The 139,936-nt window shown below is 54.7% G+C and overlaps 5 protein-coding genes across 5 annotated transcripts; 1 reads left to right on the forward strand and 4 right to left on the reverse strand.

Annotated features, from left to right (window-relative positions):
• Positions 1 to 30,798: 30,798 nt before the first annotated feature.
• ONECUT3 (one cut homeobox 3) lies at positions 30,799 to 49,014 on the forward strand (the record flags this gene model as incomplete). The annotated part of the gene is made up of 2 exons (XM_081135269.1): positions 30,799 to 31,969; positions 48,725 to 49,014. The coding sequence occupies 2 exons, from the start codon at positions 30,799 to 30,801 to the stop codon at positions 49,012 to 49,014; spliced, it is 1,461 nt and encodes a 486-aa protein (XP_080991395.1).
• A 4,853-nt stretch (positions 49,015 to 53,867) lies between these two features.
• Positions 53,868 to 72,740, reverse strand: ATP8B3 (ATPase phospholipid transporting 8B3; the record flags this gene model as incomplete). The annotated part of the gene is made up of 26 exons (XM_081135440.1): positions 53,868 to 54,575; positions 54,657 to 54,784; positions 54,976 to 55,114; positions 55,309 to 55,542; positions 56,120 to 56,203; positions 58,483 to 58,706; positions 58,789 to 59,173; positions 59,418 to 59,535; positions 59,752 to 59,827; positions 60,683 to 60,794; positions 60,924 to 61,088; positions 62,612 to 62,724; positions 62,802 to 62,990; positions 63,442 to 63,598; positions 65,039 to 65,273; positions 65,370 to 65,560; positions 66,403 to 66,491; positions 66,885 to 67,043; positions 68,569 to 68,651; positions 69,098 to 69,168; positions 69,300 to 69,372; positions 69,890 to 69,951; positions 70,329 to 70,427; positions 71,498 to 71,611; positions 72,123 to 72,214; positions 72,692 to 72,740. The coding sequence occupies 26 exons, from the start codon at positions 72,738 to 72,740 to the stop codon at positions 53,868 to 53,870; spliced, it is 4,149 nt and encodes a 1,382-aa protein (XP_080991566.1).
• A 3,732-nt stretch (positions 72,741 to 76,472) lies between these two features.
• REXO1 (RNA exonuclease 1 homolog) lies at positions 76,473 to 98,335 on the reverse strand. Its single transcript, XM_081137094.1, has 16 exons — positions 98,047 to 98,335; positions 86,475 to 88,240; positions 85,400 to 85,501; positions 84,350 to 84,560; positions 82,334 to 82,488; positions 81,371 to 81,502; positions 81,131 to 81,254; positions 80,340 to 80,453; positions 80,068 to 80,205; positions 79,810 to 79,923; positions 79,082 to 79,155; positions 78,720 to 78,830; positions 78,037 to 78,152; positions 77,746 to 77,884; positions 77,455 to 77,575; positions 76,473 to 77,379 (listed from the first exon to the last, which is right to left on the reverse strand). Exons 1-16 carry the CDS (start codon positions 98,201 to 98,203, stop codon positions 77,291 to 77,293), a joined length of 3,663 nt encoding a protein of 1,220 aa, XP_080993220.1. The 5' UTR covers positions 98,204 to 98,335; the 3' UTR covers positions 76,473 to 77,290.
• Positions 98,336 to 101,532: 3,197 nt separating this feature from the next.
• On the reverse strand, positions 101,533 to 111,054 carry KLF16 (KLF transcription factor 16). The gene is made up of 2 exons (XM_081137095.1): positions 110,442 to 111,054; positions 101,533 to 103,778 (listed from the first exon to the last, which is right to left on the reverse strand). Exons 1-2 carry the CDS (start codon positions 110,896 to 110,898, stop codon positions 103,477 to 103,479), a joined length of 759 nt encoding a protein of 252 aa, XP_080993221.1. The 5' UTR covers positions 110,899 to 111,054; the 3' UTR covers positions 101,533 to 103,476.
• A 10,886-nt stretch (positions 111,055 to 121,940) lies between these two features.
• ABHD17A (abhydrolase domain containing 17A, depalmitoylase) lies at positions 121,941 to 131,013 on the reverse strand. Its single transcript, XM_081134116.1, has 5 exons — positions 130,672 to 131,013; positions 126,594 to 127,129; positions 125,227 to 125,421; positions 122,506 to 122,685; positions 121,941 to 122,418 (listed from the first exon to the last, which is right to left on the reverse strand). The coding sequence occupies exons 2-5, from the start codon at positions 127,061 to 127,063 to the stop codon at positions 122,193 to 122,195; spliced, it is 1,071 nt and encodes a 356-aa protein (XP_080990242.1). The 5' UTR covers positions 127,064 to 127,129; positions 130,672 to 131,013; the 3' UTR covers positions 121,941 to 122,192.
• Positions 131,014 to 139,936: the final 8,923 nt, after the last annotated feature.

The following is a 139,936-nucleotide window of genomic DNA, read 5'->3' on the forward strand; positions in this document are numbered from 1 at the left end:
AACAATTTCACTCATTGTTACTTTTGGATGGTGTCATTATATCATGGAAACCTCAAGACAATGAATGAAGAACCATTAAGGTATTCAAGACAGCTACAATGTAAATATGCAAAGTCAACAATACCAGCGAGGACATACATTAAAAAAAATTAATTCACAATAACAATAAGAACAAAAACCTAAAAGGTTTCAGGAGGAAAAAAGACATAAGACACATGAAGGACTTTAAAAAATACAAAATTATTGAAGGACAAAAAATGACATGAAATAAATGGAGAATTGTCTCAATTGCTAGGTGAAAAGACCCAATAATGTAAAAATGTAAATTTCCTCTAGATGAATCCATACATTTTTATTTCAATACCAATCAATATTGCAATCAGATTTTTTTTCACAAGGTGAAGGAAAACTAAATAAAATTATTCTCAAGTTCATGTTACAGGATTTTAAGAGCAGAGTGGTGTGGAGGGCACTTGTTTTTGCCAGGGATTGAAATGTATTGTTGCATTTCAATATATTGCCACACTATTGTTATATTAAAATCTAATCAAAGTAATATTAGATTCAAGTATAATTGAGTTGTCATCTTTTCCGTTGGCACAGTACCCCAAGGATAGACATCTCCTTGAACTCCTCCTCCCGCCCTCTGCAATCTCCTGCAAGGGCTCCTCGTTGCCAAACCCAAATGGAAACCAGGGAACAAGAAGTCACGTGGGTCAGCCTCCCAGGCACAGAGCAGAGTAGTGAACAGAGGATGGAAGGTCTAGGGGAAAGACAGAATTTATCCAGCATGGTCCCTGTCAATACAAGAATGGTTACATCCTGAACACACACACACACACACACACACACACACACACACACACACACAATATTATGGAGCCACTAAAAAGAACGGGACTGCCTTACATATGTACAGACAGAAAGCATCCCAGCATCTGTTGCTATGGGGACAAGGCAAGACATGAAGCAGCATGCGCAATGGGCTCCAGTCAGTGTCAAGTCACACAAGCCCACCTCCTCCTGTTACCTGGGGAGTGGGAGTCAACAGGGGCTGACAGGGTACAGGGCACAGACCACCTGGGATCAAAACCTGGTTCATTAAGAATCAATTGTGTTATCTTGAGCAGTGTCTCGATCTCTCTGTGCCTCAGTTCCCACATCTGTAAAATAGTGAGTCCCCACCACATGATTAAATGAGATATATGAGAAAAGCACTTAGAACAGCACCTGACATCTAGTAGGCACCCAATAAGGATGAGTGTGATGCTTACTAAACACATTTCTATATCGTTTGCATTCTTTTATGGTCACCGTGCAAAAGACAATCAAATGGAGCTACATAAAGCCCAGGGGGAATAAAGTTTTAAACATAACTAATGAAAGTACACATGCTTTGGAAGGATGAACAATAATTGGAGGTTAGTTCAATGTATATAAATTCGAGGTGAGGAAGACTTTCTTAGCAAGAAACTGAAGGCAGATCTTATAAGTTGTTAAGAAAAAACATAGATAACTCAGATGAAAAATGGTCAAAACCTCAAAATAAGCAAAGCCAAAAAGCCAAAATAAGATGGGGTGGAAAAAATGTGTTACTATGTTCTACTTATTGGGTCGGCAAAACTAAAAAGCATACCAGTGCCAACTGCTGGAATGCACTTGGGTATCTCCTGCCCCTGGTGAGAGTATAAAGCGCACAGACTTTCAATAAGGTGATTTGGTGATAAGTCTCAGAAGCTTCTTTTCAAGTGACTATCCTTTAACTCACAAAACCTTTAGAGAAGAATTAGTACAAGGATGTTCATCCCAGCATTGCTCCCAAAAAGAGGAAATTATAAAGACTTAAATGATAGGTTGCTGGTTAAATAAACTTTGATATTCAAAAACTTAACCGTAGAATTACCACATGACTCAGCAATTCCACGCCTAAGTATATACAACAAATAAGCATACATCCATGTTCACAGCAGCATATTACCAACGGCCAAAGGTGGAAACAGCCTAAATGTCTATCAGTAAATGAATGGATAAACAAGAGTGGTCCATTCAGACAGTGGAATATTACTCAGCCATGAAAAGGAGGGAAGCACTGACGCTCTCTACCATATGGATGAACCTTGAAGACATGATGCTCAGTGAGAGAAGCCAGACACAAAAGGCCACACGGTGTGATTCCATTTATGTGAAATGTCCAGAACAGGCAAATCCAGAGACAGAAAGCAGTTGTTAGGCACTGGGGAGGGGGAGGGGGGTCATTACTAATGATGGACGGGGTGTCTGTTCAGGCATTTGATATTGAAGATGGTTGCACGACTCTGAATATGCTTTTCAAAAAACAACCATTGAGCCCGGCCGGGCGTGGCTCAGCGGTTGAGCATGGACCTAGGATCCAGGCGATCAGGGTTCGATTCCCGGTCAGGGCACATGCCGGCTTTGCGGGCTCGATCCCCAGTCGGGGACGTGCAGGAGGCAGCCGATCAATGACTCTCTCTCATCATCGATGTTTCTATCTCACTCTCTCCCTCTCCCTTCCTCTCTCTGAAATCAATAAAGATATATTTTAAAAAATATATTAAAAAACAACAACAACAATAAAACAACCATTGAATTGTACACTTTAAAATATGTAATTTTATACTATGTGAATTTACTTCAATCTTTAAAAGAAAGAAAAATAAATAAACTAAGTTATTTTGGCAAGCACAATACAGCTATCAAAAATTGTGGAAAAGGTGGATAGCTACTGGCTTAAAACTGTTCACAATATCACGAAGAGCATTTTGCTCCCCTCCTTATAAAGGAGGGTGCATTTGTATCCTCAAGTATCTCTGCATGAAAAAAGCCTGAATTATCATGAATCAAAATAAGAGAGGTCTAAACTCCTTCGTGTGTTCTAGAACAGGGAAACGATGTGAAAAACCTGGGGAAACCCAACTCAAGTCTACACCGTAGTGTTGGACTAGCCTTAATTTCTCAGTTGTGACAAACACCCCATGAAGAAAAGTTATAGGAGAAGTGAGGTGTCTGTGTAGCTTGTCTGTACATTTAAAATGATTGTAAATTAAGAAGTTTTGTGTGTTTTTTTAAAAAACAGAAATGCTATTTCTGTTCTAAGAAATGAAGTGACCAGTGATTACATTTTCCCCATTATATTTTCCAGTGTTTTCTAATTATTTCTGACCCTGGGAACATATTACTTTTTTCACTGGAAAGAACGGCTGATCTTAAACATATCAGCTCTGGCCGGTGTGGCTCAGTGGTTAGAGGGTTGGCTTGTGCACCAAAGGGTTGTGGGTTGGATTCCTGGCCAAGGGCACACCCCTCAATTGGGGGTTCCCTCCCTGCCCCCGGCTGGGAGTATGTGCGGGGAGGGGGGGGGCAAACAGTCGATGTGTCTCTCTCACATCGATATTTCTCTCCCTCCTCTCTCTCTCTCTCTTTCTCTTTCTCTCTCTCTCTCTCTCCCCCTTCCACCCTCTCTGAAAAGCAATGGAAAAAATATCCTCATGTGAGGATTAACAAAAAAATAATAAATAAAATATATAAAAATAAAAAGAACTGCTAACCTTTTGGTGCAGGTGGCAGAGAAGGTATGAAGCCATTTTTGTAAACTTCTCGAATATGTATGTACAATTGTTGTACATGAGTGTGCACACGGGCGTGCGAGAAACCACACAAGCTTTCTCTCTGGAGCAGTGAGACGGATATTTTTAGTTTCGGTCGCAGATGCACTTCATTTTACTATAATTTCACCACCATAGACATGCAGCCTTTGTGTAATAAAATAACGGTTTTATTCTTTCCAGCCGAAACACCCCCCATGGCCTACTTTGAATTTGCCCAATGACCTTTCCCGATACCCACAATACCTGATCCTTAATCAAATATTCAAATGGGGGCTTTAAAGAAAGACGCAGCAATTCGGCAATTTTGATGATAAATATGTCTTTGCTTTGCCCCCTAGCTTCTCTGGTTCCCCCCTTTTCGCAGCCCCGACATCACCCTCCTCAATGGAGTCTTGCAAATATCTTTTGGTTTTAAGAGTTCCCCGGGGAAGCCTTGTTCTAAACGAGGTGTAAAAATCTAAGCGGCACAAAAAAAAATATAGCGTGAGGTGGGAATCAATATTCTCTTCACAGCTCCATCGATTAACAACCATATTCTTCATTTATTAATTATGAAGGGGGTTTCAGAGCCGCAGCATCCTTCTTTCACTGTGACATGGTGGCTTCCCCCCCATCCCTGCCCCTCTGCTACCTCCCAGGTCTGGGGCCCAGGTGCCCTGCCCTCAGCATCCAGGGCCTGGGAGAAGGGGACACAAAACACCTGCCCCACCAGCCAGGAGCACAGTTTCGGAATCGACCTTGCAGCAAATTATTCTATTTCCTCGCTCCTTTGCTTTTTTCTTCCCTTCCTGTCTCCTCCAGTAGCACGTAAGCTCCATGCAGGACCCTGCCTGCTTTCTTCCTGCTGGGTTTCGAAGGCCAAGCACATGTGCTCAATAAAGATCTGCAAAGTGATGGAGCAGGTGGAGACAGAGAGGGGGCAGCCCGAGCTGGGGCTGTGGGGAGAAGAGTTGGAATGAGAGCACTAACCAGAGTAAATTCTTGTGGGTTGGCCCACAGCAGTCTTGCCAAGGCCACCACGGAAGTGACAGCTGGCTTTGGCTCCAGGCAGTCCTGGCATCACCCTCCCTAACTGTGCAGGCTTCTGTTTGCTTATCCCTAAAAAGGAGCCTTGTTCAGATGAGGTGCTTCCCTCATGTCAGCCCTTGTCTGGGCTGACTCTGGTTGTACATATGAGGGTGACATGCCCTTGGTCTGGGAACTCATAGGGCAGACTCATCTTATCCTCAGAGTGCAGCATCAGGGTAGCCAAGAAGTTGCCAGAAAATGCTTGTGGTGAATGTGAACGAATGGGTGGATTGCTAAATAGATGGGTGGGTGGAAGGGGGATGGAAGGAGGGTGAATGAATCAGTGAGTGGGTAGGAAGGTGGTTGGATGGGCAGATGAGTGGAAGGGTTAATAAATGGGTGATAGGTTGGTACATGAACGTGTGGATGGATGGAAAAGTAAATGGATCAGAGGAAGGAGGAGTGGATAGCTAAAAGGATAGATAAGTGGGTGCATGAAGGAAAGAATGAGCTATTGAATACATGGGTAGGTGGGTGAATGGTTTGGTGAATGGATGCATGGATGGATGGATGGATGCATGGATGCATGGATGCATGGATGGATGGATGCATGGATGGATGGATGCATGGATGGATGGATGCAAGGATGGATGGATGGGTGAGTGGATAGGCAGATGAGTAAATAGATAATGTAATGTGTGGGAGAATGGATAAATGGGTGAAGGATGAGTGGGTAAATGAATGGGTAGATAAATGGATGGATGGATGGATGGATGGATGGATGGATGGATGGATGGATGTGGATGGGTGGATGAGTCATTGGGTATCTTAGTGAATCGCTTGTTGACTGTCTGCATGAATTGCTAAAAGGATAAATAAGTGGGTGAATAGATAAATGGACAAGTTGGTGAATGCATGGATAGATGGGTGAATGGTTTAGTGAATGGATACATGTACAGATGAATGGCTATATGGGTGAGTGAATAGGTAGATAAATGAATAGGTATGTAATGTGTGGGAGAATGGAGAGACGGATGGATGGATGGATGGATGGATGGATGGATGGATGGATGGATGGAAGAATGAAAGGGTGAATCAGTGACTGGATGAGTGATTGAATGAATGGGTGGATGAGTCATTGGGTGCATTGGTGAATGTACAGTTTGTTGACTGTGCGGGTGAATGGCTGGATGGCTAACTGGACAAGTGTCTTGGTGAAAAGGCAGATGGATGAGTGGATTGGTGAGTGAATCAATAGGTACAAGTCTGTATGAATACACGGATGGGCATGTTGGTGAGCAGGCATCTAGGTGGATGAAAGAAAGGGCTTAACCTGCACATCCCCTAAGCTTTCTGGAACTCCATTTCCAAGTATTTACTGTACCTGTGCAGGTGCTGTGGGAGAAAACCTCAGCCAGCATTCTTTGCAGAGAATGGCACACGGGTCGGGGAGGAAGGGGAGACCTATAGGAGAGTGTCACAAGAAGCAGAAGTAGCCCCTGGACTTGAAGCTGGCACAGGCGCAGGCCTGGGGGGTAAACAGAGGGACTCCGGGCAAGGGGGCTTCTTACTGAGGGGTGGGAAGCCAGAAGGCCCAGTCGCTGCCCTCTCCTAGCCTGGCCTCCTTCCCGAGGGATGCCTCACACCTGCAGCTGCCCCCACCTTCCAGAGCCTTTGCCTTTCCTCCCTCACACACACAGGTTCTGTTCACTCTGAACCTCCCTCCCCCCCTTGTCCTGTCTGTGCCCCGCCCCCAGTCCTTCTCTCCCAGTGTTGCTGGAGAGAGGGAGCTGCTCTGTGTGGGGTGCTGGGGTACAGAGCCAGCAGCAAGAACTGTCAGCGCCAATCGCCAATCACCAGTCACAGGGAGGGTACCTCCGCCTGCCCGAGGTCGATGGGAGCGGGGGCTCAGGCTGCGGTTTACACTGAACCCACGAAAATCACCGAGGCTTGAAAAGTGCTCAATACACCATCGATCGCTCTCTGCTGATCGGTTCTGCAGCAGCAGGCTGGGAGCAAAGGCAGGCAGCTCCCCCCACCATGGGCCCCCGGCAGAACCAGGCTGCACACCTCACCCCACCTACCAAGGCTCCAGCCCTCCCCCACCTCCACCTCACGTGTCCCCTCTGTGCCCATGCAGACTTCAAAATCCTCCCCAACTGTTTTGGGTGACAATAGAATTAAGACAGAAAACCAGACTCCTCCATTGCTGGGCTGTGTGACCTTGAATGCATTTCTTAACCTGTCTGGGTCTCAGTTGTCTTCTCTGTAAAGTGGGTATTATAACAACTCCTGGTGCCTTCCTTTCCTTCTCAGCTGGGGGAAGGGTTTCAGGCAGAGGGGAACAGCATGTGCAAAGGCTCGAAGGCTGGACATCACATGCGGCATTCAGGTAATAACAAGGACAAGTGCAGGCTCGATCCCCAGTTAGGGGCATGCAGGAGGCAGCCAGTTAATGACTCTCTCTCATCATTGATGTTTCTATCTCTCTCTCACTCTCCCTTCTTCTCTCTGAAATCAATAAAGATATATTTAAAAAGAAAAAAAGAGGGGGGGGGAAGAAAAAGAGAGAAAGAAAGAAAGAAAGAAAGAAAGAAAGAAAGAAAGAAAGAAAGAAAGAAGGGAGGGAGGGAGGGAGGGAGGGAGGGAGGGAGGGAGGGAGGGAGGGAGGGAGGGAGGGAGGGAGGGAGGGAGGGAGGGAGGGAAGGAGGGAAGGAGGGAAGGAGGGAAGGAGGAGGGTGAGCAGAGAGAACTGAGATCTGTGTGCAATGTTTGGAGCAGCTTTGGTGTTTAATTCCAGAGGGAACAGAGTCTGCAGTGGCAGGAGTAGATTAGCATCTTTCCCCCAAGACCTATGCCTCCTCTGTCCCACCCCCAGGGCCCTTGAGCCACCACTTCCTGCCCTTCTCCCTCAGGGTTCCTCCCTGCCTGACCCCTCTCTGGCTCCCAGGGACCTTGCAAGTCCAGATCTAAACTCGCCCCTCTCCTGCTCTAAGCCATCCCATAGCTCCCACCCCACTGCCAGTCCAGAAGGCTTGGCCTGATGGGCCACGAAGCCTGTCCCACTGAGAGTCTAGCCACACATCTACCAGCCTTCCCTGCTCTGCCTCACACTCTAGCACAGCAGTCACCCCACCTGGATTTGTCCTCCTGCCTGAGTTCTGTCCCCACCCAACATGACTGCTAAACCCCTCCTCACCCCACCAAGTCCCTACCCCAGCCCCCCACCCCTGGCAGCATCTCTCCCACACCCTTAGCCCTGGGCTCTGTCTGGTTCTGTTTCCTCCAGCCCAGAACTGGGGGGCTTCCTGGGGAGCTTGGCATCACCCTCCTTGGGACTGGGCATGTGGGGACGTCAACTAGGAGCTCTGAAGGGTAAACAAGGAGAGGTCGAAGAATGGGCCCTTTGTAGCAGAGGCTGGGAGGGGGCATTGGGGACACAGAGCCTTCCTCCAACAGCCAGGGAAACTGAGGTCCAGCTGGGGAGTCCTGCTTCCCCCCCCCCCCCCCCCCGTTGCCTTTGAGCCCAGCCCCCAACCCACACCCAGCATGACTCTCCACCCCCCAGTGGTTCCCAAGAGGAAAAGAGAAAAGAAAAAAAAGGAGAGAAAAGGGAATGAAACCAGTGGCTTCCCCCCCTTTCTTTTCACTAGACCCCCCTTTCTGGGCTCTTCTGAAGGATTCCTCCCTTCACATGTCCAAACCCCATGACCCCCACCTGACCTCTGTGAGCAGGGGCTGCCCCACCCCACCCCACCCGCATGTCCTTCTCCCCAAAGGTCAGGGAGCTAATTTCATTCCTGTGTATCTCTCACACCTCAATGATTAATAATTGAAGAAAAATGTATTTCTTCAGGGGCCCAGGGTAAATCAGAAAAAACTACAGCATTCATATGAGTCTGTAGGGCTGGGAATGCGGTGAGGAAGGGAGAGCCAGGAGGCGGGTGTAGATCTGAGGGTCCAGCACCATTATAACAGTAAAAAATCATTTCAAAATCGCAGTAATGGCAGCAATGGCAAGAATCTTTACTAGGCACTTGCTCTGCTTCACAGGAGCACTGTGCTTGTGAAGTAAAGGATCCCGCTGCCCCCAATTTACAGATGAGGAAACAGGTATAAATCAGGGTAAGTGAGTTGCCCAAGTTTACACAGCTGGGATTCAGACTCAGGGGTTCTATCCCGAACGTGGGATTCTGTCCAGGACCTCTGGTGACATCTTCTCTTCAATTGGGATCTTGAGACACCGTCCTACGTGGGGTGGGATGGGGGATGTTTGATCCCACGTGGGGTCTGTTCGCTGCCCCAAACCTGCTTCATGGAAACTGAGGTCAGTCATTGAGGTACACCCATGTTCACAGCGGCATGATTCACAATGGCCAGAAGGTGGATCCAGTCCAAGTGTCCAATAAAGGATGAATGGATACACAAAGTGATCATGCCACACACTGGAATATTACTCGGCCATGAAAAGGAGTGAAGCTCTGACACATGCTACCATGTGGATGGTCCTTGAACAAATGATGCTCAGTTAGAAAAGCCGGACACAAAAGGATATAACAGTGGTACCTTGGTTTTCTAACGTCTCTGTTGACGAACATTTCTGTTTAGGAACATCATAAACCGAGAAGTAAATGCTTCGGTTTTCGAACGCGCCTCAGAAATTGAACATGCCACGAGGCTTCCGCTGAAGGCAAGATCCTGAGGCCTAGCTGTCAGTTTTTGAACATTTCAGAACTCGAATAGTCTCCCAGAACAGAGTACATTCGAAAACCGAGCGACCACTGTACTGTGTGATTATACTCATATGAGGTCCCTACAGGTGTCAGATTCACAGAGATAGAAAGTAGATGGTAGGTGTCAGGGGCTGGTGGAGGGAGATGGGGAGTGAGTGTTTTACAGGGACAGGGTATCAGTTTGGGAAGGTGAGAAAGTTCTGGAGATGGATGGTAGGAACGAGTATACACTATGTAGATTTACTTAATGTCACAGAACTGCACACTTAAAAATGATTATGATGGTCAATATTATATTATGTATATTTTACCACAATGTAAAAAAATAATTTTAAAAAGGAGTAAAGAATTGACACGCTACAACATGGATGAAACTTGAAAACATAATGCTCAGTGAGAGAAGTCAGATACAAAAGGCCACATAGTGTGTGATTCCATTTATGTGAAATGTCCAGAACAGGCACATGCACAGAGATACAAAGTGGAGGATTCATGGTTGCCAGGGAGTAGAGGAGGGTGGTGGTGGTGACTGCTATAGGATATGGGCTTTTATTTTGGGGGATAATGAAAATATTTAGAAACTAGATGATAGTAATGATTGTACAACACTGTGAGTGTACTAAATACCACTGAACTGCTGAATCTTTAAAATGGTGAATTTTATGTTAAATGAATTTCACCTCAGTTAGAAATAAAAATGTACAGTAAAAGTGAAGCAAACCATCCCCATCACTGGGCATCTGCCTGTGTTTTGGTGATTCTGGCTCCCTATGGGTAGGGTAACACACTTTAAATACTTTTTATCCAGTGTAGAGATGCAGCAATAGGGTCTATGTTACCTACATTCTCACCCCCAGTGGACTTCTGCCTGTTATGCTTACCCTTGCCATTTGCCAGAACAAAGTGCACTGGGCCTAGCCTTGCTGCCCAAGTAAAAAGGATTAATAAATAGTGGATTTCTCTTCCATTGGGGGCAGGGGATGTTGGGTGGCTATTAAAGGCGATGGAGGTGGAAAAATTGTAATAACATGGAAGGATGCCTGTGTGATTAAGTGGAAGACACAGACCACAGGACAACCAGGGATTACATGAGCCCAATTTGGTAAAACGCTGGGGTTCTGTCAGCATTTTCCTGGGGTCCTAGCCAGAGTCAGTTATACCCAGCAATTCCTGGAGCCCTGGAGAAGACCACCCTATGTCCCCCTCCCTCTATGTCCACCTATAGCAAGTGCCCTCCAAAAGTCATGTCCATCCAGAACCTCAGAATGTAGACGTATTTGGAAATACAGTCTTTGCAGATGTCATAAGTTAAAATGAGGTCATACTGAATCAGGGTGACCCCTAAATCCAATGACTGGTGTCCTTATAAAAAGAAGAGACACACACATGGACAGAGAGAGAAGGCCATGGGTCTACAGAGGCAGCGATAGAAGTGATGCAGGCACAAGCCAAGGAATACCACCAGAGGCTGGGACAGGCAGAAAGGACACCACCCTGCCCATGCCTTGGTCTCAGACTTCTGAACCGTGCAAGAATAAATCTATTGTTTAAGCCTCCTGGTGTGTGACACTTTGTTACAGCAGCCCCAGGAAAATCCTATGTACATCCCCAATCTTGGAAAAAGAAAGAGAAATGAAGGAAAGTGCAGGAGGGAGACCTATGGAAAATGTCTGGGCTTTACACCCAAACAACTCAGAGGAATGAGGGGAAGAGAGGGGAGATGGAGGGAGGAAGGGCAAAGTAGGAGGAAGAGTGAAGAGAAAACAGAAGACGGTGGAGGTGGGGGAGGTGCTGGGAAGGTGCTAGGAAGAGAGAGAAGGGCCCTTTGCTTTACCGATGCACTGGACTTTGCAGAACCAATGGGTTAACTATGTGCAAAGCACTTAGCGCAGTACCTGACTCACTGTAAATGCTCCATGAGTATTGTGCAGGTAAGTCGAGGCTGAGCAAAGTGAGGGGTAGCAGGAAGACTAGGGGCGGCCCTCTTCCGTGACAGCTGCGGACTTTGAGCCAGGTGACTTCCCCTCTGGGGCCTCAGCATCCCCACCTGAGAATAAAACATGGCTGAGGCCCCTGAGAAACAAAGCACGTTACCGGACAACTCACAGCGCCCTTCGGCAGGTGCTATCTTTACCCCACTTTACAGGTGAGAACCCTGAGGCCCAGAGAGACTAGCTCAGTTGCCCAAGGCCAGTGAGCTGGGGGTGGGGTGAGGATGCTGACTTGGGGAGCTGGCCCCTGCGTCCACCTCCGGGACGAAGCCGGACATTCAGTGACTCCCTTGGCTGGAACGTTGGGAGAATTTTAGGGCAATTGTGCCGCAGGCAGGAAGCGCTGCGTGAATGTGAGCTGCTGTCATTATTATTATTATGGAAGGGAGCAGCAGGGGAGGAGGTGGGCGGCGGGGGCGCCAGAGCCCCTCCCTCAAGCCCTTCTCCGAGCTTATTAAGCGCCTCTGGCCGCGGCGATCGATGGCCACTGGGCGCCGGCTGCAGCCTCCCTCCAGGCCTCGGGCCACGCATGCGCACGGCAGTCGGATTGATCGCTGCCAGCTCGGCTCCGTGGCTGCGCCGGCCCCGCCCCTTCTTCCCGGGCCCGCGTTGCCCGGCAACCACGGCCCGGCGCACTCCCATTGGCCCGCGGCCGGCGGGGCTCCGGGGCAGCGCGTGGTCAGTTGGTCAGCGCGGCCGCAGCGTGGCCGGGGGGCCTGGCTCCGGGCGCGGGTCGATGCCACCTCCCATCTGACCTTTCCCGGCGAGGGGAGGGAGCTACAGGCGGGAAGGGGGCCCGGGAGGATGAAGCAACCCGGCGGGTCTTGGAAAAAAGTTTATTGACCCGTTTCTTATCTCCGTGTCACACGGCTTCCGCGGCGGGGACGCCCGGATGGCCGGGTGGGGTGGGGGGCGAGCGCCCCTTCCCCGCTTTCCCGGGCCCCGCACGCACGGGGCTGCCCTGGGAGCTGCACCTGCCGCTTCCCACGCGTGCCCGAGTCACAGGATTTATAGGGGGGACGGGCCTGGTAGCCAGAAGCTGTGGCCCAGGGCCTTGGGATTCCCTCTGGCACACCAGGCTGGCCCCTAGGCCCCCTCCCCCAAAGGGGCCAAGACATTTATCCCGCGCACGCTGGGTCCCACACACCCGCTGCCTATGGCCCACGACTCTATAAATGATGGACAGTGATTTTTTTTGGTGTGTTTCTTCCATTGATTTTTAGAGAGAGTGGAAAGGAGGGAGGGGGAGGGAGAGAGAGAAAGAGAAACATCGATGTGTCTTCCCTCCCACTGATCCGAATGGCGGGCCTGGGGTGGCACCGGCAGCCCAGGTACGTGCCCTTGACCTGGAATCAAACTCTCGACCCTTCAGCGGGTGGACAGACGCTCTAACCACTGAACCACACCGGCCAAAGCAGGAAGGACAGTGATTTAAGTTAATAGGTAAGGTTGACATTAAAGGGCTTGGGAATGCTGTGGAACCTTCTTGCCTAAAGAGCACCTCCTCCCACGAAAGTCCAAGGAGGGGCAGGCCCCGACCCAAGGCAACTGACTTCAAAAAGGACACTTTATTTTGAAGGGATGGTTTGTGATGTCCTAAACTTTCCAGCTTAGTAAAAACACAAAATCCCAAAGGCCCCAGCAACCACTTGGGTTTATTAAAAGGAACAACTGGATTTTTGTCAAAGGAAGGTTTACTGTAAAAATTAAAATGCTGTTTATAATAACATGGTAGGTTTCCCTCTGTGGGGCCAAAAGTATTTTCTTCTTCAGGGGTGAAAAACAAGGTTGAATCATTTAATGCAAATGGGTGATTGTTTTAAAAATTTAGTGTACATGACAGTTTTACTATGCATTCTGTGCCAACTCCAGTGCTAGGAGACTTATTTAAATGATCTCAATTAATACACACACACCCAAACTCCCCCAAAATCAGCATGGTTTTACAGAGGAGGAAAGTCTCAGTGCAACTCTAAACCACTTTAAATTAAATAGGACAAATCCCTCCGCTACAGCCTCCACCACCTAAAATCAGCTGCGGTCATTTGTTCAGAGGTCCCTAGCCTCTGTGTCACCCACAGATATGCTTTACAGAGCTGTAGTCTTCACGTCCCCCCCCAAAATGTTTGCATTTATTTTACTTTATTTTTCACATAATACTGCACCTGATGAGTCTCCAGTCTCCCTCCGTGGCTTTTGCATTTCTAATTCTTAACAGCTGAAGAAGGCAGCACTGACCATTGGTTGGGGGTGGGGGTGAGGGTGGGGATATTTTTGAAAGCAGATGCTAGAATTCAATTTTCATTTTAACCTGGTTATTGAGTGGGGAGGAGGAGGGAGGTGGAGATGGGCCAATTCAAGTGCAAGATAAAAAAGCTGGATTTTATCAAAAGCTGAGCTATTTTGAACATGGCTGGTTGGGTTTGTAATGTATGAATGGTCCTATGAGTGTGAGTGAGCATTCAACTGTGCATTTTAGTGTGTGAGTAAATGTATGAGTGGGTGTGGGTGTGTACATGTGTATGAGTATGTGCTCGAGTGGGAGCACATGAGTGACTACATTTGTATGTGCACATGTGTGACAAGTACATGAGTATGGGTGTGTGTGAAATGAGGAGAGAGGCAGGCCAAGGCTGCTCAGTGTATGTAACTGTGTATTTACATGTGTATGTAAGAGTGCACATGCATGTGTGTGAATGTGTGTGCATACATATACATGAACATGTGAGGGTGTATTCGAGTGTGTTTGTACATGAGTATGTGTGAGTATATATATACATATGAGTACATATTTGTGTTTGTGTGTGTGTGTTTGTACCCATGTATGAGCATGTGAAGTGTGTCAGTGGTTACTGGTCACATGGATGTGTGAGCATGTACCTGTGTTTGTGCACACGTATGAAGGTATGTGGGGTACACATGGGTTTTGTGTTTGTGCACATGCATAGGTGTATAGAGGTGTGCACTTATGTTCCTGCATTTCCGCCCCTACAGCCCTTCTCTCTCACCCAAGCTCCCAACTTTCTGTGGACACTCTCCCTGCCTGGCCTCCTGCTGTTCCTGTCACAGGGACATGGTTATCTCTCTCACCTGCTGACCCTGCTCATCTCAGGTCCCCTTCAAGTACCACCATCTCAGGAGCCATCCCAGATCTGCCAGGCCCAGGTGCCCCACTTGGAGAACACTGGCAATTCTATATAAGCTTTCATTTCATAAATGTTGGCCATCCTTGGAGGCCCTCTGAGAGCAGGGGCCTGTGGTCTTGAGCATTACTTGGTCCCCAGAGCCGGAACAGGATGACTGGATGAGAGAATAACAATCATAGGTGGGCTGTGAGACAACTGGCTTGGGCTGTGCCTGGCACGAGGTGCCATTGCCAATGGATGTCCCCTTGCTACACGGAGAAGCTGAGGTCAAGACACCATGTACCCCTCCACCCCAGGATGTGTCCTCCTCCCAACCAAGTGCCTGCCCGGTGGGTGTCAGCTGCCCTGGAACGCTGCCCCAGGTGGATGTGGTCTGGCGCATGGATTTCCGAAGCCATCTCTCCATCTGGCAGCTTTATTAACCCAATTCGACTGATCAAGTGATTGACGTGTTTGTTTATCAGCTACTCCTGCCCCTCCAGGGACCTGTGTCAGGTGCCTGCCCCCTCCATCTTTATCGGCCCAGAAGGAGAGGGGCACCAGAAGCCCTCACAGCCCCATCTCACACACACACAATTATACACTTTTGATGATTGGGTCAATTTGTGTGGATCTTTCCAGGGGGCAATGTGCCAGTGTCTAACAAAATTTAAAAGCCAAATTTAAAATGAGAGCTTGGTGACTTTTATCTGTCACCTTCCCCACTCAGTCCTGAGCCCCTTAAAACCATGGTCAGCACATAGTAGGTGCTCAATAAATGGTAAACAAATTCTTCAGGCCCCTGTGTTCCCATTGCTGGACATTTATCCCATGGGTATGCATGCAGAAGTGTGGCAATATTTACACAGGAGCATGTTCCCAGAAGCATTAATTCTGGAAACAACCTAAATAGGCAACAATAGGATGCTGGTTACATGAGTTACAGACCATCCACGCCACAGAGCACTGAGCAGCTGCACCGGGTAGCGGCACTGAATATTCCTAATGTATATTTGATGAAAGGTTAGCTGCCCCAAAGGAGTTAGCAACCTCAGCCACACAAAAACCTGCACAAGGGTGTTTACAAATTTTAAACATAACTGCCTAAACCTGGGAGCCACGGAGATGCCCTTCAAAAGGTGAATGGATAAATCAACCCAGACAATGGAATGTCATTCAGCACTAAAAACAATGAACTATTGAACCACGAAAAGACAGGGAGGTACCTTAAATGCATATTACTGAGTGAAAGAAGCCAGCCTAAAAGACTACACACTGTATGGTTCCAACTCCAGGATATTCTGGAAAAGGCAGAACCATATTAAGAAAAAGATCCACAGGCACTGGGACCTCAAAATGAGTGGCTGAAATACAGAAATTTATCGTCTCCCAGTTCTAAAGGCCCACAAGTCTGAGATCAAGGTATCAGCAGAGCTGGTTCCTTCTGAGGCCACGATGGAGAACATGTTCCATGTTCTCTCCAACTTTTGGTGGCTACAGCTATCCTTGGTGTTCCTTGGCTTACAGACGCATTACCCCATCTCTGCCTCTGTTGTTACATGGCCTTCTCCTCCCTGTGCGCATATCTGTGTCCTAATGTCACCTTCTTATAAGGACACCAGTCATACTAGATTAGAACCACCCTAATGACTTCATCTTAACTTGATCATTTGTAAAGATCCTATTTCCAAGTAAGAGCCCATTCACAGGTCCTGGGGCGAGGACTTCATCTTTTGGGGGAGGGACATGATTCAACTCATAATACTTAATAATAATGTATTAATATTTGTTCATTAATTGTGACACATGCACCACACTAATGTTATAATAGAGGAAACTGTGTTTGTGTGCATGTTGTGGGAATATATATATAAATTCCCTATACATTACTCTATTTTTCTATAAATCTAAAAATATTCTAAAAAGCAGAGTATATTATTTAAAAAAAAGAAAAGCTAGGTGTCAGTGAGTAGGGGATGCTCACATGTGCATAAAGAAATGGGAGCATATCTATATGCGATGCTCACATTCTTTACACACCTAAGGGGACCCGGGAACAGAGGCTCTGCGCAGATGGTGACTGTGGAGCGGGACAGGTGAAATGGAAATGGAGGTTTATGGTTCCCTGTAGGGTTTTTGTTGCTTAAACAAAATTTCGTCCCTCATGCATATATTCCTTGCTCAAAAACACTTAGAAAATATAAGAGTACAGAGATTCCTATTTGTAACTCAGCTTTTCTGAAGTTAACTGTAGCAGGGGAGCACTGGCCCTCCCGCCGTCTCCTTTTCAGATGACTCTGCATGATGTTCTCTCTCCCCTGGGACCTGGGATCTGTCCCCCATCACCCCTGCCCGTGGCCTCCAATCCTCTCAGCTCATCAGCTCTGAGCAAGAAGGTGTCGGCGACTCACATCGATACAATGCAGTTTCCCTTCTCCACAGTGAAAATAACACCGCTAGCTTATCTTGAAAACGGTGTTTGTTTTCATTAAAATAATAATAACCATGCCCCTCCCACTTCACCCCCCCCCCATGGGCCCTGCCTTATCCAACCGCTCATAACCCCTCGGTCCCCTGACCACCAAGCCTTAGCATATTCTGTACCCACTGCCTGGAATGCTGTTCTCACTTCTCCTCAGTGAACTCCTGCTCCATCTACGGTTATCAGGGCAAATGTCATCTTCTCAGGGAAGCTACCAGTCCCTCTTTCAGCCCCTTTTGTCCGGGTCATACCTTAGGGTCTGCAACAACCCCCCTTCCCGCGCCCAGGTCTAGGCTTGGCACACAGTAGGCACAATAAACATCCTACGGGCAACTGCACAGAAGATGAAAATACATGGAGATTCCACAGCTTCATGCAGCAGGAACTCAGCAAATGGGGTCAGCAATTAAAGGGTTATTAGCAGCCCTCTGGAACCCCCCTCCCCAAGCCCCCCAAGATGGGTGGGGTGGGGAGAGGGGGCAGAGGTCCCTTTAAGTGTCCAGCACCACTTTCTTTTCTCAGCAGCCCGACACCCACCCACCTGAGTGAGGCTCAAGCTGCCCATTAAGCGATTTTTCCCCTCTACTTACAGCTAGTAGCATTGACAGGGATGCTCAATATCTGAAGGGCTGTTGGCCTTGGAAGAGAGATCGCAGCCGCCTGGCTAAAATATTCCTTCTTGCCCATGCCTCCCCCAACCCCGTAGAAGGTGCATGTCTGATCTCCTCCCCTAATGACCTCAGTTGTCTGCCCTCCAGGTGGGTGAGGCGCTGCCCACCTCCCTCAGCCTTTCAAGCTTAGCTCAAGGTTTGTGGGGGGAGGGAGGATTTGGATGGAGAACCATCCCACCTTCCACTTGTCTGGGCTTTGCTGGGGTCACCTCCCCCAGGAAGTCCTCCTAGACTACTTGAGCCCAGGCTCTGGATTCCTGCAGCCCTGATGATCTCATGCTTTGAGGTAGGGGGGGCTGGTGTACACAGAGGGACAGGAGCCCCTATGGAGTCACACCACAGTGTCCGGATGCCAAGATTCTTGTCTGTTCATTTGTTCCACACAGGAGGAGGCAGAGGGGGGCTCTTGTACTCCCAGCCCCGTGGGGCCAATGTGAGGGGATGGGTAGGATGGGGTGGAGGCGCGGGAGATGAAGGGCGGGGGAGGGGACGAGACAGTGTGCAGGGCTGGAGGGAGGCCCCTCAGGATGCAATAATGGCAAACTGGAGGAAAGACAGTCCCAAAGTGACTGGACTGGGCTTGTCCAGCCTGCCAGAGGGGGGAACATAGGATCTGACCACTGGGGCAGGGGAGGGGACTCAGATGGCTGGGTGAGGAGAGAAACCCCAGAGCCAACACCTCTGTTTCTAGCTTCAGCACCAAGAACAGCTCCTCACTCCACTGGAACTGGGGAGGGGTCCCCACTAGTCAGAGCGTCTAGAGCCTGGGACCTCACGAGAGATCCCCCAGATAGACCCAGGTGCCTCCTGGTGGGGCCTCAGTGTCCTCACTAAAATTAGAATAATGCCTCGGCCTCTGTTGGGGGAGGACCGAGAGCTGCAGACAAGGCTGCTTGCAAACTACGAGTTTCTAGTGCCCTCCAGGCATTTTCCTGAGCTTCTAGAACATCACAAACTTCATAAAGAAGGGGCTCAGTGTTGGGGGGTGAGTGAGAAAATAAATGATTCCACAATTTAAAATGTGATCCAAACTCCTTGTTTTATAAAAAGGGAAAGAAGCCTGAGAAGAATGTGGCTTTGCTTCTCCTCAGCCAGAATCCAGAACCTTCTCTCCAGGCCTAAGGGGAGGTGGGCGTGAGCCCAGTTCATTGTCCAAATACCAACCCACCCTGCAGGATGATGCTGAGGTCCTGGAGGGACCAGCTCTTACCCAGTCAGTTCTCAGGAGCCCCCTGGCTGTGGGTGAGACAGAAGGACATTGGGTGGGCCATAGAGAGAGACACCTAGAGCTGAGGAGCCCCTGGGGGGAGTGAGGGTTCTGTGGTTGGGGGATGGGGAAGGGCAGCAAGGGTTCTTTCTGGGAAGGGAGGGGAAATTGTATAAAGGAGGGGCATTGGAGCTGGGTTTTGCAGGTAGAGCAGGAGTTCTCTAGGGAGAGCAGAGGGGCAAAGGAAGAGCAGAAACAGGCAGGAAGTTGGGAGGACATGGCCCATTTGGGGAGAGTTGGAAGGGGCTCAGCTGGGGCGCATGCCCCCCTTCAGGGGAGGATAGAGGTGGATAGGGGGGCCACGCTTATGGCTGGAGGCCTGCTGGGGGCTCTGTGAAGATGGGGAACAGGTGGGAGTGAGTCAGAGGTAGGACAAGTGGGAGAGCTGCTCAGAGGGACTAAGGCACCCACTGGGAGCAAAGCAAAGCCTCTCCCTTTCCCCACTCACTACACATCAAACCCAGACTCCCCCTCCTCTTCCAGGTTATTAATTTTTCAGAGAAGAAAATGCTTTTTGTATTTTTTCCAGGCAAAATATTGATAATGGGCTTAATGTGCCTTTCCAGCTTTTGTGTGTTGAAAGGGCTTTTCTGTCCTGGTTGCCGCAGAGGCTGCACACTACACACAGGCACCCACGTGTACACACACACACACACACACACACACACACACACATCACAGCCCCTTACCACCAGATCACACTTGTCTGCAGAGACGTGGCTGGAAGTAGGGTGGGGGGTGTTTTGATTGCCGCCCAGCAGGTTAGTGCAGCCCCCTCCCTGTCTGGAGCCCCCACCTCTGCTCCACAAAGCCAGCCACTCATCAGCAAGGGAGCTGGCGTTTCTGGTGGCTTCAGGCTGAGATACAGCTTCGAGTTTAAAATTTGCCTTCCTTTCTCTTGGCAATGGGGAAACAGGAAGGTAGGGATAGACCTCTGTTTGTGCATTCGTCCATCCATCCATCCATCCATCCATCCACTCACTCACTCATATACCAGTTACTCATATACCAGTTACTATGCACCTATTGTGCACCAGCCCCTGCCTCCTTGAAGTTCACAGTCTGGTTGGAGAGAAGGGTACTAAGCAAAAAATCCTAGGGGGGAAAATATCACTATGAATCGTGATAAGACTTCTGTAAGAGACACGGAAATGTGAGGTAGTAAAACAGGGCGGGGCTGATGAGTCTGGGGGCTGGAGGGCTTCCCTGAGGTGGTGACACCAGCTAAGACCTGAAGGAGCAGGAGGAGTGACCTCTGCAAAGAGAGACAGCAAGGATCTTTGTCCTCCTCAGGAGGGAGCAGCCTGTGCAAGGGCCCAGAGGCATGAGACAGCAGAATTCACTCTCTCAGCCCAGCCGGAATGGCTCAGTGGTTGAGCATCGACCTACGATCCAGGAGATTGCAGTTCGATTCCCGGCCAGGGCACCTGCCTGGGTTACGGGCCTGATCCCCAGTCGAGGGCATGCAGGAGGCAGCCGATCAATGACTCTCTCATCATTGATGTTTCTCTCTCTCTCCCTCTCCCTTCCTCTCTCTGAAATCAATAAAGATACACTCTCTCAGTTGTCTCCAAATGTAGGCATGCATCAGGATTGCCTGGAAGGCTCATGGAAGCCCCACTAGATGGCCCCCCCACATCTGGAGGCTCCCCCACATATGAGGACACCAATTCAGCAGGTAGGATCCTCACTCTAAGAGCCACTGTGTCAGGGGAAGAGTCAGGAGGTTGGTGAGATGAAGAAATGGGACAAATCTCCAGGGACAATCAAAGGGGGACATAGGGGCCAGATACCCTCAAGCCCCCATTTACACCTATGTGCTCTGGGATTGCTCACTTAAATCTCCAAGCCTTAGTTTCCCCATCTGGAAAATGAGCACGATTTCCTGTGCCTGGAGAAAAGATGAATCAAGATGATCCAGATCAAATGCTTAGTGCACAGCCTGGCACATAGTAGGTGCACATCAATGCAAACATCAATGATGACCATGTGTGCAGTTGATTAAGGAGTAGGCGGCCTATACTGAGCCGGTGACAGGCAGAAAGCAAGATTGCGTCACCCCATGTATTAGCTAATTAGCTGTGAACAACCAACACGAATTTACCAGCCTTAAACAACATATGTTACCAGGCCCTCTGCTTGGGTCCCACAGGGCCTCAGTCACCTGTTGGCCAGGCTGAGTTCCTTTCTAGACTTCAAGGTCTTTTTCCAAGCTCTCCTGGTTGTTGGCAGAATTAAAGTCCTTGTGTTTGATGGACTAAAATCCTGTTTTACTTTTTGGCTGTCTGCTAGGGGTTGCTCTTAGGAACTAAAACATGTCAACTGTTCCCTAACAACGTGACCTCTCCAGGGACCCCCAAAAACATGGCAGCTCATTTCCTCAAGGCCATCAGGAGAATCTCTACTAGGACAGGGTCTTACATAACAAACCACAATCATGGAGGGACATCCATCATCTTTGCCATGTTTTATTGCCACATTTCGTTGTGACATGGGTGCAGAGATCACAAGGGCCATTTTAGAAGTCTGCCTACACACACACGTACCCATGACCATGCCTTCTGATGGTCACAGATGTGTGCATGGCCACAGATAGGTACATTTTTGTAAGTGTTTCTTTTTGCATTGCCTGCTGAGGAGCTCAGAGCCAAAATGGTAGCCCACCTGTGGCAAGGGTTTAGCACCACCTGAAGTAAGTTTTGTGGACTCACTTCTCAGCTAGAGCTTCTCTCCACCTCATTTCTATTTTCTTTTCTCTGGCTGCCTTGCCTCTGCAACCCCCTTCACCACAATTTTCTGGACCCCAAACAGGCTGAAAAGGACAGCAACTCCCACCTGGTCAGCCTTTAAAGGCTTTCGTAAATTCTCTCAGCCCAGCCAGGGTGGCTCAGTTGGTTGACTGTCGTCCTGTGCACCGAAACATTGCCGGTTCAGTTCTGGGTCAGAGCACATACTCAGATTGCAGGTTCCATCCCCAATCAGGGCACGTAGGGAAGGCACAGAAAGCAACCGATCGATGTTTCTCTCTGCCTTTCCCTTCCTCTCTCTAGGCATGTCCTCGGGTAAGGATTAAAAATAATAATATAGCCTTGGCTGGTGTGTTCAGTGGTTAGGGTATTGGCCCAGCTCTAACCACAAAGGGTCTTGGGTTCGATTCCCAGTCAAGGTCACATACCTGGGTTGCAAGTTCCATCCCCAGCCCCAGTCAGGCATGTGTGGGAGGCAACCAATTACTGTGTCTCTCTCACATCAATGTTTTTCTCTCCCCCCCCCTCTGTTTTCCCCCCTCCTTCCATCCCTCCCTTCCACTCTCTCTACAAAATCAATGGAAAAAATATATCTTTGGGTAAGGATTGACAAAAAAGGATAAGATAGCCAGGGAGCTGGAGCCTCAGTTTGCTCACCCATAAAATGGGTGACCACCCTGCCAGGATATGGGTGAGGTGAACTGAGGCTGATACACTCTGATGATGCCTAAGGATGCATAATCCAGGACCCCCTACCCCGGGCCAAGCTCCATCATATCTGCCACAGTGAAAGGAACCAGAAAACCAGCCCTGGTTAGGTCCAAGGAACAAAAAATCAGGGGGTTGGTGAGCAGAGGCTAACCCAAGGCTACCTAAATCCTCCCGTCATGGGCCCGTGCTGCCTCCTCCCAGAACCTCCTGTGAGGTGGGGCCCACTTTGTCCACCTCAGAGGGTCCCTGAAAGCAGCACATGTACCTGCAGAGCCTGCAGGGGAAGCAGAAGCCTCCCTCTGCCTCTGCCCACACTTCACCCTTCTTTCCTGCCTTCTCCCAGCCAGGGAGCTCCAGTTCCCTCAGGATCAATAGGAGAATCAATCCCAGGCTCCAGTCCTCTGAGCTCTGGCTCAGGGTCCCTCTGTCCACCCACAGCCACCTGTAGGCTCTCACTCAGTCTGGGTGAGGATAAGGCTTGATGGCTGTGCTCACCACAAGCACTTTCTAAGCATCTGTTGGACACCACGGAGTTTGCAGTGAGAGTGTTTATGCCCATTTCACAGATGAGCAAACTGAGGCTCTGAAATAATCAAGGAGGTGGATAAGGGGGCACTCGGGCTTGAATCCAGAACCCACTCTTAATCTTGTGGAGGTGAAGCCAGTGGCACCTAGGAGGTGCTCAGGGAATGATCCCCTTCAACACTGGGCACCTCAGAGGGATGTCAGCCCAGTGGGTGGATCAGCTGCTCCACTGAGCAGCCAGTACAGGCTCAGTCTCCCCACCCATAAAATGGGCAAATGAATTAGCCACAGTGACCCTGAGCCAGCCCCCTCCACCCCCCCACACCCACACCCACACCCACACCTCACCTTTTTTTCTGCTTCTGGGATCTAAGGGGCTTCCACTGTCCCAGGTAGCAGAGAGGTGGCTGCTCTGGGAGGCAGAACCCTTTGTTCCACCTCAGTTTCCTCCCCTGGAAAACAAGCAAGGAGTCACCAGACGGCACTCAACCCTCCCCAGCCCCTCCCCCTCCTGCTGGAGCTATGACCCCAGGAGCTCTGGCTTCCCAGGCCTGGCAGCCCACCCAGGGCCCTCCTGATGGGTCTGTGAAGGAAGGAAATGACCCTGGTTTCTCACTCCACCCGGGCCCCAGCCTTCTGTTTCTCTCCTCCTAGTGGGGGGCTGGCAGGGTGAGGAGGGGGCTGGAGGTGGTTCTCCCCACCCCATTCCCGGGAGGCAGTGCCTATGGGCGCCTGTCTTCTTACCTCCAGATGCACAGGAGTTCAGTAATAATAGAAATGTCATGCTGTGCTTGGTTTTTTTCCAGCAAGGAGGAGGAAGAGAGGGAACCCCAGCGGTTCCTACACAGCCAAAGTTTGGACCTTCATTATGAAACAATTACAGAGGGAAGCCATGGGGCGCTGCTTGGAGGGGTGGAGGGCTGCGGGTGCTCCTCAGGGGGGCTAACTAGCATGATAGCTTTTGGCACTGGAGGGGAGGGGAGGGGAGGAGTGAAGAGGGGAGCATCAATAACCCCCTTTCCACCCTGGCCGGGTGGCTCAGTTGGTTGGAGCATTGTCCCATGCACCAGAAGGTTGCAGGTTCGATTCCCGGGCAGGGCACATACCCAGGTTGCGGGTTTGATCCTGGGTCAGGGTGCATAAGGGAGGGAACCGATCAATGTTCCTCTCTCACATTGATGTTTCTCTCTCTCTCTCTAAAAATCAATTAAAAAGAAAAACATTTTTAAAAAAAGAACCCCCTTCTCCTTACCAGCAGGAGAAACAGGCTATCCTCACCCTGAGCCCCTACAAACCTCGCAGTGTGGGGGTGCCTGCACCAGGCTCTGCTTCCCCCACTCCCCATGCCTGGCCTGAGGGCTGCCCAAGAGGTCAAGTTCAAGAGCCTTTGGGGATGGGGACAGCAATGGTCTTCTTTAGGAGCCCAGTTGACTCTTCCCCTCTGGATTCCTTTAATGATTAACTGGCAGGGGTTGAGCCATGGCAGGCAGGCACCACAGACACTCTACACCTTTGTCCCCACCGCCTGGCTGCTGGTCACAGGCCCTGGAAAAGGAGATCCTCCTCAAGTGCAGGCTGGACTGTCCCTTCTGGACTCCTCACCATTGCCCCCCAATGCCACAATCTGGGAGATCCTGGGTTCCCTGGAATTGTTTGAAGGGCTGAATTAGAGAGAATGACCCTAGTTGAGGACGTTCTGTGTAGCTGGAACCGTTGTTCCACAAATTCAGCCAGGCCTTCATTCAGTGTTGCCTCCGAGACCAACTCTATTGCTGGCTGTCCACATAACTCACAACAACTAGAGGCACCTTGAGACTCAGCTCAAGGCCACCCAGTCCTGCAGATGTGAGGTCAGCTCACTTGCTGGGGGTTTGGGCAAGTCCTGGGACCTCTCCGTGCCTCAGTTTCCTCATCTGAAAAAAGGGGATAATTAGCCACTCCCTCAGTCTCAGCCCAACGAAGGCAGAGTTAGGGGACAAATAGAATGGGGTTCTGCTGGGAACATCATGCCCCCAGGTTAGGACGACCCCCATGCCCACCCCCTGGGAAGGGAGGAAGGAGGTGGCTGATGATTGAAGGAAAGAGAAAGCCTTTTCTTTCTGCACACAGTGACTCACCTACTGGGATCAAGAACAAAGAGCTCTCCCTGCACTATGGGAGGGGGGGTGTCAGTCATTCTACACTCACCATGTCTCTGATGACTCCATTTGTGCAGTCTGAGGCTGGAGGGAGTTGTCCTAAAGGCCACTTAAGACCCTCTCTTGCTGGCCTCCCTAACAACAAGAGAAAGTGCAACCTGTTAGCCTGGCATTCAAGGCCTGGCTTTGACACCTCCCCCTCCTGTCCTTCCCCAGCTTTATCTCATTGACTCATTCAACAAATGTATCCTTAATGAAGGCCAGCAACTGTGGGGCTAGTGCCAGCCATCTGCCCTGGCTCTACTTCCTTCCTTCCCAAATTATAAGGGGTCTTTTCACCCCTTCACTCACCTGCCTGACCCGAACATCTACACATCCTACAAAACCCAGCCTCAAGGCCCTCTCCCAGGAAGTCTTCTCTCCCTGCCCAGTCCTAACCTCAGGGGGATGAGTGATTGCATATGTTTTGCTTTCCCCTCCCCAAGCACTTAGAAGGCAGGGGCTGAGGCCGCAGCTCTAAGGAGAGGACTACACAGACAGGTTTGTTAAATCAAGTGATTGGCCCAGCTCCCTTCCTCCATTCTCGACTTGCAGATGCCTACAACCCCTTGCCCCAGCCTCAAATCCTCAGTGTCCCTCAGAGAGGTCTCTTAGGCCCCCTCGTCGCCAAGGGGTACCGGCAGAGGAGACAGACTGGAGGGCAGCGGGGAAAGGGAGGAGGGCAGCCTGGCCGCCTCGTGGGGCACGAGCCCTCTCTATCTCCCCACCCCCTCCCGGGCGGAGCGGAAAGGGCGCGGGTTTGTTCAGATAAATGGCGCGTTAATGGGGCGCCAAGCAGGGGCCGGGCTCCCAGCCAGAAGTCACCTGGGGCGGAGGCGACGGACGCTCAGAGGGCGGGGTCCTCACTCCCCGCTCGGCCTCGGCCTCCCGGCCTGGAAAGTGGGCGCTCGCCCCTGCGTGTCCGCGCTTCTGTCGTCGCGTCTGGGGCTCCCGGCCCAGAGCCCCGCACTCGGGCTGTGGAAGGCGGCGCGCTCGGGCTCCGCGGAGCAGGCTCCGGGACGCGGGGCAACGCGGTGCCTGGAGGGGCCCCGTGGCAGCCCTGCTTCGGCCTCGCCGGATCCCCAGCTTGGGGCCTCCGCAAACTGACCCCGGGCTCCAGGGTCCGCCGGCCGCCTCTCTGCGCGGGAGAGCGTTGCGGACGAAATACATCTATATTTACATTTTTAATTGTCAGAGCCTCCTTCCCAGGAAGGTCCAGAGGGCGCTCGGGCCGCGAGTGGGCAGGGGTCTCACTCAGCTGCGGGCTAGAGCTCCGCCGCGGGGCTGGTGCGTGGGCCCCTCCGGAGCGCTGCGCCGGACGCGGGTTTCGCTGCGCGCGGGAAGCCCGCGGCTCGGTGCCTGGACTGGCGCGGTCCGCGGAGTTGAGGAAGGGGGGTCCTCGAGCCCCGCGGCGCGCGCCGTCCTCCTCCCCCACGCTCCAGGGGGCCGCAGCCGCGCCCTGCCCGGCCTAGCCTCAGTTTCCCCGACTGCAAACTTCGGAACAGACTCCTTGTTTCCTCACTGCCTCAGCTGGGGGTGGTGATCTCGGCAAAGCCCAGAGAGAAGGGATCTGGGCCTGAGGTCGGGGGGCTCATTCGTGTCGCCAGCTCTTTCTGGTTGCGCCTCCAGCTGGATCTCGCCGTACTTTCCACCTTGGGGTCGGAGACTCGAGCCCCTAGCCCAGCCCCCGGAGAGGCCCTGAACCCGAGGCGCGCTGAGGAGGCCAGTGCAGGCAGAGGGGGCGAGCGGACCTCGCGCGTCCTGCGACCCCCGGCTCCTGCGTGTCTCCAGGCGGGGAAACTGAGGCCCAGGCCCTCGGAGTCTGCCCCGCCGGACTACAACCATCCACCCCCGAGTAATGAGGGGGGAGGGAGGGGGTGGAATTCCCTCCGCTGTGCCCCTCGAACTCCGGGCCCGCTCAGGCCCAGCAACTGGCGGAGAGACCCAAGACGCGCGGCCCCGGACACACACCCTGCCCGCCGCGGGCGCCCAGCCCCGGGGCCCCAGCGCAAACAAGCGCCGTGTTTGCCGAGAGCGCGGCGGGCGGCGCGGCCCCGGAGCAGAGAGGATTCGATGGAGCCGCGCGCGGCGGCAGAGGCAACGGAGCCCGGGCGGGCGCGGGGATCGATCCCGCGCAGCTGTCGCCGACATGCCCGCCGGAGCATCCAACCCGCGGGCCCTCGCGACCCGGCGCCCCCCGACCGCCCGCAGGAAGCTCGGGACGTCTGGCCCGCCAGGGGCGAAACCCCAACGTCGCTGAGCCTCAGGTTGGCCCGCTGGGAACGTCCCCGCGGCCCGATGTCCAGACGGTGAAACCTCGCGGCGTCAAGTGCGCAGCGTAGCCGGGACCCCCGCCAGGTCGGAAAATCCTAACACCCTTCCCCGCAAGTCTAAATAAATCCTCTGACCCCGCGCTAACGAAGGAGTCCGAGTTGGGCGGGAGGAGCGGCCCAGCCAGGTGCGCACCGGCCGGGATTTGGGGTGTCTGCAGGTTCGAGGGGCTGGAGCTGGGGCCGACGCGGATCTTGGGCTCTAGCGAGACTGGGGGAACATTAGTCTCGTCACTATTTATTAAAACCTCGCTCTAATAAAAGAAGGGGTGCGCAGCAGCCGGTGACTTCCACTTCCGTGGGAGACAGAGCGAATCAGAAATCAGCCGCCAGCCGCGGCGGGGCCTTGGAGAGGTGGAAACTTCAGTGTGTTCTCCCCCCTCGGTACCTTCAGCATAGCTGGAACTCGGGAACCAGAGCAACGCCGATCAGGGCCTGTCCTAGAAGGCGGGAGGTGGAGGGTAGGACTGAAGATTCCAGCCTGGAGGGTGGGTTATGAGGTTGAGGGGTGGAGATGGCTGCGCCCCCCAGGGCGAGGAGTAGACCCGAACCCCAGCAGGTCCTCCCACTTCTCCCCGGACACTTGGAGCCTCCGGGTCAGTGAACCCGAGCCTGTGCTTTTCAGTTCTCTCAGGGCTGGCTGGACACAGAGAGGGTGGGCATTGGCCAGGGGCAGGCCAGCACCTGAAGAGGCGCCCCGAAGCATAAGCACAGGCTCCAGGGATCAAATTCCAATTTTCCTGGAGGGGATACTGAGGTGGGAGATCTTCCCCCCCAGTGACTAAGGTCCCCACAGAGGCAAGAATGGGGGGCACCCTGCCTCCATCCAGCCCACCCCTCCCTGGCTGCAATTTGCCTAATGATTCAAAATCGATCAGGTTCCAGCCACCAGCCCGCCCCGTGGCAGGCTCAGTTCTATTTTACTAATTACTAAAAGGCGGATGGTGGGGGCAGCTGGTTCTGGGGCTCCCGGGGGCCATCTCCCTCTCTTTCTGGAGGTTGGAAAATTTTTCTCAGTCTCCCAGTGGGAGGATAGCCTCTTTGGGAGTGAGACCCTGTCCTGGCTGAAGCTGATTCTCTGCATCCAGGCAGCCTGTCCAAGACTTGGGAGCTTAGGGGGTCCTGAGGCAGCAGAAGGGAGGGAGCTCCTTCTCAAAGCCATTAGTCCCACCTCTTTTCTTTCAAAATGGTTGCTTTCCTTATTAAAACAGAAAATCCACAATGCTCGTTATAAAAATGAAAATGATCACGGAGCTGGAAGAATGTAAAAAGGGCACAAAAGACTGCATGGCCGTGGACCCCATGGAGCACCCTTTGGTTGACATTTGGGGGTTCATCTTTCCATTTTTTCTTTTCCACCCACAGAGACTCTGATGCCCAGTTCTGGGCCTGGGATGTGATCACATTATGAGGCTGATTGATTTTTAAATCCCACGATTACTTTAAATTATGTTATTTGTGATCGTTGGAGGGTGGGATGGGGGGGGCCCAGGCTGGGGCTCAGCACAGCCAGAATCTGCCCCCCTCAGACTCAGAATCTGCACAGGGAGGGGAGTAGTCAGTTCTCCAGACCCACCCCTCTCTCCCACCTGTTTTCCCCCCCGAGAGATGGGTGTAATGACATATAACCTGAAGTTGTATAAAAACTATGAACTTGAAATGCCCATGGACCTGGGACAGTGTCACACTTGGACAGAACAAGGGAACCAAGGGGAAGCCCATGCCGCTCTACCTGGGTCCTGAGGTAGATGGAGAATGTGATTGACTCCCCCTCCAGGATGAGTGAGGAGAGAGCGTGCCTTGGAAACAGTAGGCAGTCACTAAATGCTGAGTCCTCAGCACCAAGCAGGAGCAGGGATCCCCTTTAGCCCTATCCCACCCCAGGGCTTGGATCAGACTGCTCTACTGTCTGATTCCCCCCTCCCCAGCAGGGGGTCGGCTCACCCAGGCCCCTGGCACACAGAGAGGGTCATCTCCCACTCTGGTGCTCTGCACAGATGCCCTCTGCTCTCAGCTGGGGCAAGCAGGAAGGGGAAACTGAGACACAGAAAGGGCCCTGCACAGGTTTGCAGTGCAGACAAGTCCCCAAGGTGTAGCCACAACTACAGTGGTGGGGAATCCCACTGAAGGTAGGGTAGGGGTGCCTAAACGGTTTGCCTAGGGGACTCCAGCAGAGGCCTTAATAGCTTTACCCTCCCTTCCTTCTTCTGGAAAATGGACACAGGGCCCCCTGGGGTCAGATGTAATGGGGAAGTGGGGAGTGGGTTGATCTGAGGGTTCCCTCCCCACCCAAGACTCTGGCCTTGAGATGGAAACACCCTTTGGGGGCTGGTCTGGCCCCCTCCTGACCTGCATCTGGCCCCACTTGAGGGATCACCCTGGGGTCTCTTTGAGTGTGGGAGGCCCCAATTTATCCCAGTTCCTGGGGGCCCCTGGGCCTCACCTGTCTCCAAATGATGAGGAAAAGAAGGGCCTTTGCCCCCCCACCCAAAAGAGAAACCCTGGGGAAGGGGGTGTTTGAAGCAGGGGCTCTTTGGGAAGCAGAGAGGACAAGCGTTCTTTAGGGGTCAGCCCCAAGCCACTCCCACCCTGAGGTTGGAAGAAAGTAGAAGCACCTAGAATTGGGAGGGGCCTTTGGCACCCCTGAGGCCAGGTGCTCCATTATACAGCTTTGGAAACTGAGGACCAGGAGCAGACCCAGACATTCCAGCAAACAGGCCCTGAAACAACCTGAGGACCCTCCTTTCCTCACCCCTGCCTCCTAGAGAGGTCCTGTGAGAGGGCTGTGGCTCCCTGGTGTGTGGGTAGAGGGAGCTGAACTTGCGAGGGACCCACCTCCTGGGATCTGTGTGTGCGCTGCGGGGAACACGTGGACCGTAGGTACCTAGTCAGCCACAACCCCACCACACCGCCTTGAGAAGAACTCAGGAGTGCTTGGCGGGGAAGTACTCTTCCTGACCCTCTAGGGACGGACATGGAATGAGAGACCCTGAGAGAGGAGGCCCCAGCCCCAACTCGCTGGAGTCCGTCCCCAGAACCCCTGCGGTTGTCTCCGGTAAGTCCGGCCCCCAGGCGACCCGCGCAGAGGCAGGGGATCCCAGAAGGCCCTCTCTGGCCTGCCTGACGCTCGAGGGGACCCGGGAGGGCGGAGAGCAAGGTGGCGGGAGGCGGCGGCGAGGGGAGCGGGTGGGCGGGGGCGCTGACGTCAGACCCGGGCCCGGCTGCCAGCCGCCGATCCCCCGCCACATCCTGGTGGCCGCGCTCGCAGCCAGGCCGGGCCCTGCGCCGCGCAGCCAGGCAACCTCGCGCGCAGCCACCGGGGAGCGGGCGGGGGCCATGCAGAGGCCTTGAGCACACCGGGCCGGCGCCGAAGAGAGCGCGCGGCGGGCGGGCGGGCGGCCCGGCATGGAGCTGAGCCTGGAGAGCCTGGGGGGCCTGCACGGCGTGGCCCACGCGCAGGCTGGCGAGCTGCTGAGCCCGGGCCACGCGCGCTCGGCGGCGACGCAGCACCGCGGTCTGGTGGCACCTGGGCGCCCGGGCCTGGTAGCCGGCATGGCGAGCCTGCTGGACGGCGGCGGCGGCGGGGGCGCCGGGGGCGCGGGCGGCGCGGGCGGCGCGAGCGGCGGCGCCGACTTCCGCGGGGAGCTGGCTGGCCCGCTGCACCCGGCCATGGGCATGGCCTGCGAGGCTCCCGGCCTGGGCGGCACCTACACGACGCTCACGCCCCTGCAGCACCTGCCGCCTCTCGCGGCCGTGGCCGACAAGTTCCACCAGCACGCGGCGGCCGCGGCGGTGGCCGGGGCTCACGGCGGCCACCCGCACGCTCATCCTCACCCCGCGGCCGCGCCGCCCCCGCCGCCCCCGCCGCAGCGCCTGGCCGCCAGCGTGAGCGGCAGCTTCACCCTCATGCGCGACGAGCGCGCCGCGCTCGCCTCCGTGGGCCACCTCTACGGGCCCTACGGCAAAGAGCTGCCCGCCATGGGGTCGCCGCTGTCGCCGCTGCCCAACGCGCTGCCCCCTGCTCTGCACGGCGCCCCCCAGCCCCAGCCGCCGCCGCCGCCCCCGCCGCTGGCCGCTTACGGCGCTCCGGGCCACCTGGCCGGGGACAAGCTGCTGCCGCCCGCTGCCTTCGAACCTCACGCCGCGCTTCTGGGGCGCGCGGAGGACGCGCTGTCCCGCGGGCTGCCGGGAGGCGGCGGCGGCGGCGGCGCGGGCGGCGGGGGCTCCGCCGGGCTGCTGGCGCCGCTGGGCGGGCTGGCGGCGGCCGGGGCGCACGGTCCGCACGCGGGCGGCGGCGGCCCGGGCGGCGGCGGCGGCCCCGGGGCGGGCGCGGCGGCGGAGGAGATCAACACCAAGGAGGTGGCGCAGCGCATCACGGCGGAGCTGAAACGCTACAGCATCCCGCAGGCCATCTTCGCGCAGCGCATCCTGTGCCGCTCGCAGGGCACGCTCTCCGACCTGCTGCGCAACCCCAAGCCGTGGAGCAAGCTCAAGTCGGGCCGAGAGACCTTCCGCAGGATGTGGAAGTGGCTGCAGGAGCCCGAGTTCCAGCGTATGTCGGCGCTGCGCCTCGCAGGTAGGAGCGCGGCGCACACCGCCCGACCCCGGGACGCGGGCTCGGGGCCCCCCGGCACCAAGCAGCCCCGGCCGCCTCCCCACGCCCGCTGTGCGCCCCCGGCCGGCTCCGGGCTCCCCTGGAGGAGGTTAGAGCGTGACCCGCGCCCCTGCCCGTCCGTACCGTCTCCAAAAGGGAGACAGGGGTTATGCCGCCTCCGCCCCCTACCATAGCCGTCCGCCCAGCCTGTCCTGGAGCCGAGGATCCCCCAAGCAGCCTGAAGGGTCGATTATTGTGTGTGGTGTGTATGTGGGGGTGAGGGTGCTGTGCCCCAGACACGCCGTCTCTGCTAGCTCCGGGTGCCACCCTCTTCCCGAACAGCCCCTCGCTGTGCCTCCAGCCCCGGGGCAGAGAGCTCGGGCGGCGCGCTGGGCGAGGGCGCGCCGGCGGCCCGGCAGGCCGGTGCTCAGCCCCTGGCCCCAGCGCGCGCATCTTTGTGGTTCAGCCCGTGCGATCGATAGCCCCCTCCCCATCTCCGGCCGCTGGCAAAGGTCACAGGAGAACGGGCGGGGGAGGGGAGGCCCGGGGAACCCTCGTCCTTGCGATCCGATCCGGAGGCCTTCACACCCCTGCCTGTCGCCCGCCCGAGCCTTTGCTCTGGTCCTAGGTGCGCACTCCCCTGCCTGCCTCGCTTTTTTGTTTTTGTTCTGTGTTTCTGTCATTCGTGCCCCTCTCTGTCGGAGCAACCTGGTATCTATTTATTTTTTGCTTGCTCGCCGTTTTTCTCCTGTTCCTCCTCGTTCTTTCTCCTCTCAGTCACTCTTTTTGTCTCTCAGCCTCTGTGTCTGTCTCACTCAGCCCCCAGCCCCCCGGGGGACCCCACTCCCTCCTCCCTCCCAGCTGACAACAGCTGGGTCCACCCCTGCCCCCAGAGAGGTGGCCTGACCAAGCCTCCTACTCCTGGGTGCATGTGGGGGTACAGGAAAGCACCCCCACTGTCACCTCCTCGATGAGCCTGGCTTGTGAGGGGTGGTCTTTCCCTGGCCACACTGGGGAGGGGGCTGCAGATGCTCCAGCCACCAGGACAATAGCTGCCGCAGGCGCTGGATCGATGGCTTCTCTAAGCACAGGGGCGAGGGGCTGGATGGAATGGGCTGGGGCTTACACTAGGCACCCCTCAAGCAGGGAGGCAGGGAGGTCTTGGCTGTGCCCCTCCCAGACAGGGGGGGCTGGGGAAGAGGGGTCGCTGGTCTTCAGGTGGAGAGGGATCCTATATTCATTCCTCCCCTCCCCCCAGGTTTACTAGACAACTCAAAGCCTGCACCGTACTCTAGCCTCAGTTTCCCCCTCTGCAGAGTGAGGTGACTAGCTGAGCCGCCCATGGGCTTCCTCGATGCTCCACTTTGGGGAAAGTCTCCGTCGTATGTGGCAGGTGACTGAGTGTGTGAAGTCATTGTGACATGTTAGAAATGGTCTCAGGGACTCAGACAGTTTTGTGTAAAGGGAGCGCCGGCTCTGTCTTGCTCCCCATGACACACGCAATGACGGGTGCGCTCCAACGGGACACTCAGCCACGTCCACACAGCCACAGCCTGCTGTGTGCCGCGCAGGTGGCACTAGGTGGTGGAGAGCACCCCCCCATGCTCAGGCCGAAGGTGTCACCCAAACGCCTTAGATACTAAGTGGCCCTCCTTAAATGGGCAACACGTGGCCTTTCACATATTGCCATACGGGCCACCTTCCACCTCCTCCCCAGCGCATATATTTTGGGGACATTGTGTTCAATATAGTCGTATCCCAAAGAACACACGCCACTTCCCATTTTTCTCACCGTCACGCTTTGTAGCTAGCAGCCCATTAGTGGTATCTCAGTCTCACATTCCGGGCCACCCAAAAGACAGGCCGGGGCGTCAAAAGGACAAAGCGCGGGTGGGGGGTCCGGCGGAGGGCGCCGCTGCCGCGGGGGGCGCGGGGAAGCGCCGGCCTGGGCGGGGGCCTCCCTCGGAAGCCTGGGCTTCCCTCCGCGCTGCCCGTGGAGTCCCGGGCGGGCCTCCCGGGCAGGGCAGCTCCGCGGCAGCCTCACCTCTTTGAGCGTGGGTTCCTCCTTTGGGGAAGTAAGAGTCAGAATAGGGGTGCCCGAGAGAAGCGGAGAGGGCGAGCGCAGGGCCTGGCAGCGCTGGGGCGTCGGGGATAATGAACCGCCAGCCGGCGTGTCCCCCGCTCCTCCTGCCGAGGCCCACGCCGTGACCCCACCGACCCTCCGGGTCCGCGCGCGGGGCCCTGGGGACCTGCGGCACCTCTGGCGCGCTTGAGGCCACGTCTACACGGCGGCGCGGGCTGGGGCGTTAGAGGTGGCGGAGGGCTTCGGGCGGTTAGACACTGGCTGGCTTCGAGGCCTTTAGTTCCGGTCGCCGGGCAAAAGAAAAGCGGGGGAGTGGCGTCAAATCTCCGCAGTTAGGGGCAGGAGGTAGGGCGCATCCCCCTCCGAAATGTGCACCCCGGGGGGCGGCCTGAAGTGCCTCCAGGTGCCCCCGCCTGCTCCCCGTCTGCACGTTTCCAACCCTGGCCTGGGGGACTCCGCGCCCTTCCTCCTCCCGGCCCGGGTCCCGGGCCCAGCGAAAGCCGCCTCCTTCCCCGCGGCCGCCCTGCCCCCGAAGGTCCGGAGCTTTGCGCCCGGCCCGGCCCGCGCGCCCGCGCGCCTCGGGGCTGACCCTTCCGGACGTCCGGTCCCCACGCGGCGGCCGGGAGGAAAGGAGACACAGGCAGGGAAACAGACGCAGAGAGAGGCAGAGCTAGGGAGGAGAAACAGGGACAAACACAAAGGAAGAAATGAGGCCGGACTGGAGAGACCAAAATAAGAAAGACCGAGGAGAGAGAGGAGAAGGGGAGGGGGAGGGGAGGGGGAGACCCGGGGAGGGGGATGAGAGTCCCAGGGGCTGGAGCCCCTCGGTGTGGGGTCCGCAGGGCCTGAGTCTCTCCCCCACCCACCCTACCGGCTTCTTCCTCCTCTCTTTCTCCTTCAGGGGCCGAGGGGGGAAGGGTGGTTTCTTTGTTTCTGGAAGGCATCCGAGAAATCTGACCAGGTAGACCTCAAAGTACCCCCACCCGGCTGCACGCCCCACCCCCGCCTGCCTTTTCTGTGTGCCTCAGTTTACCCATCTGTGAAGTCTGTGCATTGGGGGAGCCAAGTTCCAGGTCTGACGTTCTTAGATTCTGAGACCCCCGTAGTCCTGGCAAGGCCAGTCCTACAGCACCCCGAAACCCACTGCCACGGGGGCCTCACCCAACCCCATCCCAGGCCCTCCAATTTCCCGCAGCTTCCCAGCCGCCTCCTCTTCGAAGCCCTCCCTGCTCCGTCTCAAACAGTAATTATGGGAGAGGGGCTGGGGGAGGGGCAGCAGGCTCCTCGGCAGGGGCGGGGCGGTCGATGAATTCGAATTACCGTCTCTAATTCATCACCGTTGCCCGGTCGATAGCTTCGGCGGGCTTCAAATATTGTTTAAATTGCAACTCCGGAGAAAAAATATTTTTTGTAACTAATCAGAAAAAATATGTGTAAAATAAAATATCAGATGGAGGCAATTGAAAGAAGGGCCCTCTCCTTCCCCTAGGCCCTCAGAATTCCTGAGGGATGAGGCAGGCCAGCGTGGGAGAAACTGATGTAGGGAGGGAACCATTTCTGGAACCAAGTTGCTGACGGGAGTGGGTGCAGTGATGGGGCCATCAGGATTGGCAGTGGGTGGCAGAGCAGTGGTCAGGGTCTGGAGGTCTGGAGGGGGTGGTAAAAACCTAACTTGAACTGCAAGGGGGCTGTGCCTCTCACAGAGCCTGTCCCACCCCTGCCCCTCTAGAAAAGTCATCCCAGCAGCTGCAACACTGACTGATCCTGGGCCAGGGTCTGAGCCTCAGTTTCCTCACCTGCGAAATGGACAGAATCAGATACCAGCTAGCAGGTGCTTGCTAAGGTTAATCTAGTCAACCCTTTTTCCCTCCTCCCATAGAGATCCTCAGGGTGCCTTCATAGACCCTGCACCCTGAGGCCATGTTGCTTAATCACCCCCTCACACCCACTTCTCATCTTGGTGTGGGGGGAGGTTCTGGTCACCTTTGGCAGCCTGGGCTCTGTTGGATCCATGGAGACTGGGCAGGAGCTGCTGGAAAGGGTCTGGGCTCTCAAGGGGACACTGTAGGACCTCACAGGGATGCACGGAGTAGGGGGAATCTGGGTCTGGGGCTGTTTGTGCCAGAGCCATATGAGGCTGTTCACTTGACCCTAGGTCCCCCCAAAACAAGTCCCCTTCTTCCACACCACAGACCTGGGTTGGGCCAGCTCCAGGACCCTGCCCAGGTTCGATGATTCTGCTTCACCCCACTCATGCAGAGGGGGAAGAAGAGGAGAGAAGCTGGCTGGGGTGCTGAAGCCCTCTCCCTGTCTCTCAGTGAGCCCACCCGGAATGAGAGATGGAATCATCCAGAATGACCTTTTAAGCCAAATGGGGTTATTGTGCCCACTTTATTGTGCCAAGGCTGAGAGGAAGGAAGGGACTTTCCAAAGGCACATACCCAGTTAGTGAGAAGTGACACCAGTTCCAGCAGGAGGGGGAATAGACCCAGCTCTCAGCAGTAAAGGGGGACAGGGGTTGCAGCCCCTGTGCAGCCCCAGAGTCTGGTAGAGCTGCAAGCCCAGTTTGAGATGCTCAGGCTCCCACCTCCTGCAAAGATAGAAACATTCCAGGCAGGGGGGCCAGTGGAGACAAAGGCTGGGGGTGATGCTCAGTGAACTGAGGTGAGGACAGTGGGTGACCCTTGGCTGAGTGGATAGTGGGGGCTGGGGAGGTCTGTGCTTCTCAGAGCTCTCCTCAGGGTGGCAGGATTGTGGGCCCCTGTGAGCTCCTCCCCCAGGGACCAGCCAGAGACCCTCAGGGAGCTTGTGTGGAGACCAGGTCCTAATTCCCTCCCTGCCCTCATCCAACTCCAAGTCGCTAGGATCCCTCCCACCCCCATGCTTTTCCTAGTGAACATCCCTTGCTTGATGCCACCCCCTCCTGGATGTCCGACCCTCAGGATGAGCCTGGGCCCAGGGTTGAAAGTCCAGCACTGTCCGAGCCCAGGACCAATGATAATCCCTTCCTACCTGAGAAAGAAATGGATGGTCACCCCCCAGTTCACAGTTAAGCACACAGATGAGTCTGGGGGAGTCATTTGCAGGGCAAGAGGCTGGAGCTGGCCTTTGGCTTCTTTACTCTGAAGTAATAAAGTTCTAGAACTAGCCAAGACCTGACCATTCTCGTCCTCCATCTGTCCCACTCCTGTGCTGCTTCCCTATCAACCACCACCACTCTAGTCTGAGTGGCCTGTCTCGTGCCGCGGCCTCCTCCTTGCTGGTCTCCTGGCTCTGCTCTCACTCCCGTTGTCCTCTCCCCCAGAGCGGCAAGGGACTTTTTATGATCACTTTGAAGCTCTTTCCTCCTCTGCTTTGCGTCCTGACAATGGCTCCCAGAGGCCTGAAGATGTGAAGGAAGCTCCTGCACATCCCTAATTTCCCACCCCATGTGAATTCGGGAGGGCACCGCCAGCTAGTGGAGCCTGGAAAACAGGCCGGGAGTGGGAAGTTGAGAGCAGCTGTAAGGGCTGAGCCTGGGCCCCTGCAGCTGGTGTCTTTGTATGCAGCCGCGAACCTGAGGAGCTCAGGCTGTTAGAATCAAGTTTTTAATTAAATATGGCCCTTGATCAATATGAAAGGCAGTGCTGGTGGGGGAGGGGAGAGACTGGCCTGGGAGATCCACCTGACCTCCGCCTGTCCCAGGACCCCTGCAGCCTCAGTTTCCCTTCTGCCTAGTAGGCGTAGTTGTGGGTGTAGCTAGGGAACCGGACCCTCCTGCCGCTGGATTCTTTTTTCTTTTAATCCTCACCGGAGGATATTTTCTCCATTGCTTTTCAGAGAGGGTGGGAGAGGGAGAGGGAGAGAGAGAGAAACAGCGATGTGAGAGAGACATGGATTGGTTGCCTCCTGCGTGAGCCCAACCGACCGGGGCTGGGATCGAGCCTGCAACGTAGGTATGTGCCCTTGGCCGGAATCAAACCCAGGACCCCTCAGTCCACCCACGGACTCTAACCTCTGCGCCAAACCTCTAGGGCCTGGTGCTGAATTTTTGCCCTGTGAGCAGATGTAGGGGAGGTGGGGGCGCCCGTCAGACCTACGGAGGCACATGCACAAGGCCACAGAATCACAGCAGATAGAAGCAGGGACAAAGAGAGGGGTCCATGACTGGCGCGGGGAGGGGGGAGGTGCAGGGAAGCAAATGTAGACGCCCACATTCACTGGAGGACCAGCGTTGGCAGACTCTGCCTCAGGACCCCCATGCACCCTCGGCCGGGTCTGGCATATTCGGGACCACACCGGGCTGGGGGCATCAGGAAGAATTCCCCAAGACCTGCGCTGGCGGCTGGGAGTCATCCACGCGCCCCCTTGGGTGGGTCCGCCCAACGACCTCTTGCCTGCGTCAGGGCAAATGCCGTCGGACCCTCCTGCCTAGCGCCGAGAGCCTGGGAGGGCGTCGCATCAGCCCACAGTGAGGGAGGTGGGTGAATAGACCTGGTTTGGGGACAGCAAGGTCCACGCGTCTCCAAGCGCCCTTGCGCAGTGGGATGGATGCCTGCGCCTGTTTCCCCCACCAGAATAATGGTACCTCGAATTGCCCGGGAAACCAGCCGTGGTCCAACCAGGCAGGGTCCTCCCCACTCCCACCTAAACCCGAAAGAATCGAGCGTGCACTGGCGCTCCGCAGGCTGGCAGGACCTGTGTGCACGCAGCCAGGCTAAAGGGACTCGGTCCCTTGCCTTGCGCGCGGCCTCGGGCCTCAGGTTAGCTGTGCCCGCTGCGCCGAGAGCGCAACTCGCCAGGGGCGCACGCAGCCGACCCCGGGGGAAACCGCAGCCTGCCAGGTGGGAGCGCCTTTGGGCCGCCTGCTCACGGGCTCACCTCCCCTGGGTGGCGGTGGTCTGGGTGCGCTGGGCTCTGCACGCCAAGCGTCGTCGTGGGCTTAGCGCCAGCTCCCCGAGGAGGGCTGGGTGGGGGGGAGGTCGGGGGGACTCCCGAAGGGATGGAGGGACGAAAGTGGACAAGTCTCCTCCCCCCCTCCCCTGCGCACGTGGTTCCCCCGAAGGAGCACTGGAATCCCCAGCCCACAGGGAGCAGGACGTGGGTAAAGAAAAAGTCTCCCCCACCTCCCTTCTGTCCCCACCCCTTTAAAAATGCTGTGGCCGGTTTTAAAGTGTGCACATTCGCCAGGCTCCAGGCTTAAATGGAACGAGAGGGCACCCTCCCTTCCCCTGCTTTCTGCCAACTAGTTTCTGTTTCTCCTGGAGGGAGATTGCACTGAATCTGCAACTGCAAGGGCACGGTCTTTTCCTTCTCCTTTTCTTGAAGACACACACACTCTGGAGAGTGTCCACTTCGGACCCCAGAACTTTCCGCATCAGGAAAGAGAGCGCCTCCGGGTAGCTCTTGCCAGCCAGGCTGCGTAGTGCTCTTCTCTCTGGCCATTTCCTTCTTTATTCCGCCACCTCCCTGCCCAGTGATCCTTTATCACCCTAGGGCCGTGGTGAATGCCTCTGAGGTGGACCATTTCGCATGTGAGTTGGTCTGTGCACTTGTTTCTCAGTTATTGAAATGCTGGGTCCCCCCACCCCCATTTCTGCGTTGACCTCTCTGTTCTTTTTCTTATCACTGGGTTCTTTCCTGTCATCTTTTTCAAATCCATTTCCAGCTGCCGGCTGCTGTGACTTCTCAACATTTTTTTTTAAAGTAAAAGGTGTGTGTGTGTGTGTGTGTGTGTGTGGTTTGCCCCCTTGTGACTGTGCCTGAATGGGGGGGGGGCGTCTTTGTGCCCCCTCACCCGGCAGTGCAACCTCCAGATGAAACCCCAGGAGGGGTGGCCCAGAGTCCAGTGGAAACACTTATTTTCCTGATAAGTCTTTGGAAGGCTCAGAACTAATTTGAAAATTCGGCTATTAAAATCTCATCACGGGGAGAGGAGGGAAGGAGGGAGGGAGGGAGGCGGGGCCTCTCCCCGGGGCCTGCACCTTGAAGGTCCCTGAAGAGGCGGGGCCCAGAGGTGTAGGCCAAGGGGCAGGGGAGGGGAACACAGAGTGGAGAGGCACCCCACGGCCAGAGTGGGGATGGAGGAGGGGCTGCGGAGGCCTCTCGGGGTCCTCATCTGAGGGGCGGGGCCTGGCTCAGACCAACTCTACGCCCCACCCATGGGAACCCCTTCCTTGGCTCCCTCAGGGGTTCAGGGTGTGGATAAAGGGGGTGGACGTGTGTTCTCCAGGCCCCCCTCAGAGTGGTCTCTAGTCACCTTGGACTAGTCACCCACCTTCTCTGGCCTGGGGAGGCTAGCAGAGGATACTCAGGGCAGCTCAGCCCAGTGGGGACAAGCCACCAGGGTGAAGGCATTAATGTTCCCCACATCTGGGGCTGGGCAGCTGGTGGCCAGGGGCGGGACGCGTCACCAAGGAAACCGGTCATCATCCCAGCCGGAGACTGGGCTCCGTATTGAATTGTCTGCTCCGTGAAGCCAGAGCTGAGCACTGGAGGTGGCGGGAGGGGAGGGGACAGCCAGCTCCAGCTCTTGCTCCTACACCCCCACTCTGTGTGCCCCAATTGACAGACACCGGGGCAGGAAGGCTGGGGGTGGGGCGGAGAGGAGAATGCTCAGTTGCTGCTTTGGGTGCTGCCCGGAGAGTAAGACACAGAGGCACCAGAACTATCCCTCAAGTGCCCCCATCACCAGATTCGGGGGCCACTCTCCTGTTGTCCTTCCCTGTCAAACCCAGCCTTGGTGGGGGCACGGCTCACCCTCCTGATGCCACTCTGGCTTATGCCTCCTCCCCTCCCCTTGACTTTACTATCCCCTCTCCCCCACTGTCCCAGACACGAGCTCGGCGTCTGTCCCCACGTGGAGGCCTCTCAGAACCCAGCCCTGCTTATGTCTTCCCCCCAAATTGCCCACCCAGAGTCCACTTCCATTCCCCCCCCGCCCCCGCTGCTCTGAGCGAGGCGCAGCAGCCCTGTTCTGGAGCCGAGCTTGGCAAATGCGTGAGGAAGGAAGAAAGAGGTTGCAGGGTCCCATTCATTCAGCACTTGCTGCACAGATCTCATGACCCCCGCACAGTGACACCATCATCACCCCCACTTATAGACAAGGGCATCAGGGTCGTGGGTCTCTGTCCCCTTGTAAACCAGGAAGCTTATGTCCACAGAGTGTGTGTCAAGGCCACTCTGCCCATGGAGCCCAGGCCTGGCATCCCTGCTGGCCAGGAATGTTGAGGGGGTGAGTGAGCAGCTAGCTGGGGCCAGGCGGACAGGAGCTGTCCTGGGGGAAGGGGGTCTGGATGGGCACAGCCTGCATCCTCCGTACTCAGACGTGGAGGGCTTCCGATGTCACACCCAGTCACATCACATCATACCGTGAGTTCTTCACACCGCATCCTCTTGTCTGACATTCACACCGTGTGTCCCCAAGGCCAGTTACAATCAAATGCCAGGTGGAGCTCTGCAGGCCCCTAGGTCTTCCCCCCAGCACTGGGCCTCTCCCCTCCATCACCCCTCCAGGTCCCACATTGCTGCCCATCTTTCCTGCCTAGACGGCCCCTGCTACTGTCACAGGTTGCCCTAGTTAGTTACTCACAGGTTCGCACACATGTGGATTGGTTGGGTGTGGACACCCCACCACACACCCTGTCGCAAAGTACACCACACGCCCCCACCCACACTCGCCCTTCACCTGCCCAGACCCCTGTGTAGCCCCACATGGTCACATTCTGAGGACGGGAACAGACGGACACCTCAGTCAGTGAGCTCAAGGCCAGGGATAGAAACCACGAGCAGGAGAGGGAGGAGAGGAACAAGACAGGACAGGGGGCAGAGAGGGGGGCAGAGGGCTCAGGAGGGGGAGGGGAGGGGAGGGAGAAGTAAGGGAAGAGGAGCAGGGAGGAGGGAGAAGGCAGAAGTCGGGTGTCTTTCAGAAGATGATGGGGGTGAACAGGTTGGATCCCAGCTTCCTGCAGTGCAGCCCTGATTCTGCTCAGCCTGCTGAGGAGTGACTGAGTCCAGGCTCCCCCTCCCCACCCGTCAGCGCCCCCAGCCACTCCCTCACTGACTGGGGTTAGGGTGCTCCCTGCTGAGGATGCTCCCAGGGGTGCCACTGGCCCTCTGGCAGGGTCTTTGAGTCTGGGCTGAGTCCCCTTACTGCCACACTACCCACTTTGGCGGGGGTGGGGTGTCACCAGGGGCATCAGTCATTGAACAAACACACCCAGCCAGCGGTCAGCTGTGGACCATTCCATGCTGGGGGTCTTAGATGAGGGAACTGAAGCTCTGCTGGGGGCGGGGGGAGGTTTCCCTAGGGGAAAGGCCACTGCTGCAGAGCTTTGAGGGATATGTAGGAGTTCTCTGCCCAACTCCCTGCTCCTGAGCTCAGTTTCTCCATCCCTCCTCTCCAGGAAGAGTCCAGGAGAGGTGCTAAAGCATGAGGCCTGTCCTGAGAGGGGGAGAAACTTCATATCCTCCCCACAAGTGTGGCCCAGAGCCGGGCTTCTCCCAGGGAACCCCAGGTGGGAGCTTGGGGTCTCATCCCAGCTGCACACCCCCCCCCCATGGTATTCAGGACTTTTCTGGCTAAGTTCCTTTCCACAGCCCAGCAAGACTGGGGCCATGATTAAGACCATTTTCCAGTTGAGGAAACTGGCGCTCAGAGAGCTGACACTAGGCAATGATCCACCAGATGGTGGGGCCTGGCTCCCTTTTGGGCCCCTGGAGGGGTCCTGATGGGTGGGGGATGGTCTGTTGAGCCCAGCAACTTTCTAGAAAGGCTGGAAGCAGGAAGAGAGAGGTGCTGTGGGAGCCAGTTCCGGGGGTTCTGAAACGAAAGGGCTTTCATCTGGAACTTGAGGGTCCCAGTATGCACCTCCCTTTGCCCCCACAGAGACAGGAGCCAGAGGCCCCGGCCCCGCCCCTTCCACGCGAGCAGGTGAGGGATGGCTGCCCTCTGCCGGTAGCGTCGGGAACCTCTCGGGCCAGATGCTGCAGAGAGGACCCCGTTAGCGCCCTTGATGGGTGAGGGGACTGGTTTGGGAATGGGGTTTCGGCCTCCTCGGGGTCGCCTTTGATATCCTCCCAAGGCCTCTGCCCAGGAGCCAGCCCCAGGCCTTCCTCATGTCTGGACTCTCAAAGGACTGGGAGCAGTGGGGGGAGACAGGTTGGGGTGGAGCACCGGATGTCCTGAGACCCAAGGGCCTCGGAATCCTCAGCTCTTAGCATCAGGCTCTTAGTTCCTGGGCTCACGGAAGGCAGGGAGAGAGAGAAAGTTGGGACCCAAATCCTCACTAAAGGGGCCTTTGGATAGAGTGGGTGAATAGTTGTAAGTGCTGTGGACCCAAAGAAAAAGGAAAAGTGTGTGTGTGTTGCACGGGGTGTGTGTGTGCAATATTAAATTGAGGGTCAGGGTAGGCCTCGTGGAGGAGATGTTTGAGCAAAGACTAGAAGAAAGCTAGAGACCCATAAAGAAACGCGGGGAAGAGAGACTCAGGCAGAGGCAACAGCCAGTGCAAAGGCCCTGAGGTTGGAGCATGCCAGGGATGAGCCCCGGGTGACAGTGGAGTGAGGGCAGCACTAGGAGATGAGAACAGAGAGGCAACTGAGCGGGAGGCGAGGAGGGGGAGGAGCTCAGTGAAGTGGGGAGGGCTTGGAGCAGCTGGTGTTCACTGAACAATGTTTGAAGGAGGCCGTGTCCCAATTTTGCAAATGAGGAAACTGAGCACCTGCAAGGGACCGACTTGCCCAGGGTACCAGAGGGTATCAGATGTCCCAACCCCACCAACCAACCCACAAGCCAGCCCTGCTGGCTCCTCCACCAGCTGCCATGGAAACCATAGTTATCTGGGAGGGTCTGTGTCTGGGGCCACTCCCTCTCCCCCCACCACAGGCTGAGTCCCCTGTGCTGGGCACATTCAAGGTGGACCCTGTGGTGGTGGTGGGTGATGCAGATGAGGGTAATGGAGAAGATGGCAGTGGAGGTGCTGGTGCAGGTGATGGTGAAGGAGGTGAAGGAAACGCATAGGGGGATGGTGGGAATAAAAAGACAGGTGATAGAGTGATGTAGGGGAGGTGAGAGCAATGCAGATCATAAAAATGGAGGTGATGCTGTTGATAGAGGTGATGGTGCTAATGGCGGAGGTGATGGCGGTGCAGGAACTGATGGGGTGGAAGGGATACTGATGGTGGAGAAGGTGATGGGGGGGGAGGGATGAAGCACTGATACTGATGGTGGAGGTGGAGGTGATTGTGGTGATGGTAAGAGGCATGATGAGGCAGAAGTGACATTAAAAGTGGAGGAGATAATGGGGGAGGGCAATGGAGATAGAAGGGATGCAGGTGCTGGAGGAGGAAGGAGGTGAGGGCGCAGGAGATGAGGGATGTAGAAGGGATGTAGGTAGAGGAGGTGATGGTAGAGGATGTGATGCAGGTGGCGGTCCCTAGTGGAGATCATTGTGGAAGGGGTGGCCACAGCAATGGCAGCACAGTCAGACTGGTGATTGGTGCCCCGGGTAAGTTCAGGACTTCTCATACCCGCTCGCTATCCCCTGCCCTGCTTCCAGGTCAGTCCTTCTCTCCCACCTCAGTTTTTGCTTCCATAAAAGGGGCTCATATCCATGGCCTCTCCCCTTCCTGGGGCTGCCCTGGGCGACACAGGAACTGCAGTGGCCTTTAGGGCCAGTCGGAGTGATCCTGAGTGCCAGGAAGGATGCAAATGGTGGAGCATTTTGGCCCAATGGCAGGGGCCTCCAGGCTGGCTGGGGGTGGGGGCCATAGGGGTTGGAAAGGATGACAAAGCTGCTCAGGGTAAACAGCTCCAACTGGAGCCTGGATCGATTGGGGCTGTGAGGAGCTGTAATTAGATTGAACGCCAGGAAGGAAGGGGGGCTGTGAATGGAGCCTCTTTTTGCTGTGATCAACAAAACATGAAGTTTTTTCACAATTCTGTTTTGCCCGGCCTCTCCCCATCTCTACCTTAGGGGCACCCATTGGGTATTTGATTAGATAAAGGGGAGATGGGTGGGAAAGGAGTCACCCACATCTTAACCCCCTCCCTATCTGGGCTAGTCAACCCTGATTCCTGTTCTGTTCTGCCCTGCATGGCTTGCTGGGCAACCTTGGGCAAGTGGCTCATCTTCTCCGAATACTTAAGGAAAAAAATCCCTGCCTTATGGAATTATTATAGGATTAAAGATAAGGTACTTGTAAAGTTCCTGTGAGCTGTCTGGGGAGCATCTGTATCTCTGTCCCTACTGTAAATGTATGATGAATCTGTGAGTAAATTGCTAAGTGAATGAGTGAGTGGATGAATGGATTGAAGATTACAACAGGTGGTCAAGAACGGGAATTTAAAGATCTGGAGCTGTTTTGACTTTTTCCCCTACCTGGCCCTGCTGCCTGAAACCCAGGTTTCCCTTTGAAAGAATGGGGGATCCTCTCCCATGACCCAGGTTCCAAGGAGATGGGAGGTCAAGCAGTTCCTTACACTTCCTTCCAGTGTTTCTTTATGAAGATAAAAAATGAATATAAGTTCTTGCTCCCTTGTTTTGTATACAGAAAGCTACCTAGTACCTTATTTATCCCATAGGTTTGTCTCACCATCTTTCCATATTCATACCACACTTTCTCCCCTGTCAGCTTCTCAGTATAGTTACAAATACATTATTTTGACTAAATAAATATTCGGTATTAACATTATTACGATTTCAGTGAATATTATCAACAACTGAGTCACAGAGAACTGGGATTGCATTTCCTTTCCTGTACAACTGTTTGTTTTTTCCAGAAGTTAATAGCTGTCAATCACAAATTCTTCCCACACTCTCCAACAAAATGCAAAAACAACTCAATAGGATTTTCCACATATATTAGGTCATCTCCCCTACATGCTTCCCTTGGCACTCCTGCTCTGATCTGGGTAGGGCTTCCCTCTTGCCCTTGGTGCATTTGTCCTGCTGTCTTTTAGGCTCTCCCCTCTTCATTTGAGGGAACTCTTTTCCCTTTCTCCTAGATTGAACCACATTTTCTGAATCCCAAACCTTCCTTTTTTGATTTGCCTCCTCATTTTTTTAAAAAATATGTCTTTATTGATTTCAGAGAGAGAAGGGAGATGGGGAGAGAGATATAGAAACATCAATGATGAGAGAATTGTCATCGATCGGCTGCCTCCTGCACGCCCCCTGCTGGGGATCGAGCCTGCAACCTAGGCATGTGCCCTCACCGGAGATCAAACCGTGGTATTCTGGACCACATAGGTCAATGCTCAACCACTGAGTCACGCCAGCTGGACAATTTGCCTCCTCATTTTGATGGAACACATCCTGCAGTAGCTTTCTCAGAAAGATGTTGAATGTTTGACTATATCTTTATTCCACTTTGTTTGATGTTTGGCAGGCCATACAATTTTAGCTGAACATAATTGTCCCTCAGGATTTTAAAGGTATCACTCCACTGTCTCCTAGTTTTTAAGAATCTCAAAGACACTCTGATTCTTAGTCCTTTGTATGACATCTGCCTTTCCTCTCTGGGGGCTTTTATGATCTTCTCTTTTTTTTTTCTGGGTCTCTAAAATTTCACAAAGATGGACCTTAGGAGTGTCTACTTTCATTCCTTGAGCTGAGCACTTCATGGGCTCTTTTAAACTGGACTTTCATATCCCTCAAGCCTGCATTCTTTTTTTTCCATTATTTATTTGACAATTTCTTCTACTTTTGATTGCCTCTTGACCAGATGACAAACCTGCTGAGTTAATCTTCTAACTTAATTATCATTCTCTTATTTTCCATCTCTGCATCTGCTTTGTTCTGTTTCCAGGGATATTTGCTTAACTGTATGTTCCAATCCTTACATTGATTTTATTCCAACTATTATATTATATATTTAAATTCTGATGCATTCATTGTGTGACCCTTCCATTGTCCTTTTTATTGAACAGCATCCTGTTCCCATTTCATGGATACAGTGTGTGTTTTTTTTCATGCCCCTCTGAGAATGTTAATTATGGCTTTCCCCAATTTGTCTATTTCTTTTGAGATAGTCGTCCCCTTCAGCTCCCACCATTTTTGTTGTTCTTTCTCACTTTCTCTCTCTCTCATATTAGAGACTTTTCTAAAATGCCCAGTAATCTCCAGCCATCACTCTTATTTAATCATAAAGCCCGAAACGGCCAATAAGAAGTGCCATGACTTCCAGGTCAGACAGAGGGAGACAAGGAGTGCAGTGGTGTGTCAGTTCACATGAGAGAACCTGTTGTCCCTGAGAAATGAGCCACAGCACAAGGAACATTCATCTCTTTTTATGGATGTGTACGGACATTGATCTGGTGTGCCATCTGGTTCAGACTGTTCTGGAACCAAAAAAGCTCAGTGTGTGGTCCCAGCAGGCCTCCACCAGGGCTGGTGGTGGAGATCTGCTGAGACAGCCTGGTCACTGCTGGGGAAGTAGCTTGGGGCATGGAGTTCATGTGGAGGCAGACTCTCCACCACCTGCAGCCCAGACTGATATGTGGCAGAGAAATTAAGACTCTGATAGAGTCTATGCTGAAGCTATAAGCATCCCCCTGAGTGAAGGTAGCCCACCCAGGCTGACAGAGGCCATTTTTTCCACCCACTGGCCCCTAGTGCATTTGAGGAAGAAGTCTACTTTGGAGCTGGGAGTGGGGGAGGAGCAGAACCACAGGCCCCAGCTCTGCTCCACACCCCTGAGCTTCTGCTCTTTCCCCTTTGCAAACATCTGCCAGTCAGAGGCAGCCTCCTGCAGCCTCTCCCTGCTCTGTGCCAGGTGGCCCTAGGAGAGGGAGGGGTGGTCCTGCACCAACCTCCCATCCTTCTCAGATCCTCCCAGCTCCCTTGGACACTTGAGCAAAGCCAAGTCAGCCTGCCGATGGTGGGGGCTGGGGTGGGGGGTGAAGGCAGGCCAGGGTGGTGGCTCAGATATTGGAATCAGGCTGTGGATGCCAATGTTAGCCTGATACAAGGTCCCTAAGGTGATCAGGCCTCAGACGACAGCCCAGGGAAGGAGGCCTGGACCATCATAGTCCTTATGAGAACCAGGTTGCCCCATCATCCCAGGAGGAGGTTACTGGGATTTGTGACTCACCCCAAGGACCTATTAATTAACTGCTTCTTTTGCCCATCTATAATGAACCCAGTAATTCAGAGTTTCAGAGTCATTTCCCCCAATAGCTCCCAGGTGTGGGCTGCAGGGAGAGGGAGGGAGCCACCAACACCAATTGTTGTACTCCTTGGGGTAGGGAGCCTCTGGTGGGGGTGGACCAAGAGATTTGGGGATTGAGATGGGGAGGGCGCTAGCCTGCAGAAGAGGTATTGGAGGGTGGTGACCCATGCCTGTAGAGGTGTGCTCACACTGTGTCCCCTTCTTTGTCCCCTACCCCCACCCTACCTACTTGCCCCATGTCTGTCTCCTCACCCATGACCGTCTGCCCCACTTTCTGTTTGTCTCTGCCATCTTCTTGCTGCCCCTTGGTCTCTTCCATGTCTCCCTATTTACATTTACGTGCCTCCTCGTCTCTTTCGGCTCCGTCCCCTGCTGTCTGTCTCTCTGTGCTTCCCATATTTCTGTGTTCCTGGTGTCTCTGCACCGGGCTCTTTCCGGCGCTGCCTGTCTCCTTGCGCCCGGCCGCGCGGTGGCGCTGTCTCCACTCGCCCGCCCGCCCGCAGCCTGCAAGCGGAAGGAGCAGGAGCAGCAGAAGGAGCGCGCGCTGCAGCCAAAGAAGCAGCGTCTGGTGTTCACCGACCTGCAGCGGCGCACGCTGATCGCCATCTTCAAGGAGAACAAGCGGCCGTCCAAGGAAATGCAGGTCACCATCTCGCAGCAGCTCGGCCTGGAGCTCAACACCGTCAGCAATTTCTTCATGAACGCCCGGCGCCGCTGCATGAACCGCTGGGCCGAGGAGCCCGGCGCGGCTCCCGGGGGGCCCGCCGGCGCCGCCACCTTCTCCAAGGCCTGAGGCGCCCCAGCTCCCCGCCCTCCCTGCGTCCACCGCCTGGACGCTGCCCTCCCGAACCTCCCATCCAACCCTGCCGGCCGGAGACCCGCCCCGGGGGGCACCTGGAGGGGGTGCAGTCCGGGCCTCCCACACCCAGGGAGGGGACGCTGCACATCCCTCAGCCCAAGTGCACAAAAGGGCCCCTCTCCTCCCTCCATCCCACCCCTCCAGGCCAAAGGAAGCCCTCCACGACCACCCCCAGAGGGTGGGGGTGACAGAAAGGGGCTCCCCAGCTCCCTCTCAATTTAGGATGCGCAGGGGCCTTGGGAAAACCAGGGCTCACCCTGTCCTCCCCGAAAGCGGGTCAAGAAGCACATACTAGAAATATAAACCGGGTATTTAAAAAAAAGAATTTTCAGAATAACCCCTCCTTCGCCAGCCCCAACCCCCACCCCCTTAGAGGGAGGCAGGAAGAGCCTTCCTCACCGGTCCTCCCGTGGGCCCTTCCGGAGAACTCGGCCCCTTCTAAAGTCGCCCCGTCCAGCGAGATCCCTATAGTGCCCCCACCCAACACCAAGACAAACCCCATTGGCTCGCAGAACTGCCCCCACAGCCAAGAACCCAGCTGCTCCTCCTAGCGGCAGCCAGGATTCCTTGTGCCAAGAATTGCCTGCCTTAACGTCTGGGGAGGGGGCCTGCAGCAGCGACTGCCCAGCACCCAGAGGCGAGCACCCTCTCCCCCCCCATCCCAGATTGGAGGGATGGCATACTCAAACATGCCGATAAACTCCAGATGCTTCCCCTCCCTCTGCACCCTTCTGTCAGTTCACTTTAGCTTTAGGCACCTTGATGAATGAATGCCACACAGGGAGAGACAGACCCCAGGAAACAGAAGAAGACATCCAGATTCCACAGAGAATTCCATGGACACAGAGAGAGCACTGGATCTGGGGTCATGGTGTTCCTATCTGCTTGGAACCCTCTGGAAGTCATTCACCACCTCTCAGTGCTTGGTTTGCTGCACTGGGTCTGTAAGGGTGACAGGGGTGAACCTGCGCTTGCCATGTCTCTCTCCACAGAGAAGAAGGTGGAATCTGCTTGCTCTGTTTTTTGCCAAAAAAAAAAAAAAATTGACAAGGGGGTAGGAAGGGACAGAAGTGAAGATGAGCACCTCCCACCTCCCCTGCTCATCTGGTCCAGGTGACCTCCAAGACTGGCCTGCAGCTGGATCCTAAGAGCCTACCTCCTCCGGGTTTATGATCTAGAGGCTAGAAGGAACCTCCCCCAAACCCGGTCCTCTTTGCTGCTTCCCAGGGAGGTGGCCACTGCCCCCTTGAGAATGCAAGAGACATTTCTAGTGAAATGCCCCTCCCCCTCCCCCAGGTAAAGGCTACCTCACTCAAACGTTCATGTCTGTGATTGGAAAAATCACGCCTGATACCAAAGATTTCCCCCCAAGGACTGTGCTGGTTGCTATAATTCCCTCGAGTTCGCCTCCGACTGTGTGCTCAAGGGCCTGCCCTGGGCCCTGCCCTCTAGGTACCGACACCCCCACCAGAGAAAGAAAGAGAGAGAGGGAGGATAGTGAGGTCGATGAGTGCCTTTTTCTTGAACCAAAGATGTGTGTGAAATGTTCTCTTGTCCTTATCGACTCGCTATTGTCCGGGCTTTTTAAGCAACTGGATCTGAGTGATGCTTCTAAAACCTTTGGGTGTTGGAGCATTATCCTAAGAGTCCCCATTCTGGCTCAGCAACCAACTCCTTCCCCCAAACACAGGTGGACATAACCCCTTTTACCCACACCCACCTCCTCCACACTCCCACACCCACTAACACTTGGGCCCCACTGGCCAGAGCAACTGATTGCAGGGGACACAGCTTCTTGGACACCCTCTGCTGGGCAAGCCACTTGCTCTTCCCGGCATTCGAGGCCCAAGGATAAGAGGCCAGGAGCCTCCTGCTGGAAATTTAGAAATTGTCTTGGGATCCTTCTGGTTGTAGAACATTCTAGTTATGGTGAACTGTGGTCAGATCAGGTCAAGCCCCATTGACACAGGTCACAGAAGCATCCTCCCATTTCTGGTTCCCTTTCTAATACTTTCATATCACATATGTGCACACGTGCACACACACCAGCTCCTACACCCCTTCCCCCAGTTGGCCAATCCCCCTCCAGCAGGCCATTCTCCATCCTCTCCCAGAGCCCCCTTGGGTCCCTCCTGTCGCCAACACCCAGCTGGTCATCACAAACCAAAGACCATTCTCCACACAGGGAACAACACCTCCAGCACAGCTCCTTCGAGCCTTTGACAATTTTCTCTGAAATACCTCAAAATATTTAATGTATAGTTTATGTGATTAAAAAAAAATCCTTAGCTAGTTTTGGGAATACGTGACTTGAAGCTTTATACCGTTAAATTATAATTTTGCAGATGATGGTATGTCATTTCTTTGACGAGTTCTGTGGGAGACATATTGAATGTCGGGGCAGCGAAAGCTGGGTGGTCAGAGGAGAAAGACAGAGGGAGCGCGAGCGAGAGACTGAGCTCAAAGGACCAAAGGACCAGGCGTTTACAGATTTCTTATTTAAACGAGTCCTTTAGAAAAGAGAGGAAGAGAGAGAGAGAGAAAGAGAGGGATACTTTTGTGTTCTCTGGTGTGTTCTGTTTCTTGTTTTTGGTGTCATGTCTTATAAGAGTATTTATTATTCTATGTGGTCTGTGTTCAAATGTAATTTAAGAAAAAAAAAAGGAAGAAAATGGAAAAAAAGACACAATGGAATTTGATTTGATGCATGACTAATGTACTCTTTCTTGATAATGTACTAAGTGGAGGGGGTGGGGGGTGGGGACGGGCGCGGGGCCCCGGAGTCCATGTGCATCCTTGTGTTTTGTGCCTGAGCTGTGCTGTTTGGGCCCCTTTGCACTGCTCTCTGTTCGTTTCTCCCTTTCCAGCTGGCAGGAGGTGGGAAGGAAAGAAGGAGAAGGCAGACAGCAGGGCTTAAGCACCCAGACCAGGTTCCCACTTCCTGGCACCCACATGCCACCCACCTGTGCCTGCTGAGTCTTCTATTGCTGGTTCTTGGGCGCAGGTGGCTGTCACTGCCATCTTGGACCCCTGTTGGTTTCACATTAGCATGAGTTCCCAAGTGTCTTGTTCAGAGGAGAGAGACAATCAATTCGAGTCTTGTCGCCCAGGGTGGTGTGAGGCTGGTGTGTATCCCAACTCTCTGAGATCCTAAGAACCCTCCTGAGACACCTCCCCACCCCCATCCCAAGGACCCAGGACAGGCACCCGGCCAGGCTCCACCCAGACACCCCTAGCCTCCTCAGCTCTAGGCTGGGCCTGAGTACACCTTTCTGTCTGGCCTGGGAGGTGGGGAGAGGCATTTCTGTGGAGTCTTCTTTCCAGCCTATGTTGGGACCCTACACAACAGAGGGATCCCCAAAATCATGAAGGGGGACTCTGGGAGAGTCTCCATGCCTATAACTCCACTCCTGACACCAGGCCCCACACTCCAACCAGGAGAGCCCACCTTCCAGGACAGGGCCCAGGAAGGGGGCCCCTCACACCCTGAAGGACAGAAAGCCTCAGTTTGGAGGATCAACCCACCCAAAATGAGGGTGGGGTGGTGCATGCCCCAGGGCCACTGCCACTCAGCTCCTGCATCAGCTGGAATTTTGGCCATTTCACGTTCTCTGCCTCAAGCAGTATAAGCCACACCAGCCCATCAGATCCTTGGGCTCCTCCTTGTGGCCCCAGCAGACCACCCCGGCCCATCCCAAGGGTTGGTCTTTGGGTGGATTCCCTCCGCCAGGGGTGAGGGAGAGCCCTGAGTGTTTAACCAAGACTGGACACTAGAGATGTTTTCAGGGGAGATACCACTGGGGTCATCCAAAGTTCCTCCCAATGCTAGAGGGAACAGAAGCCCTCTTCACCCCACCCTCAGGCGACAGGCTTAAAAGTTAAAGAATCATCGTCATTGTCAACCATTGCTCTGCTGGATTTGTTGTTTTGTTTTCCTCCAATAAATTATTTTCTAGCCACTCACCTGGGCGTGTGTGTTGGCCGACAGTGGGGATTGGTCGACAATGGAGGTGGGTGTAGGGGGGAGGTGCAAGAGGGGGAGGAATGGGGCTCACCCACCACAAAAATGGGGAGGGACAGAGGGGACAAAGGAGGAGGAAGTCTGCCTCACCCAGCCCAGCCCTATCTGCTCCAAACCCTGCCCTCTTCTATGGCCACAGTTGTCCCTGAGCCCCCACCCTCACAGGGCTCCCTTCTGTGGGAACCATTAAGAATCAGAGAAAAACTCACAGCCTTTGAGCCAACCAAGCCCAACAACAAAGATCCTGTTCGGACTTGAGTCTGAGGCATCACTGCCCGTTGCTTTCTGGACCCTGCAGTGTAAGGTGGTTTATTTGAAGGGAAGAAGCCAGGACAGCTTGGTGGGGGAATAGGCTGGGTTGGTTCCAGAACTGGACCTTATCAATTGCCCTAGGAGGGGCCAGCAGGCAGCAGCCAAAGAACCAGGACTGGTAAGCAGAATCTGCTCAGCACATTTCTCCCTTCTGAGAGCAATAAAGTTTTATCCACATTATTTACCCCAGGGTGAAGAAGGAAGAATAAACAAATAAATAAGACAAGCTTTCCCTACAAATCGCTCATCCAGCCACTAGAGGTGAGTGTTTTGATTTTTAAAACCAGGAAAAACTTCTAGGATGTATCACAGAAAGAAGCATAGGAAAAGAGTGAGCTCAAGGAGCCCTGGGGTCAGACGGACCCTGGTTTATTAGAAAAAGAAACGGGTGTGAAGCCCTTGTCATCAGGGAATGCCTCGTGCTTGCTGGCTGACATTTCCTGAGCCCAGGCAATTACTGTTCCTCCCAAAGCAGAGGTGGCTGCCCCGCCAGAGCAGGTAGAACTTGGTTCCCACCAGGCACTGGTAGCCTCTCGGAGGGTGAGGGCTCCACCTCCATAGGCTCTTTATTTGTGGCTGATTCTCCCTTCTCCTCCAGGGATGCTGGCTGGTTCCCTAAAGATGACTGGCCAGAAGGCAGTGGCTGGTTCCCAAAAAGTGGTATCTGGCTTTCTCTGGGTGAGGGTGACCTCTCCTTGGTTGGCGGCAGATTCTCAGGAGAATATGGCCTTGCCTGCTTCATTGGCAATTTCTCGTGGAAAGACCCAGACTTCCAGTTTGTGGAGGGAGCCATATTTTTGGTGAAAGACAACTGCCCCTCCACACTAACGGAGGAGTTCATCGTGCAGGTGGGCTGCATGTCCTTGGAAGACACCTTCCCCCAGCTCTGGTGCCTCTTCTTCCCCAGGAACGACATCTTCTTCTGGTATGAGGGTGACTCCCTGATGCTTGGGGCCAATTCTTCATTAGATGGGATTGTGTGATCAGCCGGAGTGTCGCTGTTGACCCCTGGTGACCTCCACAAAACGGTGCCCTGCGTGATAAGGTCTGCATAGCCTTCCCGGTGGGAGAAGGCATAGCTGGAGCGCCGGGCACGTGCCCCCCGGCATAGGTAGGGCAGAGACTCCACAGCAACCTCCTTAGTCGGGGCCTCCTCTTCCCCCTGCACAGCAAAAGGGCAAGCAAGGGTCATCGGGCTCCCCCACTGTGCTGAATGTGCAGTGGGGACCCCAGCCACCCTCACCTTGGCGTGTGGCTTCTTGAGGGCTTGGTAAATGACACGCAAGGCCAGCACAGGCAGGGTGTTTAATGACACATTCAGCAGAACCACCAGCAGGATGGAGGGATGGGACAGCACATTTCGGTCAGCATCTGGCAACAGGGGAGGGTCACAGGCTGGCCCAGGGTGGAGCCTCCCCAGAGCCTGTTGCGTGCCCCTCTTCCAGACACCCCACCTCCTTCCTCACCCTTCACCCCCAGGATGCCTTTGTGCAAATTCCCTAAAGACACAGGTCCTACCAATCTCCAGGACTGCCACCCTATTCCCTGCTGGGGGTGCTCACGCAGAAATGGGAAGGTCTTGGGGGAGATAGTGAAGAGCCAGAAGCTCTGGCTGGCCCAACTTATGACCATGTAGAAGCAGAGGCTGAAGAAAATGGCCAGCACGGACAGGACTGTCCAGTACTTGATGATGAGGATGACCTGAATGGGAAAAGAAGGTTAAGCCACGAGGGCCAGAACCCCAGGCAAGGTTACCTAGAGGAGGGTGGGGGCCAAGCCCCCAGGTTCAAAGGGCACCTGATAAGGCCTCTCAGGAAAGGTCACTGGGTGATGAGACCTGCATGGCCTGTGTCTAAGGTCCCACCGGGGGTGGGGTGGGCAGCAGCCCTGCCTACCTCCACGGTGATGGATAGCAGACCCGACAAGGCCACGACCACCGCAAAAGACTGATAGTCACTGAGGGGCCCAGCTGTATCATGACTTATCCACAGGGTCATGAAGAAGTTGACCAAGGAGGTGGCCATGCCATGGGCAATGGCTTGGAGGAAGATCCAGTAGTTGAAGAGCTCGTCCTTCTGGCCGGCAATGTACAGCTGGGGCAGCTCCAGGCTCTGCTCAGCACTCACATCCTGGGGTGGAGGGTAGGGGGATTCTGGAGGTTGGTTGCACAGCAACATGCACGTGCTGGGCTATTCTTGGCATGCCTGAATCATGCACGTAAGAATGGTGAATTTTGTTATAAAACTTTTTCAAAAAATGAAATGAAAAGTCTCATTCCTCAGATCACACCAGGCACGCCTCAAGTGTTCATCATTAGCTGGTGGCTGCCATTTGGATAGCACAGGCAAGAGACACTTCCATCATCCTAAACACTCTACTGGACCACCCTATTCTGGATCACTTAGCCAGACACTCTTGAGGAAGGGAGCAGGGTAAACAGGAAAACCATCTTTTCTGACCCCCTCCCCACTGTTGTACAGATGGGAAGACAGTGGGACTGAGATTTGGGGGTGGTCCCACAAAGGGTGAGGGTAGCTGGGTAAAAGGGTTTCACCCACTATCAGGTTGGGCTCTGGTGGGAACAGTTACATGGTTGTGATCTTGGAGCCCTGCTCCCATCCCCCCCAGCCTCCCCCAGGAGGAGAAGGTGTGGCAGAGACAGGAGCATCTACAGGGAAGGAGAAGGTAAGCCTTCAGCCTGCTCACCTGCTCAAAGAGCCCAATGTACAGAACTGGGAGGGTGGTGTAGAGCAGGTTGAAAAGCACCAGGAACCAGCCTTCATACAGAGGCTATGGAGGGGGAGGAATGGGAGAAAGTTGTTAGTGGTCAGCCTTCAGATGCCAAATGTCCAGAAACGAATATGCTCTTTACCTAAGGAGACCCATCCAAGGTAGTTTTGCACCTGGGGAGGATTCCAGGTGAGTTAGAAAATTGCGTTATAATCAAGGGTTGGGTTAAGTGTGGCTGGGAGATAAAAGGCAAACGGGAAAAGCAGGGTCTAATTCTTTTAAAACAGCACTTTTGAATATTTCCTTTAATTGGAGGGCTTCAATAAAGAGCTGCAGAAGGAAAAATGGCTAGAGAATGTGGGTTGTGGTCATTTTAGATTTAAGGAGTCACAGATGGGTGGGTAAAAGAGTTGAAGACCCTAGCCGGTTTTGCTCAGTGGCTAGAGCATCGGCCCACGGACTGAAGAGTCCTGGGTTCCATTCCAGCCAAGGGCACATACCTCAGTTGCAGGCTCAATCCCCGGCCCTGGTCATAGCATGTACAGGAAGGCAATCAATAGATGTGTCTCTCTTATCAATGTTTCTCTCTCTCTCCCTTCCACTCTCTCTGAAAAGCAATGGGAAAAATATCCTCAGGTGAGGATTTTTAAAATTAATTATTTTTAAAAAGAATTGGAAGAGATCCCACAGACAATGAGCCCAACTCCCAGCTCCCTTTCCAATGCATGAATCCAATCCAGTTAAAGGATGTGGGTTTCAGTTCCAAAAACCATTTTATGTGCATTCTACGAGTGAGCAAATAAGTAATGATCAATAATTTTACAAGAATCAAGTTTCTCACTGCAGGAGAAGGGTCATAAATCAGTACCTGGAAAAGGCTAAGCTGAGCTTTGTTCTGTGGGACTGGAATCAGAGGTATCAGTGTGAATGCATAGGTTTTTAATACCCACAAGATAGATGATAAATAGAGCAACAGATAGACATATAAATAGAAATAGGCATAGAGATGTGCATCTATCCATGGGTTAATATGCGTACATTTCCTAGCTCTGTCTGCTGAGAGGGTAATAGCACCCAGAAGCAATGAGCACACCAAGCACTTAGCATGGGTCCATACTGATAAAAATGAGTAATTTCATAAATAAATGAGGGAGAAGAAATGGTTGATTCTTCCTAGAGGAGAATTCTAGTCAACAAATGTAAAAAGATAGAACACTGTCCTCACTAAGATCAGGAACAAGACAAGAATGCCAGCCCTCACCATCTCCCTGGGAGTTCTAGCCAGAGCAATTAGGTAAGGAAAGGAAATAAAAGGCATCCAAATTGGAGAGGAAGAAGGAAAACTAGCTCTATTTTCAGATGACATGCAGAAAATCCTAAAGAATTCACCAGAAATCTCCTAGAGCCAATAAAGGAATTCAACAAATTTGTAGGGCACAGATCAACATACAAAAAAATAAAAAATAAATAAAAAAATCTGTGCCTGGCTGGTGTGACTCAGCGGTTGAGTGTCGACCCAGGACCAAGAGGTCACCGGTTCCATTCCCAATCAGGGCACATGCCTGGGTTGCAGGATCGATCCTCAGGAGGCAGCTGATCAATGATGTTTCTCTCTATCCCTCTCCCTTCCTCTCTCTCTAAAAATCAATAAAAATATATTTTAAAACAAAAACCAAAAAATCCATCTGCATTTCTACACACCAGCAATGAGCAATTCCAAAAGAGAATTAAGAAAACAATTCCATGTACAGTATTAGCTAAAAGAATAAAATATCTAGAAACAAAAAATATATACTTATCAAAGGTGCCTCTGTAAATCTCCCTCTCAAACGCCTGGGTATCAATGACAGGGAGCTTATTCCCTGTCATGGCTGTCTATTTTCGGATAATTTCCTTACTCACAAGGGAAATCATCACTCTATGACTCTTCTAAGGCTCCAGAAGGCACATCTATTCCTCACCATGATACTGTCGAAAGTCTTGAAGCCAGGGAACCCAGCCCCCCAGTCTTATCTTCTCTGGGTTTCAAGCTTTTCCTTTCTCCCCTAGAAAGATCTACCTTTGGAGTATCTTCCCTGCCCTGGTTTCAAAGCTCAAATCTGCCAAATATCCCTCAAAATGTTGGGCACAGAGCTGGGTAGGAACTATCCCCTCCCTTTATCTGGACTCTATACCTCTATGAATACAGCCATAGAAAAGGTTGCATTGCCCTGCGACCTCAGGCAAGCCCTGTTCCATGAGGACCCCAGAGTGTGAGTGTGCCTGCTGCCCTCCTGGAGGTCATGAGAAGGGCACAGCACCCCTAGGGAATGTTCAAAAGGCTGTTCCCTCCAGCGCACCTGCGCAGTGAAGCCACTGTAGAAAGCGAACCAGATCTGAACCATCATGCTGGCCAGTGTCTTGTAGATGAAGTAGCGTAGGAACTTGCAGATTCGCATGTAGGACCAACGCCCATGCACCAGCAGCAACCGCCTCAGGAAACAGAACTGGGCCAGCATGTAGTCACTGCTCTGCACCACCTGCATGCCCTCCTGGCCCGCCAGCCCTACGCCGATGTCCGCAGCTGCAGGAGCACATGCAGCCTGTTGGCCCTGGGCCACCCCCACCCTCCACAGGCCTCCCCCAGGCCGGGGCCCACCACCCACTCTTGATCATGTTGATGTCATTGGCGCCATCCCCGATGGCCAGGGTCACCACGTTCTTGTATTTCTTGACCAGTGCCACAATCAAGGCCTTCTGCTTGGGTGTCACCCTGCAGCAGATGACTGCTTGGCATCTCGAGGTCAGTTCCACGAAGGCCCGCTCTCGCCGCACCTCGGGGCTCTCCTGGGTGTTGGAGTGCTTGTTCTGCGGCACCAACCCTGGGCTCCTCAGCTGGATCCCAAGGGTCTGCCGCATCAGAGAGATGCGCCTGGCCTGCAGGAAGTCTATCCTCTGCTCACCTGGCTCCTGCCAGGACTCCTCCACGTCCACGTTCACATTTTGGACCAATGCCCTGGATTCCTTGCTCACGGACAGCAGCAGCTGGTCCTGGCCAGCGAAGGGGGGTAACGGGGTGCATCACTCTGCCTACGCCCCTCCTCTTTGTGAATACCCCCAGCTGGCTGTTCCTCCTGCCTCCTGACCCGACCCCAGACTGGACTTGAACTCAAGGCTCCAGTCCCTCTGAGAATCATCTATTGGTGTAGCATTCACTTTGGCTTTTCCAACAGTCCACCCCCACCCCGTCTGCTGCTCCCCCCAGCCCCACAGTCAGCCCTGAGCGGACACTGACCAGGAACTCTCCGTTAATGACCATGGCCATTTTGACCTGTGGCAGGAACCGGTTCTTCAGAGACCCCGAGCCACTCGGCAGGTGGTTGTCACTCTCCCAGTAGGCCTCCAGGATCCTACTGCAGGGACCCAGCTGGAGCTCAGCCACGCCCCGGCACAAGCTTCCCTCCATCCCCTCCCCAACTATGCCTCAGTTTCTCCCTCTGGGAGTCCAGCCAGGTGGAGGTTGAGGACGTTCTGCAGACCCCCAGGGCCACATCTGAGCCATGGGTGTCCCCCATCCCCCACCCTCACCCTGCTCCCACCAGCTCACCCACCCCCACCCCACTCCTTACACTATCTCCTTCTCCTCCAGAATGAGCATGTCCTCCGACAGCAGCTGGCAAGCAAAGCCGATATTCACCGCGGTCTCTGCAAACCAGCCCAGCTCAGCCCCTGGGCAGGCCCCTGCCCTGGACCATGCCAACCCTGCCCCACCCCCTGGCTGTGACGATTGGTTCAGAGAAGGGCATGTCACCCAGGCTGGCCAATGAGAGACAGCCCTGAAACTTTGGCGGCAGCTCTGAGCAAAGGGACCTGCACTCTGGCTGGCTGGGGCTGGGCTGCTGGAGGGAGGCGAGTCTGGGGCCAGGGCCAAGGGATCCTTAGATATATCATGCCTAGGGCCCACAGGCACTTCTAGGAACCCATAAAAATGAATTAATTTATTTAAAAATGAGAAGAAAACAGAAGTGAATGTATTCCAGCCTGGACATTTGTCTTTATACCAGCACATCTGTAAACTGTCATTTTAAATATTTTGTGTGTATTTGCCTCCCACCCACAGAAGTGCTAATGTGGCCCTGCTGGCACCCATGCCTAGTGGGGTCCCAGAGAATCCACAGTGGGGTGGGGGAGAGTCAGGGCTCCAGGGCCAAAGGACCTGAAGTTCCATGCCAGCTTTGTTTCTAAGTGGCTGGGCAACCTCCAGCAGGTGCCCTGAGGTCTCTGAACTCACTGGGCCCATCTAACATACAGGGTAACAAGTTTCCAACTCATGGTGCTGCCATGAGCGCCAAACATTCCAGAAGTGCTTGACACAGTGCCACCCATCAAAGGGAGATGCCCGGGGGACCCCAGTAGTTCTCCCTTCCCCAGGACAAGATGGGAGAAAGGATTTAACCCAGACAAATGGAACAGGCTGATGGTGGCACTTGGGGCACATATGAGTTCTCTCCCACCCATCTCCCTTCTTTCCCTGCTGGGGATGGCCTCCCTGGGACCTACCTTGCTTATCTCCTGTGAGTACCCACACTTTGATGTTTCCTTGTTTGAGACTCTGGATGGTTTCAAGAATGCCATCCTGGAGCCTGTCTTCAATGGCTGTGGCTCCCAGCAGCTGAGGGTTGGGGGAGGATGGGAAACAGACTGAGCAGGACCCAGCTCCCCTGGCAGGGATGGGAGACCCCGGGCCCCACAGGGCTGGGACCTGGGTCCTGGAGCCCCCTCAGCTCCTGTGCATGCCCACCTGGAGGTTCTGCTCCATCTCCTCATACACTTGGTGCAGGGCGCGGGCCCGGTTCTGAAGGAGGATGCTGGCCTCCCGGTGCCGCCGGCGCCACTCCTCGTACACAGCCTCACCCACCTTCTTGTAGGCCAGGCACAGCGTGCGCAGGGTCTGCTTGGCAAAGGACTTGGGGCCCCCCGGCAGGAAGGCGCCACCCTGTCACTACGCTGCCTCCCTGGACACTTCAGTCACCTCCTCTTTCAGCACCTCTCCCTTTGCCTGAGCTCCCTGAACCTTGACCCCTCCCCACAATCTATTCTCTCCAGCGGGGCTGGGATGATGTGCTGCCATGTTTCCTATTTCCTCTGTTTCAGCTCCCCAAGAGGTCCAGCTGTAGTTTGCCTCCACAGTTTCCTACACTCTGTGTGGCAATTTCTAACTATCGCTGAAGACCCTCAGTGCAGCCCTGCCAGGGCTCCCACAGCCCTGGACCCCTGCCTCTGAACCCTGGCCTTGGGAATGTCTATGCTCCACACTCTGTTTCAATTTTCAAGGGGTTCTGGGAGTGGAGAGGGAACAGAAAGAATCCTGTGGGTCTCCAGCGTCCCCCAACCCCCGCCTGGATGGCCCAGAGCTTCTGGGATGCCCTGGGGTCTGGGTGGCCCCAAAGAAGGTATCTATGGGCTCCTTACGCCCCTCCTGCTTCTCCATCTCCCAGGGTTTCTGCCCCAGTGGGTGGCATCAGGTCTTGCTTTTGTTCTTAACTGGAAGTGGGCCTCAGAGGTTGGGCTTGGACATAACAGGGGCTCCCTGGCCATCAGTAAGTCCAGACAGGACTTTGTTCTTCTTGTGCCTCAGTTTACCTATCTGTTCGGTGGGGCAATTGAGCCAAGCCATCTTGCCAAGCTCCTGGGCTCTGGGTCATTGTTCGGATTGTACTTCCCCAGTTCTTAGAGACCAGGTGCCTGCCCCAGACTCCCCATCCTAGCAGAGCAGGGCACTCTGAGAAGACCTGAGTGAGAGGCTCAGGGCATTCTTTGCATAAACACCCTTCCTGCCCCTGTACTGTGTGATGCTGGGGACCCAGCAAAGCCCTTGGGGAGTCCCAAAGGGTCAGGGTTGGGCCAGAGAGGGGTAACCTGGCATGAAATGTCAGCCCCATGTTGGGATCAGGCAGGAAAGTCTCCCTGGAGGTGGCATAGCCTTGAGGACCAAAAGATCCTAAGTGACAGAGTAGAGGAAGGCAGCCAAGCAGAAGGAACAGTGTGCAAAGGTTCTGAGGTATCACCTGAGTATAAGGAAAACTGCAAGCCTGAAACTGGCAACCTGGGGAACACCCTGTGGGGCAAAAAGAGCTCATCTAGAGAGGCCAGTAGAGACACAAAGATACAGCTTTGAAAGCTTAGCTGAGGAGTCTGGGGTTCATCCACTGAGATAAAAGATTTGGGGCAGGCCTGGCTGGAAGCAGGGGTCAGCACCCAGGGCCAAACCACAGAGGGTCCTTGTGTGACTTACAAAAAAATGCCCCCTCTGTGCAGGTGTAGCTTGGAGTTCAGCTCCTCCCTGCCCATGGGGGGGGGGGGGGGAGGGCACAGACCGGCCAACTGTACACGTCACCTGCATACCTGAGACCGCTTCTCTGCACACCCTCCTCCTCTGCCTCCCTCCCTTTAGACCTCTACCCTCCCTCCCTTCCCACAGGGTCTCACGGTTAAGGCCTCTTCCGTGATCCCCTCGGTCAAGCCTTTCTTATACAAGCGATCAAAGATGACAGTGTCTGCGCCTTTGGTGTAGAGGTAGATGGAGCCCTCGGGGTTTCGGACTGTGGAGGGAGAGGCCTGGCTGCCCATAAGTGCTCCCCTTCCTGCCCACCTCCATCCCCAGGCTGAGGGTGCTCACCCAGCACAGACATCCGCTTTCGGATGCTGTTGAAGTCCATCATGGCCAGGACCTGGTACACCCGCTCCTCCCCGAGCTCCACCACTGTGATGCTGTCCTGTGTGCGCGCCAGGAACACATAGCCGAAATTCCGGGCTGCTGTGACCAGCGCCTCCTCGTCGGGGGAAGCTGCCTGGTACAACAGCTGGTCTGGGGGGGAGGGAACCATGGGAGTGGGGTGGGGGACACATTCACTGGGAGCCTGCTCTCTTTTGGGGACCCACCACCCATTTGCGGCAGGTCCCCCTTCCATCTCCATAGCCCAGGGGAGGAAATGGACACAGTGGGTGCTCACTAGATATTGACAACTCAATGGTCTCTTGAGCCAGTACAACCTCTAAGCCAAATAAAAGAAGGTGGGCACTTGGGTCCCAGGCCAGATGACCTTCTCCTCTAAGCTCAGTAACAGATCTCGAGCCCCAGGCTTAGACACCCTCTAGGTCCAGAAGAGGTGGAGCTTGGGACAGGGCCTGAGAACCCTCTAAGCTGGATGACAGGAGCTCTGGGGGTTGGGCTGGACAACCTCTAAGGCCAGAAGACCGCCTCAGGACCCCCAGGGTATGAGTACCCTCACAGGCCGGGCAGCCCATGACACACTCACTGTCTTTCTCCTGCACCATCACTGTGTGGCAGATGGCCAGCAGGCGCCAGAACTCCTGCACCATCCTGTCCTTGTTGCCGCACACAACACTCAAGAGCTTTGCATTTTGGAAGAGCAGCTTCCCATCAGCATATTTGTTCCAGAGGTAGGGGTTCTCCTGGGGTGGGGGATAAGCCAGTTATGGGTGGGTCACTGCCCGACACCCCCACCACCCAGTGCTGCATGGCCAGTGCTCACCTTATGCAGGGCTGCCTCCTTGTCTGGGCCTGGGAAAAGAGCCTGCTTCAGGTCTCAGTATCCTGGACAGTTTGGGGTCCCGCAGCCCCCAACCCCAACGCCAGTCTTCCTAGGGCCTGGACTCTGAACCAGACACACCACACAACAAAGGACACTCAGCCTCAGTTTTCCTTCTGCACAGAAGGAAAGATGGGGCCCCGTCTCCTGGGGAAATCTTAGAAGGGCCACCGGAGTGGGATGTGGCCCCACTGAGCGCATCTTGTTTGAACTGTTTGTGGTGAGTTTTAAAACTTGGCCTACTTTGAAAAACTGGGTGATTTCAAATAAAAGTCTAGCCCTAGAAACATGAAACATGAGAGAAACCAGCCCCGGTTGATGCCACTTACCACAGACCCCACTCTTCTCTATCACCCACCCCCTAGACCCTGGCTGAGGGTTGGGTGGCATTTCCATTTCTCATACTGATGACTGCCTGCTACACCCAATTCTTATCTAGCTGGGCCCTCTGTCAGCTCCTGCTCGAAACTTTGTCCCCTAGTTATAAACTAGACAAGCTTTTGTGTGGCCTGCGAGCTAAGAAGAGTTTTCCCATTTCTAATTGGTTGGGGAGAAATTAAAAGAAGAATATTGTCTCGTGAAACATGAAAATGCTATGAAATTGAAAATTAGTGTTCTCAGTAAAGGTTTGACAACAGAAGCAGAATACTCTATTTCGTGACACATGAAGATGCTATGAATTTCAGATGTCAGAACCCACATTAGAGGTTTATGAAAACCAAAATAATACTATTTCGTGACACGTAAAATGCTATGAAGTTTGAAGCTCAGTGTTCACACCCAGCAGCAGCTGCTGGCCAGGGACAAGGGCTGAGCTGAGTCTCCACAGAGACGGTGGAGCAGGGGGAGCTAAAAATATTGACTTGCGCCCAGCCGGCCGCGGCTCAGCGGTTGAGCATCGACCTAGGATCCAGGAGATCGAGGTTCAATTCCCGGTCAGGGCATATGCCTGGGTTGCAGGCTCAATACCCAGTCGGGGGTGTGCAGGAGGCAGCTGATCAATGACTCTCTCTCATCATTGATGTTTCTATCTCTCTCTCCCTCTCCCTTCCTCTCTCTGAAATATATATATTTATATAAAGAGAGAGAGAGAGACTTGCTGGCCCATTACAGGAATAGCTTGCTGATCCCCAAAGAGAGGACGCCTTTGGCTGCAGTTCTGTGATTCGGATCTGGGTTGGAGTGCTGGAGGTGGAGCTGAGGGCAGGGCAGGGCAGCCGACCCTGAGACCCACTCAGGCCTCTGGCGGTAGCAGTTCCCCAGGGGCCCTCCTGCATCCAATGGTCGGTCCTTGCTGGGCAGCCCCACGGGGAAAGGACACGTCAGGGCCAGGCCCACCGTAGACAATGCCGTTGATGCAGCACTTCTTGAAGGTCATGATGTTCTGTGTGAGCGTGCCAGTCTTGTCCGAGAAGATGTATTCCACTTGGCCCAGCTGGTCATTGAGGCTGGTGCTGCGGGCTTTGGCAGGCATATGCTGGGACATCTGCATGTCCCAATTGATGAAGATGCTGTTCCCCAGGTAGATGAATTCCACTCTGCAAACACACGCTGGGTCATGCCCTGGCCCCTGGCCCACCTGAGCTCCCATTCTCTCTAGCTGAGTAGTGGGTGGGGGAGGCCCTGGGACTCACATGATGAACATGGCCATGGGCACCATGGCACTGAGGAGGATGAGGAAGCTCCAGAAGGTGAAGAAAGACTCGGTGGTTACACTATACATGAGGTTCTCAGACACATAGTGGTGCTTGGCCTTGAATTCCTTCACCTTATCCCAGAAGCCCAAAGTCAAGGCCGTAGAGATCAGCACCAGGCACATGAAGATCTGCTCAGCAAATGGGAGATGGTAGAGCATGTGAAGGGACCCGGGGCAGCACCGAGGCACCCCAGGGACTTGCCAACAAGGACACACTCAGTGTAAAAGACAAACAAGAGATGGGAAACCCCCCCCACCTAAGCTCTTCCATCAGGATCCAGGAGTGGGGCTGGGGGGAGGTGACTGGCAGTCCTAGGGGGAGGGGAACTTGCAGGGCTTTTGCTGGGTTTTGTGGTTGCTATTTTAAAAATTACTACAATAACTTTTAAAAAGATAAAGTTGAGCCCTGACCGGCATGGCTCAGTTGTTAGAGTGTGGGCCTGGGCACCAAAGGTTCTCAGGTTCAATTCCCAGTCAATCCTGGGCTGCAGGTTTGAACCTCAGTCAGGGTGCGTGCTGGAGGGAAGCAGTCAATGCATGTGTGTCTCTCCCTACCCCCACCCCTGGCCTCTCTTCCACTTTCTCTAAAAAGTGATGGGAAAAAATATCCTCAGATGAGGATTAACAACAACAACAACAAAGATAAAGTTGATTAGGCAGAAAGTTAAGAATTATTAAATAAATGTCCATGGAGGGTAAGTGAGCATTTTATTATCTTCTATGGGTTTGGGAAAATGTTAGGATCAAAATTTATTTTATAAAGACATTTTTTAAAATACCATGATTATAAGAAGATTATTTGGCCCACAGACCTTGAATTCCTTCACCTGTAGGATCAGGCTGCACATTGTGCAGAGGAGGGAAATTGAGGCCTGAAAAATGACAACCAAGGCTTCTGTCTATGGGAAGGGGCTCTTGCCCTTCCCTCCTCTGTTCCCCACACTCCAGGGCAGGGGTTCTAGGCAGCTCACCAGGGTCACCAGCCTATTCATCAGACGGTCTATCTTGGTCCTCTTCAGATGGATCTTGCCACAGTTCCTCATTATCTTTGTGTTTAAACCTGCAGAGTTTGCGTCGTCTGTCTGTTTGTCCATTCATCCATCCATCCATCCATCCATCCATCCATCCATCCATCCATTCCATCCTCCATCCCTCTGGCACCCCACCCCTCTACCCACCCAATCACCTGCCCAACCACCCATCCATCTACATACAAACAAGCACCCCACTTTTTCCAGCCAATTAACAAAGGTGCTGGCTCAATATGTACATTTCCACCATTTTAGAAACCAGGCCCCACAGAAGCCATGCCGGGAGCCTCACATCTATGGCAGCAGACACACAGCAGCCACACAGCAGCCAGGCCTGGCCTTGTGAGTTCTTGCCAACGTTAGGGTTCTCATCCACCCTCACCAGGCCAGCTCATGCCGCAGAGGCCCCAGAGCAGCCATACCAGCATAGATGACCATTCCGTAGCATGTGTCTGTGTTTCGGATCTTGCAGCCACGTAGGAGGATGTTGCCACTGTCCAGGGAGTATTTCTTGCCCTCCCACTTCAGGTACCCCATAAAGTGGTGCATCCGACTGTTAGGTTCCTCACATACCACTTTGCCTATGGGAGACAGAGCAATCAAGGAACTGAGGGCATGGCTGGGGTCAGGCCACCACTCTCCAACGCAGGGTGGGGCAGGGTGTAGGGAACATTCTGTCACCCTCTGGCTCCAGCAACCTCCTTGGGCCCTGCACTGCCCCAAACTTGCCCCACTGGCACCTCCACCCCCTTGCCATGCAGTCTCCTCCTAGATGCTCCAAAGCTGACTGATAAGCCTCAGGGCCTTTGTGCACGCTCTTCCCTATGCCAGGACTCACACCTCATCAGGGAAACCTTCTAAGATCCTCCAGCCAGATCCGGTTCCCCCCACCCAGAGCTCCCTTCCTCCTGGTTACAATCCTGGGAGGTCAGTAGACATTTATTCCTGCCAGTGGTGTCATGAACACCAATAAGTTCTTTGAAAGAAGGTGCCAGTCTCGTCTCCATAATGCTGGGGACCCAGGGGCCTAGCCAAGCACCTGGCACACAGTGCGTGGCCCTCCATGAAAGTGAGGCTTTTCCTCAGATATCATGGAAACAAATGCAACCAGTGCTTGAATATCAAGAGCAAAAGGGCTGTGATTTGAGAGAAAGATTCTGCTCCAGAACCTATTAGATTAACTTGTCTTTGCAACAAGACAGGAAAAAAATAATGTATCCCCTTGCTGAGCTCCGGCAAGCAATAGTTGTACCCACAGGCATGAAATACCTTCCTTTTCAGGTGGAAAATAAGAAACTGCGATGGATGGGTCAGTTCCCTGTCTCTGTGCACACAGACTGCCTTTTTGATTAAAAAACCAAAAACATCTGCTTTAATGTGATCACATTTTAAAAATAAAATGTAGCCAGGCCAGCGTGGCTCTGCAGTTCAGCATCGATCTATGATCCAGGAGATTGTGGTACGATTCCTGGTCGGGGCATGTGCCCAGGTTACGGGCTCATTCCCCAGCAGGGGTCCTGCAGGAGGCAGCCAATCAATGACTCTCTCATCATTGATGTTTCTATCTCTCTCCTTCTCCCTTCCACTCTCTGAAATCAATATAAATAAATAAATAATAAAATGTAATGCCTGATAAAATGCTGCATGTTTTATAACAATAATAGAAAACACCCTGACTGTTACATGGATTCAAAGGACATGAAACAGGCCTGGGATAAGCTGGCCTACTGAAAGCTATTTTACTCTGGCCATTGTTACTGAGTGGTTAGAGCATCAACCCAAGCACCAAAGGGTCACAGGTTCAATTCCCAGTCAAGGGCATGTACCTCAGTTGCAGGTTTGATCCATGGCCCTGGTCAGGGCACGTGCAAGAAGCAACTAATCGATGTGTCTCTCTCACATTGATGTTTCTGTCTCTCTCCCCCTCTCCCTCCCTCCCTTCCACTCTCTCTAAAAATCAATGGAAAAATATTCTCAAAACAAAAAAGCTATCTCGACCCCCAACACCCCCAGCAGACCCCATCACCATCCCCAAAACCTTCATGCCTGCTGTACAGAGGGGCAGACGGAGGCCCAGATGGGTCAGATGAACAGGCCACCTCTCACCTTGGAAGGAGGCCATCTTCCTTACACTGGTCAGCTTGTGGTGCGTGACCATCAGGGCCTGCCTGAACTTCAAGTTGGTCTCCCTGGTGATGAGAAGGGAAACCAGGTGAGAGGTAGGGACAGACAGCACCCAGGCAAGGCACTCCTAGCCCCCAGTCACTCAAGCACCTTCACTGAGCCCCTACTGTAGGCCAGCTGCCAATCAGGAGGCTGAGACCCAGAGAGGGAGAGGGCCTTGCTCAAGTTTACACAGGACACTTGTGAAATGGCTAAGGCCAGACCCTAGGCCTTCTCATTTTCGGACAGCCGCACCTGGAGCTCAGTAGGGCCTCCAGAAATGTTGGTGCAAAGAAGGTAGGTCCCACTGTCTGATTTAATGTTCTTGCCCCCTGCCAGCTTGCAGGTGCCCCACGAATGCTCCCAGGACCTACATGTTCCAGTGGGCTTGGGAAGCCACATTTTGTGGCCATTGGGGAAGGTCTCTCTGGCTCCCAAGCCCCCAAACCCCTAGTGATGACCCACGCCTCACCCATCGATGTCTGTTGTCTCCACGTAGCACAAGCTGCTGGGCTCCGTGCTGGCCAGCAAGAGCACATCGGCCTGGGGTGGGGAGGAGGAGGGTGGGAGGAAGAAAACAGCATTGGGGGGGGAGGGGAGCAGGAGAAAGACAAGCAGAAAGGCAGCCCTTCCCCAGGGGTGGGGAGTTCTGAGCCAGGTTGACACCAGCTCACCGGGACAATGTTGTCTTTGTGCAGACAGACCAGGTCCCCCACACGCAGGTCCTTCCATTTTTTCCACAGAAAGCTGTAGGGGGTGGGCAGCAGGTGTGAGAGGGGACCCCAACCAGGCCCATCTTTGGAACCCCTAGAACCTTCCACCATGCCACCCCCAAGCCGGAAGAACAACAAGGGGGGACGGGCAGGGACTGCAGCTGCCCTTCAGGTGCTCTGAGCGGGTCTTTGGAGAGGGGCTCAGCCCATGCAGGAAGTCCAACCTTCCCTAAGCCCCTCCTCCCAGTTCTTCATCCAGGTCCCTTCAGACTTTCTCTGCCTCCCCCTTCAGCTGACTTCTCAGCCCTGTAAAGGTTAACAATCAGATCCTCAGCCTCTGTCCCCATCACAGTGCCCACCCCCTAGCCTGGTACACAGCAGGCTGAGTCCCTGTCAGACACCAGACTCAACCAGGTCGCTCGGGGGCATGGAAGGTTCCGGGCACTCTGCTGGGCACCCCTCCTTCACCCTCGCATACATACATACACACCTCAGCTATGGTGGAGGCCCTTCCTCAGGATGAACTCCCCACAGAGAGCCAGAGGCCTCACCTTGTCCCCACCAGCATCTGGCAGGGCCTGTTGTTGATGATCCTGTCACTCCTATGTCGCCCCTGAGTCAATAGGGGTGGGTCAGAGGGGTCACCCCACCCAGCCCTGCCCCCACCCAGGGTGGTCCCACCCCCAGCCATGCCCTATCCTGCCTCCACACGGCCCTGGTGAGGGCCCAGGTGCAAAGCACAGTTCCAACTCACACACATGGCACCAACAGTGAACACATGCCAGTCACAACTGTCCAGGGACCCTGATGGAGGAGAGGGGCTACTGGGACAACTGCTATTGGCAGAGAAGGAACGTATAGTCCGTCTGTCACCCAGTGTGGCAACAAGGGCCAGTGAGCCATGGGCACCTGTCCCTTGTGACAGTAAAACAAGGACCTCACCCTGCCCCCGTTCCCCTCCCCAGCTGTCCCTCTACCAACCCCACTCACGATGTCGTCTGCCAGGTCTCGGGTGCCCCGGATGATGAGGAGGCAGACGAGCGGGGCGAAGAGCGTGAACCAGGGCAGTGTAGAGATCTCGGGGATGCCCTGACACAGAGGGTGGGTCATGCCGGGAGGGCAATACTCAACCACCATCCCAGGCACTCCCCCAAACTGCTTCCTCCTGCCCTCCCACCCAGTCCCTCAACCTAGCATCCTGTGTGCCACCTGCCAACCACCTGGGCTCCAGGCGAGGCACCTCCCCCTACAAATCTTGGGACAACTGTCGATCTATTTCCTCTCCCTGCCCAGAACTTCTCCCTAGCAAGCTCATGTCCCTTCCATGCCCAGTCCCCATGTCACATCCGCCAGGAAGCCCTACCAACCCAAAGCTTGTTCCCTCCTTAGCACCTTGGCTTTACTGTTCCTCTCCCTGTAGCCCTGCTCCTCCCAGTCACCCTTCAGGACTGAGCTCCAACTGAACCCCAGACCAGCCTGGTTGGGGGGTGGGTCCCCTTCCCATCACTGGTCCCCTCCATATGGTTTAATGACAGTGGGTATCAGGGCCACTGCCAGGTCCCCAATGTCCAGCATAGGACCTGTGCACAGTATGTTTATTGGATCAATGGGTAAAAGCAGAGGATCAGAACAGAATGAGATATTGAGTGGGGATCAGGGCACTCTGTAAACTGCCCACTCAGAGAGAGAGCTGCCCAAGCGGGACATCTGCCCCTTTGGCAGGGCCACCCAGGTCCTAGGAAATGGCCTGGCATGTCCCGAGAACTTGCTCTCAACCCTTCTTTCTTCTTCAGTGAGCTGGGGCCAAGAGAGTCATGTGGCCAGGAGTATCCATCTTGAAGAGGGGTTGCACCCTCCTTGGACCTGGAGGAGCCATTCATGCACCGTCATCATTGACCATATACTAAGAGCACTTTCTGTGTACCAGGCCCTGGACTGGGCAGTGGGGACTCAGCCATGAGGGTGCTTCCAGTGTATGAGGAGCCAGACACTGACCCCCCCAACCATACAGACAAACACACATTTGAACCTCTGTGTGTCTACAGAGCCATGGGGCTAAGGTGGCAAAGGAGGGCTTCCTGGAGGAGGCAACTCGAGCAGGCAGAAGGAATGGGGTGTGTGCAGGTGCTGACCCCTGGGACCACCTCACCCTGACCCACCTGGAGAATGATGATAAAAAAGAAGTAGAGGTTGGACATCCGGTGGAACTGCTCGTACAGGTTTAAGGGCAGGAAGGAGAAGAAGTTGTACTTGGCTGTGTGGATGACATTGCCCTAGAATGAGAGCCAGCATAGAGGCGCTGCCCAGGCCAGAACTCCACCCTGGCCTCGCCCTCCCCTTTGGCCACAATTAGCAATAATTAATCACCCAGTGCATGTAAAACCTCCAGCCAGTATTAACTGTCTACCAAATCCAAGACCTTGAGCCAGCTCCACTGAGCACCTGCTGAATACAAAGCCCTCAGGGCAGCATTTACTGGGTGTCAGCTCAATGCAGAGCTTTGAGCTAGTATTAATTGAGCCCCTACTGAATGCAAAGATTCATCAAGTAGAGCTGTGACCCCAGTATTTCCCAAAGTGAGACACACCCAAGGGGATTTTAAGCAGAGCCTAATGATCACACTGTAGTTTGAAAGTTTAGTATTTACTTATTTTAACATGAACTGGGGTGGAGCCAAGGAAACACAGGAAACTCCAGCACCATTCGTTCATGATTAAAATTGGGGGTAGGGAGTAGGCTGGGTGGGAGAAGGTAGGGGAGGGCAGTGGGGCTAGGGCCACCCACCTTGTACTTTTTCCTCTGCCAACACAGGAAGGCCTTCTCCTTGAATTGGTTGTTGTAGGTCTGGTTGTTGGCTTTCACCTCCCAGGTGAACGCTGAAGCCAGAGGGAGTAGGATGTTGCACGGGGTGCAAGGGGTGCAAACGAACACTGCCTAAGGATCCCCCAGAGGAGGTCTAATGGGCCCCCAGGGGAACCACCATGGGTGTGGGAGCCAGTAAACAACACCTCGCTGGGCCAGTCCCCAGGCTCAGAGGACAGGCCCTGGGAGATCCATTCACACCCACTCCTTCAACAAAGGGGGGTAAAACTCGTGCCCAGCTCCAAAGTGTGCAAAGCTGCTCGCCCACCCTGGGCAGCCCAGCTATTTCAGATCAGCAGCCCCCAATTCCTGAGTCTAAATTTCAGTTATGGGATTTGGGACTATTTGTAACCCAATGAGAACCCCATGATGGGCCTGTTGAATGAGCTTAGAGGCTATCCCTATCCCCACATTTCAGCCACCACACTCTGCAGTGCCCCTTGGCTTCCTCCACAGATCCTGCACCCCACACTTGGCCCCAAAACATGCACCTGAGTTCTTCTCCTCCTCAAGGTCCTCGCCGTAGGCCAGACTGTCCATGATGGTGGGGCTGTCAGGGAGAGGGGCCCAAGGTCAGCCCTTGCCAGACACTGTCCATTACTCTGCCCTCTCCAAAATGTTACCTCCCACTTCCATCGGCTGCCCCCTCCCCAGGCTCTGAAGGTCCAGCCACTGGCTGTGTGTTCTTACCTGGGGCCTTCACTGATCCCCAATCCTTCAACAGCCCCACATCCACCAGTCTTCCAGCTACCAAGCTGAAGTTGCCTTTACTTCCATTACAGCCGGGCTCAGGATGGATTCTATCTCTGACTGCTGCTGCTGCCCACCCCCAGTCCCATCCTCCAGCCAGGACACCATCCCTCTCCTGGGATGGCCACACCCATCTCCCCCTGGGTCTCTCTGCTGTCCCTTCCTGACCCAATGCCCACATGGGACACAATGCCCACCCCAGTGAAGGGCTCCGTCAGTATTTGTTGATTGACTACACGGGCCCTAGAGTTACTCATTATATCACTAAGCAGATAGAGGGTCATGCTGCTCTGAGAGATCTGAACACGGTCTCAGGTCAGTTAACCATGATGGAGGCAGACACCAAACCTTCCACAGAGCCGAGAACCTTCCCACAGCCTACTTAGTTCATGGTCACTCCTTCGGTGCCAGGAATTTGTCTCACCAGGGGACCCTCAGCAGCTCTCCAAGCCCTTGCCAGGGCTGTTTCCTTGGCCCCAGGGGAGCACCCTTCCCGCATACTTGGTCACTGCCTCCTCACCCTTCTGGATTCAGTTCATAGTTCTCAGACGGGCCCGGCTTGCTCAGGCACCTCCTCTGGGCTCCCCCTCTGCATGGGTTGTCCCCCATATCAGGTCTCATCACCCTCTCTCCTCTGCTTCTTTGCCTCTCTGGGCCACGTCTTAACTGGAAATCTCCCAGGGCAGGAGGGCTGGTGTCTGAGTCTAGGGTTTCCCTGGAACCATGGCTCAGGGCCAGGACCTGGCTCAGGGCCAGCTCTGACTCTCCTGGGAGCCTGAGCAGTGCTGCGTCCATTCCCCAAACGAAGAGAAGCGAGACTCAGTCAGTGGGACCTGGAGCCCAGGGAGGCTCCGCACTGGGCAGGTGGAGTTGGAGAGGCGCTGGGATGGCCAGAACTCACCCAAAATGTATCTGGGGTAGGAAGACACTCTAGTGCTTGCCCCCTCCTCACTCCCACTCAGGTCACTCAGCGCCCCATTAGCTCCCCCTCCCCCCCCCCACGCCTCAAGGCGCAGGATTTAAGGCCCAACATCCCCCTCCTGGGGCCTCCCTGAGCTGGGTGATCCGCAGACACAGACACAGAGTCCGCACCCCATCCGGAAGGTGGGGCCAAGACAGAAGGTGGAGCCAAGACAAATCGGGGCGGGGCCTTACAAAGAGGGCCAGGGTAGAGGGGAGGCTGGTCGGGTCCTGTGGGCGGGGCCAGGGAAGAGGCAGAGCCTGGGAGGGTCTTTGGAGTGGTGCCAGCCTAGGGGCGAGTCAAGATCCAGGGTTGGGGCGCTGCAATGTGTGAGGGGCTGCAGTGGGTCAGTGGGCGAGGTCTTGCACAGAGGGGCAGGATGATTGGTGGGGGGCTCTTTTAAAAATTTTTTTTGATTGATTTTTTTTAGAGAGAGAGGAAGGGAGAGAGAAATAGTGATTTATTGTTCCACTTATTTCTGCATTCATTGGTTGTTTCTTGTATGTGCCCTGACCAGGGATCAAACTCTCAATCTTGACATATCTGGACAACGCTCTAACTGAGCTACCAGGCTAGGGCATGGGGTCTAGGGGTCTTAATAGCACCAGAGTATTAAGGGGACTGTTATTTAGGGGCGGGACCTTGTGAAGCTGGGCCTTGAGTACGGTGGATTGGAGCCTGCGCAGATTTTGCGGGATCCACATGGGACCCGCATGGGACTAGAAGCAAAAGAAGGACACACAGGTAGGTAACTGCAGGTTGTCACCTCCTATGCGCAGGCTCAATGTTGGGTGCCGGCCTGGGGGGAGCCATTAGAGCCACTAAGACAATCCCAACCCCAAGAGGAAACCTCTAGGGCTCGGTCCTGGTGTGTCACCACTCAGCGGGTGGCCAGGGTTCTGGGGAGGCCTTTCATAAGGAGGTGATGGGGGTGGGAGATGGTGGTTAGGCTGGGGGAGCCGGAGTCAGAGATAGGGAACTGGAGCCAGCATGGGAGGGTGTGTGGAAGGGGCTACTAAAGTTAGAGTTCCCTTGGGAGTTAGAGCTCAGGGGGAGGGACAAATTTGGGGGCACAAGGGAGATAATTAAGCTCCATATTTCACATTTTCACTTTTAGGAGCCCCCTGAAGCACAGAAATTAGGAAGGCAGTGGGCTCTGGGCACTTTACTCATTCCTGGGGTCCTCTGCTTTGGCCCAGTCCTGACCCAACGGATAGGGGTGCCTGTGTCTGATTCTGTGCCCTAGTGTCTTTTCCCCACCTGGGGCTGGGGCCCCCCCGAGGCACCAGCTGCACCTATGAGCAGATGTTGGGTGAGTGAATGAATGAATGAATGAGGATCCCCATTAGAGCAACAACCTCTCAATCACATTTCTTTGGAAACCCTGTCTGCACTTCCTCTTGGCCTCTGGGGATACCAAGTTAATCTCTTTCACTCATTTGTTCGTTCACTCAACAAATGTTTATCTACCCCTACCCAGTGGTTAATGAGAAAGACCCTGGGTAAGGGGCTTTAGGAGAGACCTTGCTGGATTCAGCTGTGAGGAGAGTCAGGGGACCTGATTTCCTCCCTGGGATAGTAACAAGCAGCGAGAGGAGCTTCCCAAGCAGAGAGAAATAGGTTTCAGCCTCCAAGAACCAACAGGGTTGGCAAGCTGAAAGCTTGCATACCTCCTGAGCTGGGGAGCTCCTCTCCCAGCTTCCCCTCATTCTTGCTGAGGAGGGGTACAGACACCACACAGAAACTGGCTTCTGTAATGCCACTGGCACCACTTAATTAGAAAACTTTACAGAAGAGGAGGGTTAAGTCAGCTGGTTACAAAAACAGCCCCAGAAGGATGTGACAGTGATAGGGGCCTAACTGGACCAAGCCCTGTCCCCCTCTAGGGCACCAGGACCTGGAGAGGAACCCCGATGCAGCCCTGGCCCAGGAAGCCCCTAGGAGAGGGGCTGCTGTGTCCCAGCCCAGGATGCTGACCTCTTGGCCTTTAGCAAAAGCCAGAGTGACAGGGTGGCAGGAACCTCCTCCTGACAGCCTTCTTCCCAGCACCTTTCTGCTCCATCAGGACCTGGACACTCCCAGCATCTCCTATCCCACAAGTCTTTTTCTGCCTTCATTTTTCACTTTGAATAAATTAAAAGCCGAATCCTGAACAGTCCTGGTCCTCCTACCCACCAAGAGCCACAAGACACAAATGGGGTGAATTCAGGGTGCTGGGCACATACATTTCTGGGGATCAGCAAATGGTGCAGTGGGCTGTGGCTGCCCTGCCCTTTCCATGGTAGCTTCTCAGACATTCAACCCCTCATAGGACTTGGCTGCTAGCTCCCACCAAGGCACTGGAATTGTGTCAGGCCCCAATCATTAAGACTGCCCAAGGCTCTTGGTCTGTTCCAGAACACTTCATCCCCAGGGCAGGGGTAGACCCTAGGGATAGCCTGGGAACTGGAGCTGGTTTTCCTGCTCCCCCATTGGGGCAGTCCTGGCCACAGGGACAATGACCTCCACAGTGTGTGTGGAATCACACCTGGCACCAAGAACACCATTGGATCCCACAACATCTAAAATCCATACAAACATTTATTCTGTCCCTGCCTGGGGGTTGGGGCATTGGGCGGGAATGGGGGGGATGGGCACTTTGGGCCTTGACAAACAGCTCCCAGGTAAGAGCAGGGCTCGGATGGGAAGTGCCCAGATGCCAGGGCCCTGGGGGCTGGTTCAGTTCCTAGAGGTCAAGGAGTCCCGGTGGGCTGGGGGAGGCCAGTTCCCACCCAACCAGGCCCAGGCAAGGCTGGAGTCTGGGATCCTGGTGGCTATAGTGGCACAAGCTGATTGCTCCTGTCCCCAACCCCCATCCCCAGGAGGGAAGGCAGCACCAGGGTCTTGCTCCTCCAGGTGGGGGAAGACAACTATGCAAGTCATCAGGTTTAAATTAAAAATAATAAAAATAACAATAAAAAAAGACAACCCCTGTCCAAACAAACCCATGACAAGCCTGCCTGGCCCACTGGACACTCTGGCAGGTGAGGGGGGAAGGAACAGGTGGTCAGCCTATAAGGGTCACTGCTGGGGACACAAGCAGGGCCCAGGCAGGTGGTCCCAGCCTCCACTGTCAGCAGCAGCAGTCTCCAAAAAACAGTAATCTGGGGCAGAGGCAGGGAGGGCACAAGGGGCCACATAGGCTGGGGCTCCAGGTAGGTCTCAAGCTGGGTCTTGGGTGCCACGCAGCTCCTCCTGTGCTCTCTGTTTCTGTATCTTGGTGATGTGGACAGGGTTAGCTCTCGAGATTTATTGCACTGTTTTGGAAGAGGCCTGGGGCTAGAGGATGTGCCAGGGCAGTGGGAGGCAGGACGCAGGAGGGCAGGGGGGCGGGCGGCGGTCACCGCTTGGTCTTGGCATCTTCTCGAATCTTCCAGATCACCAGGTGCATGCAGGCGCTGGCGTCCTCGCTGGAGCTGTGCCCATCCACTGTGGAGCGGGTGGAGGGTCAGAATGAGCCAGCCCTGAGGCCCCCCTCCTGCCCCCACCAGCCCCACCACTCACCATTGTCCTGGATGATCTGTCTGAGGTAGTCAGCCATGAGATTCCGAAGGGAGCGCTTGTAGGGGAGGCCCAGGCGGTGAGGGAAGAGCACAGATGTGTCCACCACAGTGCTGTGGATGACCTGTGGGAATGGCAAGCCTGTCAGGGACCTAAGGGCCCAGGGCCCAGGGCCCCAGGAGCGCTGGGCCACAAAGGCAGCCAAGGCTTAGGAGGATTACAGAGCAGTATGTCTGGTTACTGACCCACAGCCCCACCAGCCCTCTGATAATAGAGCATGGGGAGCCAGGATACCTTCAAGGCCAGCAGGTCGCTCTCCAGGCTGTGTCCGATGAGGATGGTATCAGCATTGAACATACTCAGCAGGACGGCCTGGACATCCCGAAGCGAGATGCTTGTGTCAGCAAGGTCAGCCTCAGTCACTCCTGAAAACCTGGTACAGGAGGGGCAGGGGCCTTAGGGTGGCTAGGAGGGCACGAGGGGTCTCCAACTTGGGAACATGGTCAGGGTCAGGGAGACTGGGTCCTAGTGGGGTGCAGGGATCCCCCCCCCGGCATCCCAAGTCCTTTAAGGGTCAGGCCACACCTTGTGTTGTAGTCGACAATCTCATTGTCCGGCTTGACAAAGGTGTCGTAAACAACCTGCATGTCGGTGTCCACCACTGTGACTCGTGTCAGCTCCAGGCCATATGTGGTGTAGGACTGCAGGCCAGAAGGACACTACTCATACATGCCCCACGGCCTGCCTTCCTCCCTGGACACCACTGACCAGACAACCCCAGCCCAGTGCTCGCAACAAGGCTGCCCCTGGTTCCTGAGCCCTGCAGCAGAGGTGCTGGCTCCAGGCCAGAGACCTACCGGGGCCTATCTAGGGGTCAGAGCAGCTGTGAACCAGGTGCCCTTTACCAAAGCCTGTACTGTGTACACGTCCGCACAGCATCTGAATGCAGAGGGGACCCTGAGTAATGCTGGCTGTGTCCAGAGTATGGGTGTGCGCTCAAGTAAGGTAAGAGCATCTACTTGGTAATGGGAGAAGAGTCCTTTCTGAGCAGATGCTGGCAAGGCTGTGAATGAGCCTTAGAGCTATAGACACAGCGTGACCCACAGGGAGGACCACCTAACTGTTGTTCACAGCTCTTTATCCTAAAACTGGCACTGCCCAAAGCTTCAGGCAGAGGAGCTGGGACAGCCCCATGGAGCAGCAAGACCCCTGCAACCTACAAGGGCCATAGTCCTCAGCAAGTGCCTGTGGTCAGCCAGATGACTCACCATTTCACAGTCAAGGGCGTAGATTCCTGGGTGAGCATCCTCTGGAAGCTCTTTATCAAAGGTCTTCATGAACCCCTCAAGGTTTTCCTTGCGGCCGTCTTGCACATGTTGCTGAGAGTGGGGAGGGGAAAGAATGTGAAGGTGGCAGAATCAGAGGGTAGGGAGGGGACCTCAGGAAAAGCCAATGAGGCTGAGTCCATGGGGCGAGGCTGGTGCTCGGGGTTTTCATGAACTGAAGTCCCTTTCCAAGGCAGATAAACCAAAGGACAGGAAGAGGGTAGCTGAAGATAACCTGCTCCAACCAGGATGGGGTGGGGGGTTCCTGGGACAAGAAAGTATCAGGCAGGGCCCAGGAGACCTACCTTGGCAACCTGGCATCCAGTGGAGCCGATGGCAGCTGAGCAACACATGTACTGAGTCTCCCAGCCACCAGCCACTGAAAGGGAGACAGGGGTCAGTGGCAGTGCCCCCACACCTCCTGCAGGTAGTTGCTGACTACATACTTTGCCTAGGCTGGCAAGGAGCTTCCCAGGAGAAGGGACCCTAGCCCTGGGTAGAAGGCAAGGATTCCCTGTGAGGCAAGGGATTCCAGCTCTATTCCTAGGAGCAGTGGGCCCTACAGGGGAGGATTTGGGATAGGCACAGCCCCCTGACCCTGCAAGGGCCCTTTCTCAGATTAGCAGTGAGGACATATGTAGGTGTGGACTCCCTCGGGGCCTGCCTAAGGGAAAGCTGTGCCCCAGGGAACCCTCCGTGTGCCTCCCAGAAGTGGGTCCACAGGCAGCCACAGGCACTCCAGACCTGTGCGTCCCTATGGGTGAGCACCTGGTCATATTGGCCATTAAGTGAAACCAGCAGCTGGACAGGACAAATCCTTTTTTCCGAAACACCCACAAGCACTTATGTATCACGCTTATGTATCAAGGAAGGGCAAGTGGGGGTGACAAGGTTGTGGGGAGGCCTTTCTTTATCTGTGTCTCAATGCTGTGACAGAAAGGTCTTTAATTACTTTTGTCATAAAGTACAACAAAAGAAAACTAAAAAGAGGTTAGAGGGGGTCAGAGGGGGGGGGGCCAGGCCAGGGTCTCACCTCGGTTCCGGCGGAGCCGTCCCCAGTGGTAGTAACATTCTTCCTCACGCACACAGCGGCCCGAGGGAGACACGAGGTACTCAGTGCCACAGCGGCAGCAGACCCTGCAGGAGGCTGTGGCGTGCAGACAGGTAGACAGGAGGGAGGGCAAGGAGTCAGGCGAGCCCTCATGGCCTGAACTCACCTATGCTGTTCTCTCTACCCAGATGACCTTCCCTGTGTACCCTTAGAGGAGCACAGTGGCAAGAGGCAACTCACAGTCTTTGGGCAGCTTCTCCTCAGTAGTGAAGATGACAGCGCCCCCCGGCCTCTTGGGGTGCGGGAAGGGATAGCCGTTCTCCTTGAGCTGGTCCTCGGTGAGCAGGTACTCTTTGAGGCGGTCATACAGGGCGGCTCCTGCAAACAACCAAAGATAGGCTATCAGTCCACAGTGAGGTTAGGGATAGTCAAGGGGTAGGCAGTGGGTGGAAGGGAGGGGTGGGGGTAGGAGGCAGGCACTGCACCCCAGGCTCTGGAGGAGGCAGGCTTACCTTTCAGATCCTCCACACGGGGGCTACTCGGGCGGTTGAGCGAGAAGCTGGTCTTGGCTGCCAACTTGCCCCCCAGCACCACCTCATGGGACACAACCCTCCGGCCACTGGTTTCTGGAAGGGGGTAAACTAGGCTCAGACTCCCTCATCCCTCCCAAATGCTCCCCCACTTCCTCCGTGCCCTGTTTCCAGGACAGCTCCCCACCACCCAGAGACAGGGGAGGCCCAACCTCATGTGACCCTGGGCCAGTTAACTCAGGATCAGCAGGCCTTGGGCTGCCTGGAAGCCCCTCTGTCTTCCCTCCATCTCCCCCTGGGTGAGGGTTTTCATCCTCATAGGGAAAGAATTTAACATGAGATATATTGTGCATCTCGCCTAGGAGGTGTGGATGGGGGTGGGGAGGGGCCAGCTGAGAACAGAACAGGGAAGCGCCCACTGATGGCTTAATGTGCCCTCGAGAGGCACCATGAACATCTTCCCAGGTTAATGCACAGAGCAGGCAGGCGAGCTTTGAAGAGGCAGCCCCATTAGCAGGCAGGAGGCCCCTCACTGGAGAGACCCCGATCTCAAAGGAGGAGGGTGGTTAAGAGCGAGAAGAGGCTGTTCTGAGGGCATGGGGCCAATGCCAGCTTAGACAGAGCCTGACAGCAGGGGACCTTTTGTCTGAAAATCTTACCGCTCAGAGCGGCAGAAAGGCTGCCAGGAGGGTCCCTGCCACCCACTGCAGGAGGCACGGGGCCTGAATCTTCTAGATGCAATACCCAAGCTGCCCCCACCCTGCCCAACTTACTGCTGAGACCAGGCACAGTGCTGGGGACCAGGCCCCGCAACTTCTTGAGGGTGTTCACAGCAACGTTCAGGTAGATGTTCTTGCTGGGGCTGCGGTCGTAGGCCACCTTCTCCTCATTCAGTGCCTAAGGATGACACACCACTCAGCCCTGGACATCCCAACAGATGGTCCCAGCTCCTCTGCCCAGGACCTGGTCTGCACCCCCCAGCTGGCTGGCCGCCACCTCCCAGGATCACCTACCTTCTCTATGGCTTCCTGATTAGAGGAGCAGAACTTGAGACACTCCTCAATAAACAGGTTGAGATATCGTTGGCGGATGACAGTGGGGACTTTGCCCCCAAATTCTTTTGGGATAATAGGCTTCTTTAAACTCTGGAGGAGACATAGAAACAGTAAAGGTGGCACACCTCTGCCTGTTCCTGTGACACACTTCTTGGAAACCCCTCCACACAGAGTAGAGCCTGCTGGAAACTGGGCCTTAGTGACCATGGGGGTCATCATGGGTGGCTGGTGCCAAGAGATGACCACACCAGTGTTAACAAGAGGGGGGGGCTCATGGCAGCTCTGTCCTCTCTCTCCTCTCAGTATGAACCAAAACTACTCTGAAAAGTGAAAGGCTAGCCAGGCATGGCTCAGCGGTTGAGCATCAACCTAGGATGCAGGAGATTGAGGTTCGATTCCCAGTCAGGGCACTTGCCCGGGTTATGGGCTCGATCCCATCGGGGGTATGCAGGAGGCAGCCGATTAATGACAACTCACTCATCATTAATGTTTCTATATCTCTCTCTCCCTCCCCTTTCCACTCTCTCTGAAATCAATAAAGATATATTAAAAAAGGAAAAAAAAAAAGGTGAAAGGCTAGCCCCAGCAGGTTTGGCTCAGTAGTTAGAGCATCAGCCTACAGACTGAAGGGTTCTGGGTTCGATGCCAGCCAAGGGCACATATCTTGGTTGCAGGCTCAATCCTGGGCCCTGGTCGGCGTGTGAGCGAGAGGCAAACAATTGATGTCTCTCTCACATTGATGTTTCTCTCTCTTCCCCCCCTCCCCCTTCCACTCTCTCTGAAAAAGCAATGGGGGAGAAAACAAAATAAGGCTGTGAATTAAAGAAGAAAACAAGGGAACAAGAAGAGGGGAAAGCAAGCCTGTGATGCTGGGTGCATCATGAACAGGGTGCCCTGGCTCCTGCAGGGAGAACCAGTTACCTGTAAAGATGGGCTGTGTGCCACACGCTTGGGGGTGACAGTGCTGGTGGTCTTGGACGCCATGCCTGACAGCGTGCGCGTCTTCAGATGCTGGCTGCCCAGCTCAAGGCCATTGGGAGGCTGGCTGCTGCTGGCTGGGAGGGTCCTTTTGGCACCTGTGGAGGTTGGTGGGGGACAGGGGACGTGAGTGCAGGAAGACAGCGCACCCATCACTGAGCTGCAGAGCACTAGGCAGCTGCGGTCATTCAGCATCAGCAGGATGTGCATCTCAGAGCACAGGGGGAAGGGCAAGGGGTGGGAACACGGGCTGTGGAAGGACATTAGGCTCTATCTGCTTTTGGGCAAGTCCATCGAGAGTGGGGACACAAAAATGGGGCTGTGAAGGCCGGCAGGGTGGTCCGGCAAGTGGCTGGGGGCATGGGGAGCCTCTGCCACATGTTCTGGCCCCTGACTCCGAAGCATTGACGTCTGAGAGAGGAAAGGCCCTGGTTCCTGGACTGAGGACCAGAGGGTCTGGGATGCCCCAGCCTGGTCATTGTGACCCAGCTGTCTGGCTGCTGCTGCCTCTGTGTTCTCCTCTCCCTTTGATGAGGTCACAAACCAGACAGTCTCCCGCCCCCAGGTAGGGCAGTAGGGCCAGGGAAGGTGTATCCCTGAGTGTGTATGCACAGAGGGGACCTCTGATCAGCTCTGAGCCTGGGATCAGCCCTGATAAAGGAACAGGAGCAGATGAGGAGACCAAGGCACTAAATGAAAGGCTTAGGTCCCTAGCTCCTAGGAGTCCTATGCCAGGGTGGGCCTTGCAGGCCACATGGGAAGGAAGGGAGGAACATTCACTTTTCAGCTTTTAGGCTCACACAGATGCAGAATTTCCTGCAACACAAGTGCACAGCACTGAGTGGGTCTCCCGAAACTCCAGGAGAGCTGCCTAGGCTCCGGAGAGCCAGGCAGTGTCCAGGAATGCTGGCTGCCACAGTGGTGACTACGGATGGCTGAGTGCAGAAGTGCAGGTTTATGAAACTGTACACATCTCAGGGTGCAATCTCCCTTCCCTGGCTAAACCATTGCTAAAAACCCACAACCATGCCTATCACTGTCAAGTTCTAACTCAGGCGCTCTGGGGAGCGAGGGATAAGAGTCTGGACACACAAGGGAAAACCAGGGGAGAGCTGTAGATGCCTGCCTGTACCTGCAGGACCACCACATGGAACATGACTACCCACTCAGCTGGCTATTCTAGGGGGTCTTTAAACCAGCAGCACACCCAGAGTGGGGAAGACCCTTGGGCTGGGAAGGCTAAGCCTGCATCTAAAGAGGCTTCCAGGTGGCTCCAACAGCCTGGCCTGGCACATTTCCTCAGCTCCAGATACCACCACATAGAGACACTCCCACTGAATGTGCAGCCCCTTTCAGACAAGGCCCATGGGGAAAAGTGCCCCTCAGAGCAGAACGAGGAATAAATACAGCACCCAGCCCCTCTCCCAAATCAGCTGGCACAGTTCAATTAGGGCCTGAGACCCTGGGTTACATCCCCAGGCCAGCTCCCCCTTCCTAGCACCACTGTCTGGAGCCCAGTGCCCACACTCAGACCAGCCCCCACCAGGTCACAGGCCTCCAATACCCCAGGAACCTGGGGGAGGCAGGGACACAAAGACCAGGCAGGGACAGAGTGGGAAGGCCACAGGGTGACCTCTGGGTCAGGGCCTTGGAAGGAGGCGGGAGGCTAGTGCTGAAGAAGCCTGGGTCTGGCAGACAGACACTCCTTAGACTCTCCACAGCCAGCCCCCCAGTGCCAACACCAAAGCCGGGAGAGGCCCAGAGCCATTGGGCACCGTGCCCAGCCTCTCGCTAACAGTTGGAAGATTTTCAGGCCTGCCCTAGCCTCTTGCTAACAGTTGGGAGACTTTCTCCCATTTTATAGACAAGCTCACTGAGGCCAGGCCGGGCCCTACTCAAGGTCACCACTGCAGGTACACTGGGAGCCTTGCCTCCCAAGACCCCTGCCCTGGGACTCACCTGCAGCCAGGCAGGGGTTGGGGACGTGGGCAATCCTCCTCTTCTCGCCAGGAACTGAGATGTGGATGGAGGACGGCTTCTCGGCTGGCTGCTGGGCAGCCTGGAGCCAGCTGGCTGACTCCCTCTGAGCCTGCTGAGCCCGCCGGTAGCACACCTCCTGGGCGGTGGGGAGCCGGGTGGGGGGGGCCAGGCCTCTCCTCACGGGCTCTGGCTGGGTGATGAGAAATTCCAGGGCCCAGCTGTATGTGGGGGGCACCCAGAGCAGACCACGAGGGGCAATAGGCTGACGGTAGGGCCACTGGCAGGGAGGCAGGGGCTCCAGGATTGGGGCTGGGCAGGATGCACCCAGCTCTGCCTTAGGAGCTTGCAGATGCCCTGGAGGAAACCAGCTCAGCACTAAGGCCCTCAAGCTCATGTTGCCCGATTTATCCTGGGTGCCAGCATGGCCCTACTCTCCTGACCTCCGATATCTAAGAGCCAGGCTATGTCCTCACCCGATATAGGCACAGGGCAAGCGGAAATCCCTGCCCCTGATTAGATTAACATGTTGATCCAATCCCACTTGATCTAATCTTCTCTGGACTTGCTTCCAGAATCCCAGAGCTCCCTGAGGACTGAATCAACAGGAGGGAGCTCTGGGTAAGGAGTGCGGGGCCCATCCTCTGCTCAGCCCTCCCTGTGCCAGCTCACTGAGTGCCCCACAGTGACCCGACAACCACTCCTGTCTCTGGGCCACAGGGGAGGAAGCTAAGGCTCAGAGAGGTCTGGCCACTTGCCCAAGATCACACAGCACAGCTCAGAGCAAGACAGGGACCAGGCAGTGTGACCCTGTGGGAGGGCTCACCTGCAGCTCACTCTCCCTGCTCTGGGCCCTGCTCCCCCCAGCATGGAGCACAACTCAGACTGGATGTGGGTCCCAGGCACTTCTCTGCCAGGACACAGGGAGTGCTGGACTGCATCTGCCAAAGAAACCCGTTGACCTTGTTCTGCAGACAAGAGATCCTTTCCCTCTTGCCAGCCTCTACCCAGGATCCCAGTGTAGACCCTTACCTCCTTGCCTTGCTTGGAGAGATGAGAGATCCTCCTCTTTTGCCCTGGGAACAGAGTGGTCAGACCCAATTGCTCCTTGTCCTCCACCTTCTCTTTGGGGGGCTGGAACACAAGTTCGTCCCTCAACAAGGCTCCCTCCCCTGGCCTCACCACCCACACCACACTACACAGTCAGCCTGGGAGGCACTCCCAGCCCCACCTTACAGGTGAGGAAACAGACTCAATGCCTCCCAGCCAAGGAATCCAGGCATCAGCACAGTCCTGAGCCCACTTCCCAGGCGTCGCTGGAGGTGAGTTCTGCAGATGTGCCCAGCCCTTCATGGGCCAACTGCCTCCTGCTCCCCTCCTTCATCTGCCTACCTGCCTGCTCACCCTGCCCAGAGCAGGGTTCAGAAATGTGGGAATCAAGGGGAAGAAATCAGATGGCAAGTCCTCAAAGGACTGTGAACAGGGTGTTGCTAAGGGAACAAGGAGCCAGGGGTTAGACCCTGAGATCCCACACAGAAGCTGCAGGTTTCTGTGCAGGGACTGACTGTCCTGCTGTTTAAAGCAAGCTCCCTCTGGTGGCTGATATGGGCACACATGGCACAAGGAGACCCTGGCAAAGATTTGAGAGGGAGGCCCGAGGAGGGAGGGGAGAGGGAAGAAAGAGAGAGGTGTGAAAAGGGGCCAGGGAAGAGGGAGACAAGGGGTAGAGAGGAGGAGAGAAAAGGTAGTGGAAGAAGTGGGAGGGACTGGACGGAGAGGAGTCAGAAGAAAGAAGAAAGGGGCTGGGAAAAGGAGAAAGGAATTGGGATGAGGGAGAGGGGATTGAGGGTGCCGATACCCCATTGCTGGATGCTCTTGGAAGCTGCCACAGAAGCCCCACTGCACAGGCCAGAACTCCACCAGTGGGCCATAAGCCAGTGTTCTCTTTCTGCACAGGGCTCAGGGGGGGCAGCAAGTAGCCACCAAGGGTTCCTGAATTTTGGACAAGTTAAGAAGCCATCTCCACCTCTGCGCTGAGACTCCAGTCACAGGGAGACTCTGGGGACAGTGCGCCAGCAGCCTTCCTGAGCCCAGCCCAGACCCTCACCTGCCGGGCCTTCCGGCCCCTGTCCTCCATCTTGACACAGGTGGATTCATTGAAAATGCGCAGGCACTCCTCCATGGGGTCAGAGTCAAAGTCGACCTCCTTCTCCAGGGCAGAGTAGTCCACGTCTTTGCCTGCCCGCGAGGAGGAGGAGGAGGAGGAGGATGTGGAGGAGGATGACGAGAATGAGAGGGAGGCCGGGCAAGGTGAGGGGTGAGGAGAGGCCTTGAGGCGTTTGTGCGGCCCCCGCATGGCTGAGAGGCCCAGGCTAGAGTCAGAGTCAGAGTCAGAGTCTGAGCTGGAGCTGAGGTTGGTAAGGGCAGAGGGATGCGTTCCAGATGCCACAGGCCCTGGGTCCTCATCCTCACTCTCATCTCCAAAGAGGTCTGCATGGCTCAGGGTTCGCCTCTGCAGCTTGGGGGCGGCCTGGGAGGTGCCCTCGTCCAGCGAGTGGGCTTTGCGCTCCACCAGCTTCCCAGATTGGGTCTTCCCACCCATCTTGTCTGGCAGCTGGGAGGTGTCCCGAGTGGGGCTAGGGCTCGGCTGCAGTCGAAGACGGTCAGTCCGGCCTTTCCCTGAGCTGGCCACTGAGGTGGCCAGAGATGGCTTTTTCTTGGTCCCTTGGGGCCATTCTGCCCTGCGCTGGGGGCTGCCGGCCTGCGAGACCCTCTTGTCCACACAGGGCTTCACAGCTGGCCTCCTGTGCTCTCCATCCTTACCCCTTTCTGTTTTCCGGACACTGTCCTTGAGGCCAGGGGTCAATGGTACCCCACTCTTCCTCTTCTTGGGTCTTCCTTTCTTGGGGCTGCTGCACTCTTGGGAGGCCCTGGCTTGGGGGGAGCCAGGCTTGGCCAGGCATGCCCCATTGGGGCCCTTGGGAGGCTGCCCAAGGTCCCCCACATCGTACTGCACGGCTATCTCCTTGGTCTCCCGAAGGACACCCTCCTCAGGCTCTTGGCCCTCTCTGGAGCCCGGCTTGCCAGGGGCTTTGCTCTCAGCTCCTGCCTGGGCCCTCGGGGGGCTGGCAGTGGCAGGCCGGTCTCCCAGAGCTGCAGTCGTGTCATCATCTGAATCAGAGAACCTGGCATCACAGCCACTGAAAGGGTCACAGGGCTTCTTGAGTGCAGGTGTGTAGGGCTCACTGCTGCCACGGGATCCCCGGGGCCGCTTAGGGGCTCTGTCATCCTTGGAGCTGGCCCTGCTGAGTAGCCGAGCGGAGAAGTTGGACAGTGGGTCATACTCCAGGTCAGTGGACGGCTTGGAATCGTCCACCACATACTTGCTGCTGGAGACTGAGCGGCTGTACCGCCGGGGCTGGCTCACAGCCTTGGGGACGTACTCCAGGGCACTGCTGCCCCCTCCACCACGGCCCTGAGTAGGGTCCAGAGAGGCCAGCAAGTACTTGCTGCCCAGCTCAGCAGGAGCAGCCAGTGGGGTGGGCTGGTAGCTAGCACTAGGGCTTATCAGGCCTCGGCCACCAGGGTTGTAATCAAAGGACAGTGGGAAGGCATCCTCATCCAGGCTGGTAGCAGGGCTGTGGGGTGCCAGGGTGGGGACCTCAGCAGAGACGTGCTCTCGGGCTGTCTCCAGGAGTTCCTGGTACCGCCGCTGCTCTATCTCCACCTCAGAGCGCACGGCCTCAATGGCCTGGTTGACCAGCTCCAGCTCCAGGATGTCTGAGTGGGACTCGTCTCCTCTGCCCAGGACCCCATTCTCCCTCTGTGCTGGGAGCTTGGGCAGCTCAGGGTTGTATGGGTCATAACCAAGCCCTGAAACGGTAAGAGAGAGGAAACAGCGGTGAGCAGGCCTGTGAAGTAGCAGCCACACAAGCCAGCAACCAGCCACTGCCTTGACCCAGAGAACTGGCCTTCTAGAACCTAGCAGGGCCAGGCCTACAGCAGACCCTCCACTGAGGCTCAGCCTACACAGCAAGGCCACTCCATGCAGGCCCTAGCCTGCAGAGGCTGATAAGTGGGATGAGGGGTAGAGAACCCTGGCCACGGAGACAGCCACAAGGTTAAAAACTGGCATGGCCCCTGGGACAACAACTTAAAGGGGTGGAAACTTGACAGATAAGACCAGAAGATCCAGAAGCCAGGGTGAGATGGTGATGGGACTCCCCCTGGGCATGCCTACATGGAAGCCACCCCACACTGCTTCCTGCATCCAGGAGCTGGAAGAATGCCAAAGGGGGCTTGACACCCAGGCAGGTCTAAGGGCACAAAGATGCTTGACAGGGTGGAATGAGAGTGTGTTCAGAGCTCCCTGATTCACGGCTGAGGGTGGGAGGGGAGCAGACACAGCCCACCCAGCAGGGTTTGAGGAGTGCAAGACTCTGTCCCACACATCCTCCTGCAGGAAAGTCTGCCGGGTGTGCCTGTACAAGTAAGAAAATGGAAACCACTGAAGTATCCACCACTAAGTAGCACTGTGGACAAAGGATACCCACACACTTTTAATGGAAAACAAGAAGCAGAAGGCAATCTATGGGGTGATCCCATGGGGTATAAAAAAGGAAAAAGCACATGCTAGAGGTAAGCACAACCCCAGTGCCACCAGTGTTGGCACAAACCTTAGGATTCACTTATGGACAGAGGTGCAGACATCTTCAATGAAATGTGAATACATACAGCACATTTCAAGAAAGGAGTAATATACATATTCAAATATACAGATCTACCATAAATATTCCAGAGTTGAGTGTTCATCACTAGATATTCTACTGAACATAATTCCATAGCATCTCTAAAGAAAAGGCCAATAGAGTTGATGCCCTATGGTTGGAGAGTAACAGCCGATTGTCCCAGAGCCTCCAGGAGCCAGCCCTGAGCATACCTGGACTTAGACCGTGAGGCCAAGTGTGCACCTCTGGCCTTCAGGACTGTCAGGGAATTAATCTGTGCTGTTGGAAGGCCCCCAGTGTGGTGACTTGCCATAGCAGCCCCAGGAATTTCACACATCCTCATTTAGGGAGAAGCCCATGTGTCTGGCTGCCCACAGGTGACAAGCTTTGCAGAGGACAGTGGCTGGGCCTGGGCTGCCTTCAGGGAGGGGATGGAGGAGTTCATTATAGATTTGTAGTCTGGCTTTTAACTTGGATCCCATTTTTGAAATTATATTTGAAAAGGAGAAAGGAAGCATGTATCTATGCTTCAGATGACAGAGGACATGCCCGGGTAGGGGTGGGAGATGGAAGGTAAAACGACAGAGGGCTGGATACCAGCGGCAGAACAAGTTCCAAAGGTCCAGGGGTTCTCCTTGTAGGGCATTCACACTGGGAGAGGGAAAAGCCACTTCTTGCCTCCCACATCACAGCTGAGGATGCTGGGGTGTGAGGACCCGGGGTCAAGACTCACAGTCCTTGCCCAGGCGGCATGGCTCATCAGTTGAACACTGACCCATTATGATCCAGGAGATTGTAACTGGATTTCTGGTGAGGGCACATGCCCAGGTTGTGGGCTCAATCCCCAGCAGGGGGCATGCAGGAGGCAGCTGACCAATGACTCTCTCTTATCATTGATGTTTCTTCTCTCTCTCTCTCCCTTTCTCTCTCTGAAATCAATAAAAAGGGAAAAAAATTTTTAAAGACTCACAGTCTCTCTGTCCCCAGTGAGGGACAAGGTGAAGGGACCATCCTGAGGGAAGGCTAGAGACCTAGCAGTGGGGTCAAAGCCACCCTCCCAGCCCACCCTGACCCAGGATGGGTCCTTAGGCACCAATGGCAGACCCACCCCAGCCCAGCACCCACCTTCATAAACAGAGAGGAGCCAATATGCCCTCCCTCCCCCAAGTCCTAACTGCCAGCAGAGTGGAGGAGCCCAGGCCAATGCCACCAGCCAAGAGCTGGGGTCACTTACTGGGCATGTCCACAGAAGGATCTGTCGGGTTGCACAGGTCTCTGGGGGGGCCTCTAGCGCAGCTCACCTTATTCCCAAACCTCCCTCCTTCTGTTAAGATAGCTCTTGCCCCACCCTACCCTCCCTGTGGGGAACGGAAGCAAGGGCCCACCTAGTGGGAAGGCCCTCCTCCCCCAGGACAGGTTGGCAGGACTAATGGATGGGGGTCAGGATCGATGCAAAACCATGCCACAAAGGGTTCTCCAAGGTCATATCAGAGTGCAGAGTCTGGGGATTTTTAGCCACTTTGGATTTGAACCAAAGGAGTTTTCCCCAAGGAGCCTGTGCTTTGGTAGCCAGGTGGAGGAGGCGCTGTGCCTGGGAGCGGGCGGAAAGGGTAGGAACCCTGCAAAGTTCCTGAGGCCATCTGGCCTCACTGGCTTCGGTGGACCAGAGGTAGAGCTCTGGCTTTCTCAGTGGGAGCCTGTATTAGTATGTTTCCTAAGGGTCATTACACCTGCTCCACTTCCTCCGGTTTCCAGGAAGCCCATGAACTTGTCAGGTAGGAAGGGTGGTACACTGAGGGGTCTGAGCCACTCACTCTGAAGGGATGCAGCTCCTGGCCTGGCCCAGACCTTGATCTGAGCACCCAGGAGCTCTGCCAAGGTGGGGCATTTTCAGTCCCAGGTGAAGGCTGCCTCCCTGCCCCACCCACTGCACCAAAGAGCAAAAGAAACTGCCCAAGGCATGCCTGAGTCAAGGTCTTGATCCTGCTCTGGGGTCTGTTTCCCCACTGGTGCCATAAGGCTAATTGTCACCAGCTTGAGGAGCTCTAGACAGGTCTGGGAGCTTCCAGGACACAGGCCAGGGGTTTTGCTGTAGCCCTGAGACCCAGAGCTCATCCCCCAAGGGAGGCACCCCCCCCAAGCCACCCCAAGGTTATCTGAGGGTTGGCGAGGGGACACAAATACATAAAGCACTTGTTCATGCCATCTAGCTCCCTGCCCCACTTGCCTCGGAGGGCCAGGTCTCTCAGGGGACCTGTCAGAAGTGGAGAAGCTCCCAAGAAAATGTTCTGCAAGCTGCCTGGTGCTCTGGGGGCTCTGCCAACCCACTGGTGGAAGCAGTCAGAAGGCAACTTGACAGGTGACCTTTGAGGTTAGGAAGGACCATAGGCACCTTGGAAGGGGTCCTCCAATTATTGGGGATTTGGCTGGAAGAGAATAGCTCTTCTTTGAGGGTTTGTAGCAGTAAGCATGCCTTTAGTAAACAAGATTAATTGGGCTGTTTTCTGGAAAAGGGAGCAATCTGGGAATGGCTGGAAAACCCTCACAAAGGCCCAGCCAAAAGAGTTATACTCTATGAGAAGTCAGACCCCCAGACCTGGGCAAGGGAGGGGCTGGCTGCTCCCCAGCTCCTGGGACATCCATAAGGCAAAAGGCCTGCCTGGTGGTCACTTGAGGAATATTCCTTGGGAAGGCCCCTCGCTGGGTCAAAGAGGGGGAAAGATGGAGAGGCTTCTTCCAGCCCCCACAGCTCACCTTCCCTGGTCATTCGTGCTTGGCTCTGTGCACCCAGCACCACGCACCCACCAGGACCTGGCCCGGCTGAAGGAGAGAACAGCTCCTCTCCTGGCTCTAGCACCATGGGCGGCTCCCTCAGTGACCTTGTCCCCCCTTGGACTCTCTGATCACCAGCTTCTGGGACAGGTATCCAGCATGGCAGAAAACCAGGCCTCTTCCTCTAGCTTCTGGGGCCGTGGGATGTTAAAACTGTACAGGCCGGGGCATGAGCTGAGGAAAGGACACCACTGAACCCTGACAGGCTGACCCACAAACAAAACAGTTACAGGCCTTTCCCAATCCTGGTGGGCACCTCCAACCCCTCCAGATCTTTCCTCTGAAAAAAAACCCTTCCCCCTTCTGGCCCTATCCCAGTCTCTGCTCCTCCCTGCTCCCACCACACCCTCCATTCTAGAAACCACAAGCACCCTTCCCTAACTGCTGCACATGGAATCAACGACAAGACATTGAGGTAAAGACCCCACTCAGGGAGAACATGACCCCACCGTCTGGCTTCTGAAGGCCCGGCCATTACCCACCCCTTTTCTCCCTAGTATGCCCAAAGACTGAAGATAAGTGTGGAACTGTACAGGGGTCCCCAAGCTTCAAACCTGGTAAGACATCAGCAGGGGCTCCTCTAACCCAGGTGGCAGTCATAGCCTGCTGATCTGCCCTCCCACCCTGAGCAGGAGCGCTGGGGACACCAGTTGGAGACACAATCTCTGCCACACAGGAGATAAGCAGGAACACAAGAACTAGTCATGGTGGAGCGACGAGATCCACCCTGGTGGCAGAGGCCTTGAAGCGGAGGCAGGAGACCAAGGATATTCAAGGCTGCAATGGTGCAACAGGTACAGGGGGAAGTGGAGGGCTCATGGTCAGAGTACTCTATACTTGGGGCTTTTCTGGGAAGTGGGATCTGGCAAGCAGTACTCCCGAAGACTACCCCCAATGGAGGGCAGAGTAACCCCCCAGGTACTCAGAGGGGCTAGCCACTCCTTCCCTCCAGGGCCAGCCTCTCTGCTCCTGGAGGCCTCCCCCAACACCCTATTCCTGTATATTGGGGCACTCCAATGGACAGGCCTAGAACCTGAAGCCTAGGGGTGAAGGCACCTGGCGACTCACCCATTCTGAATCAGAGGAGAGAGCCCCACACTGCCCAGGGCACCCTAGACACCTGGGGAGGGTACATGTAGGCCACCAGGAATGTGCTCTCAGGTGTACATGGCAGAGGCATCCAAGACATGCCCCTGCTAAGGCTGGCTATACCTAGAGAAGCAGGTCTGGGGTCCTTCTCCCCACTTGGCAGGGTCCACACACCTGCCTCTGGGGCTAGTAACAACACTGGAAGACCTGGGACACTGATTTGAGGCTCGGACCTCCGAAAGCCTCCCTTAGTGCCCTCCCCCAGGGCTTCCCCTCAGCTCTAGTGCCACCTGGGAAATAGTGCAAGGCTAGGGCTTCAGCACAGTTGGCACCACATAGCCAGCTCCAGGGGAAGGAAAAGAGGACCCCGGCCAGACATGGGACCACCACCAAATCCATTCTCTCTGTGCCCCCAGAGCCACGCTGGCATCAGTCATTACACCCTACTCCCCAAACCAGGATCCCGGAGCCAGGCTGCCCTCGAAACACCCACCGCCTGGGGCTAAGCAGCCTGGATCATAACCACAACAGCCCATATTTTGGGCTAAGCTTCAAAATATGCAGAAATATACAGGATGGTATAAAAACTCAGGGAAAGAACCACAGGAGGGGGGATAAGGGCAAAGACAGGCAACCTGGGATGGGGTAAAAGGCATCCTTTTCTCCTTCGAACCTATCCATCCTCACCGTCCATGACAGTATGAATCATTTCAGTGAGCCCAATAAATAAATCTTCAAAATAGAGTGCTCCCACTCTTTCTGGCCCCAGTGCATTTCCAACTCCCCAAACACCTGGGGGTTTTCTTTCCAATGAGTGATTCTGGGGTGACCTCCTCCACTGTGCAGGCTCCCAGGAATGTCCCCCCAACACAGAGACCTAGCAACCCCAAGCACCTTTGGATGTTCCAAGTGAAGACAGGTAAATGTGCACCCCAGCCAGGGAAGAAGAAAGGCTGCACTCCTACAGGCAGTCCCAGGACATGGGACCAAGACGAGGGGGGAGCCAGCTGTATCCCCTAAGAAAGAGTCCACACACAGGGGTTACACATGAGCACAGTGGCTTTTATTACTTGACTCTGCAGGCAGGTGCTGGGGAGGGGGTGACAGGTCTGGTTCCTGAAACAGTGCCTACACCCCTGCTCTGTGAAGGCCCTCTTGGGCCACACTCCCAGAAGAGGGGACACCAGTCTCTCCAGACAAGCAACTGTGATATGTGACTGTCAAGTAGGTGGGGACAGAACTGGCCTCTAGGACACAGAGGGACAAGGAACACTAGGATGTGCATGGAGTGAAAGTGGTCCAGTGACATCTGGACATGCCCTCTCTGTCACATTTCAGGCCCTGCCTTCTCCATTCAGCAGTTCAACATGCTGGCCCCCTGGCTCCTCTCTGCACCTGAGCTGACCAATACAAATGTCTGCAAAGGTCTGTGGGATGGATGGATGGATGGATGGATGGATGGATGGATGGAAGAAAGAAACACCAACCAAGAGCCACAGGCCCCTCAATGCCTGGAGCATGTCCACTCCTGAGGACAAGGGTCTCTGTCGTGATCAGTTTAGCTCAGTAGTTAGAGTGTCTGCCAAGGACCGAAGGGTCACGGGTTTGATTCCCAGTCAAGGGCACATACCTGGGTTGCAGATTCCATCCCCTGCCCCAGCTGGGTATGTGCAGGAGGCAACCAACTGATGTGTCTCTCTCACATCAATGTTTCTCTTTTTCGCTCCCTCCCCCTCCCCTCTCCCCTCTCTAAAAAAAAAAAAAATGGAAAAAGTATCCTCAGGTGAGAATTAAAAAAAAAAAAAAAGAAGAAGAAATAGTTCCTTCAGGACAGACAGCTCCCAGCAACCACAACGCAAAAGTAACTGGCTCTGCATCTCCCCATCTTTAGGGTGGACTAGCTGGACCATGGTGGCACTCTCAGGGCCTATGCTAGAAAAGGACAAGTTACAAGTCAGTGTGACAATGGGGACCCCGCCCGGACTGCTAGGGGTGGCAGTAGTGTTGGGGGACAGCCTCTCCTTCCCCCTCCACACCACAGAGCATGAGAACATCCCAGGCCTTTCAGTGCACTGTCTCCCTGTCCAGAATCCTGGATTGCTGCCTGCCTCCCAACAACCTGCTTCCAACACCCACCAAGTAATACTCCTATTCATCCTTGTAGGCCCAGCTCAATAATCACATGCATGGGGACACTTGCCTGACTTCCATACAACCCCACATGCCAATTGCTCTCTCTCTGGACCCCAGCCCATATCTGTGATGTTGGACACTCCTCCTTTGCATCCAAAGCCTGGTTCACAGATACTGAATTCACACAGACCCAGGAGAGACCTTTTGGAGGGTCACAAGGTCAGCTCCTCATTTTTCTCGGCCTTCAATCCTGCCTGCCACCCACACCGCTCTGCTGACAGGTACTCCACACAGCTGTCTCCAGAAAACCTAGTGCCCATAGGAAGCCACAGGACCAATCTCCCCAAAACAGCTGGCACACATGCCTGCTCCCTCAAACGGCGCAGGCTGACCACTACAAGGAGACTCTCAAGGACCTGGCATCACAAAGGAGGACAGTGGCCAGAAAACACTTCCATGAATTTCAGTCAGAGTCTGCCCAGACTGGCCCCCCCTTCCCACTTTTCATTTCCTTCTGTGTTCCATTCTCTGTTGTAAATCAGATCATGCCAGCCAGACTCCACCTGCTGCACATGTGCAGCTCAAAGAATAGCAAACCCAACTCCTGAGCACCCACCATTCAGCTTAAAAACCATCTGATGGAAATTATTTTGCAAAGGGGATTCTGGGGTGGGGTGGGATGGGGGGTGGAGGAACGAAAAGCAGGAAAAAGTTTCTGTAGCTGCTCAGCAGTATCAGACAGAGGAGAGGAGGCAGTGCTGCTGTTTGTTGAGACCTAGTTTGCAGAAGAGATAACTGAGGCAAATAACACTGACCAGTGGGAGGCCAGGCTACCCCTTCCTTGTCGGGTTTTTTGCACAATAGAAAGCAAAGCCAAAATGCCTTGACTTGGGGGCCACATACAAGCCCCCCCCACAGTGGTCCCCCAACCTCATCCAGGGTTGTTGGGCTCCTGTGCCTCTAGCCTCTGGGCTGAGGAGCTTAGGGAGATGGTGCTTTTCAGGGTCTGTCATCCCTATAGGTCTTGGCTAGCTCGCCCATCACGTTACCAAATACACAACAGGTCAGTTCTGGGACACTGATCACGCTGGGACCACTGATTTTTGGGGCTGATAAACCTGTGTGTATAGGAGAAGGGACTATCCTGGGCACTGTGGGGTGTTGGGCAGCATCCCTGGCCCCCACCCACTCAATGCTAGCAGCACCCTTAGTTGTGATAATCACACATGTGCCCAGATATTGCCCAGTGTCCCCTGGGTGAGGGTGGGGGGGTAGACAAACTCGTTCAGGTGCTGTACAGGTAATGTGCACACTCTGCATGACACATCCATGTCCTCCTAGTGCCGCCACCTTCCCTGGCCCATCCAAGCATCCCACCTACTCACCACCCCCTTCTGGCCAGCCTGAGCCCAGGCTTTGGGCCACCCATCAAAGACTCACTGCTCTACTGATCAACACTAAGCAAAGAATCCTAAAATACGCAAGCCTGGACCTGGGTAGGTTTTTACAGCTCCTAGGCCATCCGGAGGGGCCGCTTGGTATGGGAACCACAAACCAGGGATGGCCTCTTGTCTCACTGGGGACTGTGGGGTCTTGGAAAACAGAACCCAACTTAATCACTGTGGCAGGATCACAACTCTGGTGAAAAGACACAATGCCTTTTGTTTTTAAGGCTGGAAGGAAGGAGAGCAAGCTGGCAGAGGGGGGACTTGGGCAAGATACAAAACATTTGTATTTTGGCTTTTTGGTACTCTCCAAAGTTTTTAAAATGAACATTACTCTGCGTCCTGGAAAAAAAACACCCTAATTTGAATGGAAGGGCCTGTGTGGGGCTGAATCACAAACAGAAACCCAGGTTCATTTTACCAGTGATACAGCTAATACGAGAAGTGAACTCAGTGCTGGTGACAATTACAAAAAGAGGACTGCTCTGACAACCCACAGCACCTTTACTTTTAATCCCATCTTGAAAAATCAAAAACAACAGAACCATCCACCCTGTGCAGCAGTGAAGGCTCCTTCTCTGGGAGGCCTCAAGCTTCAATCCCAGGAGCCTAGTGGCCAGAGCTCCCTGGGGCTTCCCTGGGGGGAGGGAGCCACACGTGCTCGCACAGCTTCCACGGAGGGACATAGACATGATAATTAAAAAGTGGCCTCAGCAAGAAAATAAACAACCTACGATGAGAAGTTATTAATGTCTCAGCTCAATCTCACACCTACAAGAAGCCCTGCCAGATCCCTCACAGCTCTCACCAAACTCTGCCATGACACTGACAATTACCACAACGATATCTAAAGAGAAGCAAGTCCATTGACGTTCTCTGCTCAACCCAAAGCTGGGAATTCCGTGGAAGCCTATCCCCCTCCAGTCCCTGTCAAGTAGGTTTGGCTTATTCCTTGAGCCGTCGCGTCTGACACTCGGCCTGACACACAGTAGATGCTCCTAATGAAGGCGCAACCGAAGAAGTAGCGCGGAAAGAAACAAGGACTGCCACAAACACTAGAGGTCCGGGGAAGCGGCGGGAATGGTCCTCCCTCCCGAAGAGCTCAGACGCTAATTAGGGCAGGAGTCCTGGGCCTGCTAAACAGTGTCAGCCGCGCTCGCTGCACGAGCCCCGCGCTCGGCCTGCGTTATCTCACTCCACCCTCGCGACACCCTTAGGAGGGCATGTTCTCCGTTGTTTACATTTTACACTTCGTGAAACCGAGGCTCACAGAGGACCGCGACTTAAACCAGGCCCCAAGGTGGGTGGGTCCCGGTCCTGGCTGGGGGAACGTTGCCCGCGAGAGTGTGGGGAGGGGGCTGGGCCGGGAACGGGGGCCGGAGAAGCGCCGGCGGTGGAGTCCAGGCCCGGGCCGGGAAGCCTAGCCTGCGGCAGGCGAGCAGGCGGGCATTACCTGCTGCGGGGGGCGCCGCTCCGCCGCCGCCGGGCGCGCCCGGGCCCCGGGCCCCGCGGTGCCGGAAGTGGCAGTAAGGCCGCCGGCAAGGACCCCCGGGCGCCCCAGACCAATAGGGGCAGTCGATGGCCCGGAAGAAGCCGGTGGAGCGTAGCATGGTCTATCCCGCGGGGAGGCCCCGGCCCGGAGCCGCCCAGGTCCCCGGGCCCCTCACTGGCGCCGCGGTCGCCTCCGCCCGCGCCTCACTGACCCCGACGCCGCCATCTTGCTCCGAGGCCCCCAGAGGCCCCCAGTACGCCGCGGTAAGGCTCCGGGGAGCGGCTGTCCACAGCGCGCCCGATCAGAAACGCCTGATCTCGCGGGATCGAGGCGGGTCGCGAGCTCCTGAGCCGGGACAAGCAGCTGCAAGAGATGGGGTGGAGATTGCAGACTGTCCTGCCTGAGGCCTCCGGGAGCCTCGCCGGCGCCGCCTCCAGGTCATCAGCGGCGGCAGTAGAGCCATTTTGAGCCCAAGGCCCCGGCGGTGCCTGGGCTGTCCACGGCTCGCCTGATGAGAAAAGCCCCTCAGGGCCCGCCTATGGCTTATTTGCGTTTGATTTGCGTCATTAGCATGTTTCTCTAAAGTGCCCTCTGCTGGACAAGATGAGTCCTGTACCTGTACCCAGCAATCTCAGTACCTTAGTTACTCCACGCTCTAAAACTCACCTCCGCCCTGGTATACCGTTGGCTCTCAGTGCGTGCTTTATTTCTCCCACCTGGACTCCTGTTAGCACTCTGATCCTCCCAAGGCCCACAGGAGTCCTGTTTTCATCCATTCATTTGTGCACCAAATACTGAGCACCTGCTCTATGCCAGCTGTTCTAGATGCTATGCTGAACCGTATTTTATCCATTCATCCGATTATGGACATTTGGGTTGTTTCCACCTTTGTCTATTGTGAATCGTGCTGCTATGAACATGCGTTTAGGTATATTTGATTATCGTTTTGTTTCAGTACTAGTCTTTAAAATGATGTAAATTTGTTGCCCATGTTTAGAATTTGGGGAGATGTTACATAAAAACTGCAATTGCCACCCTCTCTATGAACCGTTGGCTACCCTGGCCCCACCAACTAGCAGTTGCCGAAGAGCCCTCTGTGAACAGGGTGTGGAGATCTGAGCAGTTCTCCCCTCTCTCAGCCCACCTCTCTCCTTACTTCAGCCATCTGGCCCTGAGCACGTTTGAGCTTGAGACCCGTCACCCAAGGGTCTCTCCACACCTCTCCATCACCAACAACAGAAGGGTTGAGTGTAGCCCTAACAATGCTAGTGAGGTGAAATGAAGTCATCCTTGAGCTCGCACTAGTAAGTGCCATTTATGTTCAATGGCCTTGGTCATTCATTCCACAAATGTTTGCCCAGTATCTACTCCATGCCAGACTCAGTGCTAGAAAATCAGTGACCAAAGCAGAGACCCCCTGCCCTGACGGAGGGAGACAGACAACAGGAAATTTAGGAAATAAGTAAATGAGATAGCGTGATACAAGGCAGAAAGTGCTGGGGTTGGAGTAGTAGAACAGGGTAGGGCTGGGAAAAGGAGTGATCCACATAGTTCTATGGGAAAGTGGGATTTGAGCAGTTCTGAAGGTAAAGAGGAGCCAAGCAGACATCTAAGGGAAGAGCATTCCAAGCAGAGGGCACAACATACACAAAGGCCCTACAGCAGGTCTATGCCTGGCATGTTGGAGGAACATTGTGGAGGCCTGAATGGCTGAAGCACAGTGAGCAAGGCCGGGAGAGGAGGTGAGGGCAGGGAGGAAAGGGGTGTGGAGTGGGGCAGGTGGGGCAGGGCCTTGTGGGCCTTGAGAGAACTTGGGCTTTTATCCTGAGGTAGGTGAGAACCCTGGAGAGCTGTGGGCAGAAGAGGAGCAGGGCCTGACAGGTGCTCACAGGCACCTTATGGTGGCTGCTGAGGGAGAACAGTCGGGATGGGCAACTGCAGGACCTGACTCAAGCGCTCACGTCCACCCTCTGGTGGATGTTATGAGGAGGACAGACTGTAGGGGTGAGGGTGGGAGCCAGGGACCAGGGCAGAGGGAACTAAGGTGCTCCAGGTGGATGATGATGGGGGCTGGAGCTGGGCGGAGGCAGAGGAAGGAGGATAAGTGGGCAGATTCTGGATATGTTTTGAAGGTGCAGCTTCAGGGAAATTTCCAGGTGGACTAGATGTGGGTGGTGAGACAAAGAGTAAAGGTCAAGGATGACCCCAAGGATTCTGGCCTGCACCCTTGGAAAGATAGCACTGCCAACTGAAGGTGAGAGCAGGGATGCAGAAGGGCAGCCTCGGGATGGGCTGGGAACATTGGGTCTGGGGTTCAAGGCAAGGTCCAGTTGGCGATGGATTGGAGGTGTCGTTTGCGCACAGGGGGACCTGAGCTGGGGGGAAGGGTCAGTGGTCCGCATGCCAACATAGTGTCCAGGAGGCAGGGGGGGACACCTTGGAGCTGTTTCTGGGGCATGTGGGAGTGTCCAGGAGAGACGGAGGGGCTGCAGGCGTGTGGACTTCAGCATGCCAGGAACTCCACGGCAAAACAACAGGGAAGCCTGGCAGAGGGGGACAGGGGTCCAGGGAGTGATGTCTGCAGTCTTGCAGGTCAGAATCCGATAGAAAGAGGACATGGGTGGAGTAGGAGCAAGGGAATGCAAGAGGGAGGCTCTCCTCAAATAAAAGTGAAAGCCTGAGCTCAGAATGAGGGCAACTTTGATGGCCACAAGGGCAGGACCCTGAGGAAAGTGGGTCAGGAGCCCGCGGTGTGGGCAGCCACCAGATGCCAGGGCCATGGGCTCCCCCGGAGTGGGGAGCAGAAAAGGCCCCCTAGAGGGTCTTCACTCCCCCAACCGCAGGCCCACCAGCTTTCAGGGCTTTGGAGACTGCCTGAATCTGGGATGCCTTTTTCCTAGGAGGGGGTTCAAAGCTCCCACCAGCTTCTCAGTGCTCCCGGGGACGCTAATCTTCCCTCCCTAAGGGCCCCCTCTCCCAACTGAGAGCATACAGTATGCATACAACATAGGAGCTGCAGGATGACTCAACACAGGAGCCTGGTGAGGCACGGATGTTGGGGCGGGGGCCTCTGGGGTCCAGTAGCTCCAGCAAACCGTCCACCAGAGCATGGGCTTCCCCAGCCTCTCCCCTGCGCTGCGTTACTGAGTCTTGGTAGGGAGGTAAGAGCGGGAAGATGGGTAGTGGTCGCAGCTGCTAGAGGCATGGGTGACACTAGGCAGCAGCATGCCCTACTGCAGGTAGACCCCTCCCCAGAGTTTAAGGCTGTAGGGTATTTTGCATCCCAACCACTGTGGACTTGCCAAGACCCCCATCAGGTCTCTGAATTCACTAGCCCTCTGCCTCAGTTTCCTCAGAAGATTGGTGACCTTGAGGCCACACTGGCAAATGGGAAAGAGCCCACCTGCTGCGGTCCCACAATGGGAAAAACCACACGGGCACTGAGTTGGGTTTAAAAAAGGGCTTATTTAATTAAATACAAGGATATGGTCAGGCAGGGCAGGGAAGAGGGGTGCCACCCCAGAAAGCACAAGTCCCTAGGGATGCTACCTCCCCCCCCCCCCAAAAGGCCACAGCTACCACTGGCCCCATGAGGGAGGATGGCATAGGTCTCTCCAGGCCCTTGGAGAGGGGCCAGACATTAGCGTTCTCAGCTTCCTGGGCCCTGGGACCTGAAGTCCATCTGTGGACAGGCACCTGTCAGGCCTGGGACAACTAGGGACATCCACACAGAACAAAGGTGAATGGGGCATATACCGCCCTGCCCTCATGGACAAAGGCATTTCACCTCTGGGAGAGTAAGGATTGCGAGCATATGAACCAACTTTAGGATCTGCCCGTAGGCAAACCTGAAGACAGATCCTCCCCAGCCCAGCTGCAAAAGGACCCCAGGCACCCATCTCTGGATCCTGCCAAACTGAGGGTCCAGGTCCACAACAGTGCATCCACCCACTCCCTCAGCCCCCAATCAGGACACAAGGCAGACTCTGGAACAAATAGAGATGCCACAAACCTCCTGCAGCCAATGGGGGAAGGGGGGCACACAACAGGCCCTTTTAGGGTCTGGAGGCAGGGATCCTGGGTCCCTTCCCACTCCAGGGCAAGGAGGCTGGGTCCCCAGTCCCTTGGTCCTAAATGAAATCCGACTCTACCAGAGGACATGGTATCCATGCCTTTCCACCCTAAGTTCAGATCATGAGGACCCTCCCCTCACACTCTCATCCCCTGAGGATGATGGACCACCCACAGTGGCTCAGATCAAGAAAGGGATTGGTGCCTGAAAAAATATTCTACCCGGTCCAAAAAAACACAACGAGCTATTCCCAGGGGGTTCCAGGCCAGTCCTCCTGCCTCCTGTCCTAGTGGGTGGTAACTCAATCACTGGTCCAGGCCTGGCAGCCCAGAGGAACATGCAGCAAGGGGCAGGATGGAGCCAGGGCTCCCACCTCCACCTACAGGGTGGGGAGGGGTGCATTTAGCCCAGTGGCTGTCTGGTCCCTAAGGGGAGGGAATGATTGTCACTTGATGCTGCAGAAGGCCAAAGTAGGGAGCAGGGAGTAGCTGTGGCACCAGCTTCTCACTCACATTCACACACCCACCCAGGGGGGCAGGACAGGGCCCCAGCCAGCAGAGACAAGAAAATAAATAAGCCGGCATTCACTCCATCCTCATATCCACCCCCCACCACCATCACCAAAGTGAGGCAAACACTCTTTGGAAGAACCCTGTTCCTCTCCCACCCTCCCTCATCTCAGAAGCAAAACCCAGACTCTATGGATACCCTCCCCCTCCCCCTGCCCCTCTGCCTCCAGTGGGCAGTGGGGCAGAACCTGTGAACACCTGAGATCGAATACCCGAGTAGGGGACGGCCAGGCCGCACCCCATTTCCCTGAACATCTCCAATGGCTTTCCATGGGGTGAGGGGCCCCAGGCAGGTGGATGGGGACAGGTGAGCCCTCAGTCACCCCTGGTTCCTCTATGGCTCTTTGCTCACTTCTTCCCAATCTAGAGAGAGGGGCCTGGGGCTGATTCCAAGCACTGGACAGGGGGTACCTTTCCTGCCCCCCCCCACATATCCCAGAAAGCAGGGAAGTGGCTAAGGGGAAAGGGGAGCACCTGCCGGCCACCCACCTGGGGTCCCAATTTAGCAAATGGGAAGAGTTATAGGTCATGGCTATTTACAGACATGGGCCCCAGCTACCCATGGAGGGTTAGGGGGGCATCTCCAAAAGGTCCAGCTGACCCCAGTCCAGTCTCAGGCCCCCTCCTTGCTTTCTTGAGGGGATTAGAGGCATCTTAGGGCCCTCAGGGGGAACGCTGGAAGGGTGCCTGGACAACAGGCATGTTGCTGGTGCTCTGGACGGGGCGAGATCCGGGTAGGCTGGATGGGCCCTACAGGCCAGCAGGGGCTGGGCTGGGTGCTGGGCTGGGCAAGGGGCTGCCAGCCAGGCTGCAGGGCAGGGAGTCGCTGGGAGAGGTACTGCGGGTGCCCGGGCGCCGGAGCAGTTCCGGGCGGAAGCCAGGGTGGCGGCGTGCATGCTTGGTCAGGTGGTCACTGCGGGTGAAGCGCTTGGAGCAGAGTGGGCAGGGGAAGCGCTTCTCCCCTGTGTGTGTCCGGTGGTGGCGGGCCAGCTCATCGGAGCGTGCAAACTTCTTGTCACAGCCTTGCCAGTCACAGGCAAAGGGGCGCTCACCTGGATGGATGAGGCAGAAGGCAGAGAGACAGTGGTTAGTGGGTTGTAGGTGTGGGGACAGGGAGAGGGGGACATCACATCAGATCCCAAAGTATCCCAGACACCTGTCTCATCCCCACCCCGGGTTCTAGAGGCTGAATTCTGGGTATAAATTTAAACCATGTAAATGCAACAAATAAAAAAAAGACCCCTGCTCATTTCACAAACCCCTAATGAATATCCTTGTCCTTGATTTCCTGGGAACTTGTAGTAATTACAGGGCTGTGCGAACTCTGTTGGTTAAACGTAGAACCTACAAAGGCTGGATTCTACCAGCCCCCACAGCACCACCATGGTGATGAGGGTCTCCTTCTCCTTGTGTATTTGCACACATGTGCAGGCTCAGATGCATGCTGGGTTTTTGGAGGGGCTTCTCCTCATGGAAACTGATTTCGCAGTCCCCACCCTCACACTACTCCTTTCTACCCCTCCTTTGGGGCATTTGGGACCTCCTAGGTGTTAGCGACCCCAGTTAAACTCCCTCCTTTTGGAAATGACCACCTGGGGTGCAAAGTGGGGGACACAATCTAGGCAGTTTCCCATGCCCAACTCCTCGGCTGACCCTTGTGGCCCCTCTACGTGTAGACAGACATGTGAAGGGCCATCTGAGCCACCTGCATCCCTGCATATTCAGGTACAACGGCCCCATACGCAGGTCTGCAACGTAGCACCTCCAGGAAGGGGTGGGGTGCAGAGGCATGGGCAGGTCGTCACCCTACAACTTCCTCTGCAGACCACACCCACTGCCCAAGCTGGCCTTGCCCATCCTGCCTCCCCCCAATCCAAGCCTCACTGATTCCCCCCCCGGGGGTCTCAACCCCCAGGGTCTCCCCAGCTGGCCAGGTGCCCCAAGGGCCCCAACGGCCCCAACCTTAGACAGTCCAGCCTGGACCTCCACCACACCCCAGCCAAGGGGCCGGGCATCTGGAGCTTGCGGCCTGCAGGACTCTGCACTAAGTATCTGGGAGCCTGAGATTCCTGGTGTTGTTCCACTGGATGCCCAGAGGTTTTGAAGTGTGTGTGGGCGTGTGTATATAGAATGTGGACACACGAGCAGGGGCGCCCACGTGCATGTGCAACACCCCTCCTGGCACTGGATGGAGCCCCACATAGGAAAGAAGCCAGCTGGAGGGCTGGGGGCAAAGCCCCATCAGGGTGTTACCTCATGGGTTGTACACTGAAAGGTTCACTCTGGAACACTTCAGTGTCTTGGGCTGACCCTTTTTCTGGGAACTCGTCCACCGGTGGGGGGCAGGTGTTGGGGGGAGACAGACAGAAGGGGGCTTTCAGCCAGGGGTCAGATAAGACTCCCAAAGCCAAACCCATGGTGGGGGATACAGACAGAGATGACCAGGAGACAGCAGGAGGGACCGTAGAACAGACCTGCAACCATGGGGAGAACAGGGCCAGGATTCTCAGGGTAACCTGGTGGCATTCTGCTGTGAAAGCTCAAGGTCTGCCCTGGAGAAAAGGGCTGTAGTGGGGGACACCGGTGGACTCCACGGGGACTCAGCCGTCACCCTGGCCCAGGAAAGAGCTGTACTAAAGCCTCCACTCCCCCACCCCTTCCTCCAAGCAGCACATGAACACCTCCAGCACAACAGAAGAAGGGGTTCAGAAGCCTAACAGGCCCCCCAGAAGGTTTCATGCTCACAGCTGGGGAAGGGCAGTCCCTAGGAGGGTGTGAACCCAGGTGTCTGGAAAAGGGTACTGGTGCCACCTTTCCCGGGGAGTCACAGGCCACAACTATGCTGCTGAGGGGAGAGAAACTGTCCCTAAGACCAAAGACAGCCCCAAATCCCTGGGGCTGTCTCCTCTACACCCCCTACTTCCCCCAAACAATCCACAAGGCAAGACTAGCAGCAGTTGGGGGAGGGGTCGTGGCAGTGATGTCCTCTCCAGAACCAGGGGGGCTCAAAAGAGCCAGAGAAGGGACCCCAACCTCACCTCAATGGTGGCAACCACTCAAGAGGAGTGATCTGGGGAAGGGGAATCTGGTTACCAGGGCAGGGCTGCTGGCTTTGGACTAAACCTGGGATCTGGGGCAGCAACACCCCTCTGAGGGACACACAGTCATGTCGCCATTTTGCAGGGCACATGGGGGAGAGCAAAAGGGGGGAGAGTATCCTGCAGTAGGCTCACTTCCCCATTTAGGGTGCTGGGGCTGGTCCCCACCTTCCCGCCCCTCCACCCAGCAGTTCCACCTTACAAAGAAAGAGCAGGTTGCACAAGTGGCGATAGTGTCCACCAGGGCAGGTCGCAGGCAGCTGAAGCCGCTGGGAATACAGCCACCGCACACAGCTCATTGGCGTGGGGACATATACCAGCCCTTGCTGCCCACGTAGTTCCACTCCCACAATGTTGGGCAAATGCCTGCAAGATGCCAGGTCCTGCCACCTTCTCACAGTCCACTGTCGGGGAAAGGTGGAACACTCAGGGGTTCAGGACTGGTGAGGGCCCTAGATATGGCCTGCTGGCTGCCCCAGGCAACCTGGCTGAAACAGGTGCTGGGGAGTATGCTGTGGGTAAGGCCATGGTAGACTTGACCCTGTGACTGGCTGGGCCAGGGTTAACTAGGGACAGCCAGGAGCCAACACAAAGGCTCAATGTCACCGCTCAGAGTGGTCTCTCCTTACCCAGCTGGTGCCCTGCCCTACCCCATCCCCTTTCCCAGCTTTTCTATCTTTGTGCTCAGCATCTCCTGGAGGTGATAATGCATCCCAACCCCCAACCTGGTATACTGAATACATCTCTGGAAAAGAGTCTACAGGCCCAGGAACTCAAGCCCAGACTTCTGGCTCAGCTTAGGCAGCAGCTAACATGTTTGCCGATCTTGTTTACCTACCACCCGAGTTTGGAGCTAGGACTATGCCCATTTATTTAAAATGATAGTCATCTGCAGTCCCTCCCTTGTCCCCCTCCTCCCTCCTGGACGACCCAGGCTGCCCCAGCTCACTTCCTAACAGACTGGCATCTTTGGCATAGAGAGGGGCTCTTGGTGCCAGAGATGAGGGGGAACAGCTCCCACAGGCGCACCCAGTACGTGTGTGTCAGAGGCCTGATGTTCTTGAAACATCACTGGGCGAAAGCAACCCACCCAGCCCCACTCCCTCCCTGGGAGGCCGGCTCCTCACCCCCATATCATTTGTCCATTGCCTGGCCATCTGGGCCACCTTTATCAGGAAGCCTGGGTGGGGGGTGGTTATCACTCCCTGCAATATTGGGGGGCCTCCCCACCCCCCAGCTGGTGGTGCACAAGCACCTGCAGCCAGTTGTAGCTGCTCTCTGTACCCCTGCCCGCTGGAGGGGACTAGCTGGGGAGGCAGTTCCTGGGCACCCATGTCTCCCTCAGGCCTAGCAATGTCCCTCTGCCCCAACCTCAGATAAGCGACCAATCTCCTGAGCCCCACTTGACCCTAAGGGAGCTCCCAACTCTGCCTGGGGGGCATGGTTACTGCCCCTCCAGGCCTTAGTTTCCCCATCTGCCTCTCCTCCTGGGGGACTCTTCAGCAAACTATAATCATCACCACCACCCCACTGCCCTGGGCTGTTGGATCAGAAAACTGGTGGTCACCCTAGCCTCCTGCCCCCAAGTCCTGACGCTTCCCCCTCCTACCCAATTCATAAATCAGCCCACCCCTCTCCTCGCCTCAACCTCTAATCTCTTCTCCATAAACGGATTTTCCTTTGCAAAGCCCAGCTGCTCCCGCCTGTCCCCCACCCTGCCCTTGGGATTAAATGGAACCCTTAGGCTGCTCTTCCCCCTCCCCACCTCACACCACCACCTCCTCAAAATCCTCACCCCAGCACCCCTGCCCCCACCCCCTGCAGCCAGGGTGCTATCCCCTCTCCTGGGACACACCCCTCCCTGCCCCACCTGATCCCAGGGCTTCAGGTCTCTACTGAGAAGCCTCTTCTTCCAAGGAAGACTTTTTCTCCATCAACTCCCAAGGTTCCAGGGTCCCAGGAGACAGGACTGGGATCCCCACAGTGCCTTACCCACAGTAGGTGCTCAGCTACTATTTCTCAGACTAAAATAGGGCTTTAGAGTGAAACAGGGTCTCAACTAGAGGTAATCCTGCAACCCACCCACCATGGAACACTAGATGTCTGGGGAATTCTACTGTTGTCACAACTGGGAAAAGCTCCTGGCACCAGTGGGTGGGGGCCCAGAGGAACTGAGCCCCTTCGAGGCACACATGGCTGACTACGTGCTGGGCACTGGAGGCGCAGGCAGGAGAGCCCTCCGGAGATGAGGGAGGCTTGGGAGAGCAAGTAGACAGCCAGCCTCTCCTACCGCCCCCGCCCCATCTCCCTGCTCTCACTCTCTCGTATCCACAGCAACGCGTCAACATCTCCAGCAGCTTCCAAAGTCCTTGCCCGCCCCACGCAGGAGAGCTCAGTGCTGGGCCAGGGGCTGCCTGCTGGGACAGCCCTACCCACACCCTGTGCAGCTGGATGGCCCTGTGAAAAGATCCCAGGGCCTCTCCTGGCCTCCTCATCCCCCATGCACCAAAAGAAACAGGGATGATGAGGGTACCATTTGCTCCAGTGCCTCAGTCTGCTCATCTGTACAGTAAAGCTAGACCAGGACTGGCACTGCCTTTACAGAAAGAACAGACCTCAGACAGGGGTGGGAGGGGGCAGGACTCTCTCCCAAGGGCCCTTGGGGGGGACAGCTGAGCAGACAACTAGCTCTAATTATTCTGTTCCTAGCCTTGGGATACCCAGGATGCGCATAGATTCCCCGCCCCCCAAACAAGCTCCACTGGGGGCCAGAAAAATCAAAAGGCCTTCACACAGACTCCAGCAGGGCTTGGTGGTCCTGGGAATCAGGGAGACACTGAACAAGCAATCATTAAGCACACAAGTGTCCAAAATCCTTGGGAAATGGAACTGCCAAATGGGTCCAGGAGCTGTGCCCCACTAGGTTCTTGCACTATTTGATATAAAGCTTCAAGACACGACATCCAGAGCCACAGCTCCCACAGGGTGCAGGACCCAGCACAGATGGCATCCTCCATTCCCCACCATATGCACCCATCCCTGCAACACCCCAAGTGTCCCTTGGGAGCCATGGTGGGAGGTGGCCTGGCCACCCCCTTCACCCCATCCAAGAAGTCTGACAGAATGGGGGGGCAGGGAACAAACCAGGTCAGGGCACTGGGGGGGTCCCCAAAAGGTTCTGAGAACAAATACCTCAGGCCAGAGATGGGACAAGTGGAAAGGCACTGTGGTAAGTGAGAGATGGGGTCCCCCTGTCCCCTCTGTCAAGTCTCCCACTTCAGCTGCCCCCCAGGCTACTGAAACGGGAAACTCACCCCAAATGAGGCACTGAACTCCTAAACACCAACCCACTACCCAGAGAGGTACTTCTCCATCTTCACAGACCCCCGAAATGTCCTTCCCAAAGACACAAGGACCCCATTATCTTGAAGAGCAAACAACATCCAGTGATCACACAGAGGAAAATAGTAGGTCCTTTTAAGAAAATATAGACGCCACCCAAGTCCTGTCCTGGCTGTGCTCACAGATGGACAGAGCCTCTATCCCCTGAGGACAAGGGACAGGGATTGAAGGAGAGGTAGGAAGAGTGGAGAGTGGGGAGGGGGGCTGCTAGCACCCACGTGGCATTTGAGGCCTGGCCACTGGCCTGAGGCTGCCAGCTATGTCTCTGCCACACCACTGGGGACAACCTGCTTTCCTGAACCCTGTCCACGTGTCCCAACAATGGGAGCATGTACATTGGGCCAAGGCCCACCATCCCGGGTCCCCAGACCAAACTCAAAACTTGAGTGTCATTCTCAGGGTGGAGGGTGGGAACCTACCAGGAGGAGAGGGGGCCAACAGCAGGACATGGGAAGAGGGTGACAGTGAAAGAGTGACCAGCACCCCCTACCTCCAAGCATCCCTAGCAGTCCTAATCCACCCCACACTGGGCAGTGAGAGGTGACAGTATCCCAAAAACCTACCCCACAACCCTGTGAACCTTCCGGGTTCTGCAGCAAGCGGGGCCAACAAACATAAAGGTGAGGACCTGATTCCTTCAGGGGATCCCCCTCTCAAATCTCTCTCCTCCGGACTCAGGCCCCAACCCTCACTCCCAACCCTGCTCTCCGATTATTAAAACACTCCCCCCACCCTGGCCGGGCCAGGCGCTGCACTGCCCTCTGGGGAGAATTCATCAGGCCATCCCGGAAACAGCGACACTGCTCCTCGTCCCTCTCTACAGCTAAAGAAACTGAGGCAGAGGAGGGGAAGGAAGGGGACCTCAGAGCTGAGTGCTCCAACCACGGTGCACACCACTCAGACCCGAACGCAACATAAAATAAAAGAAAAAGCAGCCACCGGGGAAGGGGGCTGCCTGGGAGCCCCGACCCCACTCCGAGACATCGCGGCGCCGCGTGCCCTGTGAGCCCCCGCCGTGGCCGCCGCGCCAACCTTCCGCGCGCCACCCGACCGCGTGGCCGCCACGCCCCCTGCGCGCGCCCCACCCACTGAGGCCCCGCCCTCCCGGCAGGCGCGGCGGCAACCCGGGCGCGCCCCCCACCCCGCCCCCGACGCGCCACGCAGTTTCGGGGTCCCGGCGGGGGAGGGGGCCTAAGAGGCCCGAGCCGGACTTACCTGTGTGCGTTCGCAGGTGCGATTTGAGGTGCGAGGACTTGTAGTACGCTTTGGCGCAGCCCGGGAAGGGACAGCGGTGGCTCTTGGCGGCGGCGGGCGCGGCGCCGGGGGCGCGGCCGGAGGACGGGGACGAGGCGGCCGAGGAGGAGGAGGCGGGCGAGGCGCCCCCCGGGGCCGCAGTGGACCCGCCTCGAAGGTCGGCCAGGATGCTGGCAGCCAGCAGGTGGGGCGCAGCGGCAGCTCCGGCGCCCGGGCCGGGGGCAGCCCTGGAGGGTGGCGTTGGCAGCCCTGGGGGCCCGGGTGGGGCGGCCTCGCGGCGCGGCGCGCGCACATCCAGGCCGGCGGCTGGGCCCGCGCCCTCGGGGCCCGGCCGCCCGCGGTGCACCACAGCGCCCGAGGAGATGGCCATGAGCACGTCGGCTGCGAAGTAATCCACACATGCTACCGCCGCGGACATGCCGGAAAAGGGCGCGCTGCGTGGACCGAGCAGAAGCGGCGGGAGCGGCGCCCGTCCGGCCGGCGGCGGCTGCTCGAGTGCGGGAGGCGGAGGAGGAGGAGGAGGAGGCCGGTGCGCGCCGCCGCCGCCGCCGCCGCCCGCGCTCGGCCCGCCCCGCCCCGCCTGACGCGCCCTGACGCACCGGAGCCCGCGGGGGCGGCCACGTCCCGCCCCGCCCGGAGGACGCCCCCTCGGGGCGCCACGGCCACGCCCCCAGCCCGGCGCGCCCTCCTGCGCCCCGAGAGCGGCGCGCTGCCTCCGGGGGCGGGACCCCGGCGGATGGAGCCGCCTTCCTGACGCGCCCCCTCCTACCCGGGAGCGCGCCCCAGCCTCCTGGTCTGTGCTCTCCTTTCTACGCGGGGTTCCAAGCCCGGACCTCGACCCTCCTGACGCGCCCCTTCCCCTGCTGAAAGGCCCTCAGACCGCTCCCCAGAGCTGCCCCTACGCCGCGGGGAAGCCCCGCCCCCTTCCGCGGAGGGCGCCCCGCCCCTCCCGGCACGCTCCTCCCCCCCTTGGAGGCCCCGCCCCCTCCCGGCGCACCCCTCCCTTCTCAGCGCGCTCCCCTCCCCTTCTCGGGCACGCCCATCCCACGGCACGGCGCGCGGCCGGCAGGAGGCCGCCCCTTCCCCGAACGTTTCCACCCAGGCCCCGGCGCGCCCCCGTTCGCGATGGGGGAGGGCTCCACACCCCACGTGGCTGGGTGGGGGTACAGAGACGGCCAGCCCCGCCCCCCGGCCACGTGCGCGACCCTTCCCCCCCTTCTCCTCCTCGGCCTGGTGCGCTGCTTGACTGCGAGCATCTGCGTCCCCTCTCTGCCTTCGGTGGTAGTCCCCCTTGCTGCTCCCGGAAGCCCCCGGGGCCTCCCCAGCCTAGGCACCGGGAAAGGTGGGCCGTCCCACCCCGCTGGGTCCAACGAGCCTGTGTTCAGTCCTCTTTTTGCGCCCCTTTTGGAAGTCACTCGTGCTCGCCTCATTAGGGTTGAGGGGGACCGTTGTGCGTTCGGAAAGGGCTAGTAGAGGGGTAGGGAAAAGGAGCCCACTGGAGTCACAAAGGGCTGGGCTTGGGGCGCCTTGGCCAGGCAGAGGATCTGGCCCTGCAGGGACACGCCAGTCGCAGACATCGCTCCCCTGCGCTGGGCAGGGATCCTTGGAGCTTGAACAATGAAAGTGGGGTCTCTGCAAGCCCCCGAGGACGTCCAGGCCAAGTTTAATAGCTGGGGACGCAAATGGTGGGGGTACTCAGGCCCAAAGTGGCGGGTGCACCCCAGTGGGCGACCACGCCCCCACCCCTTTCTATGCTGGCGGTAGCGGCCGTGCACTGGCCTGAGCGGCCTCCAGGGGGCTTGCACCGCTTCCCTGCCCGGGTTCCAGTCGCTAATGCCGGCTGGATGACCTGCCCTGATCTGCGTGTGGACAGGGGGCGTAACCGTGGCCCCAGCCCCATCCCGGAACTCTGTCCTTAACCTTTCCACCTGCAACTCGTAACTGACCTGACATGGCTGAGCCCCTCTGCCCGCAAGCTGACCACTGCCCTCTCCCCACCCCCCTATCGTGCTTCCTGGTACCAGCTTGTGTCAGCCCCCTCTGGCAGCCCCTAGGGAGGACTGGAGCATGGAGAGTTGACTTCAGGCTGGAGAGACGAAATGCAGCCCCAGTGGGCTCCCTTTGACAGACAAACCCACTCTCCCAGGCCTGGGTCTCTGAGGCCCACTCTAGACACTCACTGGGCGCTGGTGGTCAGCATTCCTGCCGATCTGAGCCCACTGTACCTTTGAAGATCCAGGAGGTGGATCACCTGGGCAGGCCACAACTCCCCCCCCCCCCCATCTCAGCAGCTCTTAGGGGCCTCAGGCCCCCACCCACAAGTGCTGCTCAGTCCCCACAACCCAGCCTCTCCAAGTCCAAAGAGGAAGGCAGCACCTTGCAGGCAGGCAAACAGCAGAGTGAGAAAAAGCTGAGGTCTTTCCTTCCTTCTACCCATGTTTTTTGGGCCAGAGCGAGTCCCCTAAGGGCTGATCTCCAGGCTCCGTCTAGGGCAAGGCAGCTGGAAGTCTGACAATGGCGTGGGTGAGCAGGCACAGGCCTGACAAGTGGAGGAAGTGGGGGTAGTGTTCCAGAAGCAGCTCCACCTGGGGCCTGAAGTGTGAGAATCCCCAGCTAGTGTGGCAGGAATACGGGGCAGTGGTTGAAGAGTTGCCCTCTTCCCACAGGCACAAGGGGGTAAGCTGTGGCAAGACAGGGATGCTATACTGGCTGTGTCCAGCAGGCTGAGTGGCTCAGACAAGTCACTCTCTCAGGCCTCAGGTGTGCACCACTCCCAGGGATAATAAGGGTCTGGGGCCTGGGGCCTGGGACCTTCATCTATGGGCTACAATGGCTGCTCTGCAGGCAGGAGGCCTCTGTTCCACCTGTGGGGTTTCTTTTTACACTCTGGCCCCAGGGCGACCAGCACATATATAACCCTCAAATCCCAATGACCCCCCAGCCCCTCTTTGACCCCATGCTCAGCTCAACCTCGTGCCTGGTCACTCTGTCCTTGCTACAACCTTCAGGAATTGTCACCATTTCACACATGCAGAAATCAAGGCTGCAAGAGGGCTGAGCAGCAGCCTGCCACACAATACACAAAGCTAAGTGGCAGTGAGGGTTTGGGGAAAATACAAAGGGAGATGGCCTAAGGATGGGCACCCACCTGGCATCAGTCAGTCCCTCCTGATTCCTCACCTGTAAACCAGAGACCATCTTTGCCCTTCACTGACAGTACTGAGGGGCTCAGGAAGTGGGGCAGATGCAGCCAGGTATGGAGGTAGAGGGCACATAGGTGCAGGTGGGGTGCACCCTGGGGCACATGTGCCCATGGGGAAGATCCACAGATAGGTCAAGTCAGAATCAAGGCTCCAAGGTATGTATGTATGTGTCTATGTATGCATAGACATGCTGGAATAGCCATATCTTCTTTTAAGACAGTGAAGCCTTAACTTTTTTTAAAAAAATGTTTTATTGATTTCAAGAGAGGAAGGGGAAAGGGTAGAAACATCGATGGAAGAGAATCAGCCGCCTCCTGCATGCCCCCTACAGGGAATTGAGCCCAAAACCCAGGCATGTGCCCTGACCAAGAATTGAACCGTGTCCTCCTGGTTCATGGGTAGACGCTCAACCACTGAACCACGCCAGCCAAAAACTAAATTTTTAATGGTACTTTCTGTACAATTCAACTTTTATCCATGTGTTATTGTTTTTTTACTCATCTGAGTATATTTTTTCCATTGCTTTTCAGAGAGTGGAAAGGAGAGAGAAACATCCACATGAGAGAGACACATTGATTGGTTGCCTCCCACCCACACACTGACCAGGGTGGGGGATAGAGCCTGCAAGAGAGGTATGTGCCCTTGTCTGGAATTGAATCTGGGAACCTTCAGTCCACAGGCTGATGCTCTAACCACTAAGCAAAACTGACTAGGGCCCCATGTGTATTTTTTACTTTTGTTATCTTTAAATGTCAACAGGTATCTAAGCAGTGTAATTATGGGTCATGTACCCTTTGTTTTTTATACTTTTCTGTATGAAAAATTATTTTCTAAATAAATCCCCCCTTTACTGTGGGCTGGACTCAGGAACTCACTTTCAAAGACAGGGCAAGAAAATGGGAAGACAGCAATCTGGGAACACCCTGTTGGACCCCACCTCAGCCAGGTGTCAGCCAGGTGGTCAAGGTCAACTTCAGGGTGATGTCCTGTGGGTGTTGGGAACTCCTGATGGGATGTGACCACCTCACATTGGTGTGCTCTTCCCAAAAACCCATGACCCCAGTCTATTCATGAGAAAACAAACCAAATTAGGGGACATTTCACAAAATACCCCCCAAACTGTCAATGTAATGAAAAACAAGTAAAGAAGTGCCCTAGCTTATAAAGACTAAGGAGATGTGCTGACTAAATGTGATGTGGGGACCTGAGTTGGATCCTGGGACAGATAAGGACGTCAGTGGAAAACATGATTATGAGACTGGCATACAGTCCGGAATATAGTTGGTGGGAATGCACACAAGTCCATTTCTTGGCTTTAACACAATATTAACATGAGGGGCGTTGGGTGAAGGGTAGATGGGAACTCTGTATTGTCTTTGTAACTTTTCTGTAAACCCCAAATGATTCCAAGACAAAAATGTTAAAATAAATGTGGTGAGTGAACATAGGAGTCATTTAATAATGACCACATGGATAGTAGCAGCTTATGTCTAATAGGAAGTGCAAATGGTCTCACTGCTCTGTATGTAGCTTACCAAAACTATAAATGTTGTGCCCTTTGACCTGGTAATTCCACTCCAAAAAAAGGTACCCAAAAATATTCATAAAGAAGCAAGTATGTATAGTTGTGCTATTTGTAATTGGAAAAAAGAAAGGAACCACCTCAACATTAGTTACTAAGTTATGGAGAACATGCCTTGAGAAAACCAGGACACAGGACACAAGGTTAGGAAAGAGAAGCCAGCTCCAACCCCTGAGGAGGCCCGTGCATGCTGTGATCTCTGTGTTTTCACCCATATCTGCAGCCTATCCACAGTGGTTACCTCTGGAGATGCCTGCAGGGACCTGGCAGGGACATGGGAGGAGCAAGATGGGACACTGGGGTTTAGGAGGCAGTGGACCAGCTCCTCAGAGGGGCATGTCGGATAGCAAATGCCCTATTCTGCCACCTGCCTGGTATTGGGCATTGGTAGATATGAGCCTGACCACTCGGTGTTTGTCCTGCTCGCTACTCTGGTACAAATACTGCCCTGGCCGGTGAGACTCAGTTGTTTGAGCATTGTCCCGTGCACCAAAAGGTCGCCAGTTCGATTCCTGGTCAAGGCACATACCCAGGTTTCAGTTTCGATCCCTGGTCAGGATGCTGCGGGAGGCATCCAATCAGTGTTCCTCTCTCTAAAAGTCAATAAAAAAATATATTTTAAAAAACAAAGCTGCTACTCCTCCTCCTCAAGTCGGTGTTGCAGCAGTACGTCAGCCTTTGATGAATGAGCATTTTAGAAGTTAATGCTCATTTCCCACTCTCTTAAGGCATCCATGTTTATTTCTAACGTGTGAGACTACTTACCATGGTTCAGGGATCCCTCACACACAGGAGTAGCCAAGATCTCAGGGTGGGACAATGGACATGGCCAGGACAAAGCCAGCCCCAGGCCAGGCCTAGCCAGATGGTGGGCATGTGACTGACCTTCTGCTGGCATGTCACACAGGATGCACTAGCCCCCTCCTCAGAGCCACTAGGGACAGACCCAGGGCCCTCATTCCTTCTCCAGGAAGAGGGAAGGGCAGGATCTGGCTCTAACCTGTTCACTCACTTCCTTTCATGAGGGGATTCCCTCACCAGACCTCTTGCTCACCCTCACTCCTTGCCTGGGACCCCTGAAAGTAGAGGCTCACAGAGGCACAAAGCGGGTTTCATCTGTCCGGCTCTCAAGGACACCCAGGGGCCTGGCCTCCGGGCCACTTCTCACAGGCCCATGTTCCTCTAGTCCCCACCTGATCTGTTAAAGAAGAAAAGCCCTTTTCAAGATGCCCTCATCTTCCAACACAGTTCAGGGCAAGCTGTGCTAGGCACACTGGGCTTCAAAAAACAGCCTCGGCCAGGCCCAGTCCCCTCCAAGTGTTTCATGCTACAGACATACATGTGGCTCAATGCTCACTGTCCAGCAGAGGCCTGCCTGTGACCCAAGACTGTGAGCACCATAGGAGGCCGAGGCCAGAGCTGCCCAGGCAGGGTCCCAGGGCTTGGCCCTGGGCACAGCTTTGCCTGAGCTATCTCCCTGTAAGTGGGGACAATGGGGATGGTGAACCCAGGAGCCCAGGGTTTTCATAAAGATCAACTTGGCACATGGCAGGAGCTATGAAATATAAGGGGGGCTCTGATGCTGGACCAGCAATCCTGTCTGATGAATACCACAGCCAACAGGTCAGTCCTGCACACTAACTGTGAACCAGACAGGTTAGTGCTGCCCCAGGAGGGAGGATGGTGCCCATGCCTAGATTAGGGTACCTGGGGCCCTGAGGGGTGGCACCCACTAGAGGCCTCATCTCAGATCTGGGCCCAGCAGGGGCCCACATTTGAGGTGTGCTAGGCCAGGACCAAAGGTTCCAGGGAGTCGTGGACTGCCTTCCTGGAGAATGGGGTTTGTGCTCAGGGTCCCACTGGGCAGCAGGAGAATGCCACTGCTGGGTGTGAACACATGTCCGAAAAAACTTACAAAATGGAGAACCGAAAGTTGGCCCTTCTCCCAGGCAGCCTGGCCCATGGGCCATACCAAATGGAAGGGAAAGGGGGCACATTCTGGAATGTACCACTGGCTTCCTCCATCACTGCCCCTACATGATAACCCGGAGTCCAAGTACAGAGAAAGGCCCAGGACAAGCCCCTCACAGGAACCTGGCATAGAGAGTAGTAGTCTCAGCAGACTGCCTCACTAAGGTCAACATCAGGCACTGGGGGGGGGGGGGGGCCTCAACTTAAATTTTCAGAATCCTTTCTATCATGGAGTGGAACTAGCACTGCATGGTCTATATGCAAGGGATCAACTATTCATTATAAGATGACAATTTTCTCTCGACATAGTCTATAAATCTAAGCAATCTTTGCAAAAAAAGGCCAGGGTAGGGGCAGTAGATAAGCCCATCTGAGGTTGACAAGAAAAAAGAACCTGCAGGAGTGGGGAGAGGAGACCAGGTCTCTAGACCTCAGTGATCAATACTGTGGGGCTCAGGCTAACTGGGATGACAGCTTAGAACAACCCACATGAGGCCAGGGCTCAGCATACCATAAAGATGGCACTTCAGTGGGGAAAGACGGCTTTTTCAGGACCTGTAGTTGGGCAAATGATTTGGAAAAAAGCAGTTTGCGTTCTTACCTCACTCCTTCTAAGGAGTACTTTCTAGAATTAGACCAAAATTTAAATAATTTTTTTAAAAAGAAACTATTACATTTCCAGAAGAAAATATCAAATGTTATATAATCGTGGAGTAGAGAAAATATTTCTGAGCATGACACAAAATGCAGAAGCCACACATGAAAAAACTAATAACTTTAAATATCTGGAAAAATAAGTAAATTTGAAGACAAACAAAAAGACACAATCCAAGTCAAAGACAAATGACAGAAAGGAAAAAAACACTTTAACAGACAATGGGCTAATTGCCTTAATATTGAAAGTGTGCCTAGAAGAGAATAACACCAACAACCCAATAGAAAAGTGGGCAAAGAATATGAAATACGAACAGCTTTTTGTTGGTGGTGTTAATCCTCACCCAGGGGTATTTTTCCCCCACTGATTTTTAGAGAGAGTGGAAGGGAAGAAGGGAGGGGGAGAAAGAGAGAGAGAAACACCGATGTGAGAGAGACACATCGATTGGTTGCCTCCCACATGTGCCCCAACTGAGGGGCCAGGGATCAAACCTGCAACCTAGGTATGTGCCCTTGACCAGGAACTGAACCCACGATCCTTTGGTTTGCAGGCCGACACTCTAACCACTGCGCCACACCGGCCAGGGCCAAACAGTTTTTAAATATAGGCATGTTTATAATAAATATAGGTCTTTCCAGTTTCAAAATGGTAGAAATGATCAACATAAAAAAATAAATCTGACAGCCCAGCCAGGCATGGCCCAGTGGTTGAGCATTGACCTAGGATCCAGGAGATTGCAGTTCAATTCCCGGTCAGGGCACATGCCCAGGTTGCAGGCTCGATCCCCAGTCGGGGGCATGCAGGAGGCAGCTGATCAATGACAACTCTCTCATCATTGATGTTTCAGCTCTCTCCCTCTCCCTTCCTCTCCCTGAAATCAATAAAAGATATATTTTTTTATTTTTTATTTTTTTATAAAACTTGCCATTTTAACCATTTTTAAAAAAATATCTTTTATTGATTTCAGAGAGAGGAAGGGAGAGGGAGAGATAGAAATATCAATGATGAGAAAGTCATTGATTGACTGCCTCCTGCACGCCCCCCTGCTGGGGATCAAGCCTGAAACCCAGGCATGTGCCCTGACCGGGAATTGAACTGCAATCTCCTGGATCCTAGGTTGATGCTCAACCGCTGAGCCATGCCCAGGCGGGGGAAAAAATATATATATATATATATATTTTTTAAAAAGGTAAAAAAAAAATCTGACAAAAGCATTGAGATCCATTTTACTTCTAGGAAACACAAATAAAGCTACAACAAAACACTATTTTATGCCTACCAGTTCTGCAAGATCAAAAATTGGGGGACACTAGTCCCTTCCTTTGTTGGGAGGGGGACAATTTGGTATGACTGGTTAACAGGTTATGTACCCAGTTAGAGATCTATGGAAGAAAGCCTTTCAACCTAGCACTTCTGCACCAAGGAATTCAGCAACAGAAATATTCCTACTTGGCTATAAATATAGTAAACCTAGCACTACTTGTTACAAGACTAGAAATAACCTAAACTTCAACCAACAAGAAACAGGGTAAATAGGCAGTACTAATAAAATATGGTACAGCCATTAAAACAAATGAGTCCATAGAAAACACTCTCCAAGCGGGACCACATGAACAGTGAGTAAGGTTTTGTACAAATGCAACAGATACACGTGCATAGTATTTCTCTGTTGATACATGAGAAACTGGTTTATCTCTGCCCCAGGGGAGGGGGAACCAGGCCTTGGAGGTCAGGGGTGGGAATGATACTGAGTTTTCACCCGACACCCTTCCATATTCTGAACTTTTTACTCTATGTATCTGAAAACATTTTTGTTCAGTTGTAAGAAGTTTCTTTGAACTTGCTGTATTGTGGGGTCCTGTCTCTCAATAAACTTACATTCTGATAGGATGAAAGACAACATGCTCTGTGACAAGTGCAGTGGCCAGGGGTAAGTGGGACCACGGGTCAGAGGGGTAAGAAGGGTTGCTTTGGGGAAGCAACTGAAGCAAAAGACTGAGAGGAAGTTAGACTTAAGAAAAGTTAGCTATGCTGGGAGCCTTGACAGAAGACCAGAGTTTAGTGAAGGTATATCAGGTTCAAAGAACAGTCTGTGCAAATGTCCTGGGGTAAACGAGCAACCAACCAAGAGCTAGAACCACAGGTGTTCTCTGCTTTAGTGAGTACACATCTCAGGTTTAGTCTGGCTTCTAAACATCCCGTATTATCAAAAATTACCCCAGATTCCTTGCAAGAGGGGCCCGTGGGGCTTGGGAGGGCCAAAGCCACCAGCAGCTTCCCCACCCACTCCCAGGCCAGGGCACTTTCCAGTGATAGAGAAGGGTGGGACAGGACTCCATAGACTCAAAGGCTGGGTTACCCAGAGGCCAGGATACCGGAGCAAGCCTGGATGGACCACAGAGCCAGGGGTCGGCAGAAGAGGCGCCTCCCACGTAACCCCCGGTGAGTCGGGCAGTGACACTCTTTATGCGCCTGGCAGACCATTCTAAGCTCTCTGAGCACCCAAGCCACTCATTCCCCATTACGAGCAACAAAAAGTTCTGCGGAGCAAAGTATTAGGAGGCCAAACACGGCTGGACTGACGGGGAGCAAGCTTGATCCCGCCAAGTGTCAACACTGAGATAGGCGTAGGCACGCGGTCCGACCCCGCAGCAGCGCGTTCTGCACGTGGGGAGGTTAAGGCGCGTGGGGACCGAGGGGAACCGTCGGAAACGGCGGACAGGCGGAAAGGGCAGGGGCCAGCCGCGCGGGGTCCGAGCCTCCGCCACTTACCCGCGAGGCCGCGGCCTCCTCGGGTCCGCCGCCGTTCTGGGACAACGTCCCGCCACTTCCGCCTCCGCCTGGGCCATGCACGTGACGCAACTGCCCCGGGACTCCCCCTGGCTGGGCCCAGGCTGAAGCACCGCCCCCTCTTAAAGGGGCCACGCTCGCCCCAGCCGGTCTCAGTGGTTAGAGCTGTCAGCGTGGGCCCGCGGACTGAAGGGTCTCGGTTGGATTCTGGTCAAGGGCACATATGTTGGTTGCAGGCTTGATCTCTGCCCCGGGTGGGGCGCCTGCAGAAGCAACCAATGGATGTCTCTCTCACATCTATGTTTCTATCTCTCTAAAGCTCTCGGACAAGCAATGGAGAAAATGTCCTCCGGCGAGGATTAAAAAAAAAGGGGAGGGGGGGCGCACAATGCCAGAGGCCTCAGACTAGGGCCAGGTGGAAACAAGCAGCTCTGGGTCCTGGCCCCGCCACCTCCTGGTTCTGCAACACAAGCTAAATTGCCGCCAGACCCGGAGGTGGACGATAGGCCATTCCTTTCTGAGGTCTTCCCAGCTCTAGGGCTTTGTCCCTGGAGGTCCCAAGAGGAACTCTGGGCCTAGTGGTGAGCCCGGCCTCCAGCTAGGGTCCAGAGAGACCCAGTATCTCAAGGGCACCCCAGGCAAACACAGTCCAAAGTCCCCCGTCCCCCGCCCCCGGCCTTGTTCCGGAAACCCAGCCCCCAGGTGGCCCCTTTCCTGGGAAAGACTCCACAGGGCCCTCAGACCTGCCACTGCCGCCCTCCCCGGGCTTCAGCCTCCCCATTTGCAAAGGAAGTGACCTGGCCCAGCCTCTCAGGACCCCGGTGAGCCGTCTTGGCCATCAGTGCAGCCCACCCACCAGGACAGGCAAGACAGGAAGCGCAGCCTTGTGATTATCTACCAAGTCCTTATCTACCAAGGGAGCGATTGTGCAGTGTCCTTATCCATCATGGGAGCACAAGAGTGCCTCACTGGGACCCCAGAGCAGGCAGAGCAGACCCACTGTGGCCACTCACCACCACCCCAAGGAGGAGCACCCAATTTAGGCAGGTGCTGCCCATCCCCCATCACCGACACGGAGAACATCAAACTCAAGCAGTGCTCTGCTTGGGACCTGAACCCTACCCCCTCTACTGCTGGGAAAGTGATGGTGGCATCTGTATTTGTGAACTTTCCTGGGGGGTTAGGGGCAAGCCCAGCACCTTCTGAGAACTTGCTGAGCCCTGGGGAATGCACACATGAGCCCATGAAAACAAGGAGAGGAACGCTAAAATTTTAAATCTTTAATTTGTTTTCACGTTTTTCCTTCGTTTTGCTTCAAAAAGGAGCGCGTGGCTCTGCCACTTGCACATCGTCCACACCCCCTGGGCCAGGGCAGTTCCGACCTCATTGCAGGCCAGCTGCCTCGGGGAACCGGGGCACACGAGGGGTACACATGCAGCCCCCGGGGCCGGGGCTGGTGCCGCCTTATTGCTGAGGTCTGTCCCAGCTTGGCTCGAGGTGCAGCGGCTCCACTAGGCGCGCTGGCTGGGTAGTTCCTGGGAGATGAAGCGGCGCAGGCGCTCCAGGTACTGGCTGTAGAGCTCAATGTCGTTGTGCCCGGCGCCCTCCACCCACAGCGGCTCCACGGCCTTGGGACAGCGCTCATAGAGCGCCAGCCCATGCGAGAAGTCGATCACCTCGTCCTCCGTGCCGTGGATGATAAGCACTGGCGAAGTGATCTTGGACACCTTCTCGATGCTGCAGGGTGGGGCGAGTCAGGCCTCCAAGCCCCGCCCCACCGAGGCCCCGCCCCCACCCAGGTTCCCAGGGCAGCCCAGCGCTCACTTGGGGAACGCGTCGAAGCAGTAGGTTTTCTTGGTGTCTGGGAAGGCAACACGCATGCCCGAGGTGAGCGGGGAGTGCAGCACCACCGCGGCACACTCGTAGCGTGAGGCCAGGTCCACCGTGGGCACTGTGCCGATGCTCTGCCCATACAGGACGATGCTATCCGGGCTGATGCCGTACCTGGCAGCGGGGCAGGGTCAGCTGCAACTACAAAACTCCCTTCCCACAGCCCTCCCTCCTTGGACAGTCAGTCCCCCATTCTCCTCCGGCAGCTCTAGGCAATTAGGCTGGTCCCAGGGACCCTCCCCTGGCCCCCAACAGAGGCGCTCCACTTAGTAGGTAGGCAGGGCCGCCCCACAGGTGTGAAGGCAGTTGCCCTCACCCTCACCCTACCCCTTTCCACCAGGACCACAGCCCCAGGTCATCTAGCTCTACCCTCAGTTTCTCCAACAGGATCTACTTCCTCAGGAGTAGGGAGTGCACCTGGTGAGGGCCCCACAAAGGCTACTGGGGGAAGGGTAGCCCTGGGGCCTCTCTTACTTCTCCAGGTCACCCTGGCCAGGGCCACATCCAGATTCTGCTTGGGGTTTTCCTAACCCTGCTGTTCTGGACTAGATAGCCCTCCTGGTAGCAATGGGGGAAGGGGCTGTCTTCCTCCCTGCACCCCCTTTGCTGTAGGATATTGAGGCAGCTGTCCCCATGTCTCGCCCCATGGTGTCCCCCATGCCCAATTAAGTGCCTAGTATAACACTGGTAAGTATTTATCCACTGCTGTGGGGAGACGGGTGGGTGTTAATTCCTTCTGCCACCTTCCCTATGTAATGGCCAAGTCCTGGGCCTCCCTCCTCAGCACCAACTCCCACCACCTTCAGGCCCCAGCCCCTTCCCCTGCTCTGCCACCTCCTCACATGCCTCCCCTCAGGTCCCCCCAGCACAGCTGATCCAGCTCCAAGCCAGCTCCACGGCCCCTACATGCCTATTCCCAACCACACTGGGACCCATTTGCCACCCTCCCCATGCAGGTGGCCTCCAAGGCTCTCCTCCAACACATAAGACCCCAATCCCAAAGGGACATCCCTCTTCCCAGTGGGCAGGGGCCAGGGCAGTTCTGCATCTCACCTGAGGAACATACATGAAAAGCCAGACTCCACCTCCCTGTCCTACAGGGTCGTCCCCACCTGTCCCTGTCCTGGTGGCACTCCAGGTTAACCCCTGCCTACTCCCAGACCTCAGGGATGCCACCTGGCCACTCCTCCCCAGCCTGCTCCCAGGTTGCCATGGCCACTGCTGAGCTGAGCACCAACACAACCCAGCACCAAGCAGGGACCCCCAGCAGCCCCTGGACGTCTCCACCTGAATAAACTCAACAGGTGCCAGGTAGAGTGACTCTTCTCCCCCAGGCCTCCCCAGCCCAAATACTGCTTGGGCCCAAGCCTCCTGCTGCCTCTAAGCTGTTGGAGCTTAGGGGCCAGATCTCCGGAAGTCAGTGCTGGTGAAAAGACAGATAGACAATGGACAGAGCTCAGAGCCCTCACCCCACAGCAGGGTATGATTCTGCCAGCAACCCCCAGCACAAGCAGGGACAGCAGGAAGGACTGAGGAAATTGAGGGCAGGCATGTACCTGTACCATACCACCCAAGACAGGTCCTTGGTGCCAGGGGGCCCTGCTCCCAGGGCCTGCCAAAGAGACTGCTTGGTGCATCACTATGAGCCCCATCTCCCCAGGGCAGACTGACTTTGGCCCCTGAAGGAGAGGGTCCAGCAGGTCAACCAAGCAGGGCTAAGGTAGGGCATCCCCCATCACACAGTGGATAAGGTGCCACCTCCAAGAAGGCCAGAATTGACCTCCTTCTAGAGTAGTGCTGGGAACACAGCAGCATGTTGCAAACTCTGACTCAGACAGAATGAATGTGCTTCAGTCATTGAGTACTAGGGTGGGAGGGGTCTGCCCAGGATCTAGATGACCAAGATGGTAGAGGTCCAGAGAGTGAATGGCCCTGTCTGAGTCAAGCATGTGGGTATGTCCTCTGTTTGCTGATCTCCCATCAGCCACCAGAGCTGTGCTGGGCACCAAGCTGCCCAACAGAACCTTCTAGACCTAGAGGAGCCCCACCCCACCCACTGCCCCCAGGATGAGGTCAAGTTCCATGGCCACAGTGCCTCAGGCCTGCCCCCAGAACCCCAATGCAGCAACCCAGCCCAGTCCTGTACCCCACCCCCCATGTGCTCCTTTGGCCTCCAGGCTCTACAGTTCATTCACACCCAGCCCAGCCCTGTACCCCACCCCCCATGTGCTCCCTTGGCCTCCAGGCTCTACAGTTCATTCACACAGCCCTCACATGCTACCTCCTGAGCCCAAAGTCCTCTGCCCAACACTTCTTCCCGGGGGGAAACCTCCACTCCCCTGGGGAAAGCTCAGGCCATCTCCATCCCTCACCAGGGAGATTCGAGGACTGCCCACATGCCTGCTTGCACACCAAGCATGCCTGTTACCACACTGAGGGGACAGGGCTCAGGCCTTATCTTCTGGACTACTGTGGCCAGTGACAGTTTCCCTCTCCAGCAAGGCCACCCACCAGGACGTGGCCCAGGCTTCCTCCCTCCCCAGGGACGGAGGCCCAAGTCCTTGGTGGGCGCCTTCCAACCCATCCTATTTCACAGGGTCTGGTTCCCCCCAAGGGGACACTCTAGGTTGACCAAGTCCCCAGCACACAGCTCACCGGGTGCGCAGGGCCTGCCAGGCAGCATCGATGTCGGCGTAAAGGTTCTTCTCAGAGGGCCTGCCCGAGCTGACGCCATAGCCCGAGTAGTCATAGGAGAAGATGTTACAGTTGATGCGTGTGCCCAGGCCTATGTAGAAGCTGCTCATCTGGCCCAGGTCCACTGCGTTGCCATGTGAGAAGAGGACTGTGTACCTAGGGGATGGGAGAAGACAGGTCAGAGGACAAGAAGAGATAGGACTGCTGTCGGAGGGGACAGGCCGCCTGTGACAGAGTAGCCCAGTTCCTCCCACCTGTGTGATCTCGGGCAGGGAACGGCCTCAGGCTTCTCCTCTATGAAAGGGGGCACAGGGACCTTTGGTCACATTCTGAGCACAGGGCAGGCCCAGCCGCCTCTCTTTGGGTCTACTCCTCTCAAAGGGACTCAGACAACCCCTGAAGATAGCAGGCACATGGGCCCGCTGCTCAGAGCCTTCCTGGAGAATGAGACAGCTTCTCAGCCAACAGTGCTATCTCCTCTCCTCCTGACAGCTGGCCCCTGCCCCAGCCCCACAAGTGAATAAAGCCAACCCCTGTTCACAGTGGTTCAGATCTCCCTCTCCTGCAGGAAATAACCATGGCACTCATTTCAGCTTGTGTCCCATGACAGCCCTGCCAAGCTGCCACTAACAGAGCCTGCCCAGGTCCTGCCAAGAGAAGGTAATCAGGTGACTCCTCGCCAACAGACTCTCAGGGTCCTCTTCCTCCAGCATCACCGGGTCCCAGCTCCCACTCCAGCCAGCCCACCCTGGCCCAGAGGAAAAGAGTTCCCCCTCTGGACTTAGACCTGGAGTCAAAACCTGCCTGGTCTGAGGCAGAAGCACCTGGAAGGCTCGCCTCTGCCTCACCCCTCAGGCTCAGTAAAAAGCTCTACTTGCAGGACCTGAGGCGCCGTTAATGGGAAGCCAGACTGAGCCTGAGTCACGGGCCAGCCTTAAGTACCAAGACCTCACTGGGCATCAAGCGCCTGAGACCCTGCTCCTTTTCGAGCAGGTGCTGTTGACACAGCTACTTCCCTGAGCCTCAGGATCCTCATCTGCAAGATGGGGTACTGAGAGGGCTCCTCAGAGCTGCACATGGAAGGGCACTAGGCAGTAAGGGCTTAAGGCAGCTGGGCAGCGGCCATGAGCAGAGTGAGAAGCACCCTTGGTTGTTCTGGTCTGCCAGCCCTTGGCAGGAAGCATCCCTAGGCACCCGCAACCCCTGGTGGGCTTTCATCCCACTTTAGCACTCCAGGGACCCTGAGGATAAGCATGAGGCACTGCCCGATCCCGCCCCTCCATCCTTCCTGGCTCTGGGTCTGTCCGGGTGGAGTCTTGGAGGCTCACCTGGCTCCGGGCACGCAGCGCACAAACATGCAGGCAATGCGGTTGCCCCGGCTGCTCTTGGTCAGGAAGACCTCAACAGTGTCCAGCTCACGCTGGCTGTATTGGAAATCAGAGCGCTCCATCAGGTGGAGCTTCCAACGTCTGGGGGTGCCTGTGGAGGCCCTCAGGGCCCTTGAGGAGGTAGCCCCGGCCCCACCAGGCCTGGGCTCAGGCTCAGGCACCAGAGAATAGGTGGGCTCCGGCGGCAGAAAGGCGAGCTTGGCAGCAATGCGACCAGGGCAGGGCGGGCAACAGAAGAGGCAGCAGAGCTCAGTCACCGACAGGCCGTTCATGGCGGGCACTCGGCCCCAGGGCGGGCCTGGCTCAGCAGCAGAGGAGTAGCGGTGCTCTAAGATGCGGGTGGGGGGAGGGCAACCCCCAGCCACTGCCCCAGACAAGAGCCCTGTTAGGAGGCAGCAGCCCAGCCCCATCTCGGTCCAAGCCGAGCCCTCGGGAGCCTTGCAGCTTCACATCTCCATGTCCTGCACAGGGAATCCCTGCAAAGAACAGCAACATGTGAGTTCCCCCAGGGCACCACCAGAGACGGAGACCCAATTTCGCCCAGCCTGAGCCTCTAGGCCTTCCCCAAAGCTCAGTCCACTTCTCCTGATTAGGGTGTTCCACCCTCTGGGCTGGCATAGACCTGCAAGCCCAGCTTGCCCTCCAAGGGGACCATGTACCTCCCAAGTGACCTCTGTGGGACGCAAAGCTGACCTGCCCCCACCTGCTACCACCCTTCCTCAGCTTGAAGTCACAGACTGTTGCCATTTAAGCCCATTCGTCAGCCCAGCCACAACCTGACGGCTGTGCTGGGCAAGCAAATCCCTGGCCCATCCCAGCTCCCCTCCCGCTGCTCTGGGCCCAGGGAAACCCTGTCACCACCCCTGACCCCCATGCCTCTGTCCACAGAGCTGGCCCAGACTCTACCCCCACCCTCCCACCTTGCCACCCTCAGGTGACACAGAGCAGCTGAGGCAAAGATAAGCTTCAGACCCAAAAGCACGCTGACAGGGGCTGGGCCCAGCTGGGCGGCCTGAGGACTTGAGACAGAGGAGCCCAGAGGAAACACAACAAAGGCTCTGGGAACAAAAGCAGGATACATCTCAGGCTAAGAGCTGAACAATGGCTCTCCCCTGTGCAGGGGGCCAGGCCTAAGGGCCAGGCTGTTGAAGGGGTGGGGGTCGCGGGGGCTGTGGCTCCTCTTCCAGCTTTGCCAACTTCAGGGTCTGGGACGTTGGGCGAGTCACTTACCCTCCAGGGCCTCAGTTTCCTTATCCATCAACTAAGACACCACTCACCTCACAGGGGAAGCAAAAGAAATGACGGGTTTAGTGGTGGGCAGGGGGCATGGCTCAGAGTAGAAGCTCAAATGTTCTTCCTTTTGGCAAAGCGTCATGAAACGCTCTATTAAACAGAATACAGTTAAGTTGCTAAAGCAACTAAAATCGTATACAGAGAACTGCCAATAGAGAGAATAGGAAAAACACAGAGGTTTGAGAAAACCTGACCACTTACTACACTTTCCCTACAGGCTGGACCGAGGGAGACACACACCACTCAGCTTTAGCATCAGAGCAGCAGTTTTGAGGCCACAGCATTTGAAAACCACTGGGCCAGGGACATGGGAATTCAGAGTAGGTCAAAGATGTCTGAGGCCCAGAACACACCTGCTCCCTCCAGACCTGTGACCTGAGACTAAGGGCTGGAGAGAGCCACATCATGCTGTCACCCAGTTTCAGGGCACACAGGGGAGAGGGAGAGCTGCAAAAGCCAAGGTGAGGACATGGACTGCTTCCAGAAGTCCCTGAACTTCCAAGCAGGATGCACACTTTATGTGCAAGTATTTTTCAGAGGAGAGGCTCTATCATACTGGTTCTCAGATGCAGGAGAGTTTGTCCCCACCAGGAACATTTGCCAATGTCTAGAGACATTTTTGGTTATGAGGACTGGGAATGGGAGCTCCCAGCATCAAGAAGGTGGAGGCCAAGGATGCTGCTTAACACCCCACAGTGCACCCCCCCAAGAAAGAATTATGTGTCCCCAAATGTCAAACAACACATTCTCAAAGAGGTCCAGGCCCCAAGAGGTGACAGTCCATTGCTGCAAGTGGGGAGTGAAGGGTCTGAAATCTAGGTGGCACTGTGAAAACTGGTTTTGAGAGGAAGACCTGGCTAAGAGCCAGGCAGTCAGGAGGTCCCCAGCAACCCTGAGAATGAAGGGGCACACCAAGGTGGCCAAGCCACACTAACAAAACCAGAAACTTGGATGTGGTCCTTGATTCCTCCCTGTTGGCTCTTCCTCTCTCTAACTGCCACCAGTCCCCTCCTCTATCATCATCCGGACTTTAGCAGTCTCCTTCCTTGCTGGTCCCCCCTTGGCCACCATCACCCCACTCCAGGTCATTCTCCCTGCCCCCAGCAGCTGAAGGATCTTTTCACAACACAAATCTAATCATGCCACCTCCCTTTTGGGATGCCCCTGTGGCCTGCCTCCCACTATTTTCAGAATAGAGATCAAATCCCTCACCACAGCCTGCCAAGTTGGCAATTGTCTGGAGCGACCTCTCCAGCCTCACTCATCTGGTACCCCACTCCCCCTCACTCTCCCCAGACAAGCCACACTGCCCACTCATGCCTCAGAGCCAGAGCCCACGCAGCTTCCCTCCTGGGGATCTCCTCCTCAATCTCATTTGACAGTCCTTGCCCTTGTCCTTTCCATCATTCACATACCACTTCAGTGCCTTCAAAGGGGCCTAAACCTGGTCAGGTACTCCCACCTCAGGGTCCACTATGCTCTCATGGTTCCCCATTCCAACCACAGAAAAACTCCACAAGGGCAGGACCACTATCTGGTTTTGCTCAATAAACAATGGCTGAACAAATGTCCAAATGACAAAGGGAAAAGAGGAAATGGGAAAGCTACAGAGTTTGCCAGGTTTGACAGGGAAGGGAGACAGTCTCTTCTCAGGCCATACACAGGTGGGACCTCCTGCACATCATTTATGGATGTCACTGAGTGTGCCCCAAGAGCCAGGCCTCAGACTGGGCAGTACATATCCAGGTGCCTCCCTTACTGGGCACACACCCCTGGCACCCAAAGCCTCAGGGATTCCACTCACAAGCACATACTGGGAACCCTGCTGCCAGACCCCATGCAGGCTGGAGGTAGGTGTTAAGAGGACCAATGAGGAACCAAAGCAATTGCAATACTCTAGGACGACCTAAATACTGATGACTGTGACAGCACCTCACCCAACCAGTTAGGGTGGGAAAGCTGCCTGGAAGGTGCAATCTGAACGATGGAGAGAAAGTGGCCAAATGACAGAAGACAGGGCAGAAGGAAGAGCATGGGCAAAACCCCAGAGGTGACAGAGTGTTCCAGGAACTGCAGGTCCTGGCTAGAGCAGACGCTGGGAGGAAGAGGTGAGCAGAGGGGAGTCCCGGAGAAGGCCAGGGTCAGGCCGCGCCCGTGAGCCCTGCTGCAGAAATTGGACTTCATTCTGGAGGAAACAGGGAGCCCCAGAGGAGTTCTGGACCGGGGTTAGGGGCTGTGGATGTTCCTTGAACTGGAGGGGAGGCCGGGAAGCCTGAGAATGGGCAGAGGCATCTAGGAGGTGTTTAGGAAGCAGGGCTCGGCTACGGGCTGCTGCGGCTGGTCTGGGTGTTGGGGTGGAGGGCCGGTTCCGGGACAGAGACAGAGTCCGCGGCACGGACCGCGCACTCCCGGAGGGCGGGGGCCTCATCCCAGGGGGGTGGGCGTTCACCCCACGTCTGAATGAAGGGGAGGGAAAGAGGCGACGGCCGCGTCATAGGAGGGTGGGCGCCCACCCCACGTCGGAAGGCTGAGCGGAGGACAGGGCTCTGCCGGAGTCCAGGACGCTGGCCCGCAGTCCTCACCCCTGGTCTGGGTCGCTCCGGGGGCACTGCGGCTACCCCGGGAGTGCGGGGTCTCGGGGGAGTCCGACTGGGCTGGCCGGGTCTCGCGGCCCGGCCCGGCTCCCCAAACGGCCAGGCCACGCCCGCCCCTGTTAGGCACTCACCGCCGCGGCCCGCGCACCCCAGTGCCGGGGCCACACTCCATGGCTTCCGCCCTCCCGCCCGTGCGTCAGTCGGTCCCTCGTCGGTCCCTCGGCGCCGCGGCCGGACCTCCAGCACCGCCGCCGCCGCCGCTCCCCCGCGGGCGGAAGTCACCCTCGCTCCCGCCACCGCCCCGGAAGTGACGCGCAGGCACGCGCGGAGGCCTGAGGCTGCTGGGGGCCGGAGGGGATGGAGTCTGGACCTGAGCCTCGGGTGCAGGCGTGACGCGCGTACCGGGTCTGGACTGGGCTTGGGACTAGGCTCAGGACTAGGCTCCAGCGTGCGAGGCTGGCTAATTGATGGATGGGACCGGGCTTGGGGGCGGAGCTAAGCGTGGAGTAGGCGGAACCGAGTTGTGGTTGGCGAGTGAGTCTTGATTGGGGGCGGGGCTGTGGTGGGCGGAACCGACACGGGGCGGAAGAGGCCCTGGTTCCAGGTTTCAGCTGTGGTACGTTCTTTTACTCATTCCAGGGCTAGGAATAAGGTGAGGCGAGTGAGGCAAGGTTGTGCAAGTGCAGGGTCGGATCCAGCCTTTATTTAAAATCATGGTATTTTCGCCCAGGCTGGTGTGGCTCAGTAGTTAGAGCGTCGCCATCGCTCCGAAGGGTCGCAGGTTTGATTCCCGATCATGGTCACCTACCCGGGTTGCCGGTTCGATTCCGGGCCCTGGTCGGGGCGCGTGGGTGAGGCAACCAATTAATGTGACTATCTCTCTTTCTCCTTTCTTTCCACTCTCTTAGAAAAGTAATGGAAAATATATCCTCAGGTGAGGATAAAAATAAAATAAAATGCATGAAAATACTATGAATTTGGTAGCTGAGTTTTTTGGCATCCCTTAAATTTTGTGCCTGCGGCAAGTGCCTCACACTCCTTACCCTAGTCTCTCTGGGCTCTGCTCACCCTGCTTGGAGAGGGTAAGGGTTGTGAACACAATGGGGGTATGGTAAAGGTGACTTGGGTGGCCCAGGTAGGCCTTTCTGAGGTGGTGACAGTGACAAAGGCAGAAAAACTGCGAAGGCCAACAGGGCCCAGCTTGAGGCAGGTCTGTGAATTAGTTGGACAATCTTGCCCTTCCAGGCCTCCTGCCTTTGCAGATGCCTTTTCCAGCTCAAAATGCCCCAGCCGCTGCAGGCAGACCCTATCCTACCCCAACTCCTCTCCAAAGGCTCTAGTCTTTAGCTTCCTTTACAGAGATAAGCCTGAGGCTCTGGGCTCTCGGGCCAGCCCCCCCCCCCCCATTCCTCCAGTCACCTACCTGAAGAGGACTCCAGACTCAGGAGTGGACACTGCCCAGGATTGTTTTCCAGCTGGTTTCCTCTGGCCCCAAGCTCTGCCCCCTTACCTGGGCTCAACCACCTCTTCCCCCACTCTGCTAGGGGGCTGTCCAGGTGTGCTCCAGAGTCCTCCTGACTCTGCCGCACAACCCCCAGCCCCCCCAAGGCTCCCAGCATCAGCTGAAGTTCTCTTGAGGCCCAAAGGTAACAACTTGGTCAGGTTCCTTCTGATTTCCTTGTGACTTCAGGCACTGGAGCAGAAGGAGGCCTGTCTACAGCCTCCTTCCCCAAACCCATCTTCCCATCCAGCCCCTCTCCTTCTGGGCTAGTAAGGGCCAGAGCTGCAGCTGCACCAGAAATCCCAGGTCCACCTACACAAAAGGAAACACCAGCTGACACTGCAAAGGGGGTGGGTACAGGAGGTAGGAGGAGGCTCAATTCCCATCCAAATGTGGTTTGTCCCTGCCCTCACCCAATTACCCCTCTGACCAAAGGGGACTCTGCGAAGATAAAGGCACTGCTGTAAATTTCCCAACGTCTCAGGACAGTCACCCTTTCTTCTCCCCTCCCAAAGGCCCTGCAAGGTCCAGCCACTGGCCCATTTTTACTCCCTCACTTCCCACCCTTTTTCCCTTGCTTTCTCTGACCCAGCCACACTGGCAATGCCAGATTCATTCCTGCCTCAAGGCTTTTGCATGAGCTGTGCCTCCTTCCTGAAGTGCCCTGTCCCCAAATAGCCACATGGCTGGCTCCTCATCTTTAGGCGTCCTCTCAAATATCTCCCCTTCAGAGAGCCCTCCCTGACCACCCCCAAGCCAAAGTCCCTACTACACGCACCCCCACCCCTACACCCTATTTATTTCCATCAGAACTTTCCATCTTATATCATTTTATTGAGCTGTTTCCCTGTTAATCATCTAACTTCCCTATATTTCACCCCCTTCCCAGGATCTCATCCATCATGTTCCCAGCTGTTCCACATGCTGTCTGATGAATTGATGGATGCATAACAAACGCGATAAAGATAATTCCCAACCCCAGGGGATGGCTTCCGTGAGGGTGAGGGGAGGCTCAGTGCCACCCATTACAGACCTCAGGCCTTCCCTCACTCTCTCCTGACTTGAGATGCTCACCCTGTCTGGAAAATAACATGGCCACACAGGAATTAATGGGTCTTAAAAATGTTCCCATCAGGGAGCCATGAGTTCCAGCCCCTAGGTTTCCAATATGGAACCATTAGCCCCATATGGCTATTTATTAAATTTAAATGATTAAAATAAAATGATTAAATAAAATGTGTCCTGGCCGGGTGGCTCAGTTAGTTGGAGCATCATCCTATACACCAAAAAGGTTGCAGATTTGATTCCCAATTAGGGAACATACCTAGGTTGAGGGTTCAATCCCCAATTGGGGCATGTCCAGGAGGCAACCAATCAATCTTTCTCTCTCCCTCTCTCTCCCTCAAATCAATAAAAACATATCCTCTGGTGAGGATTTGAAATAAAGCCAATAAAATTTAAAATTTAGTTCTTCAGTTGCAATAGCCTTATTTCAAGTGCTCAAGAGCCACTTGGGACTGGTGGCTCCCATATTGGATGGCATAGATGGAGAACAAGGAAAGAACCATCACCTAGAAAGTTCTAGGAGCACCAAGAAAGGCATCTGTGTCTGTTATTTCCCTGTTGTGTTCCCAGTGCCCAGCTCAGGGCTTAGCATTCAGTTGGTGCTCAATAAATGTTGATGGAAGGAGAGAAGGAAGGGAGGATCTCCTTCTAAGGATCCAAGTAAACAACATGAAAGGCAGCATGGTCTGTTCATAGATATCCATATCTACATTAATTATAATAATGAAAAAAAGAAAATATCCTTAAAGTTCTGCCAGAGGAGACTGGATGTAAAGATTATGGTCAAACCCAGCCAGCATGGCTCAGCAGTTGAGCATCAACCTATGATCCAGGAGATTGCAGTTCAATTCCTGGTCAGGGCACATGCCTGGGTTGTGGGTTCAATCCCCAGCAGGGATAGTGTAGCAAAGGAGCCAATCAGTGACTCTCTCTCATCATTGAGGTTTCTCTCTCTCCCTCTTCCTTCCTCTCTCTGAAATCAATAAAATATATATTTTTTAAAAGATTATGGTCAAGCCCTAGACGGTGTGGCTCAGTTGGTTGGGTGTCAACCTGTGCACCAAAAGACTGCTAGTTCAATTCTGGGTCAGGGCACATGCCTGGGTTGCAGGCTTGATCCCCAGTAGGAGGCATGCAGGAGGCAGCCAATCGATGTTACACTCTCACATCAATGTTTATCTCTCTCTTTCTCCCTCTCCCTTCCTCTCTCTCTCAAAATCAATACACTATTTAAAAAATATATTATGGTCAACCTGGTGCACGCCCATGCCATTCCTGTCCCCCTCTTCATCCCCCCAGGCGCATTACCTTTGCCTTTCTCTCTCCTCTGTAACTTTATAAATAAAATTCCCTTTTTAATATTTAATTTTTTTCTAAAAATTTTTTTTAATTGTTATTGATTTTAGAGAGGTGGAGGGAGAAACATCAATGTAAAAGAAATACCAATTGGTTGCCTCCAGCATGTTCCCCTACAGCTATCAAACCCACTACCTTCTGGTGCACAGGAGGATGCTCCAACCAACTTAGCTACACTGGCCAGAGCTAAATAAACTTTCTCTTGTAATTTGAGGGGGGAAAAGAAGATTATGGGCAAACCTTGATAGAAAAAATTGCAGCTCTGAGGTATGAGGCAGCCATTGATGTTTCTCTCTCCCTCTCTCTAAAATCAGTAAAAACATTTAAAAAAATAAAAGAAAAGAAGACTAGCTATTAAAAATTATGCTTATGGCCCTGGCCACGTTGGCTCAGTTGGTTGGAGCATCATCTGATTCACCAAAAGGTTGCTGTTTCATTCCTGGTCCAGGCACATACCTAGGTTTTGGGTTCGATCCCCAGGTAGGGCATGTTTGGGAGGCAACTGATCGATGCTTCTCTCTCATATCACTTTTCCTCCTCTCTCTCTCTCTCCCCCTCTCTAAAAAAAAAAAAAAAGAAAAAGAAAACACATCCATGGGGGAGGATTAAAAAACATATGCTGCCCTAGCTGGTTTTTCTCAATGGTTAGAGCATCAGCATGAGGACTGAAGGGTCTCAGATTCGATTCCCAGTCAAGGGCACGTACCTTGGTTGCAGGCTCGATACCGGGCCCCATCGGGGCGCGTGCAGGAGGCAACCAATCAATGTGTCTCTCTCACATCGATGTTTCTCTCTCTCTCCCCCTCCCTCCCTTCCACTCTTTCTGAAAATCAATGAAAAGAAATATCCTCAGGTGAGGATTAACAACATCAACAAAAATTATGCTTATGCTTCTCAGTAGGTACCCAAAAGAACTAGAAGCAGGGACTCAAACAGGGACTTGTACTTGAATATTTGTAGCAGCATAATTTATAATAGCCATGGACAGATAAACAGAGAAACAAAATCTGGCCCATCCACATAGTGGAATATTATTCAGCCTTAAAAAGGATGACATTTTGACACCTGCTATAATGTGGATGAACCTTGAGGCCATTAGGCTGAGTGACATAAGCCAGACAGGACAAATACTCTGTGATTCTGCTCATAGGAAGTCCTTAGATGAGTCAGATCCATAGAGACAGAAAGCAGATGGTGGGAGCCAGGGGCTAGGGGGAGGGGGATGGAAATTTAGTGTTTAATAGTGTTTCAGTTTGGGAAGATTTTGGAGATGAGAAAGTTCTGGATATGAGAAAGTTCTGGAAATGGATGGTGGGGATGGTTTTACAACAATGTGAGTGTACTTAATACTAACAATTTGTGCACTTAAAAATGGTTAAGATGGTAAATTTTATGTTATGTATATTTCACCGTAATAAATTAAATAAAAGTTTATAAAACCATGGTGGGGGGAGAGACCCAGGTGCTTGGGGAAGTGCCAGCTTCATGGGCTAAGACCTGTGCAGTCACCCAGGGCCCTGAGCTCAGAAGGGCCCCACCCATGATTTACTGCCCTGTGTCTGCTGTCTTGACATTCCTAACAATTTTTTAACAGTTGGTCCTGTATTTTCATTTCAAACTGGGATCTGCAAATTACGTGACCAGTCCTGGTTTGGGGAAAAGACAGGGAGGCCCAAGGTCGGGGTCTAGGCTGCTGAAGAAGCACCCCAACATCCAAGTTGTCTGCCCCACCCCAAGGGGAGAGAGTGAGACCCAGTCAGGAAGTGGGTTCCTCACACAGCCAGGAAGGAAGTGGGGGGGGCTCCTAAAATAGCAGCAGTTGCTAGCTGATTTGGTGGGGGTAGGGAAGGAAGGTCAGACAGGAGTGAGCCAGCCCCTCCAGGAGGCATGGGGGCTTTCTTAAAGAATCCCCTTCCCCAATTCAGACCCTTTTCTTCCATCTACACGGCTAGAAATAATATTTTTAAAATTAATACATAACTTACAGCCCTGGCTGGTGTGGCTCAGTGTTTAGAATGTTAGCCTGTGCACTGAAGGGTTGTGGGTTTGATTTCCAGTCAAAGGCAGGTACCTAGGTTGCAGGTTTGATTCCCAGCCCCAGTTGGGGTGCGTGCAGGAGGCAACCAATCAATGTGTCTCTTTTACATCAATGTTTCTTTCTCTCTCTCTTCTACTCTCTCTAAAATCAATGGGAAAAAATATCCCAGGTGAGAATTAACAAAAAACAAACAAAAAATATAACTTACAGGCTGTAATGTGCACAAATCCCATTTCTACAGCTTAATTAAATGGCACACATACAGGTAAAGCCATGGATACAGTAAAAAAACCAGCTGGGAGTTTGAAGGAGGGGTGAATAAGCAGAGCACAGAGGATTTTTAGGGCAGTGAAAATTCACTATATGACATTATAATGATGGATACATTTGTTCAAACCTGAGAATGAACCCCAGTGTAAACTAGGATGCTAGATAATAACGACATGTAAGTGTACATGCATCATTGTAACAAATGTCCTACTGTGGTGGGGGGACATTGATAATGAGTGAATCTGTACATGTGTTGGGACAGGGGTATAAGGGAAATCTCTGTACCTTCTTCTCAATTAAAAAACAACAACACCTCACCTAAGGATATGTTTATTGATTTTAGAGAGAGGAAGGGAGAGGGAGGGAGAGAGAAACATTGATGTGAGAAACATTGATCAGTTGCCTCCCGTACGTGCCCCGACCAGGGACTGAATCCAAAACCTAGGTATGTGCCCTGACTGGGAATCGAACCTGCAACCTTTTGACGTACTTTCTGTAAATGAGGTCATATAGTGTGACTTTTTTGTGTTGACGACTTTGCCTCCACGTTTGGGTCTGTGAGATTCAGGCATGGGGTTGTGTGTAATAGTCATTTGCCTTTTTCATTGCTGCATAGTATTCCACAAACACCCTACTTTTCTTGATGCTTTCTTCTGCAGATGGACAGCTGGGCTATTTACAATTTGGGGCTATTATGAACAGAGTTGTTGTGAACATTCATTAGTCTTTTACTGGACAGAAACACTCATTTCCTTGGGTGCAGTTTGCTGAGGTTGCCATAACACAATAGGACAGATGGGAAGGTTTAAACAACAGTCATTGGTTTTCTCCCAGTGCTGGAGGCTGGAAGTTCAAGATGAAGGTTTCAGCAGAGCTGGTTTCTCCTGAGTCCTCTCTCCTTGGCGTGTAAATGGCCTTCTTCTCCCTGTGCCTTCATGTGGTCTTTCTGTACAAGTCTACGTTCTAATCTCCTTTTTTTATAAGGACACCGATCATGTTGGATTAGGGCCCACAGCAATAACTTCATTTTATCTTAATCACCACTTTAAAGACCCTATCTCTCAATACAGTCACATCCTGAGGTTCTAATAGTTAAGGCTTCGATGTATTGTGGGGGACACAATCTAGTCGATAACAGGTTCCTATCCTTTTAGGAGCTGATTTGCTGGGTCATAGAATATACATGAGTTTAGCTTTAGTAGAAACTGCCAGAGGGTTTCCCAAGTGGCCAAGCTCTCTGGCTTCATGTCCTCCGCGTGCCCCAGTGCTCTCCAAACTTTACCCTGTGGGATCTTCCTTGTTGGAATATGACCAGCCAGGGCCTGCCTCAGGACTTTTGCATGGACTATTCCCTCTGCCTGGAATGCTCATTCAACAGAAAACCTCTCATCAAACTGTCACCTCTGCAGAGATGCCTTCCCTGGCCACTCCATTTACCATAGCCACTTGGTCACCATGAAGGCAACTCCTGCGTTCAGCTCTCTGCAGAGAACCCATTCCATTGGAAATTATCTCATCTTTATTTTATTTTACTTGACACATAGTAAGCATGCAATAATGATCATCTCCTCAACACCCAAGCCATCAGGGAAATGCTAATCAAAACCATGGTGCATGGCACTTCACACCTGCTAGGAACTATTCTCAAAAAGATAGATAATAACAAGCGTTGGGGAGGATGTGGAGACATCAGAACCCGCACATGAGGTAGATGGAGTGTAAGGGGCAGGTGCTGTGGGAAACCATGTAGCAGCTCCTCAAAAAATTAAATACAGTCACCCTCTGATCCAACAAGACCCTTGCCCAAGGTCCCCCACTATGGTTAGCATAGGACAGGATTTCTTTCCCCTGGCACTATGGACACTTGAGGTGGATGATTCAGCTACCCGGCCAGGGCCAAGGGGTGGATGATTCTTGGTTTGGGGCCATTCCGGGAACTGTGGAGGGTTGAGCAGAATCCCTGGTTCAATGGACCCCACCAGTTCAATGCTAGGAGCACCCCCAGTCATGATGACCACAGATGTCCCCAGACATTGCAAATGTGGGGAAGCAAAGGACCTGCTGCCCCCAGGACCTGGTTCTCAGACTTGAGCGTGCACTGGAGTTCCTTGGTGGCCAAGCCTACACAAGGTTTGTGATTCAGGGCGTCTAGGGTGAGACTCAAGAACCTGCATTTCTAAAGGACCCCAGGTGCTGCTGGAGCCCACTTGAAGCCCAACTGTTTATGTACTATCCCTGCCCTGCAGAAACCTGGAGCCCAGAGCCAGTATCTTTGACTTCAAGGGGCCAGTGGCAGTGGCTGTTTGGGGAAGCACTCAAATAGCAGCTGCTTATCCTGCCTGAAGCCAGGAATTCAGCCATTTCGCCTTTGGTCAGTAGGTGGCAACAGTGACTGCTTGATATTTGGAGGGTCCGGGAAGAAGGGTGGAAGGGCTGGGATGTGGGGGATGTGTGAGCAATCCCATTTGTCTTCCCAAAATAGCAACAATAACAACAATAACAACAACCATACTGTCTGTCCACACCCACTGAGTGCTCACTTTTGGCCAGGCAGTGGGAATTTCTAGCCCTAGCAGAGCAGACATTCTATAGTAAGATATCACCAGGTAACAATAAACATTGGGAAGACAATAAAATAAAGGGCCAGGAGAGAACAGGACTATTTGAGATGGGGGTTCCCCCCACACCCCAATCCCATATGGCCAGGGCTTTAGGGAGAATCTGTTGTGAAACTATGTGCCCAGTGGGGTGACTTCCCAGCCCCCTGACCCATGGTGGTTGTGGCACTTATACTGTCCTATAGAGTTGTTTTAAGGATTAAATGAGATGATGTAAAGTGTTTAGAGCTAGAATGGTGTCTGATTCCAAATAAATACTCAGTAAATATTAACCATTATTAATTAGTAATAATGGCTATTACCATTGTTACATTATATTATTGTATCATTAGTGTCAGCCTCTGGGACCTGGAAAAAAACAGCCTCTGGGACCTGCAGAAAAGCAGCTTGGTTATTAGTGTGTGCAAACTAAATATTAAAAGGCTGTGAGCAAAGAGGCTGAGTTTTAGAATTTGGTGACACTTGAGTTTACTTTTTGGAAACTAATGTTTTCAGGCAAGGGGAAGTGACCCATGGTTGATGGCTGATGAATTCTGTGAGTGTGTGTG

Source organism: Miniopterus schreibersii (genome assembly GCF_964146895.1).
Source record: "Miniopterus schreibersii genome assembly, chromosome: 4".
Lineage (NCBI taxonomy): Eukaryota > Metazoa > Chordata > Mammalia > Chiroptera > Miniopteridae > Miniopterus > Miniopterus schreibersii.

Excerpts from the sequence above, each read along its gene's own strand:
- REXO1 (XM_081137094.1), bottom strand. The coding sequence starts at position 98,203 with ATGCTACGCTCCACCGGCTTCTTCCGGGCCATCGACTGCCCCTATTGG. Across the intron at positions 81,255-81,370 it reads ATCAGGAAGCCATAGAGAAG|GCACTGAATGAGGAGAAGGT; the intron begins GTAGGTGATCCT and ends TGTCATCCTTAG. Across the intron at positions 80,454-81,130 it reads CACTGTGCCTGGTCTCAGCA|AAACCAGTGGCCGGAGGGTT; the intron begins GTAAGTTGGGCA and ends ACCCCCTTCCAG.
- ABHD17A (XM_081134116.1), bottom strand. The coding sequence starts at position 127,063 with ATGGGGCTGGGCTGCTGCCTCCTAACAGGGCTCTTGTCTGGGGCAGTG. Across the intron at positions 122,686-125,226 it reads TGGCAGGCCCTGCGCACCCG|GTACGGCATCAGCCCGGATA; the intron begins GTGAGCTGTGTG and ends CCCCGCTGCCAG. Across the intron at positions 122,419-122,505 it reads TGCTTCGACGCGTTCCCCAA|CATCGAGAAGGTGTCCAAGA; the intron begins GTGAGCGCTGGG and ends CCCACCCTGCAG.
- KLF16 (XM_081137095.1), bottom strand. The coding sequence starts at position 110,898 with ATGTCCGCGGCGGTAGCATGTGTGGATTACTTCGCAGCCGACGTGCTC. Across the intron at positions 103,779-110,441 it reads GCACCTGCGAACGCACACAG|GTGAGCGCCCCTTTGCCTGT; the intron begins GTAAGTCCGGCT and ends TCATCCATCCAG.